The 144,179-nt window shown below is 39.0% G+C and overlaps 3 protein-coding genes across 5 annotated transcripts; 2 read left to right on the top strand and 1 right to left on the bottom strand.

Moving 5' to 3' along the window:
• Positions 1-13,518: 13,518 nt before the first annotated feature.
• On the bottom strand, positions 13,519-77,768 carry ZFC3H1 (zinc finger C3H1-type containing). 3 transcript variants are annotated; one of them, XM_079773643.1, is made up of 35 exons: positions 76,949-77,768; positions 71,231-71,644; positions 59,406-59,470; positions 55,722-55,917; positions 54,592-54,824; positions 51,043-51,166; positions 49,107-49,204; positions 47,567-47,776; positions 47,196-47,360; positions 46,111-46,248; positions 45,109-45,230; positions 44,551-44,700; positions 39,672-39,846; positions 39,330-39,461; positions 38,442-38,981; positions 38,245-38,354; positions 37,330-37,461; positions 37,101-37,222; positions 34,878-34,979; positions 34,416-34,535; positions 33,508-33,691; positions 32,032-32,218; positions 29,492-29,680; positions 28,664-28,901; positions 26,184-26,289; positions 25,901-26,099; positions 25,288-25,382; positions 21,188-21,298; positions 20,514-20,618; positions 20,217-20,382; positions 18,966-19,066; positions 16,994-17,095; positions 16,322-16,361; positions 16,004-16,066; positions 13,519-15,874 (listed from the first exon to the last, which is right to left on the bottom strand). In XM_079773643.1, the coding sequence occupies exons 1-35, from the start codon at positions 77,541-77,543 to the stop codon at positions 15,737-15,739; spliced, it is 5,967 nt and encodes a 1,988-aa protein (XP_079629769.1). In that variant the 5' UTR covers positions 77,544-77,768; the 3' UTR covers positions 13,519-15,736. The 3 variants fall into 3 exon arrangements, with proteins under 3 accessions (XP_079629769.1, XP_079629768.1, XP_079629770.1); XM_079773642.1 differs by having other exon boundaries at positions 55,722-55,920; XM_079773644.1 differs by having other exon boundaries at positions 13,521-15,874; positions 54,601-54,824; positions 55,722-55,920; positions 76,949-77,767.
• Positions 77,769-77,965: 197 nt separating this feature from the next.
• Positions 77,966-90,709, top strand: THAP2 (THAP domain containing 2). Its single transcript, XM_079773645.1, has 3 exons — positions 77,966-78,502; positions 85,167-85,362; positions 86,243-90,709. Exons 1-3 carry the CDS (start codon positions 78,432-78,434, stop codon positions 86,630-86,632), a joined length of 657 nt encoding a protein of 218 aa, XP_079629771.1. The 5' UTR covers positions 77,966-78,431; the 3' UTR covers positions 86,633-90,709.
• A 4,245-nt stretch (positions 90,710-94,954) lies between these two features.
• On the top strand, positions 94,955-115,315 carry TMEM19 (transmembrane protein 19). Its single transcript, XM_079775745.1, has 6 exons — positions 94,955-95,668; positions 99,047-99,160; positions 110,411-110,548; positions 111,144-111,398; positions 112,276-112,485; positions 113,824-115,315. The coding sequence occupies exons 1-6, from the start codon at positions 95,476-95,478 to the stop codon at positions 113,985-113,987; spliced, it is 1,074 nt and encodes a 357-aa protein (XP_079631871.1). The 5' UTR covers positions 94,955-95,475; the 3' UTR covers positions 113,988-115,315.
• The last annotated feature ends 28,864 nt before the right edge of the window (positions 115,316-144,179 follow it).

Consider the following 144,179-nt stretch of genomic DNA (forward strand, 5'->3'; position numbering starts at 1 on the left):
AGCTTCAATGGGGCTCACGGGGCTCATTCTAGCTCCATTTGTGCTCTTTAGAATTCAGAAATTTTATTTTACAGTCAACTTTGTCAGGAAAAGAGAGTATCTCCCTCCAAGCCACGAAACACCAACAATTTTCTCCCTTGGGCTACAGAGGCCCTGAAGTACAGTTAGGTTAGGGCAGCGTTTCCCTGTAAGTGAAGTGGTTGGGGGTTCTGTAACCACACCCCTGCTTCAATGTCCTTTTTGTGAACATTTCTGAAGATATGGAACTCAGATTCTACACTGACTCATTCGTCTCAAACACTTGTTCTAGCATGTTTGGCCCTTGAAGCCAATTGGGTGAGAGAATAACAAAGCTTTAGCTTATCTGGATTCAGAAACGGGTGGAAAATAGATGTGATGAGCCGGGAAGCATTGTGGAATATGGGTCTCTCCAACTCTAGTCACCTGAGGACATGACTTCTGTTCTGGTTACTACATTTTTTTTATTTTTTTATTTTTTTTTATATTTTTATTTATTTCAGAGAGGAAGGAAGAGGGAGAGAGAGATAGAAACATCAATGATGAGAGGGAATCATTGGTTAGCTGCCTCCTGCCTGCCCCTCACTGGGGATTGAGCCCGCAACTCAGGCATGTGCCTTTGGCTGGAATCGAACCTGGGATCCTTCAGTCCGAAGGCTGACGCTCTATCCACTGAGCCAAACCAGCCAGGGCTGGTTACTACATTTTAAGTGGGACATGACAAACATGCCACTCCATGAGGACAATGAGTCTAATGATATTGGGTAGGGAAATAATAACTCACCAAGAAGTAATTGAGAAAAACCGAAATGTTTCACCTGAGGAAAAAAAGTCTAAAGGAAAACATTTGAAATATTTGAATAATTGAAATTTACTTAGTGCCTTCTTAAATACCAGTCCATAGCAGACCAAAGAGTAAAATGGTTAAGCCCAAGGGTTTGCTACCAGACAGACCTGCGTTCAAATCCTAGTTTTATTACCTCCTTACTACCTACCCAGCTTCAACTGTCTCCTCTGTGAAAATACCACCAGTCTCATAGGGGTGGGAGTATTAATAACTCAGTGTGTATAAAGTTCTTACCACAACACCTGGAACACAGTAAATCTATATATATAAAAGCCTAAGTGACCATTACAACCGGTCGACTGGTTACTATGATGACACACTGACCACCAGGGGGCAGATGCTCAATGCAGGAGCTGCTCCCTGGTGGCCAGTGTGCTCCCACAGCCAACCTCCTGCGGTCCCTCCCCTATTGCCCCAATCGGCCCTGATCCCTGGCCAGGCTGAGGGACCCCACCCATGCACGAATTTGTGCACAGGGCCTCTAGTATTTAATAAATGGTTACTGGTTTTGCCCTTTCTCAACAACCCTATGACATGAGCAAAGCAGGAGGTGCCATTTTGCAGATGAAGAAATTGAGAGTGAAAGTGATAGGTGACATCTAAGGTCAAAGGTGAGGAGCTAGGATTAAAACGGGTTTTATTTAATAGAACTTGAAAGGCAGTCATGGAATAAGATGAATTGCTCTTTCCGTGAACAAGAACTAGTTGGTGAATGATTCAGAAAGACAGAGTTGAGTTTAATCTAAGCAAGATTCATTCATCAGATGTCTTGGATATCAAAGTCCATTATAGTGAGTGAGAAGCCAGGTCAAATGATAGACCAATTCTCAATGATTTAAATGAATTATTGTGTTAGTCTTCCTGGAAGGTGTGATGTTGTGATTGATAATAAAAAATACATATTTGGTTTTGGTCCCCGTTCATGGCACAGAGCTCCTAAAATCCTTTGAATTTTCAAAGTGATGAGAGCCTGGAAGGTGTCTCTTGTTATGCTAATGAGGTGAATTTTGGGAGGTCCCAAGGTCACCTAAGGATTGCCAGGGAACCAACCCTGGATTGGAGGTTGGAACTTTCAGTCTCACCCCCTCCTCCATCCAAGCCATCCCACCCCCAACCTCCAGGAAGGGGAGAGGAGCTGGAGATTGAGTTTAATCACCGTTAGCCAAGCTTTAACCATTCATGCCTATGTAATGAAGCCTCCATAAAAAACTAAAGGAGAGGGTTTGAAGAGCTTCCTGGTTGGTGAACATGTGGAGATGAGAGAAGCGACACGTTTGGAGAGGGCATGGAAGCTCCCTGCCCTTTCCCCATACTTTGCCTTATGCATCTCTTCCATCGGTTTGTTTCTGAGCTATATCCTTTTTACAATCACGTGATAATCTAGTAAGTAAAATGTTTCTCTGAGTTCTGTGAGCCACTCTAGCAAATTAATGGAACCCAAGGAGGGGGTCTTTGGAACATCCATCTGCATCCAGTTTGTCAGATGCACAGGTAACAACCTGGGACTTGCAATTGGCATCTGAAGAGGTGGTGGGAGGAACCACACATTGGAATCAGCGTCAGAATTGTAAAAGAAATTTTAGAGATTTAGTCAATTTCTGAGAAAGGCAGTAAAATCTTTTTTTTAAAATATTGGCCAAGTTTTGTTTTGTTTTTATTGATTTCTGAGAGGAAGGGAAAGGGAGAGATAAAAACATCGATAAGAGAATCATTGATCGGTTGCCTCCCCTAATGGGGACCGAGCCCGAAACCCAGACATGTGCCCTGACCGGAATCAAACTGTGACCTCCTGGTTCATGGGTCAGTGCTCAACCACTGAGCCACACCAGCTGGACAAAGGCAGTAAAATCTTAAATCAACATCATGAAAACTAGAGCACATAGCTGTGTGTCATGACTGGTGGGCATTCGATCAGTCCATTCAGTGATGATGAAAGATAAAGACTTGTGCCTTAAATTTGCCCCTTCTTAGAGACTTCAGCTCTTGACCACCTCTGATTCTTCCCTAAAGCTACTGAAGAAACACTATCAACTCTCCAAGGTTATATTGTTACTGGCAGTGTTGGCATCGAAATTGGACCTTGGTTCTTGAGTTCAGCAAAGAGAATTCAGAGGTAAGAACTCAAACTATAAAGGAAAGTTTAGCTGGCAGTTGTGGCTCAGTTGTGAGCATCGACCTATTGACCAGGATGTCACAGTTCGATTCCTGGTTAGGGCACATGCTCTGGTTGTGGGTTTGATCCCCAGGAGACAGCCAATTAATGCTTGTCTCTCATCATTGATGTTTCTATCTCTCTCCCTTACTCTCTGAAATCAATATCTATACTAATAAAAGGGTAATATGTTAATTAGACCAGGAGACCTTCCAGACAAAGCCATGGTGGTGGGGCTGAGGCAGAGGCGGTTAGGGGCAAACAGACTGGCAGGGGAGGGCAGTTGGGGGCAAGCAGGTCAGCAGGGGGGAGCAGTTAGGGGCGAGCAGGCCAGCAGGGGGGCAGTCGGGGGCGAGCAGGCCAGCAGAGGGGGGGAGTTGGGGGTGAGAAGGCTGGCAGGGGGGGTAGTTGGGGGCAAGCAGGCTGGCAGGGGGGCAGTCGGGGGCAAACTGGCTGGCAGGGGGGCAGTCGGGGCGAGAAGGCTGATGGGGGGCAGTTGGGGGACCAGCAGGCCAGCGGGGGGGGGCAGTTGGGGGTGAGCTGGCCGGTGGGGGTGTCAGTTGGGGGCAAGCAGGCCATCGGGAGGGGCAGTCAGGGGCGAGCAGGCCAGCAGGGGGGCAGTTGGGAGCGATCAGGCCAGCAGGGGCAGGCAATTGGATGTAATCAGGCCAGCTGGGGTGGGCAGTTGGGAGCAATCAGGCTAGCAGGGGTGGGGGGGCAGTTGGGTTTGATCAGGCCGACAGGCAGAGTGGTTAGGGGCAATCAGGCAGGCAGGCAAGCAGGCAGGCATGTGAGCGGTTAGGAGCCAACGGTCCCAGATTGCAAGAGGGATGTCTGACTGCCGGTTTAGGCCCGATCCCGGCAGTTGGACATCCCCCTAGGGGTCCCAGATTGGAGAGGGTGCAGGCCGGCTGAGGGACACCCCCAACCCCCCGTGCATGAATTTGATGCACCGGGCCACTAGTATGTATACATACACACACACACACACACACACACACATGCACTGAGTGGCCAAATTATTATGACCACCCCATCAGTACTTCGTTGGGCCACCTTTTGCCTTCAATACCGTGGCGATTCTTCTTGGCATTGACTCCACGAGATGTTGAAAGATGATGCGAGGAATCTGACACCATGCCTGATGAATAGCACTGTCCAGTTCTGTGAGATTTGATGGTTGTGGAACCAGCTGCCTGATGGCTCTTTTAACTTTGTCCCACAAATGCTCAATTGGATTGAGATCTGGTGATTGTGGGGGCCACCTAAGCAAGGTAAAGTCTCCCTCATGTTCTTGAAACCACTCCTGCACAATATTAGCACCCTGGCATGGCACATTGTCTTGTTGGAAGAAGCCATCTCCATTGGGATACCCCATCAACATGATAGGATGAACTTGATCAGCAACGATACTTAGGTATATTGTGCTATTCAGACGTTGTTCCACACGAATTAAAGGGCCCAAATCATGCCAGGAAAACATGCCCAAACCATAACACTGCCCCCACCAGCTTGAAGGGTTGTACTCATGCATGTGGGTGCATGCTTTCTTTTTTTTTTTTTTTGGGGGGGGGGTGGTGCATGCTTTCATGCTGTTTCCGTGAAATTCTCACCCCTTCAACAACTTCTATTGCTACCAATTGACCATCTCTATTCTGTAACTTTTCTCTAACTCATAGCTTTATTTATAACTTGGTGTTATTCATGACTTTAGCCCACTGTCCCCTCAAAGGGACCAAACCTCCCCAAGGTTTCACCTTTAGAACCCTCACTTACTACTATTGCCTTGCCCTTTTCTGTAGCTTCCACTCCAACTCTAGAAGAGAAAGAATTAGATTGTTCATTGTTCCTGTGGGGTAAGGCTTTGGGGGATAGGCCATCTCAGGTCACTGCCCAGACAATGGATAGGCTATCTCTTGGTCACATGACTCCATCTGATTCATTTACTGACGGTGGTGAGAGGGGGAAGTCAGGGTCACATGGTCAAAACCCTGACCATCTATGCTTAAGGAACCAACCAGGGTCACCTCCCTCTGCAGGCAATCACGGGTAAGGATCTTTTAGAAGTCTGTAAGCTCTTGATTGGCCTGTTCTGTATATGTGACTAATTTTAATTTTCCTTAACCAAGGGAGACAGATTGGAGGTACGTACTTGTCCAGCCCAGTCATGCCCCATATTTGTAATTGCTTCCCAGCCACAACTCCTATTAAATTCTCCTTGGCTTAAACCAGATCAATCAGATACTCTTGCCAAAGGACTTGGAATTAGGTCACTAAGACAGTCTAAGTCAGATGATGATGGGATGGGTGCTTAAACTGAAAGATCAAACAGAATTTTGGCTAGCACTGACACCATGAAAAGCCAAAATTATATGTACATTTAAGTTTTGAGAGGGCCTGGCCAGATAGCTCAGTTGATTAGAGCATCGTCTCAGGCAGGGCACATAAGAGAATCAACCAATGAATGCATAAATAAGTGGAACAACAAATCAATAAGTCTGTGTGTGTCTATTTCTCTTTAAAATCAACTAAAAATTTTAAAAAGCATCTACCAGATTTTTTTTTAAGTTTGTGAAGCAGAAATAGCCACTCTGTAGAGAAGAAAAGAAAAAAAGATGTAGCAAGCAGAAAGAAGAGGAGGCAAGCAGTTCCATGAAAAATTGACTTTCTGAAAAGTTCCATCTCCTGGGTGGCCTGGTCATGCTTTTTGTCTTGTTCTTAGAGATCTCCATGATGTTGATTGTTATTTGTCTTCAACTGACCCCCTTTTTCACTCAAGCTAGTGCGAAGGGCTTTTTGTTGAGGTTATTGCCACTCACAAGCAAGCCCTTTCCAATTAAAATGCCTACCTCCACTGTCCAAAATTCTATTAAGATAGGTCGTTGATCCTCTCCACAGGAAGTCAGTGTGAGGATGGAATGCTTCCAGGAGCTCCCTCACATGGAAGGAACATCAGGAGGGAGAACATGATTTCTCCCCATACTCTTCACTATGTTTTCTTCTTTTAATTCAGTTCTTTAGGTTTAACCAGAAGGGCTGTGAGCAACCAGAAATATGGCTGTCCCCTCAGGGGAGGATATCAGCTGAGTATCTAGGCAGTTTTATTCCCAACTTCACATAGCATTCCTCCGCCCCCCCAAATCACAATTCCTTCCTGGGAACAATGGGGACAGGAGATTTGATCTCTAGAAGACTCTGTGATGCCATGTATCCTAAGAGACCTGGTCTTTTCTCAGCTTTCAAATGATCCAGACTTGTTTAATACCCGTGCAGTCTGTATAAAAACATACATTCATCTGCGGACACAGCCTCTATAAACCTCAGTAATCTGCCAAGGTCAAAATACAACATTGCTGAAGGCTCAAACCTCATATTGGATTTGAAGGGTTCCAATAAACAGCACCCTTTCTCTTGGCCTGAATTCTAACTAAGTGAGGAAAAAAAATAAGGCAGATATGATCAACCTAGCACATTTTCTAATCACAAACTTAACATTGCAGACTGTGATTTAAATACCTCAGCAAGTGAGCTTTCCAGAGTTAGCCATATTCTTTTCTAAGGCTCTGCAGCATTGGCTGACCACAGCCTCCCCACATGGAGACCAGGCTCTCTATAGTTACTCCATGGAGCAGCAGAATTGATGGTTCCTAGTTCCAAAAAATTTGTTAAAGCTTTATTTTTTAAAATATTTTTATTGATTTCCGAGAGGGAGAAGGAGAGAGAGATAGAAACATCAATGATGAGAGAGAATCATTGATTGGCTGCCTCCAGCACAGCCCCCACTGGGGATCAAGCTTGCAACCCAGGCATGTGCCCTGATCAGGAATCGAACCATGACCTCCTAGTTCAGTGGTTGACAAACAACGGCTCTCGAGCCACATGCAGCTCTTTGGCCCCTTGAGTGTGGCTCTTCCACAAAATACCACGGCCTGGGCAAGTCTATTTTGAAGAAGTGGCGTTAGAAGAAGTTTAAGTTTAAAAAATTTGGCTCTCAAAAGAAATTTCAATCGTTGTACTGTTGATATTTGGCTCTGTTGACTAATGAGTTTGCCAACCACTGTCCTAGTTCATAGGTTGATGCTCAACCATTGAACCACACTGGCCGGGCCTACTTCCAAATTTTTTTAAAAAGGTAATAGGGGTTACCCAAGCAGGCCAGATGCCTCTCCCAAACTCACTAATAAGATCTATCATTCTTAGAGGCATTTCGGTGAGCAACTACGTTAATGATTTTGAAAGTGTGGTTCCTAGGAAACTGTTAGAAATTCACATTCTCAGGCTTTACTCCAGACCTACTGAATCAAAACTCTGGAGATGGAGCCCAGCTGTGTGTGTTTTAATGAGCCAGGGGATTCTGATGTAAGCTCAAGTCAGAGAAGGACTGCATTCTACTGCCCACAGGAGCTTGGTCTTAATGGGGAATTGAGCTATCACCCCTAGGGCAAGGGAGAAAGAGGAGACAAAAAAAGAAAAGTAGTAATCCTGAGAGTAGACAAAAGCAGAGTGGTGGAGGTAGACAGGAGAAAATTTATATTCAAATTAAAGAAAAATGAGTGAAAATGTTGGCTAAAGCATTGACTAAGAGAAATATTTATAGAACATTGTAGAGATTTCCATCCTTTGTTTACATTTTTCTACAATTTGTGTAGTGCACATTTAGATTAATTCAATCATTTAGTAAATAGGCATTGAGTGGTTCCTTTGAGGAGGAATACAACATAGTGGTTGAACATTCAGATTCATAGGTCAGGTGGCCCAAGTTCAAATCCCAGCTCTAACCCTTCACAGTTGTGTGACCTTGGGCAAGTTTCTTTACTTCCCTTCCTCAGAGTGCTCATCCATAAAATGGGGTTGATAAAATACCCACAATATACCACATCCATCAACAAAGTTCATTTTCCAATTAACTGTAAAAATCAAAAGCAAAATGGAGCATGGAGATTAGAAAAGGTTTCCTTTTCATTGAAGAGATCTGCAGGTCATGTGTGTCTGATATTTATCTGATTAACTCCTCAAATTTTAACTCTATTCCATAGCTTGACATTTTGGTTAAAACTTGCTAACCACTGAGAGGTTTTTACTGGAAGCAACAATAAGGATGTGGGCCACAAAAAGGAGGAAGAAAACTTTTTCTTTCAATTTTAATAGTTTATGGACAATGGGATGTAAAATGGTTTGTTGGGTTGGTTATATGCCTGGTTCAGTGTGGGGCACTGCACCAAGATGTCCAGAGCTGATTAAGTAGGTGGCATCACCTGAAGCAGAAGGATCCACTCTCATTTCAAAGGGTACTGGTACCAAAGTGACGGAAGGTTATTTCACTACCTGAAGGCCTATTGATAAAATGAAGATTTTCATGGTTCACCACTAAAAAGTTTTTTTAGAGATTAGAACAAGCGAGGTTCAAGACACTAACCTCATCCTATATTGTTTACTCTATTTGATGGTAGTGTGGCAGAGATGTTTAGCTGTTCCTAAATATGTATTCTGTCCTTCATTCTTGAATTTTTATTGTCTACATAGACACCCAAAATAAAAACATTTCCCAGCCCCCTTTGCAGTGGCCAAGTGTCTGTGTTCTGAACAATGGGACACAAGCAGACGTGAGATGTTTAGCTTGTTGGAAGTACTTTTAAGAGAGGTCTGTCCTTGTTTTCCTTGCTGCTGAATGGAATGTGAACAAAAGGGTTGGGACTGGGAACACCATCTTGAATCATCAGGACCACCACCTAAATTTGGAAAAGGCCCACCCTCTCTGTAGAACTTGGCGTCCAGGTAGGCCATTTGAGTGAATTTTTAAAAGGCCCCACTTCCTCAAGGCCAACTCAACCAGTGCCCTAGGGTACCTGATATGCTGATCCTGGGCTCAATTTCAGTCCCGAGGACGTCAGCCTTTTGCCCGTATGCAGGACCTGAACAGCAGAACCACATGTGGCAGCACTCTTGAAAATGGAGGTCACACAGGACAGAGCACCAGACAGACAAGACAGTTCCCAGGTCTCATCACCATGGAGTGCCATACCAGGCAGCCCTAGTCCACCTACTTGGATTTTTACTTGAGAGAAAATTCTATCTTGTTTAAACCACTGCCATTTTCATTGCTAACATAGAGGCTCATTTGCAACATACTGGAAGCCCTGTATTTTACTCTTGGCTATTTTGACTCATAACTCTTCTCTCCCCCACTCCTCCTACTAGATCACATTGCTTTTATGAGTACCTCATTAATCAGTCACCCAAAGTGAATACTACCAATTATCCTCTGCTCTGTATTCTGTGATTTTATCTTTCCACCACTGGGACCAGAGCTTCTGCCAGGTTGGCCTCATTACAGTAAAATCTTCACATTGATTCCTTCTGACTTAAAGTTAAGACCATCTGCCAATGGACAGTTCTACCTGTTATTTTGGAGAATAACACCAGGGATGATTCACTGAATTTAGATGGCAGTGTTCTCTGTTGTTTCTTTTTGTTTACTTGTTGTGTTTCTTAATTAGACAGCAACTAACTTATGCTTGAAGCATTGTTAGGGTTACATGTTCCAAATTACGGTAATGAGATTATGTCCAGAAAAAGCAAGCTATCGTTTTGTAGCATATCTTTGCCCTCAAAATTTTGGAAAATGACCTGAAACTAAAAATATTACTTTTTTTTTTAAAAAAATAACTTCTATTATATGATCTCTCAACACCCCTGAGGTCAGTGCACATATTTCCATTTTGTAGATGTGGAAACAGACGAGGAGCAATGAAATGGCCTGCCACAATTACACACTAGTTAGTGGAGCTAAATCTAAAACCCAGATCTTTTAGATAGGTGTTTTCATTACTCACATTGGTTCACACTCCTTTTATTTCCTGAAACTATTTCTTTGTAGCTCCATTTCAAGCCAGCAGGAAGTGCCAACCCTACCCGCAGGCAGTCTCGTTTTTGACTGTACAATGTGCCAAGTTGAGTGTTTGTTTTGGTCTTGGCAGCAGATGCCCTTATCTCCATTAATGCAAACAGCTCCCAGTCCCCTATCACTCTTCCTAATTGGTCCACCTCCCTTAGGCTGTTGGCTATCATTCTCTTTCATGAAGTTTACATCACTAGGTAAAGAATACTTGCAAGATTAAATCTGCTTGATTGACCAAATAACATAGTAAACCCATCTTTGATTTTGACTGAGATCATCTTGAAGCTTTCAAATTATTAAGTAAAGGGCAAAGGCAGTACATTCTTTTAGAACAGCTGTGCAAATAGTTTTCATGTTTGGATTTAGGCTTTTTTAAATTCATAGAATATGGCCCTTGAGGAGTCATACTCATTTATACTTTGGGTGGCCTCCAAAATGTATGTCTTGCATAGAAGTAAAATATTCATTGTCCTATGCTATGTGTGATACAACTCAGTTTTAACATTCTATTCATTATCTTCTAAGCAATGATATATTTTTACATTGAAAGAAAAAATCCAGACCCACCAGTCTCGTCACTTGACCAATCGGATTGGCCCCAGAAATTGTTTATTTTTTGTTTATTTTTTTAAATGTTTCTATTGACTTTTTTAGAGAGGAGAGAACACTGAGAGAAACATCCATCAGCTGCCTCCTGCACACCCTCTATTGGGGATCGAGGGTGCAACCTCGGGCATGTGCCCTAAACCAGGCAAGTGCCCTGATCTGGAATCAAACCAGCAACCTCTTGGTGCACGAGTCAATGCCCAACTACTGAGCCACACCAGCTAGGCTGAATCTTCTTTCTTTTAAAAATATTTTTTTATTGATTTCAAAGAGAGAGAGGGAGAAAAACATCAATGATGAGAGAGAATCACTGGCTGCCTCCTGCAGAAATCGAACCATGACCTCCTGGCTCATGGGTTGATGCTCAACCACTGAGCAACACTGGTTGGGCTGAATCTTCTTTCTTGATGAAACCAGGAGGCACAGCCTATCTAATAAAGAGGGACTATGCTAATTGACCCTCATGCCATCACAAAGATGGCAGCGCCCACAGCCAATAGAGGGAATATGCTAATTGACTGCCCTGCCCTCAAAGATGCCGGCGCCCACACCCAATAAGGAGTGAATATGTTAACTGACTGCCCCGCCCTCAAAGATGGTGACGCCCAACCCAATAAGGAGGGAATATGCTAATTGACTGCTGTGCCCTCAAAGATGGCGGCGCCCACACCCAATAAGGAGGGAATATGCTAATTGACTGCCCCACCTTCAAAGATGGGTGACGCCCACAGCCACAAGATGGCAGCGCCCAGTCCCCTCAGCCTCGCCAGGGCAGCAGGTGTGCAGCAAGGCCAGGCCCTCCAAAGTCCCCCAGTCCCCTCAGCCTCCCAGGCGCAGACAAGCCTCAGGTGGCGGCTGCCCAGCCACCGAGGGCCGCCGGAGGCTCGGGTAACCAGGGCTGGCCAAGGCTTGTGCTGCTGGCAGTGGCAACAGAGGAGGTATGATGTGGTGTTGCCTTCCCCTGATCGCCGGGTCGCCTCTCGCCCCTGAGGGATCCCGGACTGTGAAGGGGCAGGCCGGGCTGAGGGACTCCCACTCCAGTGCATGATTTTTCATGCACCGGGCCTCTAGTGTTCTTATAAGCTCATGCAAATTGTTTTGCTTCCCAACTGAACTTTTGTATTCCTGGCATTACTGAATTCTACATTAAAAAATTTCTAGTACTGGGCAAAAATGTCATTTGGAAAAAATCAGTTTAAAGCATTGAAGACTGGGCCATCTCCAGGTAGATTCTACATTGATAGGAAAATAGACATGACTCTTTTAAAGACAGTAATAGATAATAACTTGATAGCCTTAACTGGGACTGAAACAGGGCTCTGCTAAAGTTGTTGATACTGGTAAATGTTGAAAGTAGCATTTTACTCATGCATTACCCAATAAGTCAGGGGGAGAAAGAATAGTAGCAGCAGCCATTAGATTACTACTAATTCCAATCAGACTGTCCACATCAGGGCTGCTTAAACTGGGCCTGATAAGAATGACTCCTACTTAGTCAGTCTCATGTGGACTTACAAGCACAACATGCCCCAAGAGGTCTCCCTTCTGGACAGATGTGGCTGTTACGGAGTTTTGAATGTCTTACCTGTCATCATGTCTAACAAACTGTCAGTTGTGAATGAATTAGCACAAAGCCAAAGAAGCTTTGGGGAAGTCTGTACAGGTTTCTAAACATGCAAACCATTCTACAGATTAAAGTGGCAAATAGTTTTTGAAAGGGGTATTACTGGCCTCAATTCTTTCTCCTCCTATTTTATGTCTTTGGCAATAATTCCCTTTCATCCAATAAGTCTTTCTCAACCTCCAACCCAAATTTGGAGCCCCTCTGGAGATGCTTCCTTGGCATGTACTCTTCTGTTACATTTGGGGACCTTTTTATTCATCTATGTATTGAGTGTCTAAGGAGAGCTCAAATTAATTCTGGAATTTAAAACTGCCTGATTGTCCACTGTGGGAACTCTGAAAATGTGTTGTGGAGTCCCTCTTATGAAGGCCACTAAATAAAAAGTGGAGACAAGTCCTATAGCCATTTTACCATCTATGAAAGACAGATACAGCTTTCTATTAAGTACTTTAAAGATGTCAGCGAGAGAAAAAATTAAAGATTTCACATTAATTGCAGATATCTCAAGTACTATTCAAGAAGTACTGCATAGCTATTACTGAGGAAGGTGACATGAGTGGTAGAAGATCAGAATGAGGACAGGATGGGGCAGCATGTCTTTAGGTGGCTCTTCACTGACCCCCGAAATAGTAAACACACAACTGAAAAAAAACCTACAGGAAGTAAGGGGACTTGTAAAATCATGAGGAATGAAAAAGAAGCACTATCAAATGTTCCTTAGAAACCTGCCTTTTTTTTCTTTTTTTTTTTTTTTGCCTTTTCTTAAATAGCTCTTGTTCCAAAATGCTTTGCTATAATCACTGTTAATTTGTACTGAGGGTCATAATCCTCAAACCTGAAAGGTCACTAAAATTGTATTTCCCCATCCTTCCCACACACTGTTAACACACAGACTAGAAAGCAGACTTAAGGAAATTATGACTTATCTGTGAACATGAGACAGCTTTAAGCAACAATATTGGCCCTGCTTTGTATTACAGCCACATGTTCCTACTTTTTCAACAACCTTGAAAAATAAATATTTGAACTACAATCTTCAATAAAGTCCCTCTACATTTGTTGTCAACCTTAATCACCTTTTGCTTGTCTGCTTAGTGCTTTTAGCTCTTAGATGTTGCACCTGGAGATTCTAGCCTGCTTTATGATGTAGGTTTATATGCCCTTTAATTGGAAGCAAACCGCCTTAGATAATCCAGTGACAACAATGTTACAAGGTCCACTTTCCGTTAAAAAGCAAATAGAAATATTAGGTTGTTCTCTAAAATGAAGAAAAACACATAAAAATATACCATAATCTTCCTTTATCAGAGATAAACCCCACAGTCTAAAATGCCTCTTTTGTATTTTCCCCCCATGGCGGGAGTGGTGGAGTGCAAGGGACTGCAGAGTCCTCAATGACTAATATTCTTACTATGAAATTTCTCTGCCCAAAGAAAGACTTTAGTCACATAGTATGTTAAAACATTGTATTCATGCTACTACAATAACTGTATCAACTTTAACCCCAAGTTTTATTTAATATTGTAGTTATTACTTGTTGAATATGGAAGGATGACAAAAACATAAGCCTCACTCCTAAGGAGTGTTTGCTACTTTTCTGTGTAGGTTAAAGTGAGTTTGTGAAATGACATAGAAAAGGTGACATAAGAGGCATCTTTAAGGCAATATAATTTCTATAAGAGCAATATGACAAGTGATCAAAAATGAAACAACTGGTGAATATATGCTAGGGGCTCTGTCTGCATGACTATGTACAGCATGTGAACACCCCTGGATTTGTTACATTGTGCAACTTGTGTGGTTGAATTAGGGTTGCAAGTACCAATGAAAGCTATGTTTTAAAAAAGGGGCGAAAGTCGCTGTTGATGGAATTGTTGAAGAAACAAATGGAGTTTTTAGAATATACAAAAAATCAAAACTTAGTACTATCTCCAAAAACAGATTTCAGCCAATATCTAAACTGTTAGAATATGGGGGAAACAGACTGGAAATATTTTTCCAAGTACCTAACAATGGCTTTCAAATAGTAAGAGTAGGAAAAGCATCCATGGTAAAATAGTAAATGCATACAATGGAGGAATACCCCTTTGGGATTACCATCTTCCACCCAAATGTCTTGGTCTTAGAGAAAAACAAATTAGCTTCTTTTTGGTTTAATGAAACACACTAGACAAATGGGTTTCATTCTTGACATAACCAAACAGCTCTTACTAGCCAAATATGCACTGTCTGGTAGGCACAGAGAAGGGCCTCAAACATGGTTTTATTTTGACTGAGCATCATACAAATGTACAGATGTACAAATTTGCCTAGTATTTCCTGGAGCTGCTGCTCTGCAATAGATTGCATTGTAGCCAAAGGACCAGATTTGTTACAGTTTGTGTGTGTGTGTGTGTGTCATTAATAATTTTTCCAACGGTGCAAAAAAACCAATATAGGTTAAAAACAAAAAAAGCAAGGTCTCTTTATAATTTGGTCAAATTAATATTCAATACAAGATAGCATGTCACTAAGCAAATTATTCAAACTACAGCGGGGAAATACTTTCTAAACACTGTGGTCTTAAGAACAAGGAATAATGGTAGGGCAAACCTATCTGTTCACTGTCCTCAAAACAGAACAAGACCAGAACAGAACAGAACTGGAAGTGGTTTTATGGGAAAGCAGGTTCAAAATAAGAAAATATTGATATAGTTATAGGACTATGCCTGTCTCCTTTAGCCCTTCCCACAAGGGTGTGAAAAGTGAATAAAGACAGCAACATTTTTTAAAAGGTTAACTTATATTAAAAATATTTTGTTTATAAACAATTTTAATACTACAACGTATTTTAATACAAAGCAGTTCAAAGATTAACTGTTCTTTAAACTGTTAAACTTTATTATAAATTAAAATTTCATTACAAAAAAATTGCACATAATATTTGACCACTCTTAGGTTCTGATGCACTGGTATTTGCAATCGTTTCTTTAATCTTCAAGTTAAACAGTCTCGGCAAGGAGTCCAGAACGTAGAAAGGGCAATAAACAACCCTGTTAGAGCATTCAAGTGCAACTAGCAGACTTGTGGCCATGGCAGTTACACTTTCCTTAAGATGGACTGCTTAAGTTTAAATCCTGAAATAAAGAATCTCAAAAGGTTTAAAGAGGAAGAACTAAAAGGGACTGCCTGCTTTTTACTGTAAACACAGCCCTGGAAATTAAATCCCAAACAAGAATCTCTCAGGCATCAGAGTGTCAAGTGAATCAGGACTAGCACAACATAAAAGGGGAAAGTAAAAAATAAAAACAAAAACAAAGCAAAATTAAAATATGTCAGTCACTTTGAAGAACTATACTTACGTACATGATGTTATGAGAATCTGGCAGGGCCTAGAGGCAGACCAAACACGAAGTTCATTTATCCAACCGAAGAGGGTCATGTTCATTGCTTCCGATTTTGAGGGCAGGATATTGTAGGGAACTTGATATGATCGGTAATGCTTGTCTGCATTACACAGATCTTAGCCAGGGATCAGCCTAATCTTGAAGGATCATTCAAATAATTTTGGCAATTATTATAAGGACTTAGAACTGACTGTGCACCCAGTGTTCAGTGATTCTTGCTTTCTGTTTTGTAACTGTTTAAATTTAAGAGCTCATTTAGGCTGACTCCAATCTCTTGGCACTTGGAAACTAGTTTTCTCAGGTTATCAGTTTTACCTCCTTCTGAAGCTTCAAACAAGAGTTGCTGTAAAAGACAGGGAAGCATAGAAGTAAGATTTAGCTAGATTCTGAGCATTACCACATCAATGGATATGGCACATGCAGAAAATTTATAGGAAAACTTCAAGGTGAAATAAAAGATAAAAAGCATTACATCTTTCCACAGTGATGCACAAAGAGGTAACTTCTGTAAGGCTCTCTGATATAAACGGTGGACCTATAAGATAGATATACACACAATTCCATCAGGAAACATGATGAAAAACACCTTCATAATTCTATTTGAATACTTATTATTATTCATAATTATTATGATTATTCAAGATAAAATGGTTACATTGGGTTTGGGAATTTCCAAACATTTACAGTTCTCGGAATGTTAACTTCTATGCTTTCTTTTTTTTAAAAGTCAATAAAAGGAGCAGAATAGCTTAAAAAACGTGACCCATCTGACAAGTCAATTATGGCTTACCTCTCTTTGTCCCTTTAAAACAATCTCAGCAGCAATGGCTCTAAGAAAAAAAAAGGAATATAGAAAAGGGAAAAGAAAAATTTATATATCTTTGAACAAAATGAGATACTACCACTGGCAGAATACTGACTGTGGGAATCTGAGTACAAAACTTCCTGAAAGTAACAGGCTAAACTTCCAAGGAGGGTAACCTATAGTGAAAAGAAAAATTCAACAATTTTTATCAACTTTACAAGAATAAAGCAGACCAGTGTTTTGAACACAAATAACGTTCAAGAAAAATTCATAATTACTAGTAAAAAATACCTGGCACTATCACCTTTAAAAGAAAGAGAACATCACACTACAAGTCAGTGAAATCCCCAAATTTCAAAAAGGATGGTCTTAAAATGTGTGTAATAGATTTATGTGTTTGATAACAGTATTGTTATCTAAATGTTCTCTTTCAAAGAAAATTACAATTCTATCTATTTTGCATCTAAAGCAATTGTTTATGAGCTTTATATGCTCAGTATAAAATCTCAGCAGTGTCAAAAACAAATGTAAATTAAAAATCTGTCCAGGAAAAAAAAAAATGAAAACAATAGATGTCATTTAAAATTTACCTGTCTGGAGCAAACTTTACAAATAAAAGCAATAGCTATAAAAACATATACATGATTGTTGCATTACATTTTCCAGGTGGCCAGGCATGTTGGGATATTATATGTAAACATCTTGGCTTGAAGTTTCAGGATCTGAACATTGCTTTCTTCCCATTCATGATGAAGTAGCCTGTAAAGTATATTCAGGAAAATGAACAAAGCATTGCAAGTGTAGGAAACCCCAAATGTGCTCTATGAACAGAATGTTTGATGAGGTGCAATTTCTGGTCAGTTAAATTCCATCAAGGCTATTCAATAAGTACGTATAGAATGCCTCTTACAAAAATTACCCTGGGACAGGAACATGCAAACTAGCAAGAGGTCCAGTCAAGACCTATGCCATCTTCAACAAACTAAAATAAGGCCCACATAGTCCTATAGAATACTAAAGCATTCTCTCCAAATTATACTCCATGTGTCCCCTCCACCAAATTTTCTAAAATAATGACTTGATACAACAATTTGCTGGTATTTTTCCCTCTCTTTATTAAATAGAGTATACTTAATTATGAGTGTTTCTTGAGCTAAAATGTAAGTACAGTGACTAATTACTAAATTCTTTATTCTGAAAAAAAAAGACAAGGAAATTAAAAGCATTAAAACAAAGAAGTGGAGCTTTACCAGGAAAACTAACAATTAAACTACCTATATTCCAAAATGCTATCCTAACAAAAACTAGTCCAAAACAACCACATTTCCTATTTCACGAGTTTCACCAAAGATGATGTTGCATATCGCATACAAATTTCTGTAATTAGTTTCTGTAGATTAGCATGCTTTCTAATAATTTTTTTTAATGCTATGGCTATTTTTGTCACAGTCTTAGACCTTTAAATGTTATTCAATCTCTCTCTTTTTTTTAATTTTTTAACTGATTTTTAGAGAGAAAGGAATCATGATGTGGGAGTAAAAAATGGAGCAGCTGCCTCCTGCACACCCGCTACCAGGGATAGATCAGCAACCTGAGCATGTGCCCTGGCCTGAAATCTAACCAGCAACCTTTTGGTGCATGGGACAATGACCAATCAACTGAGTCACACTGGCCAGAGTTTTTTTTCAATCTCTTATACCCATTTTCCTATACATAGTACATGCTAAGAGGAATATAAATACTTTGAAACATGAAGGAATATTTGATAAATATTTTAGGTACCTTATGATCCAGCCATCTGTTTCTAAAACTTAGAAACAGAAGACACAACTGATGCAGTGAGAATGACTGCACAAGTAGAAGCCAAAGCATTAGTATGTAGGGTACCTTTTTGAATTAAAAAGTAAAATTCTTAAGAGTAAAAATTAGTTTTCTCTATCAGAGAAGAGAAACTACAAAGAAATGCTCAAAGATCTCCTTCTAATTGAATGTATGAAATCCCTGGATAAATGTTTCTCAAATGTGATTTGAGAGCTCAAGTTCAGGAATCTGCATTTGGTTCCTGGTGCATGCTAATATTTGAGATCAACTGACCTACCTGGAAATAAGTCATAGTAACCAAAATATATACAGGGAAGAGCAAAAGTATGTTTACATTTGTTCGTATGAAAAAAGACATGCAGATTATGATTATAATACAAGAATAAAATGTGTTTCATGTACTCACAAGTGTAAACCTACTTTTGCCAACCCAGATATATAGCTGGCTACTATCTCTGTAACACTTTAAAAATCTCTTAAGTAATGTTCCTTTGCCATGTAAAACCACACTTAGTGCTTACAATACCTATGCTAAGAATACATGGTATGTGCTTAGGAAACACAGATGAACTTGACTGAATTATATGCCCCCTTGCCCTTGTAACCTGCACAGTTTCCTGTAGTAACCAGATTTTTATGCTGACTTTTACATGAGTAGCTATCTATTACTTAACAACTCTAAAATTGAAGTCATATACATCAATGAAGAAGTAGTGGAAGAACAGACTATTCTTATCAAGCTTAAGAATAATTTTATATAAAAAGCCTATACTATTGGGCTGAGAACCAAAAGAATTTTTTTTCCTACCTCAGTGCAAGCCCGGAATTAGTTGGCATAATAGTGCAAAACTGTTCCAAGGTTTTGGAATGCTGGGTCTTTGGAACACAGCTCAAATAAAAGTAAATAACCTGCAAAGGTTGAGGGGAGAGGAAAAATAAATGCAACAAGATGTGAAATCCAATTACCTTATTTGTTTTAATGAGAAAACCAAAATGGTCTTAAGACATGAATGTATAAATTATAATAATGTATGATGCTATGAGTTATAGCTCCTACTATTAATTTTATTAGTGATTTTCCAAACATGAATTAGGAAATATGGTCTAGTGATGACAGCCATGGACTGAGAACACTGACAAGAAGCCAGGAGTCCAGGTTTTCATTCCTGAGTCTACCTTTACTTGCTGTATAGCTGGGCAAGTCATGGGGCTAATAATACCTGCCACATCTTGCTCATGGAATGCCCGTGTGTAAATGATTTAATGTCCATAAAGTGATTTGAGATCCTGGGATAAAGAATGGCATAGAAGTACAAAGCATAATAATTGGTTATCCCAATTAACAATACACCCTGCCCCCCAAAAGAAAACATGTATATGCATTGCACAGAATGAAAGGGGTCTCTGAAAATTTTAAAAAACCTTTCATTGCTTGTAAGAAGATAGCTTTATAAATTTATCATTAGTCAATTCTACTCTTAAAATTCTAAACAGCATCTGATTTCAGCTTTTTTATGCTTTATGAACAGCTCTATTTCCTTGACAAAATATTAACAAAAAGAACAGCTACACTATTAAGCCCAATTTTACTGTGAAGTTACAGAATTTTTCATTCAGTAAAATTTTCAGCTATTTGAGCAAAACATTACAAATATAATTACAATTACTTCTTTTGACCTTTCTTCTTTAATACATATTAAACCCTAACATCTCTTCAATTTTGCTTCAATGTTAAATTTTCTTAAATATACCATAATTGATATATGCATCTTAATCGAACCTTAAAGTGCTCTTTCTACGGTTGGAAGAGATACATAGTAAACACGATCAAGAAGAACAGTATCATAGAATTGTACACTTGAAACCTGTATCTTATTAACCAATGTCACCCCCAATAAATTTAATTTTTTTTTAAATAGAAAGAATGAATGCTAGAAAAGTGATCCTAGGAAAAGCTCTCTTGATATAAAACAGGAGTTTTGCTATCATTTTAAAGGCCCATTGTTTTATGTAACCGTCTAAAAAAAAAAAAAAAGAAAAGAAAGTTTTAAGTCCTTACCCTATTATGAAATTCATAGTTGGACCAGTAATCAGCACTGCTAAAAGGAATGGGATATCGGGCAGGGACTGTAACCAAACATCTATTCACTAAATCAGTAAACAATCTGAATTCTTGGATTTTGTTTCTGGATCCAGCAGCTCTATTATTGGCAAAGACAAGATAACTGCCAAAAGAAAAATATTATAATTTAGAATAATTAGGCCAGTAATTCTCTCACAAAGAAAGCCAATCACCCTTTACCCACCATATCCCCTTATTCCAAATACCATTCTTATTAAGAGGAACTAAACTTACTCCATCCAAATCTTCTGCACTATATCAGATCTCATGGCCACCCCTAATGCTGCCTCATATGCTTCCACTGTCTCTTTAATGCTTGATTGAAGAGGATGACAAAGGCTGTTTAAAAAAAATGAAGGAGATCACTCATTTAGGGGAAAAGATGAACAACATAGACTGAAGAACAAGAACAGCATTGATCAGACTGTCAGACCTCAGAGGGAAGGTAGGGGAGGGTGGGGACAAGGGAGATAGATCAACCAAAGGACTTGTGTGTTTGCATATGAGCCTAACCAGTGATCATGGACAACAGGGGGAGGGGGGCATGCGTGTGTGTGTGTGTGGGGGGGGGTTGGGAAGGGAATGGGGGGAGGGAGGGTTGATGACAAATATGTGATACCTTAATCAATAAGTAATTTAAAAAAAAATGAAGGAGAACATTGTATGTCTACAGCTCAATTCTATTAGGTAAAGAAATGACAAAGTATATTTTAAACATTACAAATATTATTACAATGGAATCCTTCTTTTGATTTTTCTTCTTTAAGAATGTATAAACCTTAGCATCCCTTCAATTTTGCTGCAATGAGTTTAACATCAGGTTAATTTTAACACAGTGTAATTCAGTAATAAATAGCAAGTGCTAGCCTAGTATGCAACATTTCTCTCCACAGCTGATAATGTCTCACCAGTAAATCAGCCACAAATAAGGAACTTGGTGGTTAAACGTCTCATCATCAAAATTCCCTTTACATAAATGGGCTGGAATGTCAAGTGGTCCTGGGATATTTAAGAGATACCTGAGGGGAAAAATACTGTTTGAAATTATGCCTATGCACACATGAACTTCTAATACTTTAAAGACAAACAAACAAAAAGAACCCCTCAGTTTCAACTTACATTTCCTTGAAATATTTTTGTAAGGTAATGACTTTAATTTTTACATGCATACCACACTGCTTTGGTCACATCTCTACCATCACATAGTTATTATTTTATACCTGCATGAATAACTCGTTCTTAAAATGATTTATTCTATCCCCAGAGTTAAACCACAATAATCATTTAATTGAACCTAATTAAAACCAGAGAATAACAAATGAGACAACCAAATATATAAAATTGTCCCATAAAAATCTGTTTTACTTTTTAAATTTTTACTTATTGATTTTGAGAGAGATCAATTTGTTGTTCCACTTATTTATGCATTCATTGGTTGACTCTTGTATGTGCCCTGACAAGGGATTGAATCCACAAATCTTGGCGTTATCGGTTTGATGCTCTAACCAGGGTAAAATCCGTGCTTTCTTCTAAAAAAGTTCTTTCTCGTAAAAAAAAAGTTTTACAAGGAAACTTGTAAAAAAAATAAATAAAAGTTGTATCATCCTGTACACCAAATAGGTTGCAGGGCACATACCGGGGTTTCAGATTCCATCCCCGTCAGGGTGTGGCCAGGGCACATACGGGAGGCAACCGATTGATGTTTCTCTCACATCCATATTCCCTTCCCCCCTCCCCCTTCCTTTCCTTCCTTCCTTCCTCCTTTCCTTTCCCTTCCCTTTTCCTTTTCCTTCCTTCCTTCCTTCTCTCCCTTCCCCTTCTCCTCCCCTTCCCCCCTCCCCCTCCCCCTCTCCCTTTCTCCCTCTCCCTTGCTCCCTCTCAAGTCAATAAACATATCCTTGGATGAGGATTAAAAAAATAAAAACAGCCCTAACTGGTTTGGCTCAATGGATAGAGCATCGGCCTGCAGACTGAAGGGTCCCAGGTTGGATTCCAGTGAAGGGCTTGTACCTTGGTTGTGGGCACATCCCTAGTAGGGGGCATGCAGGAGGCAGCTGATCAATGTTTCTAACTCTCTCTCCCTTCCTCTCTGTAAAAAAATCATTAAAATATATTACAAAAAGAGAATTTTCTTATAAAAATAAAAAATTTAAAAAAATAAAAACAATCTCTCCCATATAAACACACACATACTATTATAGATTTAATATTAGACATGATATCAAAGTATATTCTATAACATATTGACTCATAAGGCACATGTCCAAAAGAAGTCTAAGATCAAATAAGATTGGTAAATACTGAAAACTATAGCCCCCTCTTGAAATGCCACCATACATATTAGGATATTAAAGACTCTAAAAAGTCAATTAGTAATGAAATCTATTTGATTTTAACTAATTCAAGTTTCTCCCCAATATATTTGAATTTGTGTGTATAATATTTACCAACATCTTCAGGAATCATGTTTTTAAAGGAAATACATTGACCTCAACAACGACACACTAGTATAACTGTTTACCTTGGATTTTAAAATTATTTCAAGGGGCTAAGTTTTAATGGATTAAAGAGGCTGTATTGGAGGCTTTGGGGGTAGGGGAGGATGGGAGAAAGGGAAGAAATGGGATATCTAGAAGTTAGGCCATTACCCCAATTTGGCCATAACTAGCTATATTACCACAGAGTTAATCACTTACTGTATCTTCTAAGGATATTCATTTTCTCAACTGAAAACTGAGGTAAGAGGTAAATTCAAATCTAATCTATGTAAGATTCTATTCCTAGGTAAAGTGAATGAAATCTCCAGGTTAACTGTTATAGTTATCTACTAATCTTCAAATTGATTTGAAACACATGACAATTACCACATCTAGCTCTTTCTGCCTTTATACTAAATGTTACATAGAAAAGGAAATGATAAAATCAAAGTCTAAGTAAATATTAGAGTTCTAAGTTTTTTATTTTATAATTTCTACTCCTGAGATTTTTTACCTATTAACAGCAGACATCTATTAATAAACTTTGTCAATATATATATATATATATATATATATATATATATAAATTTTTATATCAATATCAGTATATATGACAATGCCCAAAACTATCTTACACTTACTGCCATTCTCCTAATATGTGACTCAAAAAAGATTTCCAGCCCTAGCAAGTGAGGTTCAGTGGATAGTGTCAGCCAGTGGACTGAAGGGTCCCGAGTTCAATTCCAGTCAAGGGCACATTCCCTCGGTTGCAGGCTCGATCCCCAGCCCCATTTAGGGTGCATGTGGGAGGCAACCAATCAATCAATGTGTCTCTCACACATCAATGTCTCTCTCCCCCGCCCCCTTTCCACTCTCTAAAAAAACAATGGAAAAAATATCCTCGGGTGAGGATTAACAAACAAAAAAAGCTTTCCTAAATTCACAGAAATGCACACTCTGTGTAAATAAGGTTTTCAGATTTACCTAAAAAGACTCACCACCAGATATCTTTTTCTTGTAACTCTGGAGGAATTATGAATTATGACTATTCCCACAAAAAATTTAATTAAGTAATATGACTTAATAAACAACCAGAAGATTATTTGGAGGCAACGTATTTTCAAATGTTTTTTTGACACTGTTATTTATCCTGCTTCATTAGTTAACATCAAGATAACCTGAAGATCTTTGATTAGATACTACAGCAAAAACTGGTAACATCTTTTAAGCTAAACCAATTATCTCCATGCCCAATGGGAGACCAAAATCAGCAAGCGTGTAGAAAGTTTGGTTCAGCTTTGGATTTATCCTGTGCTGGAGTTTGAGATGTTTTAGCAATCTAATTTAAACAGGAAGAAAGTCATGGGAAAGCTGAATAATCTCTAAATTCCTTATAGAATAGTTTAATTCTTCTCTATTAATTTGCATTTTAATTATTCTCTTATAATTTATTCTAAGCTATTAATCTAGATATAACACAGCAGAAAGAATTTCAAAAGAGCACTGAAATCACTGTCAATAAACTGACTACCATAAGAGACAGATGTAAAGACCCAAGTCTAGAAAAGAATAGTGGTCCAAAACTTTTTTACCAAATCTCCAATAAAACTGCCATGCCCACAAAATATTCTACAGTGGATGGACCAGTGACTTAACAAAATGTGAGTTGTTTTTTAAAATGCTTTTATATAGCCCGGCCAGTGTGGCTCAGTGACTGAGCATCGACCTATGAACCAGGAGCTCATGGTTCGATTCCCTGTTAGGGCACATGCCCGGGTTGTGGGCTTGATCCCAAGTGTGGGGCGTGCAGGAGGCAGCCTATTGATGATTCTCTCCCATCATTGATGTTTCTATTTCTCTCTCCCTTTCCAAAATCAATAAAAATAGTGTTCTGATCATTACAGAGAGGTGAGGATGAAGAAGGCAAGAGAACTTAAAAAAAAAAAAAATCATTCTTCATGATCTGCTGTGACCTTGTTGTTAGAAAAAAACTCACAGTGAAACCAAAGCAGTAAATACAGAGCTCTATATAAGTTACTAAGAAAGTGATGGTTGAGAAAAGAATCCTAGAAAGCTTCTTACTCAACATTTCAGAAGTGAGAGCAGTTCTCTTTAGAATTAAAAAAAACAAAACGGTATGAGGCAAATTATTTACATCTACTTTATTTAGATCACCAATAAAATAAATTAAAACTCATTTTCTTTTAAAATCACTTATTGTCTCAGGATAATTCACTGCCATGGTATTGTATGCTAAAATTAACAATAACAATAAATTAAAAGCAGAATGAGTTACCATGGTGTTAATATAAACCTTCATTAGTGTCTTTAAAGATTATAATGCATTTTACATCTTTCCATTTCTATTAAATTCTATTGCCTTCCTAATGGTCTAAGAGGGTGTTCAAGTATTTTTTTAAAATTAGTTTAAAATGTAGTCAATCCACACACAAAAAAATTTGTAGTCTTCCCAATGAACTATACTCTCTACTCTCTCATTCCTCTGCAAATTAAGAGTTCTACAAACTTACCGAAACAGATCCAAGTTATTATACTTCTCAAACCCAGGTTTAAAGAAGGATGCAATAAATTTCCGCAAAAATGGAAGAAGATTATCCCCTCGATTCTATTTTTAAAAGAGGAAGGAGGATTACACATTAGGCTTACAATGTTTAATTAAAATCTTTCAAGGGAGGAAAACCCCTAAGATTCACTATTTGAGTAGGTTTCTTGAATATGTGGGATAGAGATAATTTCTATATTCTGATTTCCAAATTAAATTAAACTAACTATTAAACAGCTTGACACCCAATACACCACAGTCTCAAGTTGCAGCCACCAATTAACTATTAAGCTTCTAATATATGTTTGGCACAGTGCTAGGTGTTGGGGCTCCAAATCTGAGCAAGACATGGTCTTTGCCCTCAAGGAGTTCTCTAAACAAAATTACAAAGCAATTTAATAAGCGTAATGGTAGAACTATACACAGGGTATTTTACAGCAGAGAGAGAAGGAATATCTAAATTTGCAAAGGGCAAAAGGACCAGTAAAAGCATCCTGAAGAGGCTGATGCCTGACAAAATTTACGAAACTGTGAAACATAAATACATCACATTTAAACATTCTAAGTCATTTCATTTTTACCTGCATGATGAAGAATTTGCATGTATGATAAAAAACCTCCGCATTCTGAGGATTTTTTTCAAATGCAGTAAGCCACACTGCCCTGGCTTTGTCGTGCTGATTTGTTTGCAAATATAAAGCAACAAGGGTTTCCAACAACTGGCAGTTCATGGGACAAGATTCCAATAAACATTTACAAAGTTCTACTGCAGCCTCATACCTTAACAAGAAAAAAAATGTCTATATATATTTTAAAAATCAACTTTTAACACAAGGTTAACTGTTTGCCAATTAAAAGTTTTACCTCTCTAGAAGCTGGTGCAGAGCAATCATGTTTGTGTAAAGTGGAACACAGACCTCTATTCTTTCCTCAACAGGAAGGCTCTCGTCTGTGCAAGCTTTCACTGCATCTATCCAAAAATATCACAATAGCATGAATCAAACATAGAATTAGTTACCTGACTGTTCTTTCAACTCTAAAAGACCAATAGGAGAAGATGGTCTAGCCCTTTGCTTGACCATCATCTTATTCTGAGCTCCTGGCATTTACCCAAAGGAGATATTTCAGATATCTCCAAACTCATAAAATTCAATCTCTTACCCTCACTTTCCTGGTAAAAATAAAACAACCCAATATGAGATCTTCCAGCTATCAAAATTTTCATTTCAACAAATGTCCCTTCATTTTCCTAAATTCCTTAAAACTTATCTAAAAAAAAAAATTCAAAGAATTATCTTTTCTTCTTTCTCTGACTCACTTCAAGAGACCTTGACTGCTGACATACAGCCATTTTAAGTATCTCCCCCTAAACTAGATCTTTTCCTTACTCCTTCAAAATACACTTCCCCCTTGTAAAGAATACTTTACTTTAAAAAAAAAAAAGAGAATATTTTACTTAACCAGGCTACTTCTTAAGAGAATAGTATCATGTTTTACTTTGTGCAACTGTCATTATATCCTCTTTGCCCAATGGTAGTATGACCCCCAGATTTGCAGTTTAAAAGTGAATGCCACTCTGAAACTGTTCATTTGAAGTTCAGTTACAGGATCATAACTAAACAAACCTGAGAGCCTAGCTCTACATTCATTTTATTTGATTAGCATTTGATAATGTACTTCCTCTTCTTTTTCTTTTCTTTTTGCCTCTGCTTCTAAATGATTGTTTATATGTTCTCTTGGTCTCGTATACTCCTTGTAACCTCTAACTACTATAGTTTTAAATGTCTATGTCCTCAGAGGAAATACCTCATAGCTTCAACTACTAAATAATTTACTGAGAGAGTACATTAAAAACTGCAAAGCATTTTGTAATTTAGTAACTTCTATGTTAATTAACTTCCAAATCCATTTCTCTATCCATAATTGTCCACTTTAGGTCCACTTCCTTATCTTCCTTATTTCCTTCTGCCAACAGGCATTTCCAATTGGATGACCAATTACCATTCACAAATACTATTTCTACTACCAAAATCAGTCTTCCCATTTTATTAGTTTTCTACTAATGCACTTTCCTTTTGCTAGTCTCAAGACCCTGAATTCATCTTTGACTAAGTCTTCTCTCCTTTCCTGACATTTAATCTGTCCCCTGCATCTCTATGTGCTAACTTTAAATGTCTCTAATAAATACTCTCTCTCCCAGTTTACTTTTTTTTTTTTTTTTTTGCCTCAGTTATGGCAATGAGTTTCTGGTTAGTTTTTCTACCTGTGGTATCATTCTCTTCAGCACATTTTTTTTTCTTTCTTCAAGAACCTCTACTGTCATCAAGTCTAACACACTTATACAAAGTTGAAAATTTGGTACGTATCATTCCACTTATGAAAGTTAATTTCTACTATTCTTTAGCACAAAACTCACTTTAATAAGCACTCTTCCTTCTTCTAATTTCCCTTCAAATCCAATGTACCAATTCTTACCCACTTGTTACTTTTTACTTACTTAGCTCCCCTAATAGGAATGTTCTTTTTTCCCCTTCCCTTCTTCGCTGGTTTATTCAATAAACATTTATACAAAGCACTTAGCACCAAGTCAAACACTGTAGGCACTTGGAAAATGTAGATGTAAAACAAGGATCCTATCTTTGAAGAGGCCCATTAAGTCACATCATAGTTGAGCTTCAAAATCCATAGTTGAGCTTCTAAGTCCTAATTCTTCTATGAAGACTTCGTTGATCATGCCAACCTACAATAATATCTTCCCTTTGGGTTTATGGCCTGTACCATATAACTGTATCAACCACAGATTCTAATCTCTTCTATAAGCACAGATTTTAGACTACATACTAATTCAGTTATCTGGCCTCATCTGTTAATAATTATGTCAAATGTATAGATTTTATCTTCTGACTAGGTTATATACCTCTTAGTTGGAAGGAATAGGCTTTATACCTTATGTGTCCCAGAGCAGATAAATTATTTAATATATCGTAACAATCAAATTCATTGATTGATGGATCAAATATTATTTGAAAAATAAAATATAATCTTTAACTTTCACCTTGATAAATTGCTTTTAAAAATTCAATCAACTCATTAAACCTATCAAATCTATTCATCTAGCTAATATCCTATGCTATAATCAGAAAAAAAGTAATTATGTAGTGTTAATTATGTACAGCTCCTAGCCTTCATAGGTGCCAATGCCAATCTCTTCTGATTCAATACTTAATCTTGAACTATAGCATAGAACTACAACTTGCAATTTATAAATCTGTTCTACTTAATTATGAAGAACCATAAAAAGGATAAGTTGATATTTTAAATAATTTATAAACATTTATACTTACCTTCAAACACTGCTAACAATGTATCAGGGTTAGTCTTTACATCTTGAACTGTTTGCCATGGCATTATAAATGGTTCTGTGTTAACAATTCTTGAAGGATTGGCATTAGATGGATCATAAAATTTTGAAGGGAGACTGTTGAATTCAATAAGATGTATGTAGGCCAGCCATGCCAAACATCGATCACTTGTTTTAAGGTACTCAGTTACTGTTCCATCATTAACCAATTTCAATGCATTCTAGGTAAACGAAAAAATAACTCAGTGTTTTTTAAAATAATGACTCCTATTCCTGAGATTCAAATGTAAAGGCAACAACGAATAAAACAGTTGTATTTCTTTGGAGTGGTTCTTAAATACCTACATTAAAACTTTTGAAAGTCACCAATTTTTTTAATCAAAAACTTTTTAGAAATATCAATATCAAATTAACAAATTTTATTATGCTAAGATTCATAATATACTTAATGAAAAAGATTAAATTTATCTGAACATTTTAAGTGTCTTGTTATTAAAAACCTAATAAAATAAAAGAGAAATTAGTAAAAACAAACAAAACTCCGCATCCATTTGGCAGATTTTCACATGAACTAATTTTTTTACCTTCTTGTTTAAATACTGAAATTTATTCTGGTGGGTATTGGACATACATTAGTTTCATTTAAACCTCATAAACACTCTAAAGAAGGTATTATCCCCACTAAGTAAATGAGGAAACAATCATAAACTTACTCAACTTCACACAACTTACTAGTAAGTGGTAAAACAAGAATTCAAATCTAAAGCCAATTCTCTACAAAGTATAATTAAATGCTACAACAACTATTTACCTGTAAAAGTGCAAGTGCACTTTGGGATCTTCCAGTAAATATGTGCAGCTGAACTCTAAACAAAAGAGCCTCTAAAAGCTGAAAGGACAGAATATCTGATGCTTCCCGTTTGGCTGCTCCCATCAGAAATTCCACCATTCTGTCACATACATAATCCTTTTCTTCAAAGGTGCTTTCTAGGTGCAGAAACTGCCCAAAGAGATTTCATAAAATTAATCATGCTTCATAAGATAAGATGTAAAATGTATATTTTTCACATCTCATTATGAAACTGTCTCATATTAAATCTTCAATTTCTACAAAAAAAGGAACATTATAAATATACATAAACTCGTCTTCCAGTACTATAACCTAGATTTGCCTTCTACCACAAGTTGGAAAGTAAAATCAGATGAACACTATGTACTCAGAATTTACTGATGTACTCAAAATTATCACTGAAAAAATTCCATCTTTTCTTTCTTTGAATCAATAGGTAAATGACAGCAAGACCATGATCTATCTCCAAAAATTCACATTTATGATCACACTAGAGGCCCGTTGCATGAAGATTCGTGCAATAGGCCTTCCTTCCCCTGGCTGCTGGCACCGGTTTTCCTCCGGTACCTGGGACCCAGGCCTTTACTCCGGCCGCAGCGGAGAAGCCAAGCCTCTTCAGTCTTCAGTCATCTTCAGTCTTAAGTCTTAGCTCGGGCTGGAGCCTTCAGTCTTCGCGCCGTGCCTGTGTATGCAAATTAACCCACCATCTTTGTTGGGTTAATTTGCATACTCACTCCTGAATTGGCTGGTGGTTGTCACGGATGTACGGTCAATTTGCATCTTTCTCTTTTATTAGTGTAGATACAATCTGCATTGCTTAGGTGTGTGACTATATAAAAATTCTAAAAATAGCATTCATATTAGAACTAGATGGCAAAATAATTAAAAAGACTTAATCAGCCTGGCCAGTGTGGCTCAGTGGTTGAGTGTCCACCTATGAAACAGAAGGTCACGGTTCGATTCTTGGTCTGGGCACATGCCTGGGCTGTGGGATTGATCCCCAGTAGAAGGCATGCAGGAGGCAGCCGATTGATGATTCTCTTTTATCATTAATGTTCTATCCCTCTTTCCCTTCCCCTTCCTCTCTGAAATCAACAAAACATACTTTAAAAAAATTAATCAAGAAATTAAAAGGCGCTTTAAGACCAAACAATTTTAAGGAAAAATATTACACACTCTAAAAATCTTGTGGTGATCAACAGCATTAATTTGGTACTACAAGGCTCCAGGTCAAAAATCAAGCATATTTCACTGTTCACATCTATTCAGTACTTGTGTTAGGCTAATTAGAGTGGCAAATTAATTCATTAAGGGATACCATGTTATACAATTATTTGTTCCGAATTTCAATTGGCAAGAAAATGATAGATCTGACAGTAATAGATTTATCAGAATGTATATCTGAATCTAACAGCTTCTGAGTTTAGCTGGTAAGAGTTCAGATACTAATAAATATTTCTTTTACAGGTGGATTCATTAAAATTTTAAGTTTAAACCTGAGTAGGAAACAGACCATTCTCTCAGAAAATGAGGAAGACCTATTTTCCACCAAATCTTTATATGTTGGCCAGGTTCAATATTAGTATGAATTACAGATTAATATTTATTTCTATAAAAATGATGACAGCCAGGCCAGAGTGGCTCAGTGGTTGAGCATCGAATTGTGAACCAGAAAGTCACAGTTTGAGTCTCGGTCAGGGCACATGCCCGGGTTGTGGGCTCGATCCCCAGTGTGGGGCATGCAGGAGGTAGCCAGTCAATGATTCTCTCTCATCATTGGTGTTTGTTTCTCTCCGCCCCCCCCCTTTCTCTCTAAAATCAACAAAAACATATTTGGGGGGAAAAATGACAGATAATATATTATTTCTTGGCATTCATGAAAATGTTTTACATGAATTCAAAAGAAAAATTTTTTCAGATGCTTTGCACAAAATTCACTTAACTTCGTGCAAACTAAAACTGCTTAAGAGCCCTGGCAGGGTGACTCAGTTGGCTGGAGCATTGTCCGTACACCAAAAGGCTGCAGGTTCAATTCCCAGTCATCGCACATACCTAGGTTGCAGATTCAATCCCCCGGTCAGGGAGCATATGGGAAGCAACCGATCAATGTTTCTGTCTCTGTCTCTCTCCCCTTCCCCACCTTCCTCTTTCTCTAAATATAAAAACATATCCTGGGGTAAGGATTAATAATAATTAAAAAAAAAAAACTGCTTAATAGGTATTAAAATGTTCATATTTTTTTCTATACCAACAAAGTTTTACAACAACAAAAATCACCTCTACTAAGTATTTTCTTCTTGTTTAGTCTAAATTAATCTAGACACAGAGAAGTGGTTTTGAGGTTACTGGACAACAACAGTAAAGGTATCATATCTATATGCAAATAAAGAATATGATCTATTAAGCTATATATCAATATTTAAGATGACCCAGAATTATAAATACATATACACACACACCCACACGTGCACACACAGGACTATGTTATCTTTTCTACTCACAGTCCAAAAACTTTGATAATCAGGAGCATATTCAACAGCTGTTTCACACATTTCCTGCACCTCCTCTTTGGTTCCTCTTTTAGAAAACAATTTGAGATAATGGCACCAAATTTCTGGATTGTCTTTGTTGTTTTCCAAAGCCCGCGCCAGAACATTTAAAGCAGAATCCAAAGACTCTGAACATAGCCTACATGTTTAAAAGAAAAGCAGGAAGATTTTTTTTTTTTAATGTTTGAAAAGTTTTAAATTGGGCTACTCTACTGAGTCAATTTTTAAATTCCATTTTCTACTAAAACCTACCAAGAAACTAGTCACATATGACAAAAATTGGTAGATTAGGATTTTCAGTCACATTTGTTCCTATTTCCCATAGACCCAACAATTCCTTTCTAAGTGGATGCTCAGTTAGCATTTACCAGATAAAACCACTGTGTTATAAAACCACTAAATTATCAACTTCAAATGTGCTTTATGTCCATACTCAGTAATACCTTTTTATGATTTACACTGATCTGGGAATGGGAAAAGTTAAACAATTCTCCCTCAAGGCCAGCTACTGCCAGTACAAAATATCAAAGCTTTCAATATAATAGTTCTTTTCAACGGTCAAGGTCTTGCTATATCTTGGAGAAGCTAATTGTCTCTCATGATCCTATTCATAAAATAATGTACAGTTCTTTGGCCTTCACTCAGAAAAATGAGTCAGAAAAGAAAACACTGCAACTTATCCCATTAACATGGAAATGACACACAGGGCACGTTAAATAAGCACCATATTCAGGTATGTAAGGTGTATTAGCATTCTGCAGTGCTGCCTTATTAAAAGCTTTTATACTGAGTTCTAAGATACACAATCAGAGTAGCCTGTTTTTAAAAAAAAAACTAAATTATTATCATTTTAAAATTGAGACAATAAAAGATTATTCCTAATAATAAAAGATTATTTCTGGTAAACTATCAAAAAGTAGGAGTTAGAATATACATTTATACAAAAGAAGCTACCAATTGTGAGACAAATTACTATTTACCTTATTTGCATACATGTAATATAACACTACATGCAGAAAACAAGGCAAGTCACCAGAATTTAGAGGATCTTAAACAAGCTTTAAATCTCCAAATGAAAATTAACAAAAAAATTTTAACCTGTCCCACTACTTTTTTAAAAACCCAATAAATAATTCTTATACCACTGAGAACTTACTGTTTTAACTAATCCTACTTTTAAATAAGAGCTCACTAGCATTAAAAACTATAGCTAATTTATTACCTATACACTGAGACATGCACACAACTCAAGATCTAATCTTAAACATTTTCTAATAGCTTTTAAACAATAAAGTGCTTTAGCTCTGTCAAAAAAACAAAGGTTCCATTGATACTAGGAAGGAAATATGATTACTACAGAAGGAATGAACCTCAAACACAAAAATAGAAATGTGCAACAGTTTACACAAAGACTAGAAGTAGACCTACCCTTCATTTTGACTCAAGTACTTGTATGCAAGTTTGAGCCAAAGTTGTACATGAGAAGGATTTTCAAGCACACTTGCTTCTAAATTAGCAATGTCATCAGTCTCATTTGTAAAGTATCTGACATCATCTGGAGTCACAACTGTATCCAAAGCTGGAACTTTTATTCGGTTCTCTGGCTGAAAGGCTATAAAAAGATATCATTAGTTTCATACTTTCTCTTACCCACAGACACAAGAAAAAAAACAATTGGTCTCATCTTTAAACTAGGACTCTGCTGGGCCAAACAGAAGTATGGTCTCCCTACTTTAAGGTAAGTGCCATCATTTGATAATTCAAATTCATGAAATTGTAAGAGAAAGTTATAATTTATGAAGATTATTTATTCCACTATATCTAAATTAAGAGAAAAAGTGTTACAGTAATGTAAATAAGCACAAGAGAGCATACACCTATCAGATATCTGCTAATCCACAAATAGCAAACAATTACGTAAACTTGAGATTATAAGGCAAGATGTGCTTGACAATAAGCACTCATTCATTTATTACTCTGTTCATTCATTTATTCATTTCGTGAGCCTACTTACTGCATGTCAGAAAACACAGGCTCAAATCAAAGATTAAATAAAACATCTGCCCTCAAAAAGACACAAGCCAGGCAGTGGTTTGAAGTTGTCACCATTACTAAAGAGTCATCCCTGGATTTACTGGACCATACAAAATGCCCTGCAATGCAAGGGGCAGTTCTACACAATGAAGAACTACTAACTGCATTAAATGCCAAATGGTATAACTGGTTTTTAAAATAGAAATGAAAAAATAAAAACAACTACAATAGTAGATACACCAAAAGATTAGTAAAGTAGAACACCACAACTGAATGATTCAGGATCTTAAATTACTTCTTACCATACTTAATTGGTCCTGTAGACTGTTCATCATCACTACTGAAACTATTCTCTGAAATAGGTTTTCTCCAAAATTTTGGCTTCCACTTTCTTTTATCTTTGTAGGTTGTAAATGGAGGTGCTAAAGTAGACAGGGAAAGACTCAGTTGACACATCTAGTTTTTATAGTTTTGAAGGCTACCCAAATAACAAAAAAAAGAGCTAAATTTATGCTGTTGTGTTAGAAATGACATATATACAGGGTGTCCCCAAAAAAATGTATATTCACATTAACAGCTGATAGCTCAATTTTGAAAATGAAATATATTTTAAAAATACTGCCTTTATAATTATTCAAAGTGTATGTATGCATTTTTTGGGACACCTTATATAATTTTTTATAATGAGAACATAATGCAGAAAATTTGCTGTCATAAAGACACTAAAATATCCTTTTGTGAGAGGGGGAGACATATATACTCACTATGGCCTTTACTTTCATTGATATTGCTAACAAGAAGAACCGCCATCTGGTCCATTGACATTCGATCTTTGTTTACTCCAAAAAGTTTCTCAACATATTTTTCTGAAATTAGACCAATGATATTATCATAAAAAGTATAAAAAACATGGATTTCAGAGAAGAGGCTAATAAAGAGTATGAAGTGAAGAACAGTTTAATAATTAAAGAGAAGTATATGGTAGTAATCAAAAACACATACAGCTTCTAGAGGGCAAGGACCACAACATCTTAACTACTATGCAAATCTTACCACATTATGCATTCCAATTTGAGCTGGAAAAAATATATATTTCCTGAAACAAACTAAACAAGTGAAAATTAAAGTCCTAAATAGGGAATGATTAGATTCAGTGACTTTACAATCACTTTGGTTGTGATAACAATTTAATAAACTTAATATCTGGCACTAAATCTAGGGGAAAATTTAACATTTACTCATAATGTCTGACAATAACCTATGCTGTTGACAATATCAAAGTGTACAAAGTCCTTTTTATCTCATTGTAGAATCTGAAACTAAAAACATATTTCTTAACTTCCAACTCCCCTTTATTTTTGAAAAATAATAAAAATAGAGCTTTATTTTAAAACTAGAAGCCCGGTGCACAAAATTCGTGCACGGCGGGGGGTTGTCCCTCAGCCCAGCCTGTACCCTCTCCAATATGGAACTCCTGGAGGGATGTTCGACTGCCCGTTTAGGCCCGATCCCAGGGATCGGGCCTAAACGGGCAGTCGAACATCCCTCTCACAATCCAGGACTACTGGCTCCCAACTGCTTGCCTGCCTGCCTTCCTGATTGCCCCTAACCGCTTCTGCCTGCCAGCCTGATCACCCCCTAACCACTCTGCTGCCAGCCTGGTTGATGCTTAACTGCTCCCCTGCCAGCTTGTTTGCCCCCAACTTCCCTCCTCTGCCAGCCTGGTCACCCCTAACTGCCCTCTCCTGCAGGGTTGATCGCCTCCAACTGCCCTCCCTTGCAAGCCTGGTCCCTCACAACTGCCCTCCCTTGCAGGCCGGGTGCCTCCCAACTGCCCTCTCCTGCTGGCCATCTTGTGGTGGCCATCTTGTGTCCACATGGGGGCAGGATCTTTGACCACATGGGGGCAGCTATATTGTGTGTTGCAGTGATGATCAATCTGCATATTACTCTTTTATTAGATAGGATAGAGGCCTGGTACAGGGGTGGGGGCCAGCTGATTTGCCCTGAAGGGCATCCCGGATCAGGGTGGGGTTCCCTTGGGGCGTGGGGCGGCCTGAGCGAGGGGCCTATGGTGGTTTGCAGGCCGGCCACGCCCCCTGGCAACCCAAGCAGAGGCCCTGGTATCTGGAATTTATTTTCCTTCTACAATTGAAACTTTGTAGCCTGGAGCGGAGCCAACCCTGGGGCTCCGGCAGCCATTTCTGTGGCAGTTAATTCACCTTCTACAATTGAAACTTTGTAGCCTTAAGCGGGTGAGCCCTGCCAGGGTGTGCGGAAAGCTTTGCTTCCCCTGTTGCCACCGGCAACCCTGGCCTGCTCTCTCAAGCTCCATTCTGCCGCCATTTGTTTGAATTTATTTACCTTCTATAATTGAAACTTTGTAGCTTGAGTGGAGGCTTAGGCCTGCAACGGCTATGGAAAGCTTGGCTTCCTCTATTACCTGGGAAACCTTGCTCTCTGTGGCTGTAGCCATCTTGGATTGGGGTTAATTTGCATATTCGCCCTGATTGGCTGGTGGACGTGGCTTATGTAGCGGAGTGATGGTTAATTTGCATATCACCATTTTATTAGAGAGGATCATTACTAAAATTTCTATATAAATGTTTATATATTCTTCCAAATAAACTAAACTGTTTAGATGAGTTCTATCCAAATGACTTTCTGCAATGATAGAAAGGTCTTATATCTTGCACTGTCCTACTGGTAAGCACTGACCACCACTGAGCTATTGAACTCAATAGTGGCTATTGGGCACTGAAATGTGGCTAGTATGATTTGATAGAGTGCATTTCAATTTAGATTTTAATAGCAACATGTGGCTAGTGACTACTGTATTGGACAGAGAAGAACTAGATAAAGTGTCATAGGTCAATATACTGAATTATGACAGCAATTAAAAGATGTCAAAAAAAACTGAATATTACATTTTTAAATTGCCTAAATTCAAATTTTCACTTGGGGAACAAGAAGAGGTCTTTAATAACCTGCGGCAGCAGCAATTTCTTCATCAGTGCTTGTCTCTGAACAACCAATCAAAGACAGATTATATGACAGAATGTCCTGGAATAGCTGTTTTCGGCTAAGCGTATAGTCTTGTGTATGCTGCCTAAAATAAAATGACAACACAGAAAAGATAATCATGTACATATCAAAGCCCAAATAACCACAATTGTCTTTTAGATTATAAAATGTTCACATATTAAAACTACTCACCACTGACAATCGTCATCATTACAGGTTCCCGTTAAATCAAAACGGCAGAAACACTGATCCGGTTCAATCATATTACTGTATGATACTGAGCTTAGGGGAAGTTTCTCCTTAGTTCGATAGTATGGACTAAATCTAAGAAGAGAGATGGACATATTATGCTTCATAAACATAACCTAGAAAATTTTTCATTTTTCCTTCCCAACTAAAATTTCTATACTTAATTACTTAATAGCAACCCCCCAGCCCCAGAAAATAAAGTGATAGGGAAAACTACTTTTATACCCAGAACATAAAAGACCTCAAATAGAAAACAAAAAACTCTGTATTTTAAGTAGTGTTTTCACATCACATAATAAAATACTACATAATGCTGGTATTTCTTACACACATCACCAGCCAACAAAAAACTAGGGAAAAAGTCTATACTACCAAGTAGGTGCTTTACAAGTTTACAATTGAATCATACCCATTTAACAGGCTCACAACTTGTAGAAGTTTTTAAGACAAATACAACCGCCCACAAAATTAATCATCTGAGAATACCTAAATCACCTTTATGAGAGTTGGCCAATGCATTCCTTACACATGGTAACAGTAAAATTAAAAATTCTTGTAGGACTCATTATCTTTTTCCCCTAAAATTTCTATCAGGCAATAATCGAGAATTCACAATTCCAACAGTAGCAAGAAATTAGAATCTGATAACAGTTAATAAACCCAAGTGTGAGCTAACCCTTACTTCCTGATATGGTTTGTATATGACAAAACACTTAATTTTTACTTTCCCTAAAAGAGCAAATTCATTTTTCAGGGACCATGATTCAATTTCTTTTTTCATTATCATCGAATATTCGAAGTTGATATAAAAAACAGGAGTAATCCTGAAACTGAAGTTCACTAATCTTTCTTTTATACCTGTAGGACTTAAAAACCAGAAGAGGGCTGTGGTAGGGACTAAAAGGACAAGGCTTCACTTCTGTTGTTTTATTCTGTGCTGTCATAAAATCTACATCCACAGAAATCTCCTGCAAAAGAAAACAATAATTTCATAAGGCAAATAAGGCTAGGATGAATTCTATATTTTTTTTACAGAATATGAAATGTTCTGTTACCTGACCACACAAAACCTTTCCTGTAATGCCTGTTGTGGTTTTTAAAATCAGTTGTTTTAAGCTGTCAGCTTTTGAATATAATTTTTGCAATTCACCAATTTTTAGCCCTAGAAAAAGTTCTGGTTTTTCCACCATGTTCTTAGCTTTGTTTACGCATTCTTTGTTAGGTGTATCAGTGTGCTTAAGGTTAGGTTTAGTAAAAGAATTGGATTCTAAGAAAGATCTTCTTCGTTCCCTGTTTGACCCAGACAAAATCTCATCATCAACATCATTTTCCTCAGTGTCCAAACTCAATTTATCTTGAGTCAGATCGTGAAGTGAGGGTTGAGGTAAAGAAAATTCAGGTTCCTCTTCCACAACTGGAGCGATATTTTGTTGTTCCTTTGCTTTAAGGGCCCGAGCTTCTTTTAGTTTTTGAATTTTCAGAGCATATTCATATTCTAGCTTTTGTAATCGTCTTTTTTCCATAGCAATTAGTTCTGCTGAATGCTTTCTTGGACTGGATACTGGAGAACTGTCCAGTCTCATCATTTTGTTTGGCTGGGGGGAAAAATGATATATTTTATATCGCTATGATTTTATAAACAATTTATGGTAACTGTGCTATACCCACAATACAATGCCAACATTATAAAACTAGATAACGAGCATAAAACAGTTTTACAAGTCTCCAACAGTTTTGCTAGTTAATCTATATAACAAAAGAACAAAGTAAAGACAAAATAAATAAACAAGGTTCCAAAAACATGGATGTCGTTTGAAAACAAAGCTTTAATCTTATTCTATTTGAATATGCAGGAATGAATTATTTTATTTATCTCTTGCCCTCAAAACTATCATAAAAACTTTCTGCTTTCCAAAAACAAAATATTTCTACAAACAACTTACTCCAAAGCGATCTTGTTCCAGTTTTCGTTTTCCTATTTCTTTACTAGCCACTGCCTTTGCCCGAGCAAACTCTTCTCCATACTTTAGAGTCAAAGCTTTTTTAACTGTAACACGTTGTTGCACTTTGTGAATCTGAAAATAAAGGATAATTCTAAAAATGTAAATGTAAACCTTAGAAGAGAAAATAACTTCTTTTTAACACAGCAGGGTATTCAACAGAAAAATATAAATATTCCAATATTATGTCTCAAGGGAGAACATTATTTAATTAAAAATTTGGCCCATAAAAAATGGGTAGTAAACATGAGACTACAATATTTTAATTTAAAAAAAGAACATTACTTGTTCCTGAAGCTTCTTCAAAAACATTCTGTTGACATTGAGAAATTTCTCTGTTGCTTGAAGCTGTTCTGTAAGTTTGGCAATCTTTGTTTCAGCATTTCGAACAGATTCTTTCTTCTTAGCTTCTTGCTGTACTAGATGCTTTAAAACAGACTCATCTTTCATCAAGAGAATCCTAATTTAAAAGTAACAAAATCCTCATTAGTATTTTTCTAAACTAGTGGACTAAACACCATCAGAATAAAAATTACAAAGCAGTAGCTCATTTTTAAATATATATTTATGATATACAGGTTAGAGTTTTAAAAGATTAATATAATATTTTTATACTCATCAATCACACAGGTATTTAAATAGGCAGTTACATTTTATAAAAGTAACTATAGGTCTGATCATTTTTAAAAAATCATTTAAATCTAAGTTAATGTGAATTATAGTTGAAAAGTTAATAGTAAATGTTTAATGTTGGCTGAATCTGACCCCATATAACTTCTGAAAAATGAGGACTTAGGCAGAATGTTCTGTTAAACTTCATATATAAGGCTAATAAACAAACAAACATCTAATAAATATAATCTAGCACGTTTAACTTACAAATCTCTAATTCATTTTATCTAAAGCAAGCATGAAGGGGAAAAGGAAGTATAATTTTTAAACAATATATGGATAAAAGTTTGGAATTAAGAAAACAGGACAAAAGATAAATTTATGGGTATAAACTTTCATCTTTTCAACTACTAAATATTATGGTTAAAAAATGAGGCATTCTTCCCAGAAGACACCATATTTCAACAGTCACAACAAATGACTGTCATCAAGAATGAATCATAAAGACAGAAATGTGATAGAAAGGATAGTGAGTAGAAAGACAAAGAATTTTTTAAAACCTTTTCATTTGTTAAGAAAGTTATTAAAGAAATAAAATCTAAATAAATTTAGCTTAATCTCATACTTTTAAAACAAACACAATACAATTTCTCATGGATAATTTTATAGAATTACGGTCATTACGATTATTTCATCTATAAAGAACATTTCAGATTTCTAAAATCAGGATGTGTCTCAACATTATGGCATATCATAGTTCAGCTATCAGCATGTTGTCTTTCTTAGTAATGTATAAAATAAACAGAACATACTATTATATACTTAATATAAAAACTTACATAGTCACTATTTCCTTGACATATATGTTACCTTGTAAAAACACTCCAAATTACATTCTTTTTTCTGATTAAAAAAATAAAGAGGAGGAACCAAGATGGTGGCATAGGTAAACACCTGAACTTGCTGCCTCGCACAACCACATCAAACCTACAACTAAAAGACAAAACAGATATCATCCAGAACCACGGGAAGGCTGGCTGAGTGGAAGTTATACAACTAGAAGGAAAGAGAAAAGTAAACTGAGACTGGGAGGAGGTGCAGAGGTGCGGAGGTATGGAGGCGCGTGCGGAAACAGGCCAGCCACTGGGTACGCTGCTGTCGTTTTCAATCAGGAGGAAGATACAAGCAACCGACTGCTGTGAACTCCAGTTCCGGGCGAGACTCTGGGGACCCAGACTCATATGGGGAGAAACTGGACTGTCTGGCATCAGGCCGGAACACAAGGGAAGCATTCTCTCAGAGGTGCTTGCAGCGATCATTGTTCTCCCACAGTGCTGCAAGACACAGAGACCCGGGAACCTCTTCGGGGTGGGGCTGACAGTCAGTCAGCCATTGCTGTTTGCTCCGCCCTGGTGATTCCCTGAGACCCCGCCCCACCCAATTTACAGCCCCACCCAAGCAGTTTGCAGTGGCTTTTTCATATGAATAGACTTCAAACTTTCCTAAACTCTCTAACACAAGTAGCATCTGAACTCAGTGTACCCCATCTCTCTCTGTAAGTGGCTCCAGGCCCAGCACTAGCAGCAGCTTGCCAAGGTTCATAGCTTGGCCTCTCCTAGGCACCTCCAAGCCCAATACAAATAGCAGCCATCTGCAGATCACGCAATAGCTCTTGCTGGGAGGCCCCAGAGCCAGTGCACCCAGAGGACAGCTTCAGATCACACCAGATTACAACTCTACCTCATCCACAAGTGACACACTCAAGGGGCAGACTCAATGAGCACCAAAGCCCCACTGAAGCAATTCCTGCTCCATAGGGGTGTCTCCTGCACAGGAGTTCTGCTGTAATCACAGCTGGTCCTCACGGCCAGTTGGCCTTGGGGTCAATTTCTCCCTGTGATGCCAACAGCAATCAAGGCTCAACTGCAACAGGACAGTGCACAAAGTCCACACAGGGGCGCAACTAGAGTGCCCAGCTCAGGTGACTGAGGAGGCTGAGCCACTGGGCCTGACAGGACACCTACAACACAAGGCCACTCTACCAATTCCAGGAGACATAGCAGCTCTACCTAACATATAGAAACAAACAGGAAAGCAGCCAAAATGCGCAGAAAAAGAAACATGTCACAAAAGAAAGAATAGAAGAAATCTCCAGAAAAAGAACTAAATTAAATGGAAGGAAGCAAACTACTAGATTTAGAGTTCAAAACAATGGTCATAAGGATGATTAAAGAGCTGAATGAGAGTTTCAAGGGACTTAGTGAGAATTTCAGAGATCTTAATGAGGATATCAAAGGCATAAAAAAGGACCAGTCAGAAATGAAGGATATACTAACTGAAACGAAGAATAATTTACAGGGAATCAACAGTAGCATAAAGGATGCTGAGAATCAAATCAGAGATTTGGACTATAAGGAAGCAAAAAACACCCAATCAGAAGAGCAAAAGGAAAAAAGAATCCCAAAACATGAAGATAGTATAAGGAGCCTCTGGGACAACTTCAGTGTACCAACATTTGTATTATGGAGTGCTGGAAGAAGAGAGGGAGCAAGAAATTAAAAACCTATTTGAAGAAATAATGACAGAAAAGTCCCCCTATCTGGCAAAAGAAATAGACTTACAAATCCAGGAAGCACAGAGTCCCAAACAAGAGGAACCCAAAGAGGTCCACACCAAGTCACATCATAATTAAAATGCCAAAGGATAAAGACAAAGAGAGAATCTTAAAAGCAGCAAGAGAAAAACAGTTACATACAAGGGAGTGCTCATACAACTGTCAGCTGATTTCTCAACAGAAACTTTGCAGGCCAGAAGGGAGTGGCAAGAAATATTCAAAGTTATTAAAAGCAAGGACCTATAACCAAGATTACTCTACCCAGCAAAGCTATCATTTAGAATTGAAGGTCAGATAAAGAGCTTCACAGACAAAAAAAAAAAAAAAGCTAAAGGAGTTCACCACCAACACACTAGTATCACATGAAATGTTGAGGGGTCTTCTTTAAGAAGAAAAAGAAAAAAAAAGAGCAATAAAATTGCAATAAATACACACCTATCAACAATTGAATCTAAAAGTAAAAATAAACAAACAAGAAATCTAATGAACAAAATAAACTGATGAGTAAAATAGAACCAGAGGCATGGAAATATAGAACAGACTGGGAGGTGGGCAGAAAGAGATTAACCAAATAACTTATATGCACATATGCATTACCCATGGACACAGACAATAGGGTGGTTAAGACCAGGGGCATGACAGGAACCAGGTGGTTGGGGGAACAAAGAGGGGAACATCTGTAATTCTCTCAACAATAAAGATTCAGAAAAATGAAAATAAAAAATAACAAGATTTAAGTTTTAAGAACTGGTTAGCAAATTATAAAAACAGGACAGAGAAAGTCTCACCATCTTTGCACAGAACCTTATATTTTTAAACGTGCATTTTTAAATCTAAAAGGGGACTGAGTAGCAGAACAAAGCTCAGAAATGTTGATGTTATCTAAAACCATTTTGTTCTCCATCAGTTAATGATAACAGGGTGTTTGGAGTGGAAAAAAATGTCTATCCATAAAGTGATGTAATTATTTTTATCAAGTATATGCTATTGGCCCTCATCACAAGCCAAAAATTTTGTAACTACATATGGTGATGAATGTTAACTAGACTTACTGTGGTGATCATTTCACAATACATACAAATATCAAATCATTACGTACGTTGAATACTTGAAACTGTTACCTGTCAATTATACCCACATAAAATAAATAATCCCAAAATATGGCAATGTATTCAAATAATTCTATCATTCAACATATTCAACTTGTGAGGTTTTACACATATTCTCAAAATTCTGAAACACCACTTGAATGATACAGTAACCTCACAAAACATGCAAGAGGTTTATGATCCTTAACTTTATATTCACAGTTTATAATAACACAAGATTTGACCATGTGTCTTATTGAACAAACTAGATAATGACTATTTCCAACAATCAAGTCCATCTTTAACAATAAAAATATGCCTCTAAAGAAGGTATTTCAAAAATCATGCCAGAAGTTTTAAAGAAAATTCCAAATAAACCACGTATAAATCTGAAAGGACAAACTCCTTTGAAGTCTTGGTATTTTTATTTAAATATTAATAATATTGCTTTAGTTAAATGTATAATTCACCAAAATGATAACCTTATAAAATTCTACCAAGTATAAAAGAATTTGTAGCCCTAGTTGGTTTGGCTCAGTGGATAGAGCGTCAGCCTGCAAACTGAAGGGTCCTGGGTTCAATTCCAGTCAAGGGCACATGCCTGGGTTGTGGGCTCGATCCCCAGTAGGGGGTGTGCAGGAGGCAGCCAATCAATGATTCTCTCTCATCACTGATGTTTCTATCTCTCTCTCTCCCTCTCCCTTTCTGAAGTCAATAAAAAAATATGTATTTAAAAAAAAGAATTTGTAATCATATAGTGTACTTAGTATTAACATACACCACAAAAAGATATCCCTCTAACATATGAGAATTAGATACATGCGATATTTAATCAGATAATGAGGCTCACCTATGTTTTTTAAGTTTTGCTTCTGCATCTGAAACCTGCTTAGTAACCATTGCTATTCTGCCAATTCCATCAATTTCCACATCAGAGTTTGCTGGAGATGATGAACTTGTCTTCATCTGATCTGATTTAATCAAACGCTGTTTTTCCCGACTAAAATAATAAAGACAGGTGAATTATACCAAAGAATAAATGGAAATTATTTTTCTTTAGAGATGTATTCTATTTCATAATATAAACTAAAAAGTATTAGTCATATTGACTAATAACAATGATGACCAATATGCATGACTCAAGATGGTTTTCAAAGCGGAGAGTGTAGCTCTCCTTTATATTAGCTTTTCTCTTTTTCTCTAAGCTATTTTGATCTCAGTGCATCACTGTAGTCAAGTCTACAGATGATCATCTGGCTCCCCCTCCTGTGTGAGTTGTAAAAGTATTAACTCTACATCTTGAATAAAACCACGCACTATTCATTTCCCAATGCCAATAAACTGTATGCAGACTTAGTTAGCAAAACAGCACATATCTTTAAAGCTAATTACATAAAATGCCACTTACTTGGCAATCTCTTCCTTTAACAATCGATATTCAATCTTCTTTTCTTCAGGCAAAGATTCAGGTGTTCGCAAGGGATCATTTTCTTTTTCAGATTTTGGAGGTACCTTCGGTTTTGAAGCTTGCTAGAAAACATTTGAAATCAACCAGATCAACAATCTTCACGTATCTCATACTAAGATATATATATTTTACATTGCAACCTAGTGTGCATTTTATATTTATACATTAAGAAATAATTGACTTCACTATTTTATATTCCTTTTTTAAATTAAATTTATTGAGGTAACATTGGTGAATAACATACAATTTCCAGATATACAACATTAAAATTCAACATCTGCATGCTCTATTTGGTGCTCATCACCCAAAGTCTAGTTCCCCTCTGTTATCATATATATTTGGCCCTCTTTACTCACTTAGCCCTCCCCTAGCTGGTTGTTAACCACCAAACTAATTACATAATATACTAAGTAATCAAGACCTACAGTTTGAAAATAATTGAACTATATCATATCTAAATAACTGCTGCAGTAAGAATAGGGATAAAAGTTGCACTTAGATTATACACTTCAATAAAAACTGTTTTCTGGTAATGTAACACAATTTCAAAACAGTAAATTTCCTTATACAGAAGACAATTATCCACTATTCTGAAAACAGGACAAGCAGAAATAAAAATAAAGGGGATAAATAGCTAAATCTATCTAAATGTATACATGCTTCATTATCTATAATAATAGAGGCATAATATGCTAATCAGACCAGACAGCCGAACGACCTTCCAGACAAAGCCAGAGCTGCAGGGCCAAACCCCTTGCACGAATTTCGTGCCTTGGGCCTCTAGTATTATATAAAGTCCTAACAAATAAAATATATCCACAAGTTAATATATTAAAAACCAATGCCTCTAGGAGGTCTAATTTTTGGGGGAGGGAGAGTAGAATAAACTTTAATGACTGTCAATAAATGATCTTTCTTTTTATCTTTCATTATTGCACTCACCTCAGCAGTTCGTCTTGCTTCTTTGATCATGGACTCCAATCCACCAAAAACACTATTTGTTGATTTGGAAGCCTCTCCATCAGATTCACTGTCATCTGAATCATTCAGTGTTACAACCACTGATTTATGCTTTGGAAGCTGCAAAGACAATATATTTGCTACCCTTGATGACAAAAGTATCTCTATCCTGTTCGTGGCTCTACCCACAATTAGCTGCATGGCCTTGAACAAGTCACTTAACCTCTTCAAATTTCGATCCATAAAAATAATGGGCTCCAAGTAGACAGTCTATGGTTCCTTCTAGTTACACTGCAAAACTGACTTTGTCCCACTCTAGCAATACTGGTTACCTGCCAAAAACATACAATATTCTATATTCTCAGTCTTTAAAAACACTACTATGATCACCTTCTTCATTAAGTTTTATTTTCTCCAGTTTCTATAAAGAACCATAATGCCATCTTTAAATTAACTCTTACAACCAAGATAAAAATTAATAATTATAAATAATTATTTTTAAAACATTTTGGCTTTTGCAGTTTATAATATAGAGGGTAAGAGACTAACGTTGGTTTACCTAACAGAGGCAAGATTGCAGTTTGGCTTTGCCCCATTTATTTTACTTAAAAGCCATTAGAAAACAAGGCAGAAAAAATTGTCATTTCCATCTCCTTAATAAACATCATAAATTCTTACATTACAGTACAGTCATTAATTGGAAAAATATGAACAAAGTATAAACCAAGACAGGAAAAATAAAAATTACAATTTGCTAAAAATTAACTGTAGAATAGACAGAAATCCTGAATGGACCAATGTATATAGGAAAAAAACTGAGGCAAGCATACCACTCTGATGAAAATAATGCTTCCCCATAACATTATCATAAACTCCACCATTTTTCAAGTGAAGATGATGAACCCATTTCATTATTAATACATAAAAAATAAATTTGTATTTACATTTGACTTCATGTGTGTATATAAATAAACGAGGAGGAGGGAACAAGACAGTGAAACTGCATACAATTTCTCACAGGCTGTCTGAATAATAGTAGGATTAAATATTTTGTTTGGTTTTTTTACCGAGATCACAGTTCGTGGAAGACGAGGTCCTCTGTGAAACTTTGGGTTCTGTATCCTAGGCTGAGATACTGTATTAATACTGACTATTGACAGATTGCTTCTTGGCACAGGCTGTGAATTGTTCAGAGCTGGAGGTGAAGGTGGGTCACTATTACTGGATGTTTCCTAAATTGGAAAGAGACAGATATGAAACACTAAAAAAAAAAAAGAAAGAAGAAATTTCTGTTGTCTTTAAAAATCTTGAGCAAATTAGTGCCACACTTATCCCTACTTTATAAAAGCCCAATGAATTCCAAATAACAAGAGAAGGGTAGGGCTTCCAAAAACTTAAGCTCATGAGCACCACCTAGCGGTTCAGGTATCTAAATTACCTCTGGCTTAAAAGCTCTTTTATTTGCTAGAGATTTAAGTAGTTCTTCTCGAAGCAGCATTTCTTCCTCCTCTTCCTCATCTGCAAAGGGTGGTTTTGGCGGCTGTTCTGGATCTTCAGGTGGAAGAGGTGGTAAAGGTGGTACAGGAGGTAGAGGTTCAAGAGAAACACACAATCCTTCCACATAAGGCTGGCTCAAAAGTGGCAAAGACTAGTTATTTTTTTAAAAAAAAGAAGAAATAATAATCACCATACAAATTTTACCAATTCCAAATGTTTATCTGTGAAGCATCACTAAATTAGAAAAAGGTAAGCTTTAGATTATTATTTTAGCTATAAGTGTAAGTATTTGTAAATCTCAAAAACTATCCAAGAATTCAATATTCAGCCATGAAATGTGTAATTTTTGCAATAAAAATAAAATCAATATTTGAACTTAAAGATAATTATACAAACTTTTCCATTCCTATTATCTTTATTTAGCAATCTAAAGAATAAAAATTGTATAAGGTCTATCTCTCTAGATGACTACCTGAAAGCAAGTAGAGATACTGAAAAACCATGATATTTAAATAAAAATAAAAAATTAGGAACCAGGAATTCTGGAAAATACATAGTACAGAGTATCTTAAGAAATAAGTGCCAGGCACTGGCCAGTGCTCAATGGTTAGAGCATCTGCTTGCAGACCTAAGGGTCTCGGGTTCTATTCCTGGTGAAGGGCACAACCTGGGTTGCAGGTTCAATCCCCAGCCCCGGTCAGGGCTCGTGCAGGAGGCAACCAATCGATGTGTCTCTCATCCCATCGATGTCTTTCTCTCTCTCTCTCTCTCTCTTTCTCTCCCCGCCGCCCCTTCCTTTCCACTCTCTAAAAATCAATAATATCAATGGGAAAAATATCCTTTGGTGAGGATTAACGAGAGAGAGAGAGAGAGAGAGAGAGAGAGAGAGAGAGAGAGAGAGAAAAGAAGTGCCAGGAAGACTCTCCACTATCCTCTTAAATCCTTGTGAAATGGCCTGTTAGAGAGTATCTATAAAAAAAACTAATTTTCCCAAATTCCCGAGTTTAAATATATTTTTGCTTCAAATACCTTTCAGTATTACTCTTGGCATTTAAAACAGTTCAAGAAAAAAGAAAAATATTTTCTCTCTCTGTGCTCTATATTTCCCTCACCTTATACTTCCTAGGACACCAGATGTCTACCTAGGAACTGTGAAATGGCAAGATTCCCTCTAACCTACTGACAAAGATTCAGTTTGGTCTCTAGGATCTCTCAGTCTAGAAATAACTTTGACTTTGTGATTTCTCCACATTCTTTGTTTTTTTCTTTTGAAAAAATCTACCAAATGTATAGCCTGCCAATGAATAATCAACTGCTCAGTCCATAGATTTCATAGCAATTAATTTTGGTAAACAATTCTGATTTTTTTAAAGCTCTCTTTAAACCTAATCATTCATTAATTACATGCCAGTTTTTCAAACAAATTAGAAATTACACAAAGCAACAAAATTTTTTTAGAACTAATATCAATTCTCACTTACAGTAACCTGAGGTGGTGGAGGCAAAGAAATAGATGGTGCTGAAGAAAAATAACCCAATGTACATTCAGTAAAGAATGGCTGTTGCACTGGTGAAGGAGCTGAAAAAAAATTTTTTTAAGAGTTTAATAACAGAAATACCTCTACATGAATAAATTAAATTTATGTACATTTGGAGAAATTCAAATGCATCTAGGTAGAGTACAAATTAGACTTTCTTAATCTCTAATAAAATCTTTAATCATCAAGAGACCACTTCCACCTATTTAAAATTGTTCTTACATCACCAAAAAGTTAGCCTTTCACTTTGTTCTAATTTTCACCTAATGATGATAACAGGGAATAGAGCAGGAAGGGCTAAAAACATATATTTTTTTTACAAATATACTTTTTAAGGAATAAAACAAAAAATTCCCGAAATTGCCAAAGTGCCCGAACTAAAGGAAAACAGTGATGTGGTGACTCCATTCTTCCCTTCATGTTGATCAAAAAAAGTGAAGAAATTGACTAAGTTGTGTAGAAAGCAAATGGGACTAGAAATAAATTGCCTACTGCATTTAATCAATAAACTATACATTTTTCACATTTTAATAATTCTGAAATACTGATGCATCCCAGTTAAATTATTAGCATTTCTTCTTCCTTAATAGCAGATAAAAATAAGGAAATGGTTTCTTAAGACTCAATAAAATATTGCAGATTCAAATTACTCTTGCTACCCAATAATTACACAACCTTAGAGAAAGACTAATGTTTCTTCTTTGTCCCAGTTGTCTCACAAGTCAATATAGACATTACCCATATGATTTGTATGGGGTTGACTTGTGGCCCATTGGAATATACACTGGCCTTTAGAACATTTTACTTCTTAAAAATATCTATAATGAATTTGAAAAAGTTAAAATCTGACAGAGTAGAAAATACATCCTCTGTATAATAATTCTTTTTTACAAAGTTCTTTAAAAAGTACAGATCATATTATTATTTTATAGGAATACAGAGTATTAATAATATTGTCAACACATGGGAATTACTATGAATCATCTCTAAGAACCTAGAAATAAGAAAATGAAAGATTGACCAAAGAAGAGTTAAATTATAAAATCAAAACATATCATGCAAGATTATCAAACATGAGCCTAAAAACAATAAACATTACCCAAATCAGACTTTGCCTTGTCTCTGGTCTAGACACACTAAAAGTAGGATTCTAGTTTGATTTGGTCTCACAAATATAACAACAGGAAGAAATATACTGATCATATGGTCTTATTTAAATAAGTATTCCAGTTCTAAATGCCAAATGCATTCAGTTGTCTACTTCAGTTTCATGTGTTTTAATTAGTGATAATAGCTATCTTATAGCCCATCACCCCTGAATATCAACAAAAGCAAGTCTCTAGCCCTCCAGGTTAGAGTCACATCTTAGAATATGTAATCTAATTGAGGTACAGCCTGACCAGTTCTAACTAGTCTTTCCTGAGATGCCACTAGTATCACCGTCCATCTCCTAATTCCTACAAAGTATCATCACTGGAAGGAGGAAAAAGGAAGCCTAAAAGCAAGTAAGATCCTTTTGACTAAAATTCAAAATATCTTGGACATAAAGATACTTAAGATCAAAGGTTTGTTCACGTTTTTTTTTTTTTTCATAAAGCAGTATTCTCATCTGTTTTTAAAATCTTCACTTTTTAGACCAAATAGTTAAGTTTAAACACTGTCTATTTAAATGCTAGCCAGAAGAAACAATGGGAAATAAAGGTTAATATTACACATTTGAAATTTGCTCTCAAAGTATTTACAATAACACCTATGGTTGAACAATCCACTAACAAATCTCACGTTCATTACATTTCTTTCAAGGTTTTGGGCAGTTTCAGGACCATTTTCTATTTAATAATTATGAATATGCAAATGTATTAAGAGTTTTAGCTCATACCTGGAGAACTGGTTTCACTATCTGTATCCATAGCAACTTCTTCATAGTTATCATACTGATAAATGCCTCCTCCACTATCAGTTGGTTGCTTATCTAAGGATCGTCTCAGGTCGGGATCTGAAGACTAATTACACAAGATATTTAATTTTACAACATTTCCTTAGTCTATTATTAGAATAGAAATTATAAAACAATTAACAGTTATTTTCTAGGAAACAGTATCAAAACTCATGGTGCTCCAGTTAGAGCTTCCTATCACATCTGATTTGGGAAATTCATTGTACATGACAGGTAGTTGATAACTGTCAGATAAAAAATGGAAGCTATCAGGGACTATCTATACATTTTAATAAAATGAAATCCTCCATAGTTAGCTGAGCTACTAATTACCTATCCTATATAATAAAAGGCTAATATGCAAATCAACCGAACTGAGGAACAACCAGTCACTATGACGTGCACTAACCACCAGGGGGCAGACACTCGACGCAGGAGCTGCCCCCAGGTGGTCAGTGTGCTCCCACAGGGGGCGTGCCACTCAGCCAGAAGCTGGGCTCACGACTGGCGAGGGCAGCAGCGATGGCAGGAGGCTCTCCCACCTCTGCGGCAGCACTAAGGATGTCCGACTGACGGCTTAGGCCTGTTAGTCAGACATCCCCCAAGGGCTCCCAGACTACAAGAGGGCAGAGGCCAGGATGAGGGACTGTCCCCCCCCACCCCCCGCCAAGTACCCAAATTTCGTGCACCGGCCTCTAGTTCCTCTATAAAATGACACCAAAATCTTTAATACTTATGTCCTCTCCCAGTATAAAAAACTAGACTAGAAAAGCCCTGACTGGTGTGGCTCAGTTGGTCAGAGTATCATCTAACGCACCAAAGGGTCACAGGTTCAATTCCCAGTCAGGGCACATACCTTGGTTGGGGATTCAATCCCCAGGTGGGGGGAGGATGGGAGACAACCAATTGATGTTTCTGTTTCTGTTTCTGTTTCTCTCTCCCTCCCTCCCTTCCTCCCTCTCCTTTTCTCTCTCTCTCTCTCCCTCCCTCCCTTCCTCCCTCCCTCTCCTTTTTTCTCTCTCTCTCCCTCCCTCCCTCCCTCCCTTCCTCCCTCTCCTCTTCTCTCTCTCTAGAATCAAAGAAAAACATGTCCTCTGGTGAGAATTAAAAGAAAAAAAAACTAAATAAATTCAAGTGTAATATCATCAAAACTGTATTTAGATTATTTCCAAAAAAGTTACATTTTAGCTATAAATTAATAGCTGAAAACTAGAAACTCTTGGTCGATCTATTTGCATATTTTCTTTTTTACTTCTTACAATGTCACTCACAGAGATGGTTTATAACAAACTAAAAACTAGCAAAACCTATACAGATGGATATAGGAGTAATGTGCAAATACAATATTTTTCTCTAAATGAAGATTCTATCAAAGTGTTTTTTAGAAGTTCAAATTTACAAATTCCTTGCTTAAGAAAATTAAACTCCTGACTCCCTAGAATTAAAGAGCTCTTACTCTTAATAGCACCTCTTTTCTTCTTAGTACATTCACAAGTGTAATCTCAAAGCTCAGAGTTCTAAAAATTATCACTGATAATAGCACTAGATCAGTGGGGGGGGGGGGGGCAATAGTAAGATATGTACAAATAAAATACCTTAATAAATATATATATATATAGCACTAGATCAATATCAAATTTCCGATATACTTCCTGACACCATCCATAAAAGAGAATTAGTCATTCAGTCATTATCAATGATTCATATATACTAAAGGCTCACAAATGCTTGATAACTAAACAGCCACTAAGGTGCCCGGCTAGCGTGGCTCAGTGGTTGAGCATCAACCTATGAACCAGGAGATCACAGGGTTCAATTCTCAGTCAGGGCACATGCCTAGGTTTGGGCTCAATCCCCAATAGGTGGCGTGCAGAAGGCAGCCAATTAATGATTCTCTCTCATCACTGATGTTTCTCCCTCTCTCTTTTTCTCCCTCTCCCTTCCTCTCTGAAATCAATAAAAATATATATAAAAGTAAATATATAAATAGCCACTAAGGCTATCCTAATATATAAAAACCCTGGGTCGTAACGTCTGGTAACGGTGGAGGCTCGACCAATCAGAAGTCAGTCCTGCAGTCAGCGCTGGGTTGCCATGGCAACCCAGCACTGACTGCTTCTGCTGCAGGCGCAGTGCCCCAAAACTGACTGCTGAGGGGGCTGCAAATCAGGGCCAGAGAGAGGCCTGAAGAGAGAAGCAGGGACTGATCCATTGCCTCCGTGGCAGCTTTTGATCAGGACTTGCCTCTCTCTTTCTCTCCCAGTCTGGCCAGCAGCCACGCCTCCATTTCTCTCCAGGCCTCCACCGGGGCTGCTGGTCAGTGCCGCCTTTCTGATCAGGCCCCATTGATAGGCCTAGAGACGTTCACTGGCATAGAAACCAACCAATCAGAACCAAATCTGGGTCAACTGTGAGGAGCCAATGGCTGTCTAGGAGGCAGAGCTTTTGACGCTGACTGGCATAGAAACTGACCAATCAGAACCAAATTGGCCGGCAGAAGAGGGCAGTTGGGGGTGAGATCAGGTCTGCAGGGGAGGACAGTTAGGGGCAAGATCAGGCCAGCAGGGGAGGGCAGTTAGGGGCAACCAGGCTGGCAAGGGGAGGGCAGTTGGGAGTGAGATCAGGCCAGCAGGGGAGGGTAGTTGGGGGCAACCAGGACAGCAGGGGAGGGCAGTTGGGGGCAATCAGGCCTGCAGGGGAGGGCAGTTGGGGGCAAGATCAGGCTGGCAGGGGAGGGCAATTGGGGGCAACCAGGCTGGCAAGGGGAGGACAGTTAGGGACAAGATCAGGCCAGCAGGAGAGGGCTGTTGGGGGCAATATCAGGCCAGCAGGGGAAGGTAGTTGGGGGCAACCAGGCCTGCAGGGGAGGGCAGTTGGGGGCGATCAGGCAGGCAGGCAGAGGCAGTTAGGGGTGATCAGGCATGCAGGCAGAGGGGTTGGGGCAATCAGACAGGCAGGCAGGTGAGTGGTTAGGAGCCAGGGGTCCCAGATTGCGAGAGGGTGCAGGCTGGGCTGAGGGAACCCCCCTCTGTGCACAAATTTTGTGCACTGGGCCACTAGTTACTATATGATGATTTAACTTTCTTTAAAATAGTCTACCAATTAAGCATGACACATTTCTAACTCTACATTACTAAATAATAAAAAATCAATGAAATTCTGCCCTGTACTTAGGTAGCAGCCATTTTAGAATAAGTCCTCACTACAATTTAGTAATCCTACTTTCATTTAACTAGAAATGATAAAAAAGCTAAATGTAGGATTTGCTAACCATGATTTTAGTCTTTCTTTTATTTCTTCTATTTTCAACACCTATAACTATAAAAGATTCATTTTCAATTACAATCTACCTTTCCTTCTCACCAAAAACAGTTATTTATATAACAAGCTGTATCAAGCACAAGAACTTTATGTTTCTCAGTTGATTGAATCTATGCAATAAAATGGTAAGGACACTTAAATTTGAATAGTGCTTTGATTTCATATTCTTACACTCCTTACTTTACTTCTTGACCGCCTCTTTCCACCAACCAATTTCATGAATCGATTGTACTGCTCTTCCTGATTTGAGAGATCTCGAATTTTTCTGATTTCTTCCTCTCTTTTCCTTCTCTCTTCTTCTTCAGCTTGTTTCCGCAGTTCCTCTTCTTTCAGTCTTTCCTGTTCTTTTTGTTGTTGTAGTTTCTTCCATGCCTTTGTTTGCTGCTTCCTCAATGCTTGTTTAGCTTTAAATGAAAAATGTAGAAACATCAGTCTCTATCAGAGTTAAAATTTTCTCTGATAAAAGAAAACAAGAGCTTTAAAAATAATTTTCATTAAAGCATATATACACTGAGTGGCCAGATTATTATGATCTGAATGCATAATAACCTGGCCACTTAGTGTGTATGTATGCATATATATATGTGTGTGTGTGTGTGTGTGTGTGTATATATGTGTGTATATATATATATATGCATATATATATATATATATATATATATATATATATATGTATGTATTTATTTATTTATTTTAGAGGCCTGGTGCATGAATTCGTGCATGGGTGGGGTCCGGCCAGCCTGGCCAGGGGGAGGAAACATGGGTGGTTGGCCAGCCGGCCTGCTGGTCGAACTCCTGGTCGAGGAGACAATTTGCATATTAGCCTTTTATTATATAGGATATACATTGAGTGACCAGATTATTATGCGTTCAGAGATCATAATAATCTGTTATGATCTCTGAACGCATAATAATCTGGCCACTCAGTGTACTTCTCTTGAGTACCTCATTTATTTGATATCAAAGATACTATAAATCGTGCACCTGATCAGTTTTCCCCTTTGCACTGGCTGATAGAAAGCTCAGGGCAAATAGGTGGTTGATCTCCAGCAAAAGTCTAGAATACTTTTGGTATCCATGTGAGATACAAATACACTGAGTGGCCAGATTATTATGCATTCAGAGATCATAATAATCTGGCCACTCAGTGTATATATGTAGCTATTCCTCAGTTCTGTTTACATAGGATTGTCCTCCATTCAAGGCCATATAATTCTCCACACTCAAAACTTTCTGACTTAAAATCTAGACACTATACTGATATACAAAATCATTTAAAAGAATTTAACAAAAATGATCACCTGTAGTGCTAACTTTTTTGGCCGAATGTGTTTTTGTACTGGTTTTAACTTTTTGCGGTACGGTTTTCATCTTAGTCAATTTTTCTTTGCTTTCTTTCATCACCTGCTGTTCTTTTTGTTGCCATTTTTTACTGGCTGACTGAAGAGCCAAAAGACGAAGTTGTAGTTCAGATAGTTCCTCTTCATCTTCTCCAAGCTTCTTTAAAAAAAAAAAAAAGTTGCAACTTTTAAATTTAAACATTTCACCAAGTCAAATCTTTTATATGATCAAAATTTAATGTTGGTTCTAAGGCAAATATTTAAATGGCAAATATAAATAAAGGAAACAAGATTACTTACCATAGTCCTAGACCCTAATTTAGTCCCTATAATACAAACAGAAGATCAATTTGTACGTATGTTCATGTGTAGTGTTGGAGGGAAAGAATACAACTGATGAAACAGGATAATACAAAAAAAAGAAGGCCTTGCCCGTGTAGCTCAGTAGGTTGGGTATTGTCATATGCATCAGGAGGCAGCCAGTTCAATTCCTGGTCTAGGGCACATGCCCGGGTTGCAGGCTCGATCCCCAGTAGGGGGCATGCAGGAGGCAGTGGATCAACGTTGAACTCTTTAATCGATGTTTCTCTCTCTCTCTCCCTCCCCTTCTCTCTAATAATCAATAAACTATTCTTAAAATATAAAAGGAAAGTTAAGGGTTAGAGATTAGCATTTAACTGGGCTTTCCAAACAAAAATAATAAAAATCTAGAAGCCAGTGAACTAAAAAAAAAAAAAAAAAAAAAAAAATTTCAATCCAGGATCCAGGAGAGATAAGGAATGAAGAGTAAAGTGATCATCATGTGAGTAATACAGAGAACTGGTACACTGAAAGTCAAGATTCAAAGTTGCAAACTTTAAAAATATATGTATTTTATAACTGTATAGTGTTGAAAAAATATGTAAAGACTTGCTTATATTTGAACATTACATGTGCTAAACCTATAAATATTTATCTGAATATTTAAAACTAGAGGCCCGGTGCACAAAAAGTCATGCACTCAGGGGGCAGGGGATCCCTCAGCCCGGCCTGTGGTTTCTTCTAGTCTGCGACTCCTCAGGGGATGGCCCGCTCCCTGAGGGATCGGGTCTAAACCGGCAGGTGGACATCCCTCTGGCAGCCCAGGAGCCTTTGGGGGATGTCCAACTAATAGCTTAGGCCCGCTACCCACGGGGAGCAGGCCTAAGCCGTTAGTAAGATATCCTTACTGCTGCCACAGAGGCAGGAGAGGCTCCTGCCACTGCCACTGCACTGGCCAGCCATGAGCCGGCTTCTGCCTGAGCGGTGCTCCCCCTGTGGAAGCACACTGACCACCAGGGGCAGCTCCTGCGTTGAGTGTCTGCCCCCTGGTGGTCATTGCGCATCATAGCAACCGGTAGTTCCCAGTCGTTCTGCAGTTAGGGTCAATTTGCATATTACCCTTTTATTATATAGGATATTTTAAACACCCAAGACTTTTCTTCAGAAAAGCTAAAACAGGAAGACAGGTTCAGAGCAAATGTCTGAGACCTTTTTTCCGATTGAAAATACCTCTTTTGAGACAATTTTATAAATTAAATTCTATACATTTTAGCTAAAATATAACTGAAAATGTCAGGCAATCTAAGCAGAGGTTCTTAAATGGAGTGCATGAATTTGCATGGGAATAAGGTTAAGAGGTTTGGTTCTTCGGCCTCCCCACCCCTTAAAAGTTAAATGCAAAATTGTATATGTTTTTTCTTTATGTGTTTGTATGGAGGAAGAGGCAAAAAAATCACAAGTCTAAGACTTAAAAGGTCAAAGATCACTTATCTAGTAACTTTTTTAAAAAATACTATGTTCTTACTGATTTTTAGATAGAGAAAAAGGGAGAGGGAGAGAGAGAAACATCTATGAGAGAGACACATTGATCTGCTGCCTCCTGCATGCCCCCTACTGGGGATCAAGCCCACAACCCGGGTATGTGCCCTGACCGGGAATCAAACCAGGGACCTCCTGGTCTTTAAAATGACGCTCAATTCACTGAGCCACACCACCTGGGCTCTAATAACTTCTTCTTATAGGTGAATTGTAATTACATTTTTTCCTAAAACCCAATTAAATTATTTAATTCTTAAGCATAAAGAAACAGTAGTTCCTATATCAACAGGTTTCACCCTTACATGAACTATTATAAATCCCTAACTGAACTACCATTACTTCAGTTTATACAAACCAGGATATAGTTACCTTTCCCACTATTTGGAAATACATGTAAAAAATGAGTTTTAAAATGATTATGATTCTTTTTTACTCTACAGTCACTTAAACATACCAAATTCTACTGCTTAGTACTAAAGTTCTAGAGCCATGCTGTCCAATACAGTAGCAATGAGTCACATCTGGCTGCTTAAATTTAAATAACCAAAACTGAATACAAAATTAAGTTCCTCAGCCACAATAATCATTTCAAGTGTTTAACAGCCACATGTGGTTAATACCTACCATATTAAAGACTACAGATATAGAACATTTCCATTATTATAGAAAATTCTATTAGATTTTGGACAGTACTGATCTGGAGAGTTTAAAATAAAGCTATCATCACTGTTCCATTGAGACTTAAAAGTCTTTAATTACTTTTTGCAACTACTCCTTTTAGAATAAAAGAAAGAAACCACTAATTCTACCGTGCAACTATATGCTATTTAAAGGAGCTATTTGATCAGCAAGAAGGGCAATGAACTTCATTCAACTCTTTGCTCTGACATTTAAGTCCTATGTAACTATAGGCAAGTCACTTAACCTGTATAATGTCAACTTACTTTACAAAATTGCTGGGAAGATATTCAAAAACATATACACATATATATGCATTTATGTGCATGTGTTCCATGTGTATCTGTTATATTATCATCCTTAAATTCAGGACCACCTCTTTCCTAAAGCTCCTAGGCTCTTTGCATCATTACCATTTACTCATAAAAACTAGCTGAAATATTAAATGCAGCTATTTCCAGATCTCTAATTCAACAACAACAACAAAAGGCATGGATTATTAACTGCCTATTAAATGTTAAACACAGTGTTTGATGCCTCTGTATTTTATCCTGTGGAACCTCACAACAAACCCAGAGAACAGATGACATTAAACTCATTTTATAAAGAAGAAAACCAGAGGCAAGCAAAGACTTACACAAGATCAGTCAGCTGCATAGCCAGCGTGCCTCAGTGGTTGAGCGTTGACCAATGAACCAGAAGGTCCCAGTTTGATTACCAGTCAGGGCACATGCCCAAGTTGAGGGCTCAATCCCCAGTGTGGGGCATTGCATTGCAGGAGGCAGCCGAAAGGTTTGTCTAACTCTGAAGCTTTCCCACACAGGATGCCTCCCATAATTAAAAAAGAAAATTATCTGAATGAAAATTAAGTTTCAACAAACCAAGAGAGCAATCTAAGGAAATAAATAACACTTTAATTAAACACCAATTTAATTGAACCCAGTGGAAAAATACTCCAAGATGTCTCTCCAGATTTTCTTATCTTTAAGCTTATGTCCAAATAAAGATATCACAATGATGAAAGTAAATTAGTGGAAAGCAAGGCAATTTCCCTTTCGAAAGAACAGAGTAAAGCAGTACAACAGTCAGTCTTACAGAGCTATCCAATTCCACAAAGTAGTATCTTACCTTTTCAGATAGGATATCTGAGGCACTAAGTCGTCTTGCTAAATTTTGTTCCTTATCTTCTAATCCTTTAAAACAAAACAGCATACTTTGAGGGAGCTATAATCAACTTAAAATAAATGCTATATAATGTTTGATATTAATTATTTTAAAGGGTCTCATTTTCTCAATCTCTCAAGCAAAAGAATATTGTTAGAGAAAATTAAAATCTGACAAAACTTCTCACATTGGTCTCATTCCTAAAAGTTAGAAAGCTAGTGGTTCAAAATATTAAATTATAAACTAAAAGCCCATTTTGATAAAAAGATTTTTAATCGAAAAATAATTATGAGAACTACAGAAGTAGACAGCAAGCAAAGCTTCATTATAAAATATATAAAACACATTGATAAAATATAATTAATTCAGACCTCTAAATGAAATGAACTCAACATTTAGAGATTGTATTGGATTTATACACCACAGAAATGGTCCTCTATCTAGAAAAGCATCAGCACAAGTAGGTTAAGTACCAATAAAATTAAATCCAACCAACATTTTTCCAGAATTCTAGCCTTGGGCCCAGATTTCTGAAAAAGTTATTTACAAAATCTTATTTATGCATTATCTAACCTATAACTGCTCAACAATAAAGTTACACACAATGAAGTTATAGTATATTTACAATAGCATTGAGATACACTTCTGAAGCTAAAAGAGAGTCTTTCCTCAAGATGACACAAATGAAGTCTAAAGTCTAAGTTTAGTTTTCCCCCCTCATCTGTCAGTGTTCTAAACATCCTAACTTGATTGCCTAAGACCTACTGGTAAAAGAACAGGCAATTTATTCAACAAATGGAGAAATTACTGAACAAGTACCCTAGACAAAGTAAGTAGAAGGAAAATCACCAAATAAGCTAAATTTAATGCTTATTTTGAAAATGTGAATTTGTTGCAACATGACTGATACATTAGAAAATAATTTGAGCATAATACAAATTTCATGTTTGCTTAAGTGTGATTTGTCTCCAAGAAACACTGAGAATGCATAAAACTAACCCCCTGGTGATCCAAGCCATGTAGATATACATAAACCCCACAAACTTTGAGCATCTACCAACTTCAGTTCACTGTGTATGTTATCAGCCACACTCATCCATATCTGGTGTAACAGCTTACTATCCAAATTCAGATAACCTTCCTTGCTCTACTTTATAATCCTACCTAATAAAATGGTAATATGTAAATTACCATCACTCCGCTACGCCCACGATTGGGCCAGCGGGAGGCGCAGGGGGCGGGACTCGGGTTGGCCGGGGTAGCCGATTGGGCCAGTGTGACGCTGAGCTCGTGTCGCCAGCGGCGGCGGGAGCTCAGCATCTGCGCCATGGCTGTGCTGCGGATCAGAAGGGGCCTCTGGGGCAGGGAGCTCACGTCCCGCCGCGGATCATCAAAAGCGGGGGAGCTGGGTGCCTGTCTGCTCCGGCACCAGGCCTTTCAGAAGCCTCTGCCGAGCCGGAGGCTTCTGAAAGGCCTGGTGCACCAGCGGACAGGCACCCAGCTCCCCCGCGATCGAAAGCGAAAGCGTGTAGGGGACCCTACACGTGCATGATTCAATCATGCACTGGGCCTCTAGTAATTCATAAGCTGAAAATCTTCCACACACATTTTAGGTCTTTTTCAAAGTAAAATGACATTTATTGTATTATTTGAAGCATTTTTTTTTACCCCTTTTAACATGTACAGCTGCACTACAATTTTTATGAGGTTCCTATTTTTTTTCATGTGTCACTGACACAGTTTTTAAATTTTTCTCTAATTCCATTTTGTTCATAAACCCTGTGGGTTTTTTTTTTTAAATATATTTTATTGATTTTTTACAGAGAGGAAGAGAGATGGATAGAAAGCTAGAAACATCGATCAGCTGCCTCCTGCACACCCCCTATTGGGGATGTGCCCGCAACCAAGGTACATGCCCTTGACCGGAATCGAACCTGGGACCCTTGAGTCCGCAGGCTGACGCTCTATCCACTGAGCCAAACCGGTTTCGGCCCTGTGGTTTTTATTGTGCAAATTATGCAGTGTAGTGATTTATAGGAATGCATGTCACATTACAGCAAAATTGAATATACTTCCAAGAATACTAAAATGAAAAAAAATAAAGACAAACAGACTTTCAGTAATAAGTGTAAAAAGCACTAAACTTTGCTCCTACATGAGAAGCCTATTAGTTGATGAGGATCTATCTTATCTATAACTGGTGGCAGCATCCTCCTTTAAAGTAGCATAGAGGCAAGTATACAAACCATAAATTTCACACTATAAATTTAACTTTACACAAAGAGTATAAAAGCAGGTTATTGTTTAAAACCAAGCATATAGTTAATCACCAGTGTCATGTGTCTACCAATAAAATGTGTCTCTACAATAAAATTATTTCAATTCTCAATACTTCCAAAATGAATGCAGTATTTTAAAAATGATTACATGGTATCCTAAACTGAGCTAGAGACAGTCATCATGATATAGGTGGTAGTTAAAACCATAATTGAAAACACCCCAGAAAAATGGAACACAGAGGACATCAACAGTTAAGTTACCAAGAAAATTTTTAAAGAAAACTCAGAAATTATAAGAAATTCCAGATGTGTATGGTATCACAGAAACCCCACAATTTCAAGATTAGTGAGAAAAACATCACTGAATATAGATCTCAAAGGTCATAATGATCCTTTGAGAATATGTATAAAATAAATTATGCCAAGAATTTGCTCAAGAATCATTCAAAATAAAAACCAAAGTTCTTACAAGGCTCTGAAAGATCTATCCCTATGATCTTCGACCTCTTCTCTCCCACTATTCATCCCCCTCACTCTCTCTTTTTTTAAAAAATATGTTACTACTTTTTAGAGAGGGGAAAGGAGGGGGACAGAGAGATAGAAACATCAATGAGCGAAAAGCATTGATTGGCTGTCTCCTGCACGCCCCCTATTGGTGATTAAGCCTGCACAGGCACATGCCCTGACTGGAAGTCAAACTACTGACCTCTTGGTTCATGGATAGACATTCAACCACTAAGCCACACAAGCCGGCACTCACTCTCCTTTAGTGGCATAGGCCTCCCTGTTATTCCCCAAATAATCCAGGTAACCCTCTGCCTTAGGGTCATTATTCTAGTTCAGCGATTTTCAGCTGGGGTGCCACAAGAATTCTTAAAGCATGTGATACCTGATTGCTTAGTCAGGGGCACCGACCTCTCTTCCTTTAGATTGTCAAATAAAAAAATAATAACAGCCAACTCAACAACAGCCATTCTGTATGAATTAATCAAAATTATACCTATTTTTTGGTCAGATCAGCAAAAAATATATTTTCTGATGTGCTGCAGAATTTTAGTAATTAGTTTATGTGTGTCATATGATGAAAAAGATGGAAATTCGCTGTCCTAGTTCAGTGATTCTCAAACTTTAGGAGGTATTAGAATCAACAGGAAGGCTTGTTAAATATAGATTGCTGGGCCCCACTTCCAGAGTTTCCAATTCAGTATTTGGAGTAGGGTCTGAGAGTATGCATTTCTATAAAGTTCCCAGTTAATGCTGGTACAAGGACCACAGTAAAAGAAAAAAATCACTGCTCTAGCTTTTCATTCTATTTGCCTAGAAACCTCTTCCTCCTGATATCCATTTGGCTATTTCCTCAGCGTCTTCAAAACTTCTGTGTTTAAATCTCATCTTCAAATTCAGGCCTCCTAATCACTCATTAATACCCCAACCTGGCCCTAGCTGATTTGGCTCCATGAACATATCATCGGCCTATGGACGGAAGGGTCCCGGATTTGACTCCGGTCAAGGGCAAGTACCTCAGTTGCAGGCTCCTCCCTGGGCTCATGCAGGAGGCAACCAATCGGTGTGTTTCTCTCACACTGATATTTCTCTCTGTCTTTCCCTCTCTCTTCCACTGTCTCTAAAACTCAATGGAAAAATATCCTTGGGTGAGGATTAAAAAAATAAAAAAATACTGCAACCTGTACCAGATACCCCATCTTACTTACCCTCTACAGTTTCTCTCTTTCTAAAACTGTTATTTATTGTCTCCCTTTCTAAAATGCAAGACCATGAAGGCACAAATTATTGACTATTTTGTTCAGTGATGTAGTTCCAAGAGCCTAGAATAAAGTGCTCCATTAATTTTTGAATGAATGAAATGGAAAAAAAAATGAATAAAAATGAAAAATGAATTCCACAATTAGCTCAACATAACCTTGCCATGAGTAGTCTCAGTATTCTAGTAAGGATGGAAAAGCAGACTGCACTGGGTTAAGAAAGCATAAGCAGTGAAGTGAAAAGAGTCAGCAAACACTTGCTCTTTCCAGAAGTCTGGTTAAAAAGACATGTTAAAGGAGAATGCAGGATGGGGAGGAGGGAATGTTTAAATTTTGGGATGGAACTCTAAAATATGGTTATAATAAAAACCCATTAAGAGAAAGTGGTTAAAGATTAATCAAAATACACAGAGCAAGGTCCAAAGAAGGTGGGAGAAGTTAGAGCCAGGAATACAGGTTAAAACAAAGTGGCCATAAATGAGAAGTAGTACCACTTTTTCAGAGTGGAGGAACTGGAGTGAAAATCAATATGAATATATAAGTTTACAGTCAGGAAGTGAGAAGTTGGAAGTTGAATGAGATCACTTCAAGTAGAGGTAAGCTCATAGGCTGACAATAGAGATAAAGGCTGAGTAAAAGCCTGAAAAATGATGATGGTTTAGAAGAGCTGAGAGAAATAAAATAAAATAAAAAAAAGGAAAAAAAGATGACCAATAATTTTGAAGGTTTGATTGCAGAGCTGAGTCTTGCTGAAGATTGGAAGAGAAAATGCATAAGTAGAAATACTGCAACTTATTGATTCAGATAAGTTTTATTCTTTTTGGTTTTCACCCAATAACTCATTTATACTGCTGCCAGTTATTTTCCTAAAACAGATACCTGATCTCATCATTTTCCTGTTTAAAAATATCTGACTGCCCACTTGATACTTAAAGAAACTCTAAATTCTTTAGCAAGCCCTGGCCTGATAGCTCAATTGGTCCTCATTCCCAATCAGGGCACATATGAGAATCAGCCAATGAATGCACACATAAGTGGGACAACAAATTGATGTTGTTTTATCCTCTCTCTCCCTTCTTCTCTCTCTAAAATCAATAAATCAGAAAAATAAATAGTAAATTCTTTCACAAGATATTCAAGGCCCTTCATTATCCAATTTCACCTATCCTTTTGTAAATTCATATCTAACCACTCTTAGAAATATACCATGTAGCCCACATTGCACCCATAATCCAATATCTTTTAAAAGATCTTTAACTTCATCTGTTTATTCGATTCATCTGACTTCCCAAGTGGAAAAATTCCAACTCATTCCATAACTATGAAAATTTCCTAAACCCAAGTAAGATATTTTTTATCCTTCCTCTGTGTTACTGAAGGCTTCCATACATAAATTTTTATTATACTCTATGGTACTTAATGTGTGTCTTTTCTATCCCACTGGATTATACTTTTCAAAACTGTCTTCTGGAATCATGGTATTAAAGGGGGGCGGGGGGGAGCGGCGGGGGGAATGTCCCTAAGAATGTGTAACAAAATCAGTCACCACTCAGGTTTGCAACCAACTTTATACCATATGGATGGCCTTGAAAACCTCAAATATAAAGTGGTCTGAGAGCAAAAGTCCACTCAAGTGCCTGGCAGCAGCAAAAGCAAATCCTCTCTGGGGAATCCAACTTTGTGTCAGGCCTCAAAAAACTCCCACCAAAAAAATTCAAAAAAAAATGAGCGACTCATTAAAAAAAATTTTTTTTTAAATGAATCACCAAGTATTCAAGAAAAGGAAGTGCCAAAAACAAGAAACACCAGAGACAACAAACATCAGAAATCAGACCCACAAAGACCTCAGATACAAGAAATTAGCAGGCAAAGGAGAGAATCAAAACAAAACAAACCTACGGTTAACATGTTTAAAGAAATAAAGATAGGGGTGAATTAAAAATGGCAGCAGAGTAAGTGGATGCTGCACGGACAGGCTCCCAGGAACAAACTGGAATTACAAGCAAAATACAGAAAAACTTCCTGAATAATCAACAGAAAACTTGCAGGAGAGAACCCTGATACCCGAGTTCTGAAAGTGGAGACCGCACAGAGACTGATTTATTTTGTATAGTGTAAAAATAAATAAATAAAATAAATATTTTTTAAAAAGAAAAGAAATAGATACATTTGAAAAAATAAGCAAAGAAAAGAAAACTAAAAAGAATGAGCCAAGTGATCTGAAAACAAAATAAAAATAAAATACTAAAATAAAACCTGTAACTGAAATTTAAAACTCAATAGGTAGGCTTAAGGCTGATCAGACACAGACACAGATAAAGAGATAATCAGTGAACTAAAAGATATAGAAAATGGCATTTCAGAGACTGTAGCAGAGTTATAAAGAGATAGGAACTCAAGAGAAATTAAGGGAAAAGGAAGATAAAGTGAGATGATTTAATACAATACACATCTACACAGTTTTGGAAAAGAAAGAGAATGGGATAGTATTTTAAGAGAGAACAAGTTTTCAGAATCAATAAAAACAAAAAGCACAACATATCCCAAACTAGATAAATAAAAAGAAAACTACAATCAACACATTGTGATGTGTTGAACTACAGAATACTAAGACAAAAATAGGATCTTTAAAGCAATCAGGAAAAAAATCAATTACCTTCAAACTAGAAATTAAGATAGATGATTTTCAAAATCAATAATGGAAGCCAAAAAAATATCTTCAATAGGTTGAGCCCAGCCGGCGTGGCTCAGTGACTGAGCATCGAACTATGAACCAGGAGGTCACAGTTTGATTCCGTGTCAGGGCACATGCCTGGGTTGGGGTCTCGATCACCAGTGGGGGCATGCAGGAGGCAGCCGATCAATGATTCTCTCTCATCATTGATGTTTCTTTCTCCCTCTCCCTTCTTCTCTGAAATCAATAAAAATATTTTTTTAAATGTTGAAAATATAATTAACCAACCTAGAATTCTAAACCTAGGAAAATTATTTTTAAAAGAGGGCAAACAGAAATAAGTTTTCCACCCAGCAAACACACATTAAAGGAATTTTTTTTAATCCTCACCTGAGAATATTTTCCCATTGATTTATAGAGAGAGTGGAAAGGAGGGAGGGAGAAGGGGGGGGAGAGAGGGAGAGAGGAAGGGGGGGGGGGGAGAGAGAGAGAGAGAGAGAGAGAGAGAGAGAGAGAGAGAGAGAAACATCGATGTGAGAGAGGCACATGGATTGGTTGCCTCTGGCACCTGCCAGACTAGGGCAGAAACAGAACCTGCAACCCAAGTATGTGCCCTTGATTAGGAATCGAACCGGAGGCATTTCGGTGCTAAAGGAAAAATTTTTAATGTATTTTAAACATATGTGACTCTAGGCACAGAAGAAAGAATGAGCAAATAAAATGTTAAATAGATGGGCAAAGCTAGACAAATACTGGCCCTTGTATATCAGGGAGAGGGTTAATTTTAAACATTGGTAAGAATTCATGTTACAACTACTAAAGGATCCATTATGATAACAGAAACTTAGTAACTAACCTTCAAAGTAGTAAAAAAGGTTATACAAAAAATAATCAAGAGTCCAAGAAAGAAAAAACAAAGGAAATCCAAGTATCAGTAATCATGAAAAAAGGGGAATGAACTACATGTTCTAGTTAAAAGACTAAGACTGGCAGACTAAATTACAAATGAAATCCAGCTCTATAATATGCACAAATGACATCTGAGACATGATGTATAGAAACACTAGAAGAATGAAAAATACTATAAAAGCATTATCAAGAGAAAGATGGTGTGGCTATAAATATAGACAAAAATAGCCTTTTAGGCAAAAACATTATAGAGAAGGTCACTACATGATATTGAGAATAATAAGTTAATTCCCCAGCCTCAAAGTACTTAAAGCAAGCACTGAAAAACATTATAATAGTGGCAGGTTTTAACAAACTTCTCAGTAATAGATCAAGCAGATCAGAAAATGAAGGACGATATGAACATAAAAAGCTTAATCTAACAACCCCTATGTTTCTTTCAAACATATACATAACCGTTTTAAAAATCTGTCATATGTTAAACCAGTGATGGGCAACCTTTTGAGGTTGGTGTGTCAAACTTCGCCAAAAAACTGAGCATAACTTGAGTAGTATGTCACTTTGAGGAAAAAACTAACTCCAAGACTCTAGTTGCAAATGTTTCATCCTCAGGAGCAGCAAATGTTTCATCCTCGGCATGCGGCCGCGTGTCATCAGAAATGGCTACACATGTCAGTGCTGACACGCGTGTCATAGGTTCGCCATCACTGTGTTAAACAATAAAGAAAGTCTATACAAGTATTTTCAAAAGACTGGTATTATACACTGAGTGGCCAGATTATTATGATCTCTGAACACATAACAATCTGGCCACTCAGTGTGTGTGTGTGTGTGTGTGTGTGTGTGTGTGTGTGTGTGTATTAGAGGCCCAGTGCATGAATTCATGTGTGTGTGTGTGTGTGTGTGTATGAGGCCCGGTGCATGAATTCATGCACGGGTGGGGTCCAGTCAGCCTGGCCAGGGGAGGGGACATGGGCGGTTGGCTGGCCTGCCTGCTGGTCGAACTCCTGGTCAAGGGGACAATTTGCATATTAGCCTTTTATTATATAGGATATACACTGAGTGGCCAGATTATTATGCGTTCAGAGATCATAATAATCTGGCCAATCAGTGTATAGATCTCATTCTCTGACAATGTAATTAAGTTAGAAATCAGTAACAAAAATACAGCTAGAAAACCTACGTTTGGAAGTTAAGCACTTTCAAATAGCCTACAGGTTAAAGAAAAAGAATTTTTTAATATTTACAACTGAATTTTAAAAATTTACACATTACAAACCGAGATGTAACTAAAGTAGAAATTTCATAGCCCAAAAGGATCTTAACAGGAGAGAGGCTAAAAACTAAGAAATTTTAAAAGCTATAGACTTACTTCTGGGGAAATTTTTTTAAAGGGGAGAGTTCATTTTATCACTGCTATACATAATTTTTAAAAAGGTAAAAGAGGCCCTAGCCCAGTGGTCGGCAAACTCATTAGTCAACAGAGCCAAATATCAACAGTACAACGATTGAAATTTCTTTTGAGAGCCAAATTTTTTAAGCTTAAACTTCTTCTAACGCCACTTCTTCAAAATAGACTCGCCCAGGCCATGGTATTTTGTGGAAGAGCCACACTCAAGGGGCCAAAGAGCCACATGTGGTTCGCGAGCCGCAGTTTGCCAACCACGGCCCTAGCGGGTTTGGCTCAGTGGATAAAGCGTCGTCCTGTGGACTGAAGGGTCCAGGTTCAATTCCGATTAAGGGTACATGCTTAGGTTGTGGGCTCGATCCCCAGTAAGGGGGCGTGCAGAAGGCAGCTGATCAATGATTCTCATCATTGATGTTTCTATCTCTCTCTCTCCCTCTCCCTTCCTCTCTGAAATCAATAAAAATATATTTAAAAAAAAAAAAAAGGTAAGCAAGTCCTAGATGGTTTGGCTCAGTGGATAGAGCATCGGCCTGCAGACCAAAAGGTCCCAGGTTTGGTTCTGGTCAAGGGCACGTACCTTGGTTGCAGGCTCCTCTCTGGCCTGGGCCCAGGCCCTGGCAGGGCCGGTTCAGGAGGCAACCAATTGATGTATTTCTCTCACATGGATGTTTCTCTCTGGCTTCCCTTCTCTCTTCCACTCTCCCTAAAAAATAAATCAATGGAAAAAATATCCTCAGGTGAGGATTAACAAAAAAAAATTAAGAAATTAAAATAAATAAGGTAAGGGATTCTTAAGAATAAAATTTTAAAATATTTTTTAATTGATTTCAGAGAGAAAGAAAGAGGGGGAGAGAGAAACATCAATTATAAGAATCATTGATTGGCTGCCTCCTGCATGCCCCACACTGGGGATTGAGCCTGCAACCCGGGCAGTGCCCCGACCAGGAATTAACTGTGACCTCCTGGTTCATGGGTCGACACTCAACCACTGAGCCACACCAGCCAGGCATCTTAAGAAAAACTGTCTGTTTTGTTAATCCTCATCCAAGGATATTTTTCTATTGATTTTTAGGGAGAGTAGAAGAGGGAAAGATAGAGAGAAACATTGATGTGAGAGAAACACATCAATTGTTTGCCTCTTGCACACACCCCAATCAGGACCCGTGCTGGGGAGGAGCCTGCAACCAAGGTACGTGCTCTTGACTGGAATCGAACCCAGGACCCTTTGGTCCTCAGGCCAAACTGAGCCATTAAGCCAAATTGGCTAGGACAAGAATAATTTTTAATAAACTTTTACAACTTACAGGAAATGGACACATTACTAGAGAAACAGTTTATGTAAACTGCCTTAACCAGAAATAGAAAGAAATAGAACAGTCACAAAAGAAAAAAAAACACACACGAACAAAAAGAAATAGAACAGTCAGAGGTTTAAAACCTTCCCAGAAAAAACTCCATCCAGTTCCAGACACTTTAACCAGCAAGATTTATCAAATATCCCAGCAATGATTCCAATCTTGAACTATTCCAGAAAATAAAAAAAGGAAACCACTCCCCAACTCATTTTGAGCATCACAACCTTCTACTAAAACTTGGCAAGCAAAAGATAGGTAAAAAATTAAAGGCTTTGAACCCAGATGAAAAATTCTAAACAAAGCATTAGCAAACCTTTATTTATGAAGCTTTTAAATTGTCCGAAATGCAAGAACTCAAATGCCCCTCACTAGTAAATGGATAAACAAACTGTAGCATAGCCATACAATAGAACACTCAGCAATAAAAAATAACAAACTGCTATTATATACAACCACATGGATGAATCTCAAATACACTATGCCGAGTGAAAGTAGCTAGAAGCAACCTAGGTGTGTACCCTGGCCAGAAATTGAATCCTCAACCTTTTGGTATATGAGACAATGCTTCAACCAACTGAGCCACCCAACCAGAGCTACATGACACTCTTGAAAAAGCACAACTATAAGGACAGTAAAGAGATCAGCAGTTACTAGGTGGGCTAAGGATTTGGGAATTTAGGGACTGACTACAAAGTGGCATGGAGAAATTGGTAGGGGTTAATGGAACTGTTCCATATCTTAACTGGAGGGTGGTGGTGGTGGTTACCCAACTGCCTGCATTCAAAAAACTACATACGTAAAAAAAGATAAATTTTACTGTATATAAATTATACATTTATAAAAGGAAAAATTAACAAACCAAATCCATGATGTATAAAAATGATATATCAATGAACTAGCTGGATTATCTCAACTACACAAGGGTAGTTTAACACTACAAAATCAATTAACATAATCCACTACACTAATAAATTTAAGAAATATTAGATGCATGTTCTTCTCAATAATTAAGAAAAAAGATTTGATAAGCTTCAACATCTATTTCATGATGAAAATCTCAAATAAGCAATAGGGGAAAGGGAAAAAAAACAACTTCCTTTATCCCACAAGGGATAGTACCTACAAAAATTTAAACATGTTTAATGGCAAATGTCAAAAGCATTCCCTTTAAGTTTGGGAACAAAGGTGCCCACTATTACTTATACTAAAAATTGAGTTTTTAAAAAGTTAGAATGAAATAAACGCCATCATTCAATGATATGACTGTCTATGTAGAAAGTGCAAAAATAATTCACAGATAAATTATTAGAATCATATCAATGAAGCATGGCACCAAAATAGGTAGTTAGGTACCCCTTTAGAAATAGAAGAATCTTATACTTAATTGTTTAATTCCATTACCTTGACTGGATTCAGTAGCGTCAGATTTCAGGGAAAGTTGTTTTGTTCCATCTTTAACTTTTTTCAACCGGTTCTTATCTCCTGGTAAAGTCAATTTTTGCCTGAGTGGTTTTAATTCAAATGCCTGGAAAGTTTTGACCTGTGTTTTCTCCTCAGGAGCTAATTCTTTACTTGAGTCCTTTATAATACTGACATTTTCAGTGCTTGTTTGGTCCTCAGAGTTCAATGTTTTTGGATCTTCCTGCACATTCTCTTCTTTGCTACTCAAAGCTAGTTTTTCATCCTTATTGATGCATTCTAGTTCCAACTGTATTTGCTTATACTTCAAAAGTAAATCTTCAAAAGTTTCTTCCCCACAGTTTTCACTTTTTGATGAATAATTTTTTCTTGATGGAGATCTTCCAAAACATTTGGCTGAACAGCATATTAAGGAAACCAGTTTCCAAAAATTTTCCAGTTAATTTAACAAAAACACATTAAGTTATAGATGAGTTGTCTCCCTTTTTCAAGATGAAGTGATATTTTTAAATTACTAAATTCCACTTTAATACATACGCTGCTAATGCCCACCTTCATTCTGTGCCCATATTTCAAATTTAACAAATATCCATATAAATAGTCCACTTACAAAATCACTAGTGTCAATTATTACCCATAGTATCCACAGGTATTCCATCTGGTTGGGTTATAACATCCTTCTTTCTGTAGGTATCAGGAAAGCCCATAATGAGCTGATGTTAAGATTCCTTTCTGAAGCAAGAGGGGAGAAACTGAATGGTTTGTCACAGATGTGGATAATTTACATTTCAGATAATCAGGAGGAAAGTTTCTTCTTTTTAATTAGTTTCTTCCCATGTCTCAATTTTTTAAAAATAGAGTTAAAAAATGAACACTGACAAGACTGATTTATGAATAAGAAACATTTGCTTAAAAACCTAATAATACATAACAATCTTAGAGCTCATCAACTACACTAACATCTAACACATGCATAAACTAAGACAATGAAGGCAGTTCTATGATAAAAAATAAAACTCTTAAATAGTATCAAAAAGTATCTTCTAAACATTTTCCCCTAAACATAAGGATACCTAAACCAATTATTTTAGTTATTTTCTTCTCTAACATAGTGATAAACACAGTATAACTTCTTTCTTGGAAATGGCTACAAAATTCCAAACTATAATTTTTATTCAAAATAATTCATACACATGAGAATTGTTACACCTCCCTTTTCTAGCCTACAAATTAACAAGAGAAAAGTATTTAATGTGATTTTAATACAATGTCATTTACAGATCATTTGAATTGGCTAGAACAGGGGTCCTCAAACTTTTTAAACAGGGGGCCAGTTCACTGTCCCTCAGACCGTTGGAGGGCCGGACTATAGTTTAAAAAAAAACTATGAACAAATTCCTATGCACACTGCACATATCTTATTTTGAAGTAAAAAAACAAAACGGCAAAAACACCCGCATGTGGCCCGCGGGCCGTAGTTTGAGGACGCCTGGGCTAGAATATAGCATTACAGTTACCAAATGTTTCTTCTCCGTTTAATAACTTATACGACAAGCAACTTGCAAAGACTTTAAACTTCCCTAATGACCAATTCAAGACTGGGAATCAACACCAAATATTGTAGAAACTAAACAAGAATTACAACTGAAAATCTTAATGGTTCTAGCAAAACTGTTTTGGTAAATATTTTTCTCTGATCTCTCCTCTTCAGAGCCACGTTTCTTGAAAGAACACTAGTGTCTCATTACCTGTCTTATACACTCTTCAACCCAATGGCATCTGGCTTCTGCGGGCCGAGTTTATCCACCATGTTTTCAAACACTTTTTACCTGACCGCTCTGTAGTGGTTCTGTAAACCACTTCTCTCTTGGCTTCCATACTTCATTCTCCACTTGTTTCCCTACATTTTTCCCCCCTTTGTTTTCTTAACTCCAGTAATGGTGCTCTCAATTATATAGCCTCTCTTTTTATTTTGAGCATTCTAATGCACTCCCATAGTTTTACATACTATGAGAAGCTTGGGCTGGATATTTGTAGTTCTTCCACAAGCCATCCCCCATACTGCTGCTAGACTAATCTAGAATATAAATCTGGTCAGATCTCTTCCTTTTTGTATCTCACCAAAAACAGACTCCAAAATCCTTATAATGGCATATAATGCCTTCATTTGACCTGTACTTCCTTTTCCAATCTCATCTTTCCCCTGTTCATCACAATTTATGCATAGCTTTGTGTCTAGGTTTTCTGTTCTTCAAATTGACCCCAATTCAAATGTCACCTATTTGAAGCCAGAAAATTATTTGCTACCCCACCGTTATGTGTTATGTATTTTTTGTACATAAATTCTGTAATTAACTGCATTTACATCTCACTTTTCAATGGAGCTATCTAAAGGCACAACTCCAGTAATTAAAAAAATAGTAATGACATAATGTTGGAAACATTTGTAAAAGGAAGATTCAATACACTTAATAAGAAATAAAGTAACTAAAGGACAGAAAAATGAGGAAATGTGAGTTATGATTTTAACTGACTAATCCTCAAGGCTAAATGAAATCTTATTTTTTTATTTTTATTTATTTTAGAGAATGGAAGGGGGTCAGGGGAGAGGAAGAAACATTAATTTGTTGTTCCACTTATGTAGGCATTCATTGGTTGCTTCTTTTATGTGCACTAACTGGGGATCTAACCCATAACCCTGGCGTTGATGACAATGCTCTAACCAACTGAACTACCCAGCAGGGCTGAAATCTACTTCTGTCTATGCAGGACAGCTAAAAACAAACACTTAAAGGATTTAATTTTAAGCTGGCCAGGATGCAATTTCTAGCTGAAACCTGGTTTTAAAAACAAGCTACCTGTCAACCTTTACAACTACAGGTGAAAACAGAATGACTTTCTACTGATGAGAGACACTGGCCTAATATTTTAGCTCTCTTCAGATTTGAAGGTTTAAAACAGTAGTCACCCAAAGGAGACATTTGCTAAGACTAAGTGTCTATCACTAAGAAAAATTTAAAATGAATGACAATGCCCTGGCCGGTGATGCTCAGCTGATTGGAGCATCATCCCGTAGTCTGGAAGGTGGCGAGTTTGATTCCCCGTCACATCGATGTTCCTCTCTCCCTCTCCCCATCTCTCAAATCAATTAAGAATGAAAATAAGTACTGGCCCTGGCTGGTGTGGCTTAGTTGGTTGGGCATCATCCCATGCACCAAGAGGTGTGGGGCTCCATTCCCAGTCAGGGCACATGCCTGGGTTTCCAGCTCCATCCCCAGTAGGGGGGAGTTCAGGAAGCAGCTGAATGATGTTTCTCTCACATTGATGTTTCTCTCTCCCCACTCCCTTCCTCTCCCTCCCTCTCTCTCTCATCAATTTTGAAATATTTTTAAAAAGACAGTAAGTACTGCAGTAGGATTTGGTTTATTCTACTTCTTTTAAGCTACATCTAGCATACCTTAATCATTACAAAGAAAGAAGTTAAAAAAAAAAAACAAACACCACCAACCACCTGTACTCATGCTGCTTCACTTCTGGATTATGGAAATGAGCCACAGAAAAACACTTATTCTTTCTGAATGCAAAATTTGTAAAATAAAAATGTCATTATTATAACCAACAATGGAAATATGAATTAAACTCAGTACAATCTTGGTCTTAAAGAAATCTGAATGGGGTGGGGGGGGGTAGGTGAAGGGGTTAAGGGGAGATGACTGGGGGGGAAAGGGGACATCTAATACTTTCTACAATAAAGATAATTCTTTTAAAAATAAAGAAATTTGAATAAATAAAATTTCACATTACAAATTTTGTTTGCTCATGTTATACAAAAGTGGCTGGGAACTGTTTTTCTTCACAAATCCTTAAAAGAATATCACCTCTAGGATAGAGTAATGATACTTCACGAGAAAAGCAATTAGCAGAGGATCAAAACAAGCATCCTTTTCTTAAATGCAGCATCTGTGAAAAGAAAAACATCAAGACAGCTCATTTCTAGAAAGTTAATAGAGAAATCAGACTGGTTATCTTCCTGTACTTTTTTTTACAACTTCATATGCCTGTTTATTAATAAAAACATATGAACTTAATTAATAAAGGTATATGGCAGAGGCCGAATTGATATTAAATGAGTGGACAGAAGGAAGGCAAAGGAAGGAGGTAGGGAAACCCCACTCATCACCACCCCCTTTTCTACAGAATAATTTAAGAATAAACTTTTGAGTTCCCATAACCCTTTTTATGTACCTCAATTTGAACTTTTTATGTTAAACTAATTATTTAACTCTGTCTCTCCAACACAAATTACACATTTCATTTTTTCTATTCTTAAAAAATACATACCAGTATATGTGCTTAAATACCTTTCTGTTTTTAGATTCAGAATTGACAATGAGCAAATCCTTAGTTAATAAATATCTCAGGCAGGGATTTTAACTTTTTTGAAAAACATCCTCTGTCACTTTAAAAGTTAAATACCTACATGATTTTCTCTGAAATAATCCTGGAATGTTCCTAACTCAAATTTTGGTTGCCAAAATAAGTTTTTACAAGGCACTAGCACCAGAAGCTAGCTATTTACCTAAGCCTACATTTCTTGTCCCCTTTGTATCTTGAAATCTAAAAAAGACCATATGGCTCTAATATAAAAATAATGTTGAGTGCCTTCCAAACAAATGTCATTATATGTAAGTTTCATATATAATAACTATACTAACAAAATCATTATACCATGGGAATTGCAACCAATAATAAAGGTGCCAAGTAAACTACTTTTATGTAGTTATCATGGAATAAGCAAGACATAGTTCTACCAACCCATCACAAAATAGCAAAACTTCAGGTGACTCAGTATAAATATTGTGTAGACTCAGGAATGCTAAAGATAACGAAGAATAAGGTTAGAGGAAACAAAAATCGGGTATTTTGCTTCTCAACCTCTCCACATCTCCACCCTCCCATACATCCCTATGGCTTCCCATATGTTAAAATTAAAATGCTGTTAAGTTTATCCTTCTCTTTCTGACCCAAATCTGTCAGCACTAGGAATTATAAAACGTCAAAAAGTAAACGTAAGAAATAGATAAGTAGGTAAAGTTTTCCAAGAAGATATAGGAATTTAAATCCTCTGAATTAACATAGTTGGTGAAGATAATATATGGTCTTTTGTCCCCACTTTAAAAGACACCAATATATAAGAATAAATCAAGAAAGGTAAAAACAAAATCACAAACAAAAACGGTAAGATTATGCAGAATGAAACTTCATAATTTACAATATCAAAGTGTAATACGATTTTTAAAAAAACAAAACACTATTCCCCAAATTGTTTGTCTATTTATTTTTCTCTCCCTCTAACAATCCAAGGTAACCTCACGTATAAAGTTTCTGTACCAGCAAAGACAAATGCGAATACAACGTGGGCTTCTGAGGTACTGTTACAAATCTGATTTTAGACTGTTAGATTCCACTAGCTTGGCCCCAAACAATGACTCGGTAATGTTAAAAAGCAATATACCCAATAAAGCAATCTTTAAAAACACTAGAGCATGACACATGGGGATTACCAAAGAACAACTTACTTGAAGTAACAAATAAGCGGCTCTGACGGTTCAGTGAAGTTACTCATCTCACAGACCTAGTAATGACGCTAAAGGGAAACTTTAGTGACACACCCAGGGCCGACCGCCACGTTAAGGATACAACTCTTCCGAGGCGGAGAGGGCTCCCGCCAGCTCTGACCGCCGTTGAATCCGGATCCCGGTCCTCCACCCAGAGGTGGTCTGCCCCCCGGCTTGCCTCCTCGGTCACCCCCTCCACGACCCCGACTCCAGCGACTCCCACCCCGATAAGGCCGGCCTCGAAAGCGGAAACGGTCCAAAGCGATGTGGCTCCGTTCCCAGAAGGACGGCCGAGGGCTGCTCTCGGACAGCGAGCTCGAAGGCATCCGCACGGAGGGCTGGTGAGAACGGAACGACTCTTTGGGTCGGTAGCTGCTGTGTCCCCTGAGGTGGCCCCGATCCGACGCGTGCCGCGAGCGTGAGAAATTCCTCAGCTGCTGCTGCGAAGAGGACGATGACGACGAGGAGCCACCACCTCCGCCGGATCCACCGCCCCGGGCCGGGTGAGGAGGCCTCCGCCGCGGATACGGTAACAACCCGCAGCCGCTGCTGCTGCTGCTGCTCCGGCTCCGTATCTGGCTATTATCGTCATCGCTGATCTCCCCATCTTCTAGCTCCCCTTCTTCCTTGGGCGAGAGGCCACTGGAGGCTGGGGCCGGAGGATCTGCGGTCGCCATCCCGAGAGCAGCGCCTGCCGCACAACCTGAGTCCTGCGTCCGGGGAACCGCCCGACAAACCTTCCTCCTCGGCCCCTTCTTTCCTAACGGACCCGGTCGGTGCGGCCTTACCCTACTCGGACACCTAGCGGGCTGTGCTCCCCAACTTCCCGGCACCCCAGCTCGCTCTCTCGCCGGACCGTCGCAACCCAGTTCCCTACCCTAGCGCCCCCTTGCTCCTCCGCGAATGGAGCTCTTCCGCCTCGCGAGAAAGGGGGTCGGGAAGTGGCTCAGCCCACGACGTCACTTCCTACGGAAGGCCGGAAACAAGGCTCTCAGTTCCCGCGATAACGATTAAGACCACGAGAGTCTCAGTGGGACTTGTAGTTTTTCCTGTCCTGTTTTAGGGGTTGTCCTTCCAGTCTACAACTCACACCCACCACGGACTGGGTTGGGATATCTGGGTGCGTGTTGGAATGGGCGGGTCTGTTCTTAATCTCGTCCTCGAGAGTGTATCGTAGAAGTGGGGGGCGGGGAGGTGGATAGTACCTCTTCTTCTTCTTCTTCTTCTTTTTTTTTTTTTGCTCCAAGGACAGCTCCTAAAGAGACGCAGTAGTCCCTCTCCCTTTTGGGGGCCACGGAGGGGACCGGGGTGTGTCCGCCATGTTGGTGAAGGCAAAGGAAGGCGACTGGCGCTGCGGGACTGACGGCTCTGCGGGCTCAAGTCGGCCATATTCATAAAGAGGGAAGGTTGATTCCCTACCCCCGACGCACACACATACACACCCCTTGTGCCCACCCCGCCTCACGACTCTGCTCGGTGGGCCCTTCCCCTGCCTCGCTTGCCCAGCGTAGCAGTCAGCGCCTCAGGACTGGCTCACGACGGCGCCGAATGAGGGGGAAAGGGAAATGCCGACCAATTGCGCCGCGGCGGGCTGTGCTACCACCTACAACAAGCACATTAACATCAGCTTCCACAGGTAACCTGGGCGGGGAGTGGGGGCGAGACGAAACAAACGCGAGCTGTTAGATTGACTCTTGCTTGTGTAGAAGGAACACGAGGATTCTGCTCATTCTAATAACTTCACTACCCAGGGGGTAGCAGGGAAGCATTGTATTTTCCCTTTGTGTGTTTCTCCAATCTGTCCAATATTTCTCGCCTTGGGGAAGATGTACTTGCTTTATAAAAGAAATCCAAGTTCTGTATGGGGATTACTCCTTATAAAAGTGACAGCCGGATACCTTAATTTTCTATTCTTTTACTCCTATGTATTAGACTGGTCTTGACATTAATGACTCCATAAGAAATCTTCCTGTTCAAGTCGGCAGTCACCTTAAAGCCTACTGTGTTCCCGTTAAAATCAGGAAATTCTTCCTAGCTAAATTGACATGGGAAGCATTTAGATTTCTCTAATAGTCCCATACGGTAACTCTGCAAAGGAATTGAGTCATCATTGATGATAATTATGGAATTAAGCAATATTAATGAAAGTGCAAAAGATAAGCTTTCTATTCTTACTAAGAGTAATAAAAAGAACCTAGGTTCTTCCTTCCTTTGCTGGAAGAGCAATGAAAGTTTGTTTTTTTTATGTATTTTTATTGATTTCAGAGAAGAAGGGAGTGTGAGAGAGAGAGAAAAACATCAATGATGAGAGAGAACATTGATAGGCTGCCTCCTGCACGCCCCCTACTGTGGATCAAGCCTGCAACCTAGGCATGTGCCCTTGACTGGAATTGAACCCAGGACCCTTCAGTCCACAGGCTGAGGCTCTATCCACTGAGCCAAACCAGGTAGGGCCAATGAAAATTCTTTAGTTCTCTCAAATCAGAACTCTTGAAAGCACTTTGAACACTACATGAAGTACAGTAAATAAATGTCTACCTTCTCTGCAAGTGCCTGCCATGTGACTGAAGAAAAGAAGCATTAAAAAGCATTAAGTGTAAACAGTTCTGATTTTATATACCTCACAACTTAATACAATCATAGGATGTAGAAAATTATATCCTTGACCTTTTCCCTACCTCATGATGACTAAATGTACCCCCTTATTAAAAGTTGCCACTTTAAAAAAATCTTTGTGATGTTTCTGTTTTCAACTACTTCATCAAATGTAGTGTTTTGTTCATCTGTCAAATGTGTACCAAGTTCTTATTTGCCTGACATTGTGCTAGAGATCCAGAAAATTCTTATATTCTTGAAGTTTAGAGTATAATAAAAAAAAAAAAGACAAATATAATTGCAGTTAAGTGCCACAGAAAAGACGTTCAGGGAGAACTAACTTAGCCTTGTAAAGTCAAAGAACACTTCTCAAAGAATGTGAAATTTCAAATGAGACCAAATGGTGACATAGTCTTGTATGCCCCTTTAAGGATTTTCTATTTTATCCATTAGTACTTGAGAAGCCATGGAAGGTTTTTTAAAAATGGCATGATTAAATGTGCATATTAAAAAGTCCTCTGGCTGAAATATGGAGAATAGTGTTACTGAAAGTGCTGGTTGAGCATCATCGAAAGAGAAATTCAATAAGAAGCTTGTTTAAAGAATGTTCACTTACCCACTGTTTCTTTCACAAGGAAATCTACACTACAGTGTCAACTGAACTACACAATGTACTTCTTTGCTGGCACAACCAACACTAGAATAGGAGAGGTGAGAGTTGATAGGAAAAAACAAGAGCCTGCCTTAAAATAAGGGAGAGTCCACCCAGTGGCCTAGAGTAGTACTCACAGTAAGGATGGAAAGAAGTGGACAGATTTGAGAAATATTTGAGGAGAAACTACTGTATTTGATTTGGAAGATGAGAGATAGGAAAGAGTCTAGGACTAATAATATTGAATGTTTAAGAGATACACAGTGATACAGTAGAATGCATACTTCCTTTCCATGTTTGACTATTTGCTTCTTAAGAAATTAACATTTTCATGTAACCCAAAAATGTAGGTCATAAAATAATAAAAATACATTTCTATTTTATAAACAAACAATATGAACTAACTCCTCTCCTAAGACATTGGTAGACTTCATTTTTTCTTATCTCTTAGCCCACTCTGGTAGGTCTCATGAATAATTTTCTGATACTGCTCTTGCTAACGTGAGTTCTCACTCCTGTATTCCTTTCTCATGGCATGTGATCATTTCCTCCTTGAAATACTCTCTACTTTTGAATTATTTGACACTAATTTTGTGGTTTTCAGTTACTTCTGTAGCCTATCTCCCCTGCTAGCTCCTCTCTTTGTAAAAAAAATTCAACTGTTGCTGTGGTCTCAGTTAACATTTACTTACTTGGTGATGCTTCCCAAATTATCTCCAGTCCAAATCTCATTGAGTTCTAGACCTATATATAGGCCAAGTGTCTCAGTATTCCCCTGGCCTCTCCAGTTCTTTAGATTTATATCAAAACTCTACTAAAGAATTTGCCCTTTCCTCAAACCTATTCCATTTCCCACATGCCTTTTCTCAGTAAATGAAAACATCATCCACCCAGAAATCAGAAGGTCATCCTTCCTACCATTCCCTTTTGACTCGATTACAGCAGCCTCTTAACTGGTTCACTGCTTCCATTCATGTACTCCTAACTTCTATAATCAGTGTTTGTTCCTAAAAGTTTAACAACAGAATCTCCAAGGAAGGGGGAAAAGCCCTGATTCAAAGTATTTGCCCTAATTCTATAATATAAATACTCCCTATATTATCTGGTTTCAAACTACCAACCTGACATCACTAATCATAAAGTTGGGAAGAAATGTGCAGTACCACACTACTCTATATAACATTTATACCATATAGATGTAACAGACATATATAGTTTTAAGAATAAGATAATGCCCCCAGCCGATGTGGCTCGGTTGAGCATCATCCCATGCAATGGGAGGTCCACCGGTTCAATTCCTGGTCGGAGCACGTGCCTCCATTCCCAGTAGGGGCCATGCAGGAGGTAGCCAATTGATGGTTTTCTCTCATTGATGTTTCTCCTTCTCTCTCCTGAAATCAGTAAACAACTTTTTTTTTAATCAGCTCTAAATTGTGACTTATAATGGCTTGCCGATGCCATTTTGGATAAAGTTCAAAATTACTCTTTAACTTAGAAAGTTCTCTGGCATCATTTCATGTCAGAACACTCTTCACTATTCCCACCCTAATCCCTCTAGCTAATTCCCACTATCCTAAAGCCTCCTGACTAGATTAGCTCTTCCTGCTTTATGGTTCCATTCAACCTTGTACTTAACCTTTTTTAGAATACCCATGACACTTGTAATTACTTTTATAATAACAAATAACATTTATCTAGTATTTACCATAAACTGTCTCATTTAATCCCTAAAACCACACTAGATATCATTAAAATGGTACCTGATAGACAATAAAACTAAAGACTAAAAAGGTTGCTTAACTTGCCTAAAGTTACCTAGCTGTTATGTAAAGTAACCAGGATTGACACCCTGATTTGACTTGAGAGACAACAGTTCTCAGCCATGCTTTTCTGTTGCATCAAGCTGTTCAATTCTCTATCCTCCCCATTACAGTATGCCCTTAATATAAGGTAGATACCATAAAAGTAGGTCAGTTTTATTTACCACTTGGGACAGTTCCTAGGGCATTTCTTGGAATATAAGGGAATTCAGCCATTTATTAAAGACCCAAGTCAAATAGCATTGCTTAAAATACTGATTTTTTCCAAACATCTAATGTTTCTGAAAGCCTAGTTTTATTATGGTGTAGACAAAACATATATCCATCTGTTACCACTATGTTATTTTTTAAATACAGGATGATTTATTATTTAAATTCAACAATGGGCTATATCTACCCCCTTTGAACATACTAAGAAAAATCCAACACATGCAAAATATGATTATGGAAAAATCAAATATAACATTGTTGATTAACCCAGCCAGCATGGCTCAGTGGTTGAGTGTTGACCTATGAAATAGGAGGTCACGATTCGATTCCCAGTCAGGGCACATGCCCAGGTTGCAGGCTCAACCCCAGTGTGAGGTGTGCAGGAAGCAATGATTCTCTCTCATCATTGATGTTTCTATCTTTCCCTCTCCCTTCCTCTCTGAAATCAAGAAAAAAAAAAAAATATATATATATATATATATATGTAAATTTGTTGGTTATTATTCTATTTAAACACATAACTAAAGATTATTTAGTAATGCTAAGCTAGCCCCATTAGTTCATTTATTCATTGATTCACTCAGAAAAGCTCACTGAGTGCTTACTTAACATGATAAAGTAGTGAAAAACAGTTCTAACCAGGAAAAACATGATATAGTGGTGGAGATAGAAAAGCAAGCAATTAGAATACAGTGGTATTAATTCTTTATCATATAGAAACATTAACCTCGTCTTCTGATCATGAAAAACTTCTTTAGGAAGATGCTATTCCTTAATTGAGTCTTAAAAGATGGAAATAAAATTTGGTTAAGGTTCAGTTGGAGGTACTGATTGTATAATTAGGGAGCTCATTTTAAAAAGCTAAAGGGGTTAAATATCGGAAAGACAGCCTTCATATTTCTGAAGAGTCTTATACAAATGATAATCCAATGATTATCATTTGTACTTATTTTATGCGTTCTGAGTCTTTATTGAGGCCCTCAACAAGAAGAAGTTCACAAGTTTAGTGTTTATAAACTAAAGCTTGATTTTCAAGCTTAGGGCACAGGAAATATTTCCAAACCATTAAATATTGGAACAGAGATCTTTGAAATGAGAATACATTTTACTAAAAGGTGAGGAGTACGAAGAGTAGATAAATTAATCGGGGGGTTCTAATGAAATAGGAAAAAAAAACTTACATTTATGAAAACATGAACTGTAGAGTGACAAACAAATGCTAATATCTTCAGATCAGGGTATGTTTGGAGTTGAGGGGACAGGGACAGGAGACTAAAAGGTATTTATCAGTAAATCTGGGCTTTTATCTCTTTGTGTCCTCACTGCTGGTCATTTAAGCAAACTGGATATCTGATAATAGCCAAAGTTGTTACCTAGTGAAACTACAGTTGGGGAGCCACATGATCTTCTAACATGAATGATTCTTTTTAAACACTACTCAGTTCATTAGGTAATCAAACTAAAGAAGAGTTGAACTCAAAGTTGTTACATGTGAATGTTGATTGTTTTGTTTCCAAATCAGTTAACACTAATTTTGACAGTCCCTTATATTTTTCTCTTCCTTAACTGGGTACACATTAGTATATTTGAAATAAATATGAAAGGAAAAACATTCCTGCTGGGCTTGTCAGCAGCATTTTACTTTTTGTAATAGATTTCTACTGTATTACGTAGCTTTCATTTTTTAAAAAATATATGCTGTTTACATGGAAGTAATACAGTGAGTTATTAATTTGCATATTCTGTCTCATTTTAATTAAGCAAATATTTGTTGAGTCCTTACTCAAGGCAACTGTACTAAGTAAGTGTTAAAGAGATAAGCCCTAGCCAGCCTTGCAGGGGTCCTCAAACTTTTTAAACGGGGGGCCAGTTCACTGTCCCTCAGACCGTTGGAGGGCCGGACTATAATTTAAAAAAAACTATGAACAAATTCCTATGCACACTGCACATATCTTATTTTGAAGTAAAAAAACAAAACGGCAAAAACACCCGCATGTGGCCCTCGGGCCATAGTTTGAGGACGCCTGGATTAGAGCATTGGCCCAGGCCCTGAGCACCAAAGGGTCTCGGTTGGATTCCCAGTCAAGAGCACATACCTGGGTTGCAGGTTTGATCCCTTGCCGGGGTCAGAGTGCATTCTGGAGACAACCAATCAATGTGTCTCACATGGATGTTTCTCTCTCTCTCTCCCCCATTCTCTTTCCTTCCTCCCTTCCACTCTCTCTCAATGGGCCCAGCTGGTGTGGCTCAGTGGTTGAGCAACAATCCATAAACCCAAGGTCAGGATTTGAATCCCGGTCAGAGCACATGCCCAGGTGTGGGCTCTATTCCCAGTAGGGGGGCATGCAGGAGGCAGGCAATCGATGATTCTCATTGATGTTTCTAACTCTCCCTTTCCCTGTTTCTAAAGTCCATAAAAACATTTTAAAAATTTCGTTGGGTGAGGGTTAACAAAACAAAAAAGAGAGAAAAAGGTAGTGATTCCTGTCCTCAGGAAACTTATAATCTACAAGATCACTGTAGTCTTGTTTATTTTTACTGCCCAAGTTAAGGACTGGAGTAGGACGAAAGATCTCTTTTTAAAACCCTGAAAAATAAAACCACTCAAGTCAGTTTTTTATTAATATTTTACAACTTATAAAAATTAGCATGAATTGGTTTCTGTGACAGTGTCTGGATATTGGAAATATAACATTTTTTATGTAAATTGAAGACACTTTAAAATATGTTTTTATTGGTTTTAGGGAGAGGGATATAGAGATGGAAACATCAATGAGAGAGAAACATTGATCAGTTGCCTCCTGCTCACCCCCTACTGGGGATTGAGCCCTCAACATGGGCATGTGCCCTGATCGGGAATCAAACCAGGGACCTCTTAGTTCATGGGTCAACACTCAATCACTGAGCCACACCAGCCAGGCTAAAGACACTTTAAATCATCACCACTTAAAATTTGTTTTAACAATTTAGGTGCAACCAGAACTGTGATAGTTGGAATTTGAGTTGCCTTTTTTTTTTTTAAGGTTTCCTTTGGATCCTAAAAGAAGAAAAGAATGGGTTCGCCTGGTTAGGCGCAAAAATTTTGTGCCAGGAAAACACACTTTTCTTTGTTCAAAGCACTTTGAAGCCTCCTGTTTTGACCTAACAGGACAAACTCGACGACTTAAAATGGATGCTGTTCCAACCATTTTTGATTTTTGTACCCATATAAAGTCTATGGTAGGTAATGACATATTTAAGCTAGATATAATATAGGCCTGATGGGAGTAGCATTAAGAATGCTAAAGAGGCGGGTGGGGTGAAGGGGACCTAATATATGGTCAAGGGAGAAGATTTGACTTTGGGTGGTGGGCACACAGTGCAATACACAGATCTTGTAACATAGAATCCCACACCTGAAACCTATATGATCATATTAACCAATGTCGCCCCAATAGATTTAATAATAATTTTTAAAAAGAATGCTAGAGGAGATGATTCATGATAGAGATATATAGGATGTAGAATTAATAGGACTTGATGACTAATTGAATGAAAGTAATAAAGAAGAAAAAGGGTCCTCAGGTTTCTGATTTGAGCAAAAATTTCTGCCCACATTTTAAATCCTTGAATGGGAGCTATAACTAAACAATAAGTACTAAATCTATTCAGGGGCTTGATACTTGGGAATATATTTTTATTAAGTAGGATCCAAGGTCTGAAATATTAATTGAGCAAATAGTATTTACCTACAAAAGAGATCAAATCAGTATCACATAAATATCTAAATACATTATATTGGCCTTAGACAATTACAAAAGATATTTATGTCTCCATAAAATCGTAACAATTTGGAAGGACCTTGGAAGTCCATTGTCTATTTCCAAACCAATGTTAGTATCTCTCTGCAGAGGGAAAACAAACAGAAATAGGTGACTCGAGTTAATTCAACCACTTGAAAAACTTGAATCTATGATTACATGAGATGGGTTGGTGATGTTTGCTATCTTTTAAAATCAGTTTTTAAAAGAGAAATTTAAATACTGTTATTTAAATTGGACAAAATTTATTTGTGATAGTGCATAACTTATGTACAACCCTTTAATTTTATTTGGTGCAGAAACTCAAGTCACAGAATCTTCTGAAGAAAAGTAACAGTTGTACTCCAACTGGACCATCTAATTTAAAATCAAACATTAATAGTCAACAAGTGCTACTTGAACACAGTTATGCCTTTAGGAATCCTATGGAGGCAAAAAAGAGGATAATTAAACTGGAAAAAGAAATAGCAAGTTTAAGAAGGAAAATGAAAACTTGCCTACAAAAAGAACGCAGAGCAACTCGAAGATGGATCAAAGCCACTTGCTTGGTGAAGAATCTAGAAGCAAATAACATATTACCTAAAGGCACATCCGAACACATTTTACCAACTGCCTTAAGCAGTCTTCCTTTGGAGGATTTCAAGATTCTTGAACAAGACCAACAAGATAAAACATTACCAATTCTCTAAATATAAACCAGATCAAGAGTGCTTTTATTTAAGATTAGCCTGCACACAAAAAGAAAAAAGGAAGATTAGCTTGCATCGGTCTTGATGCCCATCATTTATTCTATTCAAAGGTAAAGATATTTAAGGAAATAATGCCAAAATTGGGTATTTAATAAAGTTTTACTTGAAGTAACATTCTTACTGTATAACTTATGAAGACTTGATTACAAAAATAGAAAACTTTATGAAACCTATTTGAAAAAGCATGGAAGTGCCTTACATGAGAATTACATACATTAAAAATTTGCTAGGAAGTTTTGCAAGATGTGTTTTTGCCTTTTTAAACAACTTTTAAAGAACACTCTATAACAAGTAATGTGTTTAATTTATATTAGAAAAAATGTTTTTGTGTACCAAAGTTGAGACATTACATTCTAAGTAAGGTAAGTAGGAGTTAACCAATATTAAATATGACTTTAAAACTGCTGGGGTTTGTATTAATTAAATTATTACTGACACTGTGATTTGGAAACTTTACAGAAAAAAGCCTGAGGTGCAGGGCAAGTTCTTTTATTTAAACTTTCTATATCTTTTTAACAGCAAAAGTGAGCTAATCATAATCTCCTCATAAGAATATTATCTTTTAAAATGGATTGTAAAATATTTTGAAAATATTTTTAAATATGAAGTACCTTTGAGTCATCCAAGCTAGTAAGGACTCAAGTACCTCAGACTAGTACCATAAAAACTGGTAGCTGGTTATATTAACTTTCTAAGAAAATATGTTGTGAAATAATGCAGAGATCAGGATCTAACTTTTACCTTTAACAAAAAGATAACTCTATACTACTCTTTTACTTAAAAAAAATTTTTTTAATTTCAAAATTGATGCATTAATAAGCAAATATGCTACCAGTTCCCTGTTAGAAAACTCCCTCTGCCTTCATGTATGTTGATACCAAAACTTTTAAGCTTTCCCTCCCCCCATAAACCTACAGTAGAATTTAATCATAAACAGTACTTACTATATCTTTACAACTTATAACTTAAAATGGAATCAGTTTTTCTTACACATCAGCTTGCTTTTTATCTCCTTTCTTAGTAAGAGTAGAATAGAACAACCATACTGTATAAGGGAAATAAAATGTACTTCCCTACAAAAACACATGTCTGTGAATAAAGCTATGCAAGTGCTAATTATTTTACAAAAATAGAATATCAGAACTATTCTTATAGTCGCCACTTGAACAATTAAAGAGTTTGCCTTACTTCACCAGATAAATGTTTAAGAACACTTTCCTTCTAGTAGTTTTGATCAAATCCAGCAAAAATTATTAATGTATCATGAAGTTATTTAATCCTGATTCAAGCTTTCTGACACCACCATATGAAAGTAACATACACCTAATCATAAATTACTATAAATCTTTCCTATAAAGTGAATGCTACTTGATGATTTAAAAAAAAAAAAAAAACAAATACTTTTCCCCCAGCTGTTTAGATTGCTGGGTGGTGGTTCTTTTTATTTTATTGATGTGTGTGTGAGAGAGAGGGCCATTGATTTGTTGTTCCACTTATTTATGCATTCATTGGTTGATTCTTATATGTGCCCTGACCAGGGATTGAACCCGCAACCTTGGTGTATTGGGACGACACTTGAACCAACTAAGCTACCCAGCCAGGGCTTAGACTGCTGTTTTGCTTGGATCCTAGCAACAGTCTTTTTATATTATTGGCACCCTCTTTTAATAAGGAATGCCTCCCAAGCAACTAGATTTCACAAAGGCAAGGGTAGGAAAGTCTGTTTTAATTGTAAGGCACTTAAAACAAATATTTATGAAAATCCTTTTGTGTATACAGGGTGGGGCAAAAGTAGGTTCACAGTTGTGAGTACATGAAGCAGAATTTGTTCTTATTTATTAATTATTGTATTATTTTCCATATGAACAACTGTAAACCTACTTTTGCTCCACCCTATATTATAAACCTTGTTCGTCATTTTATCTTAAATATTAGATTTAGCTCCATGTTCTTTTTTCTAATATGGTTTCAAATTATCTTTTTACCAATACCTAGTCAGAATCATCAGCAAACACTTATTGACCATATCTACTTTACACCTCAAAATAAGTTAGATAAATAATCATTTAAACATAAACTATGCTTTCCAAATACAGATTCTCATGTAGTTCACCACCCCTCCCCAATACAAAACACTAATGTAGGCTGATTCCTATTTACAATAATATCTTGGTATCTTAATATAACATTTTAAAAATCACAAAAATAGAACATTATGAAATACAACAAGCTTTCAGCAATTTCCATTCATTATTATTTGAGACCACTAAATAAACTACCACTGAGTAATTTTAAAGTGAAAAAATTTTTGGTGTTTTCCCTATGTAATTTTCATGTCACTGTCCTGATAACATGTTCCAAACACTCTGCATCAGATTCTTTCATTAACATACATCTGTTTACCTTAAAAATAGCCTGATTCATAGAATAAAATCTAAAAAGAAACTTAAAATCCTGTTTTTAGCTTATTGATAAACTTCTTATCACTTTGACCGTATACTATAAAACTAATCAGAATTATAATGGCTCTTTTTCCTCTGCTGGACACAACACATATCCTCTGTTCATTCATTCTATGTCTACTTAGGCACTAACCTTTAGAAAGAGCCAACCAAGCCTGGCAGGTATGGCTCAGAAATTGAACCTCAGTCTATGAACCAGGAGATCAAGGTTCGATTTCCGGTCAGGGCACATGCCTGGGTTGTGGTTTTGATCCCCACTGTGGGGCAGGCAGGAGGCATCTGATCAATTATTCTCTCTCATCATTGATGTTTCTACCTCTCCCTCTCCCTCCCTCTCTGAAATCAATAAAAATAAAAATATGTTTAAAAAAGCACGAGCCAAAGGCTATAGTAACTTGATATAAAGATGAAGCTGGCCTGGCCGGTGTGGCTCGGCTGGTTGAGTGTCATTCCTTGCACCAAGAAGTCACCAATTTGATTCCCAGTCAGGGCACATGCCCAGGTTGCAGGCTTGGTCCCCAGTGGTGGTGTGCAGGAATCAGTCAATCTCATTGATGTTTCTAACTCTCCCTCTTCTTCTCCCTCTAAAAAAAAAATCAATAAAAACATATTTAAAAAATAAGTAAAATGCTTTTTAAAAAATGAGATTAATCTGACTCGATTTTTTTATCCTTAAGTTGCTCAAAGTCTCCTGAAAGAAAAAAAAAATTTATTATACAATATGATAAATGCTATAAAGGACATATGTGTGAAGTGCTTTGGTAAATTGGAATTTAATGAGAATATAAACTTCAGACCTTCTTATAATGAAATACTTTTCTTTTAAAACAAAGAGATTTCTTATGACTTAACCAAAGGAAGTAAAAGGACACTAATGTTGACCTAAATTACATGGTGTTTTTTTAATGAGTTATAAGATATTTTTCCCTTTAAAATGAACACTGAACAAATTTGTTGTTAATGGTATATTTGTTAACAGGAAATATAACTAAATAAAATACTACATCAAAGCCAAGGAGTTTATTTGATGCTTTTACAAAATAACAAACCCTACTAATTCAGATCTTTAAAAATATTTTAGCTCAGAGTCTTAAAGTTAACAAAGCACTATGGCACCCATTAGTTCTCTTGGTTGTTCTTTACAAATATTCTGTGTGATACGTGTCATCACCTCCAATTTACAGCTGAAGAAGTCAGTGTTGATGTAACTTATTTATTCATTCAGACATTTACAGTGTGCCAACTGGCACAAGGGATAGAATGTAGGAAGTTCTAGAGATTGAACATTGGTCTTCAGCCTTCAAGTCTTCCATTCGCCCACCACATTATAACCCTCTGTTAAATATGTAAATCATGTTATTAAAAGAGAACAAGTCATGTGTCCAAAAAAAACTAATATAAAATATTATATATATATATATATATATATATATATAGTAAAAATAGTCTATGAAGTCATCATTGATCTTTTCTGGTAGACTTTTTAATGTTGGTTATCTCATTTCTCAATGTTAGAATACGGGTAAACTTTAATTTGGGTATAATATAGAGAAAATGGTTCAATTTTATGCCAGAATATGGGTTTCTTTTGGTATTTAGGTAGTTTGGAAACTTTCTAAAATTAATGATTTTATAATTTATATTTTAAAATTATATATTGTATTCACACAGAAATTGTATTCTGAGTATGTTGATATTAAAACCTTTTTTCCAAGGACATTAGTATCATGCCTATTATTTCTAAAAAATGTACATGAACATTTCAGTGGAAGTCCTTCCTCCAAGTTGACCCCTTGAGATACTTCTGTAGATGTTCTTCTCCCTAAATTAAAGCAAACTGTAAATAAAATAAAAATATGTAAAGCCTGGAAGACGAATGATCATTATCATTTTTGTTACTTAACTTATATCTAAGCATCCACTATAGTTTATTTGCACTGTTTTAAATACTGGTTATGCAATCTAAACCAGATATACTAAAAATTCTGTCTACCCTGACAATAATTTAAGGCTAACAAAAAGTTTGCTTTGTAGTTACTATTATCAAAGCATTATTCTAATAAAAAGGGATATAAGATGTGATTTTTCTTAATTTTTGTCTGATTAAAATATTACTTAATACTGTAATTCAAAACATACTATCTTAACATTCACTAAGAGACATTGAGCAAACTAGAATGAACTAAACAGACATGATCCCTGTCCACAAGGCTACTGGGGAAAAAATACTCCATTTGTTTATTCCTGCCCTCACTGTTCCATACCCTCTTCTCCTAATGCCCTTTTAGAATGAGTTGACACTAATTCAACATCAGTCCTCAATTTACTACCTAGGCCTCAATTGTGCTCAATAACTTTTTAAAAATCTTTGTGTTTAATGTCAAGAAAGCAGATAGTATATGCCTATCTCTCAGATTGTCAGTGTAATTATTTAGATAATATTTCAAACTTTAACTCTTCCACTTCCTATTTTCATGTTCTTCTTAACCACCAAACCTTTACAGATTGCCTTTCACTTAGTTTGGTAACAACAAACTCCTTATCATCCTTCAAGCCTTAGCTCTAACACTCGCTCTCTGACATAGATTTTTAACCTTTTTCATCTCATGGCACACTTTCATTACTTAAATTCTGCAGCATACCAAATATATGTATTTTTGGTCAATCTGGCACCAAAAAAAAAAGGTATAGTTTTTACTCATTCACAGCAGATGGCTGTTGTGTCGGCTATAGTCATTTTTTTTTTTTAATTTGACAATCTAACGGGAAAATGGTCAGGTATTGTATGTTTTAAAAATTCTTGCAGCACACCAGTTGAAAATCACCGCTTTAACATTCCAAAGTGACCTAAATGATTTACTCCTTGAATCCTGTTTTATACATAAGTTGGATAATGTAATTGCATATCTATTTTTATCTTCTACTAGAGCAGTGGTCGGCAAACTCATTAGTCAACAGAGCCAAATATCAACAGTACAACGATTGAAATTTCTTTTGAGAGCCAAATTTTTTAAACTTAAACTTCTTCTAACGCCACTTCTTCAAAATAGACTCGCCCAGGCCGTGGTATTTTGTGGAAGAGCCACATGTGGCTCGCGAATTGCAGTTTGCTGACCACGGTACTAGAGGCCCGGTGCACAGATTTGTGCACCAGTGGGGTCCCTCTGCCTGGCCTGTGGGAATCAGGCCAAAACCAGCTCTGGCATCCCCCGAGGGGTCCCAGATTGCGAGAGGGCAGTTCTCTGGTGACGCACCCCAGAATCGGGCTCCCTCCTCTGTGGTTCCGCAGCTGCCAAGTCACCAGAGCTCTGCAGCTCCTGTGTTGAGTGTTTGCCCCTGGTGGTCAGTTCACGTCATAGCTACCAGATGGTCGGCCAGTCAGACGGTCGCTTAGGCTTTTATATATATAGATACAGATATAGATGTTCCTTCAAGGCAGTGTATGTAGATGTTTTGTTTTTTTCTTTTGGGGTCTAACATATATATTAGGCACTCAAATATTAGATTTCAGAAAATCCAAACCACTCCTTTGGCTTAGATTCAAAGGAATTGCACATAGAATCCATTGATACTCTCCTGGCAATGGTAGGTGTTTTTTTGCCATCAGGATAGTTGTTATAATTGGTGTTAAGTACCAAATGTCTTTCCCAGAAAAATCCAAACTTGTTTATGTCAAAGAATAAACAAATATTTATATTGTAACATTTAAGGGTTATTAATGCAATAATGAATTTTAAGTCTGTTGCTCTAATTAGAAATTCTTAAACTCATGTTTTCTGAGGGAAAAGAATGAATCTGGTAAAAAAGGAATTAACTCTGTTGGAAAGATTTAAACAAAGATGTTCAAGTTTCTTAACTTCTCAGAGCCTTTAACAATGCATCTCACAGTCCTAGGAGTATACAAAATATCTCCACTTTAAATTTGATCACAGGTATTGGGTGGGGAGTGCAGGTAGAGGGTAGCATACCTACTAATATCTCAAGGAATATAGTTTAAGAAATGCTTAACAGAAATTCTCTGTTGCTAGAAAATGGCTTTTTAAAGTAAATAATAAAAGACTGTTGAAATTTTTAAGATTGTTAAAGTCTATAAAAATTATCAGACTGTAAAGTCATAGGTTTTTTAAAAAATTTATTGTTGACACTATTACAAATGTCCCCCATTTTCCCCCCTTTACTCACCTCCACCCAGCCCCCTTCCCCTCCCTCTGGCCATCACTACAAAATCATGGTGGTTTTTGTGTGTGTTTTTTATTTTTTTAATTTTTTTTTTAGTGCCTTGTGCATAATAAGCAATTGTGGGGTTTTGTGTGTGTGTGTGTGTGTGTGTGTGTGTGTGTGTGTGTGTGTGTTTTAAATAGTATATCTTAACTATACTAATCCCCCCAAACTATTTCAGCCTTAAGCTAAAATAACTAATTTATGGAGAACAGCAATTATTGGACACTGAGAAAAAAAATGAAGTGAAATATTCATTTGAAGGGTCATCCATTGGCACCATTATTTATGATTTAATATGAAATTTTAGCCAGAGAGTCATGAGAAAGAGAAAATCATCCCTGACGCCCAGGAACTAGGCTGACAGTGTTGTTAGGAGAGGTCTGGCACAGGTAGCCCATGATTTTCTGTTTGACATAAAAATCTCAGAACACCAAATTCACACAATGTTACCCTGTGTTCGTGATTAAGTGTGGGGCAGAAGGGGGAAGCAAGACTGGCTCATAATTTTATCTTAAGAAGGTACAAAAACAAAGTCAATATGCTAAACCAAAAAGATACTAGCTTTTACTATTAATAATAGTAATTGTTTGGTATCACTGATATTGGCCAGTCCGCTTTCTGAGGTTATCCAATTATTTGTGCAGAACAGACTGAAAAAAGAGTGGGCACATATGCATGTAGTCTACAGTAAGGGAAGGCCATTACCATTTAGCCCTGCTTCACAGATTTGGTTCTCAGTTAACTAGTTAATTAGGTCCCTAAACAAAGGAAAGGGTGTTAAGTTGTCTTGGCATGTATTTTTAGATTTAAAATAGTGTGTTTTTAAAAAATACTTAGTGGGTTCAAATACATTTGGGTTCCATGTCTGAAGCTGACTTGCCTGCTCTTCTTACATTGTCAGCTATTAACTGAAAAAGTTCATAAATGTAACGTATCAGTTACTGTTAACCCAGGCAAACAAAATGTATTTCAAGTAAAACGTAAAATCAGCCACGAGATTTGGATTGTTCCTGGTAACAAGACGTTCTGCTTTCACAATGAAATGACTGAATGCACACACTTCAAAGGAGAGGTGTGGGGACAGCTTTCCACACTGAAAGGGATAACATGACAATAATTTGAGAGCTCAGTACCAGAAACGATGTCTAGCTTTATCTTGACATCTACAGCAGCCAGCAGTGCCCAGCACATAATAGGTACTAAATGTTGTTTTAAATTACTTTGCGCGTCATAAAATTCCGTTTTACAGCACATTTATATGCCATCCCCAGTCCCTAATAATGTCATTTTAACTCCTCATAGATGAAAAAGTATTTGAATGTTATGCTTGAAATGGACTTACGGGGTCTAAATTCACCTGCATTCCTTTATTCTGTTACTACCCAGGCGGTGGTTTCACTTGTTGGCGTTTCCCTGTGTCCTCACCCAGAAGGTCCCAGACAGCAATACTATGGCTAGGGGCAGTGCGCACCCCGCAGGCCCGCGCCGCAGCAGCCACCTCTCGGTGGGTCTGCCCGAGCCCCCCGACCTGGGAGCCGCCTTTTAAAGGCTCACGTGAACGCGGCGACGTCCTCGGGCGGCCACGGCGCCTGCGCGCGGAGGGGGAGCCGCCGGAGGGGGAGCCGCGGCGGCCGCGGGCTGAGCTCCAGGCCCCAGGCGCTGGCGGGCTGGATCTGGACTCCCGGGGCGGCGCGGGCGGCCGCCGCACCGTGGCCGCTCTCCGTCTCGTCGGGCTGGCTGCCGGGACCTGTCCGGGTTCCAATTCCACTTCCGCCACTTGGTGGCACCGGACCCACTGCGTCGGCGCGTGGGCGGGCGGTGGGAGCGGAGCTCGCCATCCTCGCGACCGCTGATTGGCTGCTTCCGCTGTTCTTCCATCTTCCTGCCCGGGGCGTTCGGAGGTGCCGGGACCGAGGGTGTGCGGTGACCGCCGTCCGGGAGCCGGCCCCCTGAGAGCATGCGTTTTGAGTTCTCAATGGATCGTTAACCCCTCCACCAGCAAGTTTCCAGGAGTAGTTTGCCTTTGTATTACTGTTTGGATCGTTGGAAGATGCTGGCATTTATGTTCGCCTCCACACAAGGGTTTTGCTAGCATCTTAAATGATTATTTTTCTCAGAAATGCTTTATATTTTCTTCCCCAGTTGCTCATATCTTTATTTTTCATGACAGATCTTGACGACAGTATATGCAAAAAATATATAAAGATGATAACTAATATAGTTATACTGAGTCTGATCATTTGCATTTCTTTAGCTTTCTGGATTTTGTCTATGACTGCAAGCACCTATTACGGTAAGTCTGAATGTCCCGAGTTCTTTTTTTAAATAAACTAACCGGTGGAATTTAAAATTGTACCATTGTGAAACCCAAAACTTCTATCCTCCGAATATAAGTTGGTTATGAATTGTGTTTACTTAACTTCCACAGCCTGGATTTAATTTCCCAGAAAGTATAAACAGTGCCTTTAACGTTCTGAACCCTTTAATAAATGCTGCTTGTGATAACATTAGTTACATCTATTTCAGAATATGTAATTATTACATCTGTCTTGGTGAGAAATAACTAAAGCATAGTTTTTGTAAAGCACATAAAGTAATACTTTTAATAAGAATATTCATAATGTAGTTTATCAGTTTTATTTGTCCTGTAAAAATAAAAAAATATATAGTGTTTATATTTGGAGATTTAGAGGATTTGTTTGCTGTTTGGTCATTTCAAAAGAACAGTCCTTTTAAAGTCTGGGGCCACTTTGCACAAATAGAAGGTACTCGGGACTCAAGTCTTTAAGGTTTTGCATCTGCATTAGAGCATAAGTTTGTATTTACACACACTTCTTTGGTACTTCTATAAAAACAAAATACTGCCCTGGCCGGTTTGGCTCGGTGGATAGAGCGTAGGCATGCAGATTTAAAGGTTCGATTCCTGTCAAGGGCATGTACCTTGGTTGTGGGCACATCCCCAGTAAGAGGTGTGCTGATTGATGTTTCTCTCTCATGGACGTTTCTAACTCTCTATCCCTCTCCCTTCCTCTCTGTAAAAAATCAGTAAAATAAATTTAAAAAATAAAAACAAAATACTGTTCAGTTCAAGGAGAAAAGTGAGAAATAGAGTGAGAAACTCATAAATGATTATGTTGTGATTACCAGTTCAGAACTTAGTCCTCTTTCAGAGACATGTTAATAATCGAATGGTGTTCTCCAGGGTACGGAAACACTCTGGGCTCGTCATCATAGGGACGAAAAGGGGCCACATGCTACCTGACTAGCTCAGGGAAGACCTGCATGGTGGCCTTAAAGTAACAAAACAGGATGGTCTGAAATTAAAACTTAAAAAAAAAATTTATATATATATATATATATATAAATTTTATATATATATAAATTTTTTAAATTATATATATATATATATATATATATATATATATATATATATATATATATATATTATTGATTTCAGAAAGGAGAGAGAGACAGAAACATCAGTGATGAGAGAGAATCATCGATTGGCTGCCTCCTGCACACCCCCCACCAGGAATGGAGCCCAAAACCCAGACATGTGCCCTGACCAGGAATTGCACTGTGAATGCTCAGCCACTGAGCCACGCCTGCCGGGCTGAAATTAGAACTTTTTATACTAAAAGCAGTTTGTGGTGGGTAGTCATGCCCTTGGCCAGCATCTTCCCTGACAAAGGTCAATCTTTACCTTAACTGAGCCTGTCTATTGTCTTTTTTCCTCTACAATAACATTTGTTGGGATGTCAAAGTAATTTTCCTTTTTCCAGAACCCTCAAAGCACAGGCACCACTCTGCAGAGACCACAAATCCCTTATTGTTATTTAGTTAATTGTTGGCTAAACTATCCTGCACCCACCTAAGTAAAAAGACTATGTGTCTATCATTTTACTTTTTATCCAATCCCAGACGTTTCCCCACTTTGCTTTCTCCCGCCTCCCTAATCTATCACCAATGGATTTCATGTAACCCACTTAACGTATCCTCTTTCAATTGTAATGTATAAACTGCCATTCTCTGGAGCATAATCTCAATCCGTTGAGATTTTGTTTCCCGGAAATTGTCGACAGTTGTGGCTCAAATAAACTCACTAAAATTCTTCACAGGTTTGAATATTTCTTAGATTGACAATCATAATGAGTCACAGTAGGAGATGAGGGGTTGGGGAGGAGAGATAAGAGAGGAGATTCTCCTTAGTAACAGTATTAACTATGACGAACTCAATAGAATAAAACAGGATTTGTAAATTGAAGGTCCCCTGGAGCCACGCACCGGATGTAAATGAGTGAAGCTGTCCCAGGTCTTTGTATATTAAACACAAGGGAATAGTTTTCTCTCTCAGAAATAGGATTTTCACCGGTTTTTTTTGTTGTTGTTGTTGAACATATGACCTTCTTTGTCTTTCATTTTCCTTTTTTTAAAAAAATATATTTTATTGATTTTTCACAGAGAGAATGGGAGAGGGATAGAGAAAGGGAGAGGGATAGAGAGCTAGAAACATCGATGAGAGAAATACATCGACCAGCTGCCTCCTGCACACCCCCCACCAGGGATGTGCCCACAACCAATGTACATGCCCTTGACCAGAATCGAACCTGGGACCTTTCAGTCCACAGACCGACGCTCTATCCACTGAGCCAAACTGGTTTCGGCTCATTTTCCTATTTTTGATAGGCACAAGCAATAGTTCACATTTTCCTTTACTGTAGTCACTCAGCCTTGGTGTTAGGGAGTCTGTCAGGAATGGTGGGCACTTCAAACGGGAAAACAATGATTCATCTAAAAGCGGGGCTGGTGTGCTCAGTGGTTGAACAACCACCCATGAACCAAGATGTCCCTGGTTCGATTCCCAGTTAGGGCACATGCTCGGTAGCAAGCTCAATCCCCAGTAGCAGGTGTGGAGGAGGCAGACGATATATGATTATTCTATTTCTCTATCTCCTTCCCTTCCTCTCTCTCTAAAATCAATAAAAACATTTTTTTTTTTAAATAAGAGAGGCAGCCTCTCTTCAACTATAGTCAATTCTGCCACATGGCTCAAGTTTCCAGTTTACAAGGCAGAAGCCAGGAATCTGGATTGGTATATGAAATCTAATCTTTAAATATTAACTCAAGCCCCAGCCGGCTTGGCTCAGTGGATAGAGCGTCAGTCTGTGGACTGAAGGGTCCCAGGTTCGATTCTGGCCAAGGGCACATGCCTGGGTTGCGGGCTTGGTCCCCAGTGGGAGGCGTGCAGGAGGCAGCCAATCAATGATTCTCTCTCATCATTGATGTTTCTATCTCTCTCTCCTTCCTTCTTCTCTGAAATCAATAAAGAAATATATTTTTTAAAACAATAAATAAATATTAACTCAAATTGTTTATTCTTTGATTTTTGTTTTTAGTTTGTTTGTTTTTGGTACCTCAAATTGTTTAAAAACGTTATGCTAGCCAAGCAAAATACCTATGAGCCGCAATCTTTGGAAAAATCAGTTGCTAATCATTAAATCCTGAGATATGCAGCATGTGAGAATCTTACTTAAAAAAAAAAATCTCTGAAAGGCAGAGAGAGGAACAATTGGACAGTATTTTAATCTAGAATGCAGTTATCAATGTTTACAGCCAAGACTAACCTATGCAAGCTTCACACAATTTACACTCTACCTTTATAATTTTTCAGGTAACTTACAGCCTATTTCTCCTTGGCGTTGGCTGTTTTCTGTTTTTGTTCCTGTTTTGATCGCATCAAATGGCTTTAAAAAGAAAAGTCTAGATCACAGTGGGGCTTTAGGAGGTATGTTTTGCTATTGAATGTTTAACCATATAGTAAGTGCATGCTTGTGTAATTTAAACTCATGTTTTCTAAATTCTGAATATACGAGACTGTAAATCATAATGTTATAGTTATACATTGCTTAGCATTCCTATTCTGTCAAGTTTTCAGATAATAACATACCCTTTTAGTGTAATGTACAAATTTAACTTGGTAATTTATAGCAAGTAAATTAATAGACTTTTGAGGACCTTGGTTACTCTGCTCCTTTAGTTGGATTAAACTATTAGTATCTGCTAGCAGAAACATTGGAGCATGCTCCCTAGGTATGAAATAAAGGAGCCATTGGAAAAAATAGCTAACAGACATGATTTTTTTTTAAGAATATTTTTTAATATATTTTTATTGATCTCAGAGAGGAAGGGAGAGAGAAAGAAACATCAATGATAAGAGAGAATCATCGATCGGTTGTCCCCCTACTGAGGATCAAGCCCGCAACCCGGGCATGTGCCCTTGACCGGAATAGAACCCGAGACCCTTCAGTCTGCAGGCCGACACTCTATCTACTGAGCCAAACCAACTAGGGCCATGCTGATATATATATATATTTTTAATATATTTTATTGATTTTTTTTACAGAGAAGAAGGGAGAGGGATAGAGAGAAACATCGATGAGAGAGAAACATCGATCAGCTGCCTCCTGCACACCTCCTACTGGGGATGTGCCTGCAACCAAGGTACATGCCCTTGACCGGAATCGAACCTGGGACCTTTCAGTTCGCAGACCAACGCTCTATCCACTGAGCCAAACCGGTTTCGGCCATGTTGATATTTTTATATGACTTTTGTCTTACCATATAATCAATAAGTATTAGGAATGGTTGTTATATTTATTTTGTAAATGTAATGTTATACGTACCATGTATCAAGCACTCTTGTGAGCACTTTGGAAGTAGTACCCTGTTTATACTATCTCCTTAAATATAATAATAGAGTTATGCTTTGCTAAAAATATCCTTTCTCTGGTATCTTTGCCTTGATTTTTATTTTTCTTGATTATAGCAAGAAGGGTTAAGTACTTCTTGAAGTTGTCTGCCTTTGATTTCCCTGTTGTATATTGACTTTCTCTTATTTTTCTGATCTCTACTTTTGTTTTTTGTTTTCTGCTACCATTTTCTTTTCTGCCTTCTCACCCTTGGGCCTCCATTCATCTCTACCTAGCTTACCGTACTTTCCGGCGTATAAGACGACTGGGCGTATAAGATTTTCCTGGGTTAAAAAGTCATTTTATATGCCGGAAAATACGGTATATTGGACTATATTGATGGGATTAGATATAATGGATTAGATATATTGGACTACCGTATTTTCTGGCATATAAGACGACTTTTTAACCCAGGAAAATCTTATACGCCCAGTCGTTTTATATGCCGGAAAATACGGTAATTTAGAATTAGAAGATGAGTATTTGAATCTTAGCACTGCTACCTGCTATCTCTATGATCTTTGCCACCTTGCCTAACTCCACAGAGCCTCACTTTTCTTTATCTTTTGTGAACCAGGTCCTATGGAGTTATTGGTAAGGCTCAAGCAAGATAATGTGTGGGACAACACATCTTTTAAAACTATACAAACATTCACCTTTAGTGATTTATTATCTGTTTTCAACCATATTATAAAGTCCCTGAAGACAGTGATCTTATGCTTCTGTGTCCCATGCTTCTTTAAATAGTGTTACACACATAATAGGTGCTTAGGAAACATGTAGATTGATTTTAAAACCTCTGCTCTTTTCCTAGTCAGTTCATTCTATGGCATGTTGATATCTTTTTTGCTTGTATCTTTTTTCCCCCTTAAGGACAAAAAAATTGTAATGCTGATTTAAAGTATATCACAGTACTTGGGAATAGTGTTGTGGAGTATGACTACAAGTCACTTAAACTTTCAGTGTTGTAATTTTCACATCTGCAAAATAGGAGGGGATAATAGTACCTTGGGCACTGACTTATCATGAGGAGTTATCCATGTAAAATCTTTAGCATAATACCTGGCATGCATAATAATGTTTTACAAATGTAAGCTATTATTGTTTTTATTCCACTACTACTATTCATAGTCAAAGGAATTTTACTAAAGTTTATCATATTATGCCATTACTGTGCTTAGGGTTGAGAAGAGTTTCAGAACTTCCACAGGATCTGGGTGTTTAGAATCCTTATTGACATAGGAACATATAGCTCAATGTTGATAGAAGAATGAGAGGGAGATTGAGGCAATGCTTAAAGTGAACACTAAAGTGGAGGGCTCTAGTCTCCTTGAGAGAGTATTTCTAGAATGTGGAGTAAATCACATGAGAGGATATGTGGGAAAATGCTTGTAAACTGCAAAGTACTATGCAGGTGATTTGCTCCAAAGAAATATTGTCTAGTCTAGTTATTCACTGTATTCCTTTGAACATGTCAGTGTGGACAATATGTCATCAGGCTTTTGACTGGAAAGTTTGAATTTAATTTCACTTGCCAAGACTATTAGTCTTAATGGTTTACCATTTTTTTCATTCAATTGTTCAACAAATATTTAGTGAGGGTTCCCTATATGCCAGGCACTGTTCTGGGCACTTAGGATTTAGTAGTGAACAAAATGAGTAAAAATTCCACTGTCAGCTTACATTTGTAGTCAGGAGAGACAGATGATAAATATGATGGGTTTGGGGCATTTAATCCCCTGAAGGAGATGCTGTAAGTGTACTGGAAGTGCACAGCAAATGGGGGTGTTGTCAGGAAAGGCTGGTGATTGTCTCACAAGGATGATCTTAACCGCGTTTTTATTTTTTTAAAATATATATATATATATATATGTATATATATATATATTTTTTTAAGTATATTTTTATTGATTTCAGAGAGGAAGGGAGAGGGAGAGAAACATCAATGATCCGAGAGAATCATTGATCGGCTGCTTCCTGCACACCCCCTACTGGGGATCAAACCCGCAACACAGGCATGTTCCCTTGACCGGAATCAAGCCTGGAACCCTTCAGTCCGCAGGCTGACACTCTATCTACTGAGCCAAACCAGCTAGGGCCTTAACAACTTTCTTTAACATAGTTCAGGTCTGGTGTTCAGTCTTTCTGAAATGGAAACCTCATTCTATCAGGTACCCAGAGTTGATCAGAGCCTAGGAACCTGGTTTGTGCTGCTCATTATTGCAAGGGACTGATACATGAGCCAGAATGCTACTTCATTCATCTGATAAAATATGGAACTACCAGACCAACTGGAATGTAAACATCACTGTTCAGGCAAGCCCTGTTGTAGTCAGGTTATTTGAGAAGTCAAAAGATAATTAGAAGGTTGCTTGGGTAAGAACAAAGTCTGAGAAACAGTAATGCAGGTCCACAAATCAAAGGGTCTCCTTCCTTGTACAGTGCTCAACAAGTCTGCCAACCTCTGGTTCTTTAGGCCTTCATGTTGTTAAACAAAAAGCCTGCGAGGCCGAAAGCTTTTGTGAAAGAAAGGGGTTACTGAGTCATATGCTAGCCAGAAAAAAAGATCAGGTCCTGGGACATACAATCCAAAACACCAGCAGCAAAGCCAGATGGAGAGGCAAGAATGTCTTTATCTTATCTTATGAAATAAGGCATTATGGACTTACTGTTGAGGAGAACTGATAGGGCTCTTTTAAAGATGTATCTTTCTCTAGGTAAATTACATGTGATACAATTGATTATATTTGAGTTTATTAAATTATAAAATTTTGATAATGCCAAAGATTATACCTAAATCACCTTGGTTGGAATTTTGGGTGTAACTTCACTCCCACCCTCATTTGTAGACAGTTTGTAGACAGTTCTTACCCAGATGGCATCTAGTGGGTACAGAATTTACTTATTTTAAAGTCAGAAGTCAGCCATAATCCTTGAATCTTCTAGTGCTTTGGGAGCACCTTATTTTGTTTTTTTGTTTTTAATATATTTTTATTTATTTCAGAGAGGAAGGGAGAGAGATAGAAACATCAATGGTGAAAGAGAATCATTGATCGGCTGCCTCCTACACTCCCCCTACTGGCGATGGAGCCCACAACCCCGGGCATGTGCCCTTGACCAGAATTAAACCCGGGACCCTTCAGTCTGCAGGCCGACACTCTATCCACTGAGCCAAACCAGCTAAGGCACTACCCATGATATTAATTAACATTTATTAAGGGGCTTCTACATACTGGAAAATATAATCACATTATAAAAATTATCTCTTTTAAATTTTTGCAGTAAGCCAGTGAGGTAGGAATTATTATTCCTCTTATTTCCTAACTAGAGGCCCAGTGCATGAATTCATGCATGGGTGGGGTCCCTGAGCCGATTGGGGCTGGGCCGATCGGGGCCTGCTGGCCGGGGGAAGGGACGGAGGGGGGGGGGGGTGCAGGGGAGGGACCACAGGAGGTTGGCTGGCTGGGGGAGGAACTGCAGGAGGTTGGCCGGCTGGCCAGGGGGAGGGACCGGCCAGGAGGAGGGACCGTGGGAGATTGGCTGGCTGCAGGAGGTTGGCTGTGGGAGGGACTGACCACCAGGGGCAGCTCTCACATTGAGCATCTTCCCCCTGGTGATCAGTGTGTGTCATAACAACTGGTCGACCAGTCATTGCAGTTGTTCAGTTGTAATGGTCGCTTAGGCTTTTATACATAGAGATGAGAAATCCAAGCTTTAGGTTAGGTAACTTCTCCTAGTCATGTAGAGGTAAATGGAGGAGCTGAGATTTGTACTCCACACTATTCAACTGCAGAACTACAGCACTTTATTAGTATGTATTTCATACAGCATTAGCCTATTTCTTGCACTCTCAATTAAAATGTACTAAATTTAAGTAAAATGCCAATAATTGAGTATATCTGGGTAAATCAATCAATAAATGTCACAGTTGCAGTACTTGAACCTTGAGCTAACCAATGAAAAGAGTTACTACAAAAATAGGACCCTGGTCTCCTATTCTATTATTTAATAAAATATAGTTTAATACTTATTTATTAAATAAATATTAACTTATTTGACACTTATTTAATCTTTTATTTCATTACTTACTATAATTTTGTTTAATGTGTTATTTAATAAAAATCTTCATATAGCAAAATTGGATATATTTATCGTAAGAGTTACAGAGAACAGAATTGTCAGTCGTAGAGTTAGTCAGAAATGGAAAAGTTTGTAGTTAAAAAACAAGCAGGCCACTCCAATAAATTCAGTGGAAAGGGAAAAAAAAAAAAATACAAGCAGGCAGCCGGGACAGAGCTACACAATGTAAGTGCCTTGGTGTGGTTATCACATTCTGGGAAGCTGGTATCCCTCCAGGGCTAAAACTTGGATTTTTGTCAGACCCACAAGTTAAGACTTGAAGCAGCCAAACTTGTGAGAGACCAATTTATAAAGCAGAATGTAAATTTCTTGGGTGCCACAGATATGCTCAGTGGTAGATTAGCACATTCTCTCCCTAAAAGAAGGTTTGTGAAATTAGTATGAAAGTGTGCCTGAGAATTCAAAAGAGCATATAGAGAATGCTCCCTTTTGTGTGAGGAATAAGAAAAAATAACAAAACATGCATATATCTGCTTATCTTTATCAAAAGAAACAATAAAAAACTGGAAAAAAAGTGAAGTTGGTTACCTACAGAAAATGGAGGGAGAGCAAAATATAGAGGGAGGAACAGAAGGAATTTGGGAGGAAGTGGCATTTCTGAGTATACTTTTTTATATAAGTTTGATTTTTGAAAGCGTGCCAGTGTTTTACAGATTTATGAAATTAAATCAGTAAAGATGGAGGGGGGAATCTAAAACTGAAAGCAAACTAAAACAGATGAACACAATTGTATTTTAAATTAATATTATAAGCACACTGAAGAAAAAAAAGAAAATGAATAATTTACTAACACAGTATTTAACTATGACTTGGTTAGGGGGAGGGGAAAATTGCAAACCAGTCCAAAATTATTTTTGGTAGGTTTGTTTTTGTCATAGTAGGGGTGAAGCAATTCGAAAACAGTTTTAGATGTAATAAAGGATTGTGCAAATGAGTGACATTGTCATTGTTTGAAGCCAGGTTTTTTACTAAGGAGAAAGAGGCATACAAATATGGAATGGGGAAAGCAATAGAGAGCCTGTGGAGATGGATTGGAAATAGAGTTATTGGTGTAATCTTGTGGTTTCTAAAATATTTATGTGTATGAATATTTACATATATATGTGCACATATATATGCATGCATATATGTATGTGCATGTGTGTATATTTGTGTGTATATGTGTATGCCCTGTCCACAAAAAGCAAATATACCCCAGTAGCAATGAGCACAGTGTGAGCCTAGACCTTCACCGCTAATATCCATTCCCCACTAAACTGACCCAGAGCAGTTTATGAGAAATGGCTCTTTCCAGGGCTGGGGCAAAGTAGATTTGGAGTGAGCCTATAGTATCTTGTTATGTCAGAAAAAAAAAAGGGAAATCCTTTAAAAATAATATGATGGGGTCATGTCACATGGGCACAGTAGTCTGATTTTATCTTTTAGTATAACCAGCCCTGCCCTCTTTTGGTTACTATTTGCATAGAAAATCTTTTAAACTCCTTTTATTTTCCACCTATTTGTGTCATTGGATTTAAAGTGAGTCTCTAGTAGACTATATAGATTTATCATGTATTCTTATTCATTTTGCCAATCAAATGTGTTTAATTTACATTTAAAGTAATTATCCATAAGGAGAGACTTCTGTCATTTTGCTATTTGTTTTCTATATGACTTACAGTTTTTTGTTCCTCTTTTCCTGCATTACAGTCTTTTTTGTGTTTAATTGTTTTTTAATATGTCTTTATTGATTTTTTAGAGAATGAGGAAGGGAGAGCGAGAGAGAGTGAAATATTGATGAGAGAAACATCAATCAGCTGCATCCTGCACGCCCCTTACTGGGGATCAAGCCTGCAACCCGGGCCTGTGAAAACCAGTGATCTCTGGGTGCATGGGATGGCTGCCATCCAACTAAGCCACACTGGCGAGGGCTAATTATTTTTTTGTAGTGTAATGTTTTCATTCTTATTTCCTTTTGAGTATATTTTATTTTATAACTATTTTCTTTTTGGTTACCAAGAGAATTACATTTAACATCCTAAAGTTATAACATTGTACTTGGAATTTTTTGCCAGCATAACCTCATTAACATTTTAAGACTGTCTTAATTTCTCCCTCATGTTTGGCTAGATATAGTATTCTTAGTTTATTTTTCTTTTCTCTTAGTACTGACTATAGCAGCCCAGTGCCTTCTGGCCTTCTGGCCTCCAAAGTTTCTGATCCCTTGTTTGTGACCAGTTGCTTACCTCTTACTGCTTTCAAGCTTCTCTCGTTGTCTTTGGAAAGTTTGATTATAGTGTGTCTCAATGTGGGTCTCTTTGAATTCATCTATTTGGAGTTTGTTGAGATTTTTGCATGTTTATATTCATTTCTTTCATCAAACCTGGGAAGTTTTAAGCCAATAGTTCTTCAAATAATTTCTCTGCCCCCTTCTCCCTTTCTCTTCTCCTTCTGGGATTTCCACATTTGGATGTTGGTCTACTTAATGGTGTCCCACAAGTCCCTCAGACTCCCTTCAAAATCTATTTTGTTTCTGTTCTTAAGATTCAATAATTTCCATTATTCTGTATTTGAGTTCACTAATTCTTTTTTTAAATCCTCACCTGAGGATATGTTTTTATATTTATTTATTTATTTGTTTGTTTGCTTTGTTAATCCTCACCCAAGGATACTCTTCCATTGACTTTTAGAGAGAGTGGAAGGAAGGGGGAGAGAAAGAAACACATCAATTAGTTGCCTCCCCCACACGCCTTGACCAGGGCCAGAGGATGGAGCCTGCAACCGAGGTATGTGCCCTTGACCAGAATCGAACCTGGGACCCTTCAGTCTGCGGGCCAATGCTCTATCTCCTGGGCAAAACCAGCTAGGGCTTACTGATTTTTAGAGAGAGAGGAAGGAGGGGAGAGAGAGAAATATTGATCAGTTGCCTCCTATAGGCATCCTGCCTGGAGATTGAACCCTGACTAGCAATTGAACCTGCAACCTTTTTGGTGTACAGAACAACACCCAAACCAAATTAGCTACCTAGCCAGGGTATACTGATTCTTTTTTCTGCCTGATCAAATGTGCCCTTGAATCTCTAGTACATTTTTTGTTTCTATTATTGTACTTTTGAGTTCCAGTATTTCTTTTTGGGTTCTTTTTAGGTTTTCTATCTCCTTGTTTATATTTCCATATTGTTCATACATTGTTTTCTTGACTTTCACCACATCTACCTATATTTTTTTGAGCATCTTTAAGTCACTTGTTTTGAAATCTTTGTTTAGTAGGCCTACCATCTGGCTTTCCTTAGTGAACTCTGTTCATTTATTTTTCCCCCCTTTGAATGGGCCATATTTTCCTCTTTGTAGGCTGTGTGATATTTTTGTTGAAATTAAATAATGTGGTAACTCTGGAAATCAGAATCTCCTTTATCCCCATGGTTTGCTATGTTTTTGTTTTGTTTTTGATTATTGTAGGTTGTCTCTGTGTCAAGGATCAGCCTGAGGTGTAAAACCTAAGGTCTTGCCCTGACCAGTTTGGCTCAGTGGATAGAGCATCGGCCTGCAGACTCAGGGGCCCCGGGTTCGATTCTGGTCAAGGGCATGTACCTTGGTTGCGGGCACATCCCCGGTAGGGGGTGTGCAGGAGGCAGCTGATCGATGTTTCTCTCTCATCGATGTTTCTAACACTCTATCCCTCTCCCTTCCTCTCTGTGGAAAATCAATAAAATATATTGGGGGAAAAAAACAAAAACAAAAACCTAAGGTCGTCTCAGTCTTTTTTGAGCCTACGCCTTTCCCACATACATGCAATTGCTTTTGAATGGCCTAGTCTTTAAAATGTCTGGCTCCCAAAAGGAGGAAAAACAGAAAAATGAAGGAGAGGAGGGGGCCAGCCATTTAAATCCCTTGAAAGTTGCCTCGGTGAAACAGGGAGGGGCTTGAAACAGTGTAGGGTAGCTGCCTGCCTTTGTGCCTGTAGTTCTGTGATCAGAAGTAGCGCTCAGTGATCAGAATACAAATCTTGATATTTAGGAAACAAGATCTTTATTGCCCACCTGGTTTCCACAAGCTGTGTACAAGTTGCTCCTGCAACTCCTGCACTGCCTGCTGACAGTGGTTGAAGGGAAGCTGCTACCTAGCTAAGAGCTGAAATTAACAGAAATTAACAGCAGCTTCCCCCAGACCTTCCACTAGAAGTTACAAGTCTTCAATAGACTAGAGTTCTAAAATAGTTTTATCAGACAGATTTTTTCAGCTCAGTTCTTGTCGGAGTGGGAGAACAGATTCCTGGTGCTTCCTACTCCTCCATCTTCCCAGAATCCTAATTCATTTTTATAAGGTTAAATAGCCATTGTGATAATAGAAATGAGGGTGCTTAGCTACCTTGATACCAAACTTTACTCACTAGAACACTTTCAAATTTTGTAACAAAGGGCCTTTAAGGAATTTTGGTGTGATTTAAAAAGCCAATTTCAATATATGCTTGTACTTTCCTTATAGAAATACCTATGGAGAGGCTTTATAATTTTTTACTTAACCCACAGCAAGTCTCGAGCACATTTCTTTGATTTAGCAGTTGATGTCAGGGCCTCTTTGAATATTGCTATGACGAGAGCACACCTTTCCTTTTTTTCCTCTTCCGTGTCATGAAATGTAAGCTTCCTTTTTGCTTGTTTTCCTGATTGAACTATAGGTTTTAGAAGCTTTTCTTAAAATTGGACACTCATGGAAAAATGAAGAATATCCTCTTTCTTCTTTGTTTGCCCAAACAAGCAAAAAGAGAGAGAGAGAGAGAGAGAGAGAGAGAGAGAGAGAGAGAGAGAAAGGTCTCAAAATCTAAATCTAAAATCACATTTACAGTATATATTCCATTTTTGGTTCTACAGGCAGTCCATAATTATTTTCATAGATTTAAGTAGGAAAACTTATCCAAGAGATGCTCTGTCTTCTCACATAGTTTGTGAGGCTCAACACGAGAGCATGTGAAACTTCTTGGAAAAGGATAAAAAGCTTATATTTTAAATTTTTTTCTTTATAAATTGGAAAACAAATCCCAGGCTATGGGAGGAAAATGTAAAAAATAGAAACCTGGAAGACTTGATAGTCTTACCTCCCTGAGAGAACCACAGTTAATTTGAAAATTCTTTGGACTAGCCATCCAAATATTATATACTAGAGGCCCATTGCATGAAATTCGTGCATGGGTGTGGTCCCTAGGCCTAGCCAGCAATCGAAGCTCGAGCATCTGGCGTGGAAGGGCAGGTCCCAGCTGACCTCTGGGCCCTGGGCAGCACCTGGGCCCCCAGACCTCCATGCACCCCCCTCCACCTGAGTCATGGCGCCCAAGTCCCCACATGGAGATGCGGTGAGCACGGCTGGATGCCGCGGGCAAGGGCGCAGCGTGGGCATCTGGGCCGCCCAGCGGCGCTGCACAGAAACCGGCGGGCAGTGCACTCTCTCCCAGCCGGCCTCACAAATCAGCTTCTGCGCGAACCCACGGGGAGCCCAACCAGCCCCTGCGGTCCCAATGGCTGCGGCCCGGCTCACCTGGAAGAGGCCGTGCGGGTACGGGGCGGGATCCTCGGGGGCTCCTGGCACCTGAGTGTGGGGGCTTCCCCTGCACAAGAGCCCTGGCGTCCTGGGTGGGGGGAGAGTAGCAGGGGGAATGAGAGCGAGCTCGGCAGACACCCCACATTCTCTACCGCACCTCCTGCTTCCAGGTAGCCAGCGAGAGGTCGCAGCCCCCCACCTGGGCACCGCGGGAAGTTGGTTACTGCCCCCTGGTAGTCAGCGCACGTCATAGCGAGTGGTTGAACGACCACCTGAGGGAACAATGTGCATATTAGGCTTTTATTATATAGAAGGATAATATATATAATGCATATTGTTTAATAATAAAATCATATTGTGTTCTGCAATTCCATTATAAAGTGTTTCAAAAATAATATTTTACATTTACATAGCATAGTTTGTGTGAAAGGAGGTCAGAATATAGTAAGAAATACATCTCAATTTAACCAAACTGACATTTAGTTTACTGTTTGGTAATACCTTAATTGGTAAAAATGGATATGTATATTTCAGGTTATAATGTGAAAATAACCAGGGAAAAATCAGTTCTTTTTTTCACAGTATTAATGTTTGGATTAAGTATAATTCTGTGTGTATATGTGTTTCTTTCAGGGCTGATAGTCGGATTTATCCTAACTATTGCCAATTTCAGCTTTTTTACCTCTTTGCTGATGTTTTTCCTTTCTTCTTCAAAACTCACTAAATGGAAGGGAGAAATAAAGAAGCGTCTAGATTCAGAATATAAAGAAGGTAACATGAGTTATATTTGACATTATTTAATATGTTTTTATTTTTAATTGATTTCAGAGAGAGGAAGGGAGAGGAAGAGAGGAATGAGAAACATCAGTGATAGCAATCATCAGTCGGGTGCCTCTTGCATGCCTCCTACTGGGGATTGAGCATGAAACCTGGGCATGGGCCCTAACCCGGGAATCTAACCGTGACCTCCTCATTCATGGGTTGATGCTCAACCTCTGAGCTGCACCAGTCAGACAATGTTTGACGGTATTTCAAAGAGTAACTTTGTTTCATCCTAACATATAAGCTTTTAATCAAAACATGTTTAGACTGTTGAAATAGATAAATGTTATATGAGAATTAAATTAGTAGCCTGATTTAATTTATCATTACTTCACCACAATAACAAGTAAGAGCAAAATTTTAGAAGCACTAAAGTCTTTCACTATTCTAAAACAATATAGAATGTGGGCAAAGGTACCATCCCACTTTTAGTCACTTAAAAATTTGTCATTTTTCTTTTCTTAAATGTTAAAATATTTAAGTTCCTAAAGCAGCGTAATTTTCCTTCTGAGAAGAAAACATTTCTTGTCCTTTTTGCTGCTAGGCGGGCAGAGGAATTGGATTCAGGTGTTCTGTAATGGAGCTGTACCCACAGAGCTGGCCCTGCTGTACATGATAGAAAATGGCCCCGGAGAAATCCCAATAGACTTTTCCAAGCAGCACACTGCTTCCTGGATGTGTTTGTCTCTCTTGGCAGCACTGGCCTGCTCGGCTGGTGACACATGGGCTTCAGAAATTGGCCCTGTTCTGAGTAAAAGCCCACCAAGGCTGATAACAACGTGGGAGAGAGTTCCAGTTGGTGAGTATTTCAGTTTCTTAAGAAAAAAAAATGAACAAAAGAAAAACTTTGATTTATTGTGTTTCTTAGTTAAGAGTCTTTGAGGAATTGTTAGTCTCCTTGATTGGAAAATTGCTGTAGTCTTAAAATGCAGAAAAAGTTAGCGAGCCCTAGATAAAACAATACAGAAACATAGAGATTGATTCACAGACATACCAGTGAGAAAGGAAAAGGTGGGGCGGGGGAGCGGACAATAGAGTATTTCTTGAGGGTCTAGTATGTGGTTAGTGCTTTCACATGTATCTCCGTTTCCCATTACTATTGCCAGCTACTAACACTTCTTTGTCATCTTTGTCATTGCCTCGTCCTCCCGTTCTTCTTTGTCCCTTGTCTTATTTTCCTCCTTTTCTAACTCCTTTTCTTTTTTCCTGCTCCTTCTTGCCTCCTTTTCTTCTTTTCCTTCATCATTATCATCATGAACAGCTAACATATTTGAGTAACTACTATATGCAAGGCATTGATCTACATGAATTACCATTAACTACTCTTAATAACATACGAGTTGGTTCTTTGATGATTTCTATCTTACAAACAAGGAAATTAAGGAATAGAGAAGTCAGGTACCTTCACTGCATTCACAGTCACAGCTGAACTAAGATTGAAACCAGGCAGTCTAGCTCCACTGAACCAGTCTACTTCACTGCTTAGAGTGTCAACAGTTATTGAGGAGAAAAGACTGCTTCCTAAGTAGGCTATGGTCTTAAGATCTTTGGATTAAATCAGAGAACCCTTTCTTTAAAGTAGTCTTGAGGGGATAGGCACCAAAATGTCCTGCTTTCCTTGCCTCTATTGTTTGCTGATTGTTAACAAGATGATTTTATCCATGTTTCTTCTTCAGGGACCAATGGAGGGGTCACGATAGTGGGCCTTGTTTCCAGTCTCCTTGGTGGTACCTTTGTGGGCATTGCCTACTTCCTCACACAATTGGTTTTTGTTAATGATTTGGACATTTCTGCTCCCCAGTGGCCAATTATTGCATTTGGGGGTCTGGCTGGATTACTAGGATCAATTATGGACTCATACTTAGGAGCTACAATGCAATTTACAGGTAAGAACATTACTTATTATTACAACTTACTGGTGTGTTAAAGAAATGGGAAAGAAATATGGAAAATAAAAGGATATGACAATGAAAACAACCCTAAAGACACCAGGAGTTGAGAGACCAGGAGTGATAAGGCAAAGTCTATGATTTTGACTTTCTTACTCTTTTTTGTTAAGCTCATTGAAAGAATTAGTCCTGCAGAACAAGGAGTAGAAGCTGTGTGGGGAGGATATGACAGTGCAGGAAACAGATGGTTTTGCTAATGGGACTTCACTTTATCCCAGGAAAGCAGAACGGGTTTGGGGATCAAATCATGTTAATGCCCTGTCCTTCCACTTGTTTTCCAAGTCCATTTGAGAGACAATTACTGTACTAATCTAACTATACACATGTGACTTTTTCTACTGTGACATCATGCTTGCTTTCCTCCCTACTGAGTTTTTAGCCCCACTAAAGATACAAGGGAGAGGCCGTTTTCCCAAAAGGTTTCTGTGCTTTGTCCTGACACTCTCCCGTCATGTCAGTGTACTGACATATTTTGTTAGGAGTATATTTACTCCACATGCTAGTCAACTACATTTTCTCCTTTGATTCATATAATTAAGCGGCTGGGAGTCTAGAGAAAGTTTCCCTGAGTACTGTCCTCCCAATTCTCATGCCCCAATATAATCTGCTTGCCCTTGCGCTCCCCTCACAACCAATCAAAATGTTTGTGCTCTCAGTTTTTTTAGTCTCGTCTCAATGCTAAGGAGGAATCAGTCTGATTTTAATTCACATCGAGGGCTCAATAATTGTACTCACACATGCACACACACAAGTTTTTTAAAGAGTTTTATTCTAAACTGGGCTCTAAAGTTTCTGATCGTATTGAGTGGGTTGAAAAACAATTGTGGGCTGTGGACAGGTTAATCCATTCATTAAATCTTGGTGTGCTTCCTTTGTGCTGGCACCATGCTGGGTCCTGGGCATCCATTGCAGAGGCTGCTGGCATGATCTCTATTCTCGGGGGCCTTATAGGCTGGTCTTGGAGGGGAACTACTGGGAAGGCAGGCCCAGTCTGCCAGTTTCATGTTATTTCTGCTTTTCATGTTCTCTTTTCTATTTCTGAATGAACTCCAGCAATGTTGAGAAAACAGTATTGAGGGGTACTGAAACCCATTTATTCAAAGAGGCCTTTTGTAATGAAGGGTTCCATCTCTTCTCACCGTATAGATTATCCACTAAAGTCATTTTATAAGTGACTGCTAATCTTTCAAAGATTATTTCCTTTGGAGGAAAAAGGGTGTTTTTTTATCTAGTCATTTGGATTTTGGACCTCACGTGGCTTCTTTTCCACTCTAGGTTTGGATGAAAACACTGGCATGGTGGTCAACAGCCCAACGAATGAGGCGAAGCACATAGCAGGGAAACCAATTCTTGATAACAACGCGGTGAATCTGTTTTCTTCTGTCCTTATTGCTCTCCTGCTCCCAACAGCTGCTTGGGGTTTCTGGCCCAGGTTGTGAACTTTATCTCATTTACGAAGGTTGAAACTGTGGTAGATCCAGCTAAATTTGCAATCCCAAGTTTCATCCTAAGAAGAATAATTGTAATGGCAAAGGGGAAATGCCAGCACCTCTCGTATCCCATTGTGATGGAATTCTACATTTTTCCTCTCATCAGTTAACATGTTCCAGTGAAAGACAAGAGTACATAGAACTTACCATTTTTTCTTCTGCTGAATGGAGCTTCTTGAGCAATAAAACCACAATGCCCCTGTATATGGGCATATATTGATCTGTTGAACTGAAAGTTTCTACATGGTAGGTATAAATTTTGTTTTGTTTGTTTAAACTAGTGTGGGGACTAAAAGTCATTCAATTTAAAAATGGTTCTCAGCTGTGCCAGAGAAATGCCACTGTGCCAATTGCCCAAATTTTATATCCATTTTATGTGGTTTAAACTGATGTGCGTGGAAGTCTGAATAAGTGTAGTATCCTGGGCTTCTTCCATTACTTGCCATTTACAATTGTGAAAGGTGTGTAGTTTGATTCCTAGGCTGTGAGGCCTATTCCACATTTGTTCTTCCTTCCTCGGGTTAGTAATGAAAATAAAATAAATGACTTTTTCATATGACCATTAAAATGCGTGAAAAAATATTTTTAAATAAAAGCAAGAGAAAGCTGCCCTGTATCTAAAAAATATGCACCTTACTATACATCTCAAGTTTAATATTTTTAATGTATTTTCTAGCTGTCTTTCAAATGTATATAGGAATATGCTTTACATTTGCATACCAAACAATTAAAAAGTCACTGGAAAATTATTTGGTAATCTAGAATTTACTGGAAGATGGATGCTATGATTTCCTGTGATATACCTGTTGTGCTCACCTTTACATATAGCCTCAACAAAAGAGAATTCTGCTTTTCAATTTTGTTCCTTACTATGATTAACTGTGTTCTAAAGGATTTTGATATGGTGTGGATTATTTTGCCAAAAGTACTTTAAAATATTTCTCATGTGCTTTCCATACCTGTCTTTCCCTGAGGAGAAAAGACTGTTTTCTCAATAGGCTATCTCAGTGAGAAAAAACAGCACTTAGCCACCAAATCCCTGGTGAATTGTACGTACTTTAAAGATGTAAACACAATTATGCAGCTTAATTATTCAATTTCCTAATGGAGTATCCGTAACTCCAGAAGGTCCTGAACATTTTAAAAATATATGGGTCTTTAATATATGTTTATTAAGTTAAGTTGTTTGACTCTAAACATGTTTCTTTAAGTCATTGAAAGCTGATAATCAGAACATATTTCTGGAGGAAAATAAAAAACTAGTTTGGCTACCTGAATATTTGAGGACTGTGATGATTCCAACATTTCTTAATACATGTGATGCAATATTCATGGTTTTGGAACTAATGAGTCAGAAAATTATTGTTAGGCCATGTTGGCAGGGCAAGTCTCCTGAGATTATTCTACCTGCCAAGACTAGCTATGTTCTCTCTCATTTATCATAACTTGCCCTTTCAAAATTTATTTTCTACATGTGATGACAACACTTTTTTATGTTTGGATTTTTAAAAATAAAATTTATTACTTAAGTAATATTCTGAATTTACTTTTTAAATAATTAGAATATTAAAGATAAAGTTAAAATATCTTTTACCTCCACTTTCCCCTCAACAAACCTCGCTCCCTCTCCCACCTTCTCAAAGAACTTTGAATCGTTTCTACATAGTAATTGTTTGGGGTGTATTTTCTTTTTAATCAATGAAATTTTATTACTGTCATTTTGCAGTTTCAATTTGGATGCTTACATCCAAGAAAAAAAAAAATTAAAAGAATAGAGCCCGGGCTTGTTTGGCTCAGTGAATAGAGCGTCAGCCCGTGACTGAAGAGTCCCGGGTTCAATTCTGGTCAAGGGCAAGAACCTCAGTTGCAGGCTTGATCCCTGGCCCTGGTCCGGGCCTGTATGGGAGGCAACCAATCAATATCTCTCTCTCACATCAATGTTTCTATCTCCTCCCCTCCCTCTCTCTCAAAATTATCCTCAGTTGAGGATTAAAAGAAAAAAAAATTGTGAATTTAAAGTTTTTCTCTTTCTTTTTTAAAATAGGTTTGCTTTTGTATGTTTTTTATTTTTTATTTTACTTTTTTTTATTTTAGAGGGATGGAGGGAGAGAGAAACATCAATCGGTTGCCTCCCATAGACACCCAACCCTACCCAGATAACCCACAATCTGGGTATGTGCCCTGAACAGGAATCGAACTGGCAACCTTTCAGTGCACGGGACAATGCTCAACCACCTGAGCCACACCAGCCAGGGCAAGTTTTTCTCCTCTTACGAATGAGAAAGGCTATGAGAAAGCCAGACAATATCAAAATAATTATATCGTAGGGAGTACAATTTAAAAAGGAATACTGTTTAGCTATTAGAAATATTTTAGACTAGAGGCCCAGTGCACGAAATTAGTGCACAGGGGCGGGGGGGGTCCCCTCAGCCCAGCCTGCACCCTCTCCAATCCAGGACCCCTCGGGGGATGTCGGACATCCCTCTCACAATCCGGGACCACTGGCTCCTAACTGCTCATCTGCCTGCCTGCCTGATCGCCCCTAACTGCCCTCCCCCCACTGGCCTGGTCGCCCCTTACTGCCCCCCCTGCTGGCCTGGCCTGGTCACCCCCAACTGGCCCCACCCCCACTGGCCTGGTTGCCCCTAACTGCCCCGCTGCCAACCTGGTCGCCCCTTACAGACCCCCTACCAGCCTGGTCACCCCCAACTGCCCCCCTTGCCAGCCTGGTTGCCCCTCACTGCCCCCCTGCTGCCCTGGTCGCCCCACACAGCCTGCTGCTCAGTCGTTTGGTCCCCCCTCACTAACGCCCCTGCTGGCCTAGTCGCCCCATGCAGCCTGTTCAGTCGTCCGTTCAGTTGCGATGGTCACTTAGGCTTTTATTATTATAGATGCATATTTGTTGACATCAAAGATAAAGTAAAAATTGTTTAAAAATCAGAATTGACAGGTTTGCTTTCATTTTGTTTTAAAAATATTCATAGCTATTTAGCCATTAAAAAAAAGTCAGGCCCTGATGGTGTTGCTCAGTGATTGCACCAGTTTGATTTCTGTTCAGGGCACATGCCCAGGTTTTGGGCTCAATTCCCAGTAGGGGGCGTGCAGGAAGCATCCAATTGATGATGTTTCTCTCTCATCAGTGTTTCTATCTCTGTCCCTCTCCCTTCCTTTCTCTTTAAAAATCAATAAAAATATATATTTTTTAAGAAGGTCAGGATGTATATACACTTAATGTTAATTAGGCTGGAAGGTGGAATTATTAGAGTTTTAACATTTACTTTAGTTATATTTTTAATATATTCTACAATTAATATTCTTGTTTTTGTAATTAAGTACTGTACTTTCCGGCGTATAAGATGACTGGGTGTATAAGATTTTCCTGGGTTAAAAAGTCGTTTTATATGCCGGAAAATATGGTATATTGGACTATATTGATGGGATTAGATATAATGGATTAGATATATTGGACTACCATATTTTCCGGCGTATAAAACGACTTTTTTTTTTAATATATTTTTTATTGATTTTTTACAGAGAGGAAGAGAGAGAGAGATAGAGAGTTAGAAACATCGATGAGAGAGAAACATTGATCAGCTGCCTCTTGCACACCCCCTACTGGGGATGTGCCCGTAACCAAGGTACATGCCCTTGACCGGAATCGAACCTGGGACCCTTGAGTCCGCAGGCCGACGCTCTATCCACTGAGCCAAACCGGTTTCGGCAAGACGACTTTTTAACCCAGGAAAATCTTATCCACCCAGTCGTCTTATACGCCAGAAAATACGGTAATGCAGTGATTTTTGTTCAAAGGGAGCCTGGGAAGGAAAGTGGTCACCTGATTTATCACTATACAGTACACAGGGGACATGCTATCTTTTCAATAAATGGAACTGGGTCATTTGATACCCGTATGTGGAAAAAAATCTATCTTGACCCCTTTTGCACATCGTTTAGAAAATCAATTCCAGCCCTGGCCACTTTGGCTCAGTGGATAGAGCATCGGCCTGTGAACTGAAAGGTCCCAGGCTCGATTCTGGTCAAAGGCACATGCCCAGATTGCGGTGGGGGGCATACAGTAGGCAGCCAATCAATGATTCTCATTATATATATATATATATATATATGTATATATATATATATATATACACACACACACACACACACACACACACACACACACACACATGAGACTAGAGGCCTGGTGCATGAAATTTGTGCATGGAGTGGGTCCCTCAGCCCGGCCTGCACCCTCTCCAAACCGGACCCCTTGGGGGATGCCCATCTGTCAGTTTAGGCCCGATCCCACAGGGGCGAGATCAGGCAGGCAGGCAGAGTGGTTAGGGGTGATCAGGCTGGCAGGGGAGAGCGGTTAGGGGTGATTAGGCCAGCAGGGGAGAGCGATCAGGCAGGATAGACTGGATAAACCAGACTGGATTAGACTGGATAGACCGGACGTCCTTTCGGACAAAGCCACGGTGGCGGGGGCTGAGGCAGAAGCGGTTAGGGGTGATCAGGCAGGCAGGGGAGAGCGGTTAAGGGCGAGAATGTGCTTCTTTAGTCATTAGAGAAATGCAAATTAAAACTACACTGCAAGCCTGGCCAGGGTAGTCATACCCTAGGATGGTTGAGCATCAACCTATGAATCAGGAGGTCATGGTTCAATTCCCGGTCAGGGCATATGCCCAGGTTGCGGGCTTGATCCCCAGTAGGGGGTGTGCAGGAGGCAGCTGATCGATGATTCTCATCATTGATGTTTCTATCTCTCCTTCTTCCTTCCTCTCTGAAATCAATAAAAAAAATATATTAAAGAAAAAAAAACTACGCTGCAAAATACCAAATGTTGAAGGAAATGTAGTACAGCTAGAACTCTTATATTGCTGGAGGGAACATAAATTGGTGCAACCACTTTGTAAAAGTGTTTTGCAGTATCTACTAAGGTTGAATATACATACTTTGACCCATTAATTCCATGCCTGGATATATACTTGAAAGAAATGTTCATACCAGTTCTCTTCATAATGGCCCCAAACTGGAAACTACCCAGCAATATGCTGGATAAATACATTGTAGAATATTCACGCAATGGATATACTATATAATAATGAGAATGAGCAGCCTACACCTGCTCTTGGTTGGTAGTCATGTCCTAGGGCGATATTTTTCCCTAACAAAGGTCAATCTTCACCTTAACTGAGCCTGTCCTCTTTTTTTGCATCTAAGACCTTTGGAATAGCAAAGTCATTTCCTTTCCCCTCCCCATCTCCACCCCTCAAAACACAACCTGCACTAGAGCAGAGACCACAATTCCCCTCATTGTTATTATTATTACATTAATTGTTGACTGTTAACTATCCTATATCCACAAATGTAAAAAAAAGTATTTGTCTATTCATTTTACTTTTTATCCAATCCCAGAAATTTCACAGTTTTGCTTTATCCCACCTCCCTAATCTATCACCAGTGAATTTCATGTAACCCCATTAAACTTCCTCCTTTGATTGTAATGTATAAAATAAGGCACATAACTGCCATCCTCTGGAGCAAAATCTCAATCTGGTCTGAAATTAAAATTTTCTTACTAAAGGCAGGTCATGCCAGGTAGTCATGTCCTGGGCTGTTATTTTCCCTGACAGGTTAATCTTTACCTTAACTGAGCCTTTCTATTGTCTTTTTGCATCTAAAATAACATACCTTTGGAATGTTAGGTGATATCATTGTAATTAACTAGTTATAAATAACAAGAAAGGAGCAAAAAGTGAAGCATAGTAATCCCTCTTTTGGAAAACTGCTGTTTGAAACTGCTGTTTGAACTACTCTGTTATTCTTAGTCTCTTATTCTGTAGGTCAACTGTTATTTTTAGACTGTAAAATAACTTTGTTTTTTTGCTTGAATAGAAAAGATAAACTTAATTGTCTGACCTTGCAAGCTAGCCATCTAACTGATACGCTGATATTGATGCCAGGTGCCTGTATAGATATGATACTCAAGGTTACACGTGTTTGTTAGATATGATATGTACTCAAGGTTACAGGTGTTTGTTAGATATGATATGTACTCAAGGTTACAGGTGTTTGTTAGATATGATATGTACTCAAGGTTACAAATTGTCGGTAAAAATAACTTACACAAGGACTTAGAAAAGATATAAAAAGAGAATGCTTCCTCCTTTGGGTGTTCAGAATTTGACAGAGGTAATCTGCTCTGAACCTGTGTGCAATAAAGATGAGTCCTAACTAATTGGCTCATTAAGGCGTCTTGTCCAGCTCGCTGATTTGGGATACAACAAGGGAAGGCCAGACATTATAGGCATGTTCCCTGCAAATCACTGGGGGAGGGAACCACATAGGGAAGATAGATGCATGCCCAGTAAAGTTGAGGTGACATAAGGAAGATATTTGCATGTCAGTCACACCTGGGTCAGAGATGGTTGGCCAGAATGGCTGTGACCACTGTAAAATTTGGAATACTTAATCCACTAACCAGGAGTTCATTATCTTGTACATTCAGGACTCCTGGGACTCTTCTTGCTCAGGGTGCACTCTCTAAGTTCCTACGCCTAAGATTCTGTCCCTCCTGGGTGAACAGAGGGCCCCTAAGAAGGGTGACCGCTACTTTCTTTGTCTTGAGGCATTAAATAGGCTGGAGACCCTCCTTCTCTACCAGGGGACCTTAGCCCTGGAATCAGCTCCCAGGACCCCCGTGTCTGCACTTTTCCTCGTTTGGTCACCTTATCTGTTTAGGTTGGAGTCACTTTTGATTTATCTTATGGTTTTCTCCCAGTTGTGTGGCAGAGATGTCTTATCTTATAGCTCTCCCAGCCGCTCAGGTCAGGGCTACTTTTGGTCTAACTTATGGTCCCTTTAATTGCTCAGGCCAGAGATACCCCTGTCCTTGGTTTATGGCTGTTTTAATTGCTGAGGCCAGAAATGTTTCCATCTGCCTGTGGCGTTTCTCTGTCCTCTGTACAGGTAAGATAAGCACCCAGGCATCTTCATGTCTCCATCTCTGTATTCCTCCCCCATGGACCCTCCTCATTCCTAAAACTCCCTAAACCTTCCTAATTGAGCTAGCCAGCTAACCCTTTCAGTGGAAAGGAAACTCCTGGACGCTGTCTCTGATTTTAGCTCCACTGAAACCCCAGCTACACTTCTTCTATGGCTGGACTGAGGCGAATGGGACTTTGGAAACCCAGGGGTGTCATTCCACGGAAATAAAGCCTTTTACCATATGGCATCCTTCCATGGGAGTCTCAGAAAATTCCTTTTCTCAGGATATCGTAAGGGCCCCACCCCCAGCAGCAGCCAGGGGAGACCAGGCAAGCTCCCCTCTGGTAACAAGGGTAACTTCCTTTTTTCCTGACACCTCAAAGCACAATACCAGAGCAGAGACCACAAATCCCCTCATTGTTATTGTTATCGTGTTAATTGTTGACTGTTATACCCACAAAAGTAAAAGAAGTATTTCTATTCATTTTACTTTTTATTCAATCCCAAAGATTTCCCCTGCTTTGCTTTCTCCTGCCTTTCTAATCTGTATCCAGGGAATTTCATGTAACCTCCTTCCCTCTTCCCCTTTGATTCTGATGTATAAACTAAGTGGTAGCCCTGGCGGGTTTGGCTCAGTGGATAGAGCGTCGGCCTGCGGACTGAAGGGTCCCTGGTTCCATTCTGGTCAAGGGCACATGCCCAGGTTGCGGGCTCTATGTCCAGTAGGGGGCGTGCAGGAGACAGCCAATCAATGATTCTCTCTCATCATTCATGTTTCTATCGCTTTCTCTCTCTCCCTTCCTCTCTGAAATCAATAAAAAAATAAATAAAATATAAAATAAAATAAGTGGTAAAACTGCCATTTTCTAGAGTGTCTTCTTAATCTGTTGAGAGTTTGCTTCCCAGCAATTGTTGTCAGTTTGGCTCAAATAAAGTCACAAAATTTTTTACAGGTTTAGACGTTTCTTACTTTGATGGTTTTTTAATCCAGGTTTGGCCAATCTAGATGCTGAATTGCAACTCTGTTAATAAACTGAAGTTTTGCTGATGCTAGTTGTTATGGACTGAATGTTTGTATGCCCCCAAAATTTATATGTGGAAATCCTAAACCCCAAAGTAATGGTGTTAGGAGATGGGGTCTTTGGGAGGTGATTAGGTCATGAGAGTAGAACCCTCATGAATGGGATTAGTGCCCTTATAAACGAGACTCCAAAGAGCTCTTAGCCTCTCCGCCATGTGAGGAAATTAGAAAATGGCTATCTGCACCCCAGAGAAGGGCCCTCATAAAACCCAACCTTGTTGGCACCCTGATCTTGGACTTCCAGCTTCTGGAACTGTGAGAAATAAATTTCTGTTGCGTGTAAGTCACCCAGTCTATGGTACTTTGTTATAGCAGCCTGAACAAACCAGCACACAGGTGTAGGAGTGGAGATAGAGGCAGGAGGAAGAGAGGTATATAAACATAGGTTTGGTTGTCCAGGCATGGCCAAAGTTGGTGTTATTGGGTGAGTCTGGTAGGTAGAAGGTTAACACTAGTATCAGCTTGTAGGATGCTTTTGTGGGCTATTTGGAGGTTTCCTGTGTACCCCTCTTTTATAGTTCTTACACCAGCATATTCATCTCTAGTTCAGATAGTTGCTTATATCAGTTATCCATGAATGCAAATAACACCAAGCTTAGTGGCTTAAGCCAAAACCATTTATTTGCTCAGGATTTGTGGCTGACCATTTTCGTTGGGCTCAGTTGGGCAATGCTATTCTACACCCTGCCATCTGGGCTCATTCATATTTGCAGTCAGTCGACAGGTAAGCTGGGGGATAGTCGTGATGCCTCATTTGTGTGTGTGGCACTTGATGCTGATTCTTTTTTTTTTTTTAATATATTTTATTGATTTTTTACAGAGAGGAAACGAGAGGGAGAGTTAGAAACATTGATGAGAGAGAAACATCAATCAGCTGCCTCCTGCACACCCCGTACTGGGGATGTGCCCGCAACCAAGGTACATGCCCTTGACCGGAATCGAACCTGGGACCCTTGAGTCCACAGGCCAACGCTCTATCCACTGAGCCAAACCGGTCAGGGCTGATGCTGATTCTTGCCTGGGCTTCTCGCATGACCTGTCATTCTCCAGTAGGCTTTTTCACCTGATGGCCTGAGGACACAAGTGTTCCAAGAAAGCAAAAGAAGAAGCTGCAAGTTCTCTTAAGGCTTAGCCTCAGAAGTCTCATGATGTCATTTTGTGACAATTATTGGTCAATAAAGTGAAAAGGCCACTCAGATTCCAATGGTAAAGCAACATAGTCCGCCTCTTCATGGAAGGGGTAGCATTACATTGTAAAGGAGAAAGGCGACAGGTGTGAGGCTCTGGAGGAGAGGGAGCCTCATTCCAACCATCTGTCACTCTTGTTTCCTCAACTCCTGGGCATCTCACCTCTTTCTGCTGAGATACTCTTACCTCCCAGGCAGCCCTATTGTCAAGACAACCTCTTAATAGAGTTTCACCAGGTGATCTACATATGCTCCATGGGAAGTTCCTTTGCCTTGACAACCCCTGAAAGTGCTAGCTGATCTCAGTGCAGCAGCACCTCTCTGGTTTTACCATCAAAGAAAGAGTCAGGCATTTTCTTGCCCTCTGGAATCCCTGGGCAGGAGACAGCCCCAGGATGAAAGCCAGCTTTAACTTTCTTAGGCATGATTTAGGCACTAATAATCTCTCTCTCTCTCTCTCTCTCTCTCTCTCTCTCTCTCTCTCTCTCTCTCTCCTAAAGTAAACACTTCAAGTCCCCTTTCCAGAGTGGAGACTCGTGGCCTGGCTACCACTTCTAAAGAAACTCTTCACTATTCTCATCGCAAAAGTTTTCTCCTCTCTGGCCCTATTTTGTAACTCTGGCCTGGCTGAAGAGTCCAGGAGTTATGCAACAGGTTTCAAGTTCTCTCTAGAGGGGTGTGTTATTCTGACTTTAGTCTCCTGATGTTTCTCATATTAGCATCTCCATCAAAACTAAGCAATTAGAGTCATCCCCATCCTAACACCCTGTGTGCACATGTATTAGGATGTGTGGCAAGGATATGACGAAGCGCAGTGAGCCACTAGCTGCCTGGGTGATCTGGGAAGAGCTGGCAGACAACATTAAGTGGAACATTAAAAGATGAGGAAATGTTTGCCAAGTCAAGATGGTGGGGACTCCCTCCCAGAGGGTATGACAACTGTTATGCAAAGTGTTGAGGTCCCAAAAATCCTCAATGTATTATTTGTGGATTCCAAATAAATAACATAGAAGACTGGCTGTGAAAGACACAGGTTTATTAGGACTTCAGTGTACCAGTGGTGGCCGAAGGGTGAAGTTTACTGCTGCACTGGCTGCCACTGGTAAAGTCTCCCTAAGTCCCATCTGGCCTGCGGACAGGCCCCCACTGTGGGCAGCCAGCCAGCACTATTGTTTTGTCACCACCCAGACTTTCCCAACACAAGGTTTTATAGAGTGCAGAGAACAGAGAAACACAGGGCATGCAGGGGGAGGGGATCTGTGTATAAGCTGTGTAAGATCAAAACACTACCTGTTTACAATCCAGGCTCACATCTACAAGCAGTTTCTCTTTGACCTTTCTTAAACCAAGTTACTGGCCAGATTCCCAAGATCTCACATTCAGATGGCCTTCACTATTATTCCCACGGGGTGGGAGAGGAAGTTGGAGCATGGGAAGGGGCCCAGGTTCCAATTTACCATACAACAACACATCAAAAGACTGAGTTGTAGCCCTAGCCGGCTTGGCTCAGTGGATAGAGCATCAGCCTGCGGACTGAAGGGTCCCAGGTTCAATTCCGGCCAAGGGCACATGCCTGGGTTGCGGGCTTGATCCCCAGTAGAGGGTGTGCATTCTCTCTCATCATTGATGTTTCTCTCTCTCCTCCCTTCCTCTCTGAAATCAATAAAGAAATAAAAATTAAAAAAAAAAGACTGAGTTGTAAAAGGGCATGACATATATATATATATATATATATATATATATATATATATATATATATATATATATATAATTTCAGAGAGGGAGGGAGAGGGAGAGAGAGAAACATCAATGATGAGAGAGAATCATTGATCAGCTGCCTCCTGCATGCACCCTACTTGGGGTCAAGCCCGAAACCCGGGCATATGCCCTGACCAGGAATTGAACCGTGACCTCCTGGTTCCATAGGTCGACACTCAACCACTGAGCCACACTGGACAGGCAGGAATGACATTTTTGAGGGGGAAAAAAGTTCACTTTTGTTATCAGTGGACCTGGGGTATCCTTTTCTGCACTGAGTGCCAGGGGTCGAGTCCTTATGATATCTCGAGATAAAGAATGTTCTGAGACTCACATGGAAGGATGAGTGATTTTTATTTGCATGAAATTACATCCCTGAGTTTCCAAAACCCCATTTCCCTTAATCCAGTCCTGGAACATGTGCAGCTGGGGCTTCAGCAGAACTAGAAGCAAAGCCAGTGTCCAGAGTGTCTGTTCCATGTTGGAGTTGGGTCCGACTTAGCGTCAGGCTAGTGCAGTCCATTAGTCCATTGTGTGTGGGGTCCGCATGGCTGTGAGCCATGTGGGCGAATGCAGGGGAGCCAAGAGAGCGTGCCCCCTGCAACAAGAGTCCCCAGAGTCCCGAAAACACGAGAGAGAGAACTTCATGTTGAGGGGATTAAGTATCTCAAATCTTCCCATGCTTGCAGTGGCCACGCCTACTCTGGCCAATGACTTGGTCCCAGGTGTGACTAACAAGCAAGTACCTTCCCCATGTCACCCAGACTTTACCAGCATTCGTCTATACTCCCCCTTGTTCAGTCCCTTCCCCCAGCTATCTGCAGGGAATAGACCAGTTGCTCCCTGGGGAGTGTTAAACTGCAGCTTCTTGGCAAATTTGAACAAATGACATGTCTATACTATTTGGCTTTTCCTTTGCTCCTTTCCTGTTATTAATAACTAGAGGCCTGGTGCACGAAAATTGGGCCACAACCTGCTCTCCAACATCCCCCAAGGGGTCCCGGATTGCAAGAGGGCACAGGCCAGGTCAAGGGACCCCACCAGTGCACAAATAAGTGCACCGAGCCTCTAGTATGCATATAAGTTCTTTGGTTAATCTCTTCCAGCCCCCTCCCCCCTGCCCCTTTCCCTCTGAGATTCAGTCTGTTCTATGTTTGCATGCCTGTACATTGGTCATTGCACGTCACAGCTACCAGCCGGTCAGCTGGTCAGCCAGTAGATCTGTCGCCTAGACTTTTATATATATAGACTAGGTTCATTACAAAGGTAGCGCTTTTGCTAGAGGTTAGATGGAGGGCAATTGTATAAAATGAAGCTGGAGAGGGAGGGTAAGATCCCTTTTGTAAAGGGCCCTAATACGAGTTGTATGACCTTGGGGCAATATACAATATTTCTGTTTGTCTCTCTGTTTGGAAAATTCAGTTTAATATGTGTACTTTCTATTCCACCACATTGTTGATATTAAATAAGTCAATATATGTGAAAGCCTTTGGAGAAACCATGTGTGGAAGGCAGAACAATGGTCCCTAAAAGATGTCCATGTCCCAATCCTCAGAGGCTGTAACTATTTCCACAGCAAAGCGGGACTTTCAGATGGGATCAAGGTTGAGAACCTTTAGATGAGATTATCCTGGGTTAATCAAGTGGGTCCAATCTAATCACAGTCTTTAAAAGCGGAAAACAGCAGTTCTTTGAGCTGTCCACTCAAAATTTCTCTCCGCGTGTACTTTCTCTTTGCTTGCTCAAATAAATTTTCTTTAGTGAGTTTGAGTCTTAGCTCTGAATTGTTTTCTTAGCCAGAACCCAAGTACCAAGGTTGCTGAACCCAGGTTTGGTCTGACCCCACCGGTCAGACACCTGGTGCCATTCCTGCTGCCTACAAACAGAAGGACACTGGGCCAAGTCCTGCCCAAACCTCAGACCCCTGCCTGGTCCCTGTCCAAGGTGTGGAAGGAAAAGCCACTGGAAATCAGACTATAGTCTGGCCTCTCCAGGCCGGACCTCAGCCAGTCCAGCAAGGCCACAGTCTGGATGCAGTTCGGAGCTCCCAGACCTCCTGGGACTGGCCACCGAAGACTGAAGCTGCCCAGGTCCTGGCAAGGCCCCACAGACTTACATCACCAGGACAGAGCCTCAAGGAGCAATTGTGGTGGTAGGTACTGGCTCTACCAGCAGGCTTTTCCTATGGGTTTCTGCTCCCGACCTACTGATAGCACCTTGTTCAGCAAGAAGGTGACAATTTTAAAAGTTTAAAGAGCAGTCACAGGTCACCCAAGGTCAGGGGAGGTTGGAGACTATCCCAGGGAGGCAGCAGCAGTGACGGATACAGTGACATGGTTCTGGGCCTTTATCTACAAAATCTCCGAGTAGTTGCTGGGAAAGACAAAGAGTTCCTTGGCCTGATACAGATTGTGGCAGCCGGTATGCAGGGGTCTGCTGGCTGGAGGAGGAGCCCCCAAGTCTCATCACTGTGGGGGCATTCCTGAGCTCTGGCCCCTGTGGGACGAGGTTCCAGGCCAGGACTTTGGAAGCAGGTGCAGTCACAGCCAAAATGCTGCCTGGAGCCTGGGAAGGAAGCAAGCAGAGGTGGGCGCGGTGGTGAGGGCCTGGCCCAGAGCCTCAGAAACAGAACCAGAGATGAAGACGCCCATGCCGGAGTAAGGCTGGGAGGGCACCAGCATGATTAAGTTTGTAATCATTCTTTTAAATTCTTTCTGAAAATACCTGCTTTAACCTCTAAGAATCAAAATAACAACAGTTTCAACGTGAAAAACGTTTTTAGATACAAAGTTTGGTTCCCATGAACACACACTAATGGCCGAGGCATTCTGGTGTTTGATATGGCCATGGCCTTGAAGAGGAAAGCAAGCATACTGCCCTCGGAAACACCTGCTGGGTCTCATGCTGCTGTGTGTGTGCCTATGAACCTGCTTTTATGCTTTTTGCATAATAATGCTTTAATTTTTTAATAGGTTTTCACTTTATGGAGTTGATTTGCATTGACCATAAGCTATAAATAAAAGAAATAAATATGTGTGTGTTATGGCGGGGTGGAGGGGGGGAGTGGAAAACACTTCCTGGTAGTGGTCCCAGAGAGATGTAATAACAGAAGAGTCAGTGCCATGCTGGTTTTGAAGATGGATTAAGGGGGCCATGAGCTAAGGAATGTGCGTGGCGTCTAGAAGCTGGAAAAGACAGGAAACTGGCCGAAACCGGTTTGGCTCAGTGGATAGAGCGTCGGCCTGCGGACTCAAGGGTCCCGGGTTCGATTCCGGTCAAGGGCATGTGCCTTGGTTGCGGGCACATCCCCGGTGGGGGGTGTGCAGGAGGCAGCTGATCGATGTTTCTAACTCTCTATCCCTCTCTCTTCCTCTCTGTAAAAACTCAATAAAATATATTTAAAAAAAAAAAACTTTAAAAAGAAAAGACAGGAAACTGTATTCTTCCCTAGAGCCTCCAGAAAGAAGGAGCACAGCCCTCCTGACACCTTGATTTTATTATTATTTTTAGATCTTTAGTTTTAATAATATTTTTATTGATTTTTAGCTAGAGAGGAAGGGAGAGGGAGAGAAAAAAATACCAGTGTGAGAAACATGGATTGGCTGCCTCCTACACGCCCCCTACAAGGGATGGAGCCCACAACCCTGGCCCGTGCCCAGACCGGGAATCAAACACGTAACCTTTCAGTGCACAGGATGATGCCCAATCAACTGAGCCACACCGGCCAGGGCTGATGTTTATCCTTTTAAATTTGCAAGGTGTGTTTTATATCCCAGAATGTGAAGAATGTGTATTTTGCTGTTGTTGAAGTCAATTAAATCCAGTTGAGTGATGGTGCTCTTCAATTCAACTCTATCCTTGCTGTTTTTTGCCTCTTGCATCTGTCAATTACTGATTGAAGGGTATTGAAGTCTCTAACTACAGCAGTGCATTTCTTTATTTCTCCTTGAATTCTATCAGGTTTTGTCTCACATATCTTCAAGCTCACTTATTCTTTTCTCAGCCGTGTCCAATCTACTGGCGAGGCATTCTTCATTTTGGTTACTGTGTTTTTAATTTGCAGCATTTCCTTTTGATTTTTTCTTTCTTAGGGTTTTCACCTCTCCGCTTACATTACCCACCCATTACATGTCCATGTTGTCTACTTTTTCCATTGGAGTCCTTAGTATATTAATCAGTTATTTTAAATACCTGGCCACATAATTACAAAATCTCTGCCATATCTGAGTCTGATTCTGATGCTTGTTTTGTCTCTCAAACTGTGGTTTTTGCCTTTTAGCCTGTCTTGTAGTTTTTGTTGAAAGCTGGACATGCTGTATCAAGTAAAAGGAACTGCGATTGCCTTTCTGTATGAGGCTTTGTGTTTATCTGACTATAAGTTAGGCTGTGTCTAATGTTTTCTTTGCTGTGAGTTCAGAGGCTATAATTTTCTCTAGTGTCTTGTTTTTGTCTGCCTCATTGTCTTTGGGTTTTCCTAGAGTAGGAGTTTAAGAATAGAGTCTGAGGTTTGCAGTTCTTTTGGCTGTAATCCCCTCTTATTATGCAGGAGCCCTATTGGTGTGGTAGTAAAGTGTGGGAGAAGTGTTCTATAATCCTATAATCAGGTCTCAATCTTAAGTGAGCTCGGGTAGGGCATTTCCTTTCCTCCACGCCAAAAGCTAAAAGAGGCTGGAGTTGGTGTTTCCCTTCCCCCATGTGGATTAGGCTCCGGTGAAACCCCAGTCAGTTAAGCTCAGGTAAAATTATTTCCCTTGAGGGACAGGCACCTTGTTAAGGAAAACTGGGCATCTTTTAAAATACTCTCCCCCTCCTGCTAGAGGAATTTTTCTCTGGTTTTTACAGTGAGAACTTGGCATGGCTCTTGAAGGTAAAATTCAGGAACGTGGGGACCTCCCTAATCCTGAGCCCCCTAGGAATTTTTAAATCTCAAGCTAGCCTGCACTAAGCTTCCAGCCATTGGTTAATTACAGTTTAAAGCGTTCCCACTGAATTGGCTGGAGCTTCTGGCTTGCACTCCTGGGCTTCTTTCTGCTCCCTGGAAGCTGTGATTCTGTCCAGTTTTCAGGGCAGCAGTTTCCCTGTGACCTCAGTTCTCTGGTAGATCTAAGAAGTGTTGCTGATTTCCAGTTTCTTCAGCTTTTTTGTTTTCTTGTTGTGAAAATGGAAGCAACAACTTCTAAGCTGTTTGCGTGTCGAATGGGAAACTGAAAGTCACCAAATGTGGTACTTAATTCTGATGCCTAAGAAACCCAAAACACCAATCAGAAGAATATATGCACCCTATGTTCATAGCAGCACTATTTACAATAGCTAAAATCTGGAAACAGCCCAAGTGCCCATCAGTAGATGAGTGGATAAAAAAAGATGTGGTACATTTACAACATGGAATACTGTGGAGCAATAAAAAAGAAGGATCTCTTACCCTTTGAGACAGCATGGAGGGACCTGGAGGGTATTATGCTGAGCAAAATAAGCCAGTCAGAGAAAGACAAGTATTACATGATCTCACTCACATGTAGAATCTAATGAACAACATAAATGGACAAACAAAATAGATCCAGGGACTTAGAAGCATGGAACAGATTGACGAATCTCAGAAGGAAGACAGGAAGATATTAACTAAACAACTTATATGCATATATGCATAATCCATGTACACTGACAATAGTGTGTGGTGACGGCCTGAAAGAGGGCGGGGGAGGGTGGAGAGAGTCAATGGAGGAAAAAAGGGAACATCTGTAATACTTTCAATAATAAAGATAAATTTAAAAAAACACATTTACAGCCCTGACTGGTTTGGCTCAGTGGATAGAGAGTTGGACTGTGGACTGAGGGGTCCCAGGTTCGATTCCGGGCAAGGGCATGTACCTTAGTTGCGGACACATACCCAGTGGGGCGTGTGCAGGAGGCAGCTGATCGATGTTTCTAGCTCTCTACCCTCTCCCTTCCCCTCTGTAAAAAATCAATAATAATAATAAAAAAAACATTTACAAATTGTGTGGTAATGAACCTCATTTTCTCATCTGTGATAGAAAATACATACTTTTAAAAATTGCAAAAAGATTTTGGGTCCGTGTTTACAAATCACTTGGAATGGTAAAGGAATTTGATGAGTGGTAGCTTTCTTATTGGTTGATGGCCCCCTTTTCTGAGGAACTGGACAAGTTCCAAATGGTAATATAAAATGAACTAAAGATTAGCAACCTTTCACAATGGTTAAATAAGCTTTTACTTATTCACTCCTGTTTTCACTTGAAAACTAAAACTCAGTTCAGTTTTCAATATCTTCTAACACTTTACATCAAATATTTTTCTGAATGATGACTACATTAAACCTTCATTCATCCCATATATCTAAATATTAGTTTCTTGATTTTCTTGTTTTATATCTGCAGTAGCAAATCACTAAGTACTAGAAAGTTCACTGGACTGACAAGTGGAAGAAATGAGACTGAGTCCTAATTCCATCACTAATTAGTTGAATGATTTTGACCAAATCACTTAAATACTTGGATATCAATTTCTTCATCCAAACCATAAAGTTTTGAAATAGATGATAAAAAACCCCTTTCAGCCCTAGCCGGTTTGGCTCAGTGGATAGAGCATCGGACTATGGACTGAAGGGTCCCGGGTTCCATTCTGGTCAGGGGCACATGCCCGGTTGTGGTCTCAATCCCCAATAGAGGGCGTGCAGGAGGCAGCCGATCAATGATTCTCTCTCATCAGTGATGTGTTTCTATCTCTCTCCCCTTCTCCCTTCCTATCTGAAATCAATAAAAATATATTTAAAAAGATAAAAAAACCCTTCAGGCCCAGCCAATGTGGCTCAGTGGTTGAGCATCGACCCATGAACCAAGAGGTCCCGGTTTAATTCCTGGTCAGGGCACATTCCCAGGTTGTGGGCTTAATCCCTTGTAGGGGACATGCAGGAGGCAGCCAATCGATGTTTCTCTCTCATTGATGTTTCTATTTCTCTATCTCTTTTCCTCTGTCTCTAAAATCAATAAAACCATATTTAAAAAAAAACCTTCAGGACTAAATTTTAACCTTTCAATTACTGATCAAAATTAGAACTAACAGCTTTTTACTCATTCTTTTAGTAATGAACAATTAGCATATTGCATGATATTAGGCACACGTCACTAAGATAAGGAAGTAGAACAAAATAAACATAAAGCTTATAGTCTAACTAAGAGTTAAGCATTAAGTCAATAATTACACAAATAAATAAACAGATGCACATTGTGGTAGATGTTATGAAAGAAACTACAGTGTTGGTGAATAATGGGACCTAGAGGGACTGATTTTATTGAAAGGTCAAGGAATATTTTTCTGAAAAAGTGAGGCACTCGGCAAGTAATGAAAGGGTATGACGCCCTGGCCAGTGTTGTTCAGTTGGTTGAGCATTGTTCCCTGCGACGAAGGGTCGATGGTTTGATTCCCAGTCAGGGCACATGCCTAGGGTGAGAGCTTGATCCCCAGATGGGAGGGAACCAATCCATGTTTCTCTCTCACATAGATGTTTCTCTCTCTCTTTCTCCCTCTCTATTCCTCTCTCTCCCTAAAACCATCAATTAAAATATTTTTTAAAAGAAAAAAAGAAAGAAGGAAGGAAGGAAGGAAGGAAGGAAGGAAGGAAGGAAGGAAGGAAGGAAGGAAGGAAGAAAGGGCAGAGAGTAGAGAGCATTTCTGGAACTAGAAACAGTCACCAGAAAAACACTGAAGCAGAAAGAGCTTGGCCTGTTAAAGGCATGCAAAGGTGGCTGGTTAGGCTGGGCCTGGTGAGCAGCAGGGAGGATGAGGCAAGGAGGCTGGAGCCACAGGCAGACAGGGCTGGACCACCAAAGAGCCTCATCGTATCAGACTTTGGGTTTTATCTTAGTGCAATGGACTATGACTACAGAATTTCTCCAAATTTTCTTGAATCTTGATATTTAGCCTCATTCTGTGGTCTTCTTTTTAAGGCCTGCATTCTGCAAAGCAAAAGAACCTGTTTGATGAACTCATTTACACTGACTTGTGCAGGAGCAGTCGATCAATAGGCAAGCAAGGCATTTTGTTTGGTGTAGGGGTTAAGGCAGTGGTTGTCAGTGTTGGCTACAGACTGGAATCATGTGGGGAGTTTGGAAAATTCCTGTTACTGGTTCAAGGTCCGTGTGCCTAATGCTTCAAAGGCCAATATTCAAAATGTCAGAGTTTGAAGTAAGGAAAGGTTTGTTGATGGAGAAGATGTGGGAGTGCCTCATAGCTTCTGCAAATCCATCTTAAGAGAGCCCACAATTTAGGCCTCTTTCATGTCAAGAGAGGAGAGGAGGGGCGGTGCCAGGGGTGGGTGAGGATCTTAGACACCGGTTGTGGAAGTGATCCAAGGCGGAGGGCAAACGCAATAAATCTCTTCATTCCTGCTGGTCAGTTGACCCCGGCAGATCTGAGTCCAGTCTTGAGGCTCCTATAAATCTTTGATAAAGTCATTATTTTGTACAGATTTCCCTCCCTCTTCTGGAAATGTGCCTTCTGACAAGGGGCTGTTCTTGCAAAAATGCAAACCTCAAGCAGAATTCCTCTAGTGGATGGGCAAGTCTATAGCAGGAGCTAGAGCTATTAGCTTGAAGGTCATGGCAGAAATGCAGGCTAGAACTAAGATAGAGTCAGAGCAAAGCATTTCACTCCATTACACTCCCACTGTCTAATTCCCCCTTTTGAGAGATTCGATCTAATAATTAGTATGGAGCACAGCATGAGTATTTCTAAAAGCTTCTTGGTGATTCATATGTGCAGCCAAAATTAAGAATAATTGGGGGGAGGGGGCCAGAAAGCTCAAAGTTTTAACAGTTTTTGTTCCACCACGTGTGCATCCATTTTCAGAAGGCGTTCTTAACAACAGTCAGTATGATTGCCAGGAACTGCTCTTAGTACTTCACAAAAGTAGACTCATATTCTCACAATAATTCCACAAGAATGTTCTTACTATATGTTCCCATTGTATGAATAAGAAAATTGAGACAGAGTTTGAATAATTTGCTCAAGGCCACATCATAGAAACAGCAGAGCTGTTGTATGAACTGAGGCAGTCTGGCTCCAAAGTCCTCATTCTTTTCTGCTTTGTTATAAGATTTCTATTTATGGAGTCAGAAGAGAGGTGACAACCTGCTTGCTTTCTACATTGCCAGCGCAAGGTGTAGAGAAATGCTTATTGGACTTCAGGTCTTCCAGAAAACCAGATCTGAGTCCTAATAAGAAAACAAAGTAAGGAAAGAAGGGAGGGAAGGAGGGAAGGAGGGGGAAAATAAATTAATTAAAAGAAAAACAGCTTATATAGGTAAGACGTGGGGGGGATGATAAACAGAAAATAATCCCCCCCCAAATGATACTGTTGCAATAATCTGGTTATTATTAAATAGGAAAGGAGTAAAGGAAAGCCTAGATAATATAGGCATACTCTTTATACAGCTTTGCCAGGAAGCTGCAGTTAACATTCTCTAAGTCTGTTCTCCACAGATTGATGGGGAAAGGGACTGGACAAAGGCAGTTTAGACACATGCCCAGTAAGACATGGATGATTTCAGAGAGGAAGGGAAAGGGAGAGAGAAATAGAAACATCAATGATGAAAGGGAATCATTGATTGGCTGCCTCCTTGCATGCCCCTCACTGGGGACTGAATGAATCCACAACCTGGACATGTGCCCTTGACAGAAATTGAACCTGGGACCCTTCAGTCCACAGTCTGATGCTTTATCTACTGAGACAAACCAGCTAGGGCTAATCTCACTATTTTAAAGTCAGATGACTAGCAACCTTAATTCCATCTCCAACCCTAATTTTCCTTTGTCATGTAAACTAACATATGCTCATTTTGAGGAAGGGAGAAGGGGAGGAGGAAGAGGGACATTACTCTGCCTTCTACAATAACCCATGAATAAAAGAGGAAATCTCAAGGGAAATGAAAAAAACAAAACAAAACAAAGCAAGAACAATATATATGGTATATTAACCCTCATCTCACGACATGGCTTATAGAGGAAGGGAGAGAGAGACAGACAGAGACAGAGAGAAAGAGAGAAACATTGATGTGAGAGAGAAACATCAATTGGTTGCCTTCCATTTGTGCCCCAACCAGGGACCGAACTCACTACCCAGGTATGTACCCTGACTGGAAATCAAACCTGCAACCTTTCAGTGCACAGGATGACACTCAATCAGTGGAGCCACTCCAGCCGGGCTACACATACTTTTTTTTTTTTTTTAATATATTTTATTGATTTTTTACAGAGAGGAAGGGAGAGGGATAGAGAGCTAGAAACATCGATGAGAGAGAATCATCGACCAGCTGCCTCCTGCACACCCCCCACCAGGGATGTGCCCGCAGCCAATGTACATGCCCTTGACCGGAATCGAACCTGGGACCCCTCAGTTCGCAGACCGACGCTCTATCCATTGAGCCAAACCGGTTTCGGCCGGGCTACACATACTTTTTAACTGAATGAAAATACACCATGTTAAAATTTGTGGATGCAGCTATTACAAATACTTATAAAAGAGAAGAATAAAGATCTAAATCAGTAATCTAAGCTTTTACTTTAAGAAACTATAAAAAAAGAGCAAGTTAAGCCCAAGCACACAATAGGCAGAAAATAAAGAGTAGAAATCAATGAAATTGAGAAGTGAAACATAATTGAGAAAATCAATAAAACCAAAGATCTCAGAAAGTAAATAAATTGATAAATCTCTAGTGAGACTGACCAAGAAAAAAAGAGAGCATACTGTATAATAAAAGCCTAACATGCAAATTGTTCCCTCGGGTGGTCGTTCAACCGGGAGTTCGACCTGGGGACTGGGAATTCGACTGCTCGCTATGATGTGTGCTGACCACCAGGGGGTGGCGCAGAACATGGCAGGTGTCAGCAACATGGCACTGGTAGCAGTGGAGGAAAGTTTCCAAGAATAGTAAAAGGACATAGGTGAAAGCCGAAGCCAAAAAAGTGAAGGAACTGACACGTAGTCCTGAGAATGGCACTGATAACTGTAAGTTTGGATTGATGCACAAAATCTAAGAGGCTCAGATAATTTTTACAGAACTTTACTTGAAAGTTGGTGTTCTGGCCCTGACCGGTTTGGCTCAGTGGATAGAGTGTCGGCCGGACTGAAGGGTCCTGGGTTCGATTCCAATCAAGGGCATGTACCTTGGTTGTGGGCACATCCCCAGTGGGGGGGGGGGGGTGTGCAGGAGGCAGCTGATTGATGTTTCTAACTCTCTATCCCTCTCCCTTCCTCTCTATAAAAAATCAATAAGAGGTATTTAAAAAAATTAATAAAAGAAAGTTGGTGTTCTGGGATGTTGTACTTGAAATATAAGGATATAAGAGAATCAAGGATGCTGGGAAGAGAGAGTTGAAGTGCTCAATATGAAGTCCAAACCTAGTGATAGAGGGGGGTTGTATGAAGGAGCTACAAATAGGAGGAATGGAGAGAACAAGAGAGGGCTTGATAGATGAACTGGGGTAGGGGTGATTTTTTTTCACTACAGCTCCTCTGTACATGTTCTTTCCTCAGCAATTGTTCTTTGTCTGGCCTCATGGAGGTTCACCCTTCACACACAAGATTGGAATTTAGTCTAAAAGGTTCAAGGGAGGGACATCTCTGTAAATGGGATTTGGGGGAGTTGGTGGCAGATGGAGGTTCAAGGAACCAGAGGTTTGTACCAAGGTGTGCATGGGGGGTGGGGGGGAGAGAGAGAGAGAGAACGAACTTTGGAGTTCTATTTATTTTGCATCTACCATGTTAGGTATTATTCTGGACACAGGATATAATGGTGAGCAAGGCAGATCTTTACTACCATAGAGCTTACAGCTTTAGTACTTACAAATAAATAGGTAATTGTCATAATCAGTGATACATGCTAGGAAGTACTTAGAAAGTGGCCTGAAAAAATGGTAAGATTTTAAATGAGACCTTAGCAAACAGGAATAAGTAGCCAATGAAGAAAACTCAAGCACGTGGTACTGAATGCTGAAATCCTCCGTGTATATGTGGATTTCCAAACATCCCATTAGATCATCCACAGCTATCAAAAATCTCTCCAATCTCAACATCACAAATCTCTCATAAGAACCCTCAACCAAATTATTTCACCAGGGAAAAACAATTTCTTGAAGAGGCTTTTCCATCTCCACACTGATTTACTTCTCAAGAAGATGGAAAAGTACAGTCATTCAGGTCTAGTTCAAGTGGACAAATCTCTTCAGAATTTCCAGTTCCATATGAGTCCTGACATCTAGTTTTTTAAAGTGAGCATACTAGACTGACTCAGTGAGGCTGCTACCATTCTGAACTAAACCTTTTTAGTAATTTAGAAATTGCAGCTATACAAGTCTATTGCCAATTATGTTAAGCATATACTGTCATCTGATACAACCCCATGCTCTGGTTATTTCAAAATATAATTTATAAATGGAAATATAAAATACACATTACAATTAAACAATGTGGTTTGCTTCTTCACTTGTTCTCACCTTTAACCTTTGAGATTATATGTATTTTAGAAGAAATTGATAAATTCTGAGAATCTGGAAGTTTGGCTTAAATTTATTCTTTGACACTTTTATTTAACATTGCACTTTGGGAATGAATGGTGTGGGAACTGTCTCTTTCTCCCTCCCCTAGCTCACATGTTTCTTGGAATTTTCTTGTTTTCTACAACTGTGCAGAAAATCTCCCAATGGTTTCTCTTTGTTTCATGTTGAGGGACTTCTGAGTTCCAGTCTTATCTATCTATCTATCTATCTATCTATCTATCTATCTATCTATCATCTATCTATCTAAATCCTCACTGGAGGAAATTTTCATTGATTTTTAGAGAAAGAGGAAGGGAGAGAGAAAAACATTGATATGAGAGAGAAACATCATTTGACTGCCTTCGCACATGCCCCAATTGAGGCTTGGGATTGAACCCGCAACCTGGGTATGTGCCCTGACTGGGAACCGAACCCCAAACTTTCGGTGTACTGGATGACACTCCAACCAACTGAGCCACACCTGAGCCACACTGGCCAGTCTTGAATGTTCACTGGCCAACCTGGTAAATTTCATTGAGCTGCTTATGCCCCTTTGTGGCCAATGGTTACAATTACAGTTCAGTTTTGTTTGCCAGCAAGAAGCATTTGAACTATTGCTTGACATGCAGGACTAGTGGCCTCTAAAAGCTGGTAGAAACCACAGGGAGATGCGATCACAACCAGCTGGAAGCTATGGCATATCCCTTGGCCAAGGAGAGAGTGGATATCATACCTCTGAAAGGAGAAGGAAGTGTGGATGCCAGTTTAGTATCAAACATGGCTAGTGTAGAGCTTCCGGTCAGGATGGTGGAGTAGGCGAATGAGGTGCTCACATCCTCCCATAACCACACTGGAATTACAACTGAACTATACAACAACCATCATTCAGAGCTACCTGAGATCTAATTGAACGGAGGTGCTATGGCTGGAGATGTGAAGAGGAGGCTGCATCAAGACTGGTGGAAGGGATGGAGATGTGGAGCAAGCTGTGCCCACACCCAGGTGTGGTGGTTGGCAATTGGGAGGGCTGGTCCCACACCCGTGTGTGGCAGTTGAGAATTGAGAGGGATGTCTTTGCTGTGGAGGTCCCCCATGTGGAGAAAGAGGTCTCAGTCCCGCACCAGGCACCCCTAGCCCAGGTTCCAGTGCTGAAAGGAGAAGTTCCTGTAGCTTCTGGCTGTGAAAGCCTGCAGGGACTATGGCTGAGTGAGACTGAAGGTTGCTGGAGTCCAGGGAGTTCTTACAGGACCTGGGCATGACCTTACTTGGACTCACTTGCTCTGAGTTCCAGCACTGGGGCAGCAGGTGAAAGGGTGGTAGGAACATATGGGAGGGACTGAATTATCTGGCATCAGGACAAGGGCTGGAGGGGCAGCTTTCTCCCAGACAGAAGTGCTGGCAGAGGCCATTGTTCCTTTGTTGAGCCCTCCCCCTACAGAGTCAGCATATCTCAGTCTCCATCAATCTGGCTAACACTGTTTTTCCCACCCTGGTGATTCCCTGAGATCTCTGTCCCACCCAACCAAAGAGCCCTACTTGTGTTATACTCTGGACTTTCCTAAAATATCTCAAACAAGCAGCATCTGGCCTCTGTGTACCCTGTACTCTTACTAAATGTCCCCAGGCTTGGCACTGATGGCAGCTGACCTTGGTTGCAGCATGGCCTCTTCCTGGATACCTCCAAGCCCAGTACAAGTAGCAGCCATTTGTAAATCACTCTATGGCTCATGCTGGTGGCCCTGGGCAGGGCATAGGCAGTGGCTGACCTTGGCCTAGATATCCTGGAAGACCCCAGAGCCAACACACCCAGTGGACAGCTTCAGACTAAAGCACCACCCAACTACCTCAACAAGAGATACACTCAAGGGGCAGACTCAGCAGGAACAGAATCCCACAGAAATTAGTCGTAGTCCATGGAATCAGCCTCTACACAGTGGATTCTCCATGGTAGTCATGGCCAATTCTTGCAGCTGATTGGCCTGGGGAGGGGGGGGAGTGTCAATACCTTCCATTGATGTGCGAACAGTAATTAAAGCTCAACTACAACAGGAGGGTGCACACAGCTCCCATGAAGAAGGGTGGTCCACCTGGAGCACCCAACTCAGGGGACTCTGGAGGCTGCACCACTAGGCCCTACAGGACACCTACTACACAAGGCCACTCTACCAAGACCAGGAGACATAGATGCTCTACCTAATACATAGAAACAAACATAGGAAAGCTACCAAAATGAGGAAACAAAGAAAAATGTCACAAATGAAACAACAGAACAAACTCTAGAAAAAGAACTAAACAAAATGGAAATAAGCAATTTACTAGATGCAGAATTCAAAACACTAGTTATAGGATGCTCTATCAACTTAGGGGAAGAGTAGAGAAACTTAGTAAGAACTTAAACAAAGAGGTAGAAAACATAACAATGGAGATAGAAAACATAAAAATAAACCAGTCAGAAATGAAGGATACACTAACTGAAATGAAGAATAAATTACAAGGAAACAACAGTAAAATAGATGAAGCAGAGAATCAAATCAGCGATTTGGAATATATGGAAGCAGAAAACACCCAATCAGAACAGCAAAAGAAAAAATAATTTTAGTAAATGAGGATAGTGGAAGGAGCTTCTGGAACAACTTCAAGCATACATTCACATCATGGGGGGTACCTGAAGGAGAAAAGAGAAAGCAAAGATTTAAAAACCTACTTGAGCCAGAGGGTGTGGCTCAGTGGTTGAGTGTTGACCTATGAACCAGGAGATCACCGTTCAATTCCCAGTCAGGGTACATGCCCGGGTTACGGGCTTCATTCACAGTGGAATGCGTGCAGGAGGCAGCCAATCGATGATTCTCCATCATTGATGTTTCTATCTCTCTCCTTCTACCTTCCTCTCTGAAATAAATAAAAATATATATATTTTAAAAACTATTTGAAAAAATAATGACAGAAAACTTCCCTAACTTTTGAAGGAAGAAGAAATACAAATACAGGAAGCACAGAGAGTCCCAAACAAGATGAACCTACACCAAGACACATAATAATTAAAATACCAAAAATTAAAGACAAAGAGAGAATCTTAAGAGCCCACACCAAGACACGTTGCAATTAAAATATGAAAGGTTAAAGACAAAGAGAGACCATTAAGAGCAGTAATAAAAAAGCAGTTAGTGCACAGCTAGTGTGGCTCAGTGGTTGAGTGTTTACCTATTAACCAGGAAGTCACGGTTTGATTCCTGGCCAGGGCACATGCCCAGGTTGTGGGCTCGATCCCCAGTGTGGGACATGCAGGAGGCAGTGGATCAATGATTCTTTCTCATCATTGATGTTTCTATCTCTCTCTCCTTCTCACTTCCTCTCAAAATCAATAAAAAATGTATTTTTTAATAAAGATCTATTTTGTTTTACATTTAATAAATCTTTATTGTTCAAATTATTACAATTGTTCCTCTTTTTCCCCCCTATAGCTCCCCTCCCCCCGGTTCCCACCCCACCCTCTGCCCTTACCGCCCCCCCACTGTCCTTATCCATAGGTGTACGGTTTTTGTCCAGTCTCTTCCCACACCCCCCACACCCCGTTCCCCCTGAGAATTGTCAGTCCACTCCCTTTCTATGCCCCTGATTCTATTATATTCACCAGTTTATTCTGTTCATCAGATTTTTTATTCACTTGATTTTTAGATTCACTTGTTGATAGATATGTATTTGTTATTCATAATTTTTATCTTTACCTTTTTCTTCTTCTTCCTCTTCTTACAGAATACCTTTCAGCATTTCATATAATACTGGTTTGGCGGTGATGAACTCCTTTAGCTTTTTCTTTTATTTTTTTAAATATATTTTATTGATTTTTTACAGAGAGGAAGAGAGAGGGATAGAGAGTCAGAAACATCGATGAGAGAGAAACATCGATCAGCCGCCCCCTGCACAGCCCCCACCGGGGATGCGCCCACAACCAAGGCACATGCCCCTCACCGGAATTGAACCCAGGACCCTTGAGTCCGCAGGCCGACGCTCCATCCACTGAGCCAAACCGGTTTCGGCTCCTTTAGCTTTTTCTTATCTGTGAAGCTCTGACCTTCAATTCTGAATGATAGCTTTGCTGGGTAGAGTAATCTTGGTTGTAGGTTCTTGCTGTTCATCCCTTTGAATATTTCTTGCCACTTTCTTCTGGCCTGCATAGTTTCTGTTGAGAAATCAGCTGACAATCATATGGGTACTCCCTTGTAGGTAACTAACTGTTTTTCTCTTGCTGCTTTCAAGATTCTCTCTTTGTCTTTTGCTCTTGGCATTTTAATTATGATGTGTCTTGGTGTGGTCCTCTTTGGATTCCTTTTGTTTGAAGTTCTCTGCGCTTCCTGGACTTGTAAGTCTATTTCTTTCACCAGGTGGGGGAAGTTTTCAGTCATTATTTCTTCAAATAGGTTTTCAGTATCTTGCTCTCTCTCTTCTTCTGGCACCCCCATAATTCTGATGTTGGTACGCTTGAAGTTGTCCCAGAGGCTCCTTACACTATCTTCAAATTTTTGGATTCTTTTTTCTTTTTGCTTTTCTAGTTGGATGTTTTTTGCTTCTTTGTATTTCAAATCTTTGACTTGATTCTTGGGATACTCTAGTCTGCTGTTGGATCTCTGTATAATATTTTTTATTTCAGTCAGTGTATGCTTAATTTCTGGTTGGTCCTTTTTCATATCCTCTAGGGTCTCGCTAAATTTATCGGCCTTTTCTAGAAAATTTTTGAAAAACCTTATAACCATGGTTTTGAACTCTATATCCAGTCACTTGCTTTCCTCCATTTCTTTCATTTGTGACCTGTTTCTTTGTCTCCGCATTTTGGCTGCTTCCCTGAGTTGATAGAGTGGCTTTGTGTGCTAGGTGTCCTATAGGGCCCAGTAGCTCAGCCTCCCCAGTTACCTGAGGTGGACACTCTTGGTGCACACCTTTGTGGGCTCTGTGCACAGTCTTGTAGTTAAGCCTTGATTGTTGTTGGTATCACTGGGGGGAATTGACCTCCAGGCCAATTGGCTATGAGGATCAGCTGTGTCTACGATGGGAGAACTTCTGTGCTGGAGACACCCTTATGAGACAAGACTTGCTTCAGTGGGGCTTTGGTGCTCGCTGAGTCTGCCCCGAGTGTATCCCTTATGGATCTGAGGAGTTGTAATCTGGATGGTCCCACCCTGACCCCTGGGTACACTGACTCTTGGATCTCCAAGGAGGTGCTAATTTAGCTTCTGCCTGAGGCCACCCAGCAGGAGCCACAGAGAGATCTGCAGATTCCTCTTCTTTGTTTGGGTTTTGGAGGTGCCCAGATGAGGCCCAGCTGTGAAGCAATGCAAGCTGTTGCGGGCCTTGGGCCTTCTTTTGGATGTTCTGGAGCTCACTGACTCAGCTTCAGTTTGTTAGGTAAGTTTAAAATTCAAAGGACCAGGCCATTCATATGCAAAAGCCTCTGTGCTCAGCTTGGATGGAGCTGAATCTCAGGGCAGAGCAATCAGCAATGGCTTTGTGGGGCAGGATCTCAGGGCAGAGCAAACAGCGATGGCTTCCCATCAGCCCTGCCCTAAGAGGCCCCTGGTTCTCAGTGTCCCGCGGTAATCGCTGCAAGCACCTCTGAGAGAAAGCCGCCCTCAAGTTTTGCCTGGTGCCAGACAATCCAGTTCCTCCCTGTATGAGTCTGGGTCCCCAGAGTCTCACCCGGAACTGGAGTTCAGAGCAGTCAGGAGCTTTTGTCTCCCTCCCGATTGAGAAAGCCAGCCGTGTACTCAGTTGCCAGCCCACTCCGTGTGCGCACCTCCGTACCTCTGCCTTTACTTCCGCAGCTCCTGTGAGTCTCAGCGTGCTTTTCTCTTTCCTTCTAGTTGTAGAATTTCCACTCAGCCAGCCTTCCTGTGGTTCTGGATGATGTCCGTTTTGTCTTTTAGTTGTAGTTTTGAAATTGTTGTGCAAGGCAGCAGTTTAGGTGTTTATCTATGCTGTCATCTTGGTTTCTCCCAAAGATCTATTTTGAAAGTACAATTCACTAGACATGGTAGTGGATTGGATATGAGGAATGAGAGAAAACAAAAAGATAAGGGCTAGGTTTTAGTTTCAGTGAAGAAATGTATAGTAGAACTATTTAGTGAAATGGGAAAACCCAGGGAGGAACAGCTTTTGGAGAGAAGTCGAGGGATTTATTTATTTATTTAATTGATTTCGGAGAAGGAGAGGGAGAGATAGATACATCAATGATGAGAGAGAATCACTGATCAGCTGCTTCCTGCACGCCCCTTAGTGGGGATCCAGCCTGCAACCTGGGCATATGCCCTGACACGGGATTGAACCATGATCTCCTGGTTCATAATTCAACGCTCAACCACTGAGCCACAATGGCCAGGCTCTTTTAAAATACTGTGTTTGAATCATCTGCTTGACAGTTGAGTAAAGATGTTAAATGGAAAAAATCAAGATGTTAAATGGGAGTTGTTTATACATATCTAGTGCTCAGGGAAGGTATTAGGAGTAAAAGATGTAAATTTAGGCGTCATTAACATGTAGAGGATATTTCAGGTCATAGGATGGAAGAGAGAGTTTTATTCCAGA

The sequence above is a fragment of the Cnephaeus nilssonii genome, assembly GCF_951640355.1.
Source record: "Cnephaeus nilssonii genome assembly, chromosome: 6".
NCBI classification, from domain to species: domain Eukaryota; kingdom Metazoa; phylum Chordata; class Mammalia; order Chiroptera; family Vespertilionidae; genus Cnephaeus; species Cnephaeus nilssonii.

What these genes read in the sequence shown, in the direction of transcription:
- ZFC3H1 (XM_079773642.1), bottom strand. Translation starts at nt 77,543, where the DNA reads ATGGCGACCGCAGATCCTCCGGCCCCAGCCTCCAGTGGCCTCTCGCCC. An exon ending in CAGATATCCTATCTGAAAAG is followed by an intron (nt 55,921 to 59,405) that starts GTAAGATACTAC and finishes TTTTTTTTAAAG; the next exon opens with AAGCTTGGAGAAGATGAAGA. An exon ending in ATTATCAAAGTTTTTGGACT is followed by an intron (nt 29,681 to 32,031) that starts GTGAGTAGAAAA and finishes CTCTTTGGGCAG; the next exon opens with TTTCTGCACCTAGAAAGCAC.
- THAP2 (XM_079773645.1), top strand. Translation starts at nt 78,432, where the DNA reads ATGCCGACCAATTGCGCCGCGGCGGGCTGTGCTACCACCTACAACAAG. An exon ending in ATTAACATCAGCTTCCACAG is followed by an intron (nt 78,503 to 85,166) that starts GTAACCTGGGCG and finishes TTTTTTTTTAAG; the next exon opens with GTTTCCTTTGGATCCTAAAA. An exon ending in GTACCCATATAAAGTCTATG is followed by an intron (nt 85,363 to 86,242) that starts GTAGGTAATGAC and finishes TATTTGGTGCAG; the next exon opens with AAACTCAAGTCACAGAATCT.
- TMEM19 (XM_079775745.1), top strand. Translation starts at nt 95,476, where the DNA reads ATGATTATTTTTCTCAGAAATGCTTTATATTTTCTTCCCCAGTTGCTC. An exon ending in GACTGCAAGCACCTATTACG is followed by an intron (nt 95,669 to 99,046) that starts GTAAGTCTGAAT and finishes ATAATTTTTCAG; the next exon opens with GTAACTTACAGCCTATTTCT. An exon ending in TCACAGTGGGGCTTTAGGAG is followed by an intron (nt 99,161 to 110,410) that starts GTATGTTTTGCT and finishes TGTTTCTTTCAG; the next exon opens with GGCTGATAGTCGGATTTATC.